General features: G+C 29.1%; 11 protein-coding genes and 2 long non-coding RNA genes across 19 annotated transcripts; 7 read left to right on the top strand and 6 right to left on the bottom strand.

The window, feature by feature from the left end:
* The first annotated feature begins 3,222 nt into the window (after positions 1-3,222).
* LOC142229294 (uncharacterized) lies at positions 3,223-14,665 on the top strand. 2 transcript variants are annotated; one of them, XM_075299845.1, is made up of 4 exons: positions 3,223-3,571; positions 8,765-8,876; positions 14,124-14,256; positions 14,317-14,665. In XM_075299845.1, exons 2-4 carry the CDS (start codon positions 8,774-8,776, stop codon positions 14,420-14,422), a joined length of 342 nt encoding a protein of 113 aa, XP_075155960.1. In that variant the 5' UTR covers positions 3,223-3,571; positions 8,765-8,773; the 3' UTR covers positions 14,423-14,665. The 2 variants fall into 2 exon arrangements, with proteins under 2 accessions (XP_075155960.1, XP_075155961.1); XM_075299846.1 differs by lacking the exons at positions 3,223-3,571; positions 8,765-8,876 and adding an exon at positions 13,780-13,965.
* Positions 14,666-26,012: 11,347 nt separating this feature from the next.
* On the top strand, positions 26,013-27,281 carry LOC142229295 (uncharacterized). The gene is made up of 2 exons (XM_075299847.1): positions 26,013-26,260; positions 26,939-27,281. Exons 1-2 carry the CDS (start codon positions 26,061-26,063, stop codon positions 27,048-27,050), a joined length of 312 nt encoding a protein of 103 aa, XP_075155962.1. The 5' UTR covers positions 26,013-26,060; the 3' UTR covers positions 27,051-27,281.
* A 2,923-nt stretch (positions 27,282-30,204) lies between these two features.
* LOC142229297 (venom peptide Pc-like) lies at positions 30,205-31,792 on the bottom strand. Its single transcript, XM_075299849.1, has 3 exons — positions 31,637-31,792; positions 30,675-30,789; positions 30,205-30,393 (listed from the first exon to the last, which is right to left on the bottom strand). The coding sequence occupies exons 1-3, from the start codon at positions 31,689-31,691 to the stop codon at positions 30,297-30,299; spliced, it is 267 nt and encodes an 88-aa protein (XP_075155964.1). The 5' UTR covers positions 31,692-31,792; the 3' UTR covers positions 30,205-30,296.
* Positions 31,793-36,777: 4,985 nt separating this feature from the next.
* Positions 36,778-39,831, top strand: ssp7 (short spindle 7). The gene is made up of 3 exons (XM_075299850.1): positions 36,778-36,913; positions 39,122-39,236; positions 39,729-39,831. Exons 1-3 carry the CDS (start codon positions 36,859-36,861, stop codon positions 39,820-39,822), a joined length of 264 nt encoding a protein of 87 aa, XP_075155965.1. The 5' UTR covers positions 36,778-36,858; the 3' UTR covers positions 39,823-39,831.
* Positions 39,832-51,647: 11,816 nt separating this feature from the next.
* On the bottom strand, positions 51,648-53,096 carry CDK2AP1 (CDK2-associated protein 1). Its single transcript, XM_075299836.1, has one exon. The coding sequence runs from the start codon at positions 52,913-52,915 to the stop codon at positions 52,097-52,099; it is 819 nt and encodes a 272-aa protein (XP_075155951.1). The 5' UTR covers positions 52,916-53,096; the 3' UTR covers positions 51,648-52,096.
* A 692-nt stretch (positions 53,097-53,788) lies between these two features.
* LOC142229300 (uncharacterized) lies at positions 53,789-54,232 on the bottom strand. The gene is made up of 2 exons (XR_012720373.1): positions 54,039-54,232; positions 53,789-53,971 (listed from the first exon to the last, which is right to left on the bottom strand). It is a non-coding gene; the product is annotated as an uncharacterized LOC142229300 (long non-coding RNA).
* A 1,711-nt stretch (positions 54,233-55,943) lies between these two features.
* On the top strand, positions 55,944-80,404 carry Klp10A (kinesin-like protein 10A). Of its 5 annotated transcripts, none has more exons than XM_075299818.1 (5): positions 55,944-56,080; positions 58,804-59,866; positions 72,503-72,749; positions 72,826-73,572; positions 78,924-80,404. In XM_075299818.1, the coding sequence occupies exons 2-5, from the start codon at positions 58,890-58,892 to the stop codon at positions 79,239-79,241; spliced, it is 2,289 nt and encodes a 762-aa protein (XP_075155933.1). In that variant the 5' UTR covers positions 55,944-56,080; positions 58,804-58,889; the 3' UTR covers positions 79,242-80,404. The 5 variants fall into 5 exon arrangements, with proteins under 5 accessions (XP_075155933.1, XP_075155931.1, XP_075155929.1 ...); XM_075299816.1 differs by lacking the exon at positions 55,944-56,080 and adding an exon at positions 57,892-58,042; XM_075299814.1 differs by lacking the exon at positions 55,944-56,080 and adding an exon at positions 58,049-58,260.
* Positions 80,405-87,714: 7,310 nt separating this feature from the next.
* On the top strand, positions 87,715-94,056 carry LOC142229276 (kinesin-like protein Klp10A). Its single transcript, XM_075299819.1, has 4 exons — positions 87,715-88,620; positions 92,511-92,757; positions 92,816-93,538; positions 93,596-94,056. Exons 1-4 carry the CDS (start codon positions 87,773-87,775, stop codon positions 93,911-93,913), a joined length of 2,136 nt encoding a protein of 711 aa, XP_075155934.1. The 5' UTR covers positions 87,715-87,772; the 3' UTR covers positions 93,914-94,056.
* Positions 94,057-98,054: 3,998 nt separating this feature from the next.
* Positions 98,055-99,981, bottom strand: LOC142229281 (uncharacterized). Its single transcript, XM_075299825.1, has 3 exons — positions 99,666-99,981; positions 98,349-99,602; positions 98,055-98,270 (listed from the first exon to the last, which is right to left on the bottom strand). Exons 1-3 carry the CDS (start codon positions 99,849-99,851, stop codon positions 98,103-98,105), a joined length of 1,608 nt encoding a protein of 535 aa, XP_075155940.1. The 5' UTR covers positions 99,852-99,981; the 3' UTR covers positions 98,055-98,102.
* Positions 99,982-100,853: 872 nt separating this feature from the next.
* Positions 100,854-102,763, top strand: LOC142229282 (uncharacterized). 2 transcript variants are annotated; one of them, XM_075299827.1, is made up of 4 exons: positions 100,854-101,155; positions 101,219-102,472; positions 102,551-102,640; positions 102,731-102,763. In XM_075299827.1, exons 1-3 carry the CDS (start codon positions 100,970-100,972, stop codon positions 102,605-102,607), a joined length of 1,497 nt encoding a protein of 498 aa, XP_075155942.1. In that variant the 5' UTR covers positions 100,854-100,969; the 3' UTR covers positions 102,608-102,640; positions 102,731-102,763. The 2 variants fall into 2 exon arrangements, with proteins under 2 accessions (XP_075155942.1, XP_075155941.1); XM_075299826.1 differs by having other exon boundaries at positions 102,551-102,763.
* A 1,068-nt stretch (positions 102,764-103,831) lies between these two features.
* On the bottom strand, positions 103,832-104,772 carry LOC142229292 (caspase-8-like). Its single transcript, XM_075299843.1, has 2 exons — positions 104,443-104,772; positions 103,832-104,355 (listed from the first exon to the last, which is right to left on the bottom strand). The coding sequence occupies exons 1-2, from the start codon at positions 104,539-104,541 to the stop codon at positions 104,098-104,100; spliced, it is 357 nt and encodes a 118-aa protein (XP_075155958.1). The 5' UTR covers positions 104,542-104,772; the 3' UTR covers positions 103,832-104,097.
* Positions 104,773-105,390: 618 nt separating this feature from the next.
* On the bottom strand, positions 105,391-105,907 carry LOC142229302 (uncharacterized). Its single transcript, XR_012720375.1, has 2 exons — positions 105,636-105,907; positions 105,391-105,575 (listed from the first exon to the last, which is right to left on the bottom strand). It is a non-coding gene; the product is annotated as an uncharacterized LOC142229302 (long non-coding RNA).
* Positions 105,908-107,903: 1,996 nt separating this feature from the next.
* Positions 107,904-113,674, top strand: LOC142229280 (caspase-8-like). Its single transcript, XM_075299824.1, has 5 exons — positions 107,904-108,103; positions 108,191-109,063; positions 112,735-113,085; positions 113,146-113,303; positions 113,369-113,674. The coding sequence occupies exons 1-5, from the start codon at positions 108,005-108,007 to the stop codon at positions 113,499-113,501; spliced, it is 1,614 nt and encodes a 537-aa protein (XP_075155939.1). The 5' UTR covers positions 107,904-108,004; the 3' UTR covers positions 113,502-113,674.
* The last annotated feature ends 7,450 nt before the right edge of the window (positions 113,675-121,124 follow it).

Here is a 121,124-nt window from a genome sequence, read left to right as displayed (position 1 = left end):
GCAAAATTTTATTCCTATAGAACATTTTGTCAAAATTTTATTTCCATAGAAAATTTTGTCTAAATTTTATTTCTATAGGAAATATTGTCAAAATTATATTTCTATACAAAATTTTGTCAAATTTTTATTTCTATAGAAAATTTTGTTAACATTTTATTTCTATAGAAAATTGTGTCAACATTTTATTTCTATAAAAAATTTTGTCAAAATTTTATTTCTATACAAAATTTTGCCAAAATTTTTATTCTTGTAGAAAATTCGTTCAACATTTTATTTCAATGGAAAAATGTTTAAAGATTTTATTTTTATAGGAAATTTTGCAAAATCTTATTCCTATAGAAAATTTTGCCAAAATTTTAGTTTTATAAAAATTTTTGTCAAAAGTTTATTTCTATAGAAAATGAAGTCAAAATTTTATTTCTAAAGAAAATGTTGTCAAAATATTATTTCTATAAAAAAATTTGTCTAAATTTTATTTCTAAAGAAAATTTTGTCAAAATGTTATTTCTAAAGAAAATTTTGTCAAAATTTTATTTCTATAGAAAATTTTGTCAAAATTTTATTTCTATAGAAAATTTTGTCAAAATGTTATTTTTTCAATTTGTCTAATTTTTTTCTATAGGTAAATTTGTCAAAATTGTATTTCTATAGAAAATGTTGTCAAAATTTTATTTCCATAGAAAATTTTTTCTAAATTTTATTTCTATAGAAAATTTTGACAAAATTTTATTTTTTCAATTTGTCTAATTTTTTTTCTATAGGTAAATTTGTCAAAATTTTATTTCTATAGAAAATGTTGTCAAAATTTTATTTCCATAGAAAATTTTGTCTAAATTTTATTTCTATAGAAAATTTTGACAAAATTTTATTTTTTCAATTTGTCTAATTTTTTTTCTATAGGTAAATTTGTCAAAATTTTATTTCTATAGGAAATATTGTCAAAATTATATTTCTATAAAAATGTTTGTCAATTTTTTTTTCTATAGAAAATTTTGTTAACATTTTATTTCTATAGAAAAATTTGCCAAAATTTTATTTCTATAAAAAAATTTGCCAAAATTTTATTTCTAAAGAAAATTTTGTCAAAATTTTAATTCCATAAAAAATTTTGTCAAAATTTTATTTCTATAGAAAATTTTGTCAAAATTTTATTTCTATAGAAAATTTTGTCAAAATTTTATTTCTATAAAAAATTTGTCTAAATTTTATTTCTATAAAAATTTTTGTCTAAATTTTATTTCTAAAGAAAATTTTGTCAAATTTTTATTTCTAAAGAAAATTTTGTCAACAATTTTCTTTAGAAATGTCAAAATTTTATTTCTATAGAAAATGTTGTCAAAATTTTATTTTCATAGAAAATTTTGTCTAAATTTTATTTCTATAGAAAATATTGTCAAAATTATATTTCTATAAAAAATTTTGTCAAATTTTTATTTCTATAGAAAATTTTGTTAACATTTTATTTCTGTAGAAAATTATGTCAAAATTTTATTTCTGTAGAATATTTTGTCAAAATTTTATTTCTATAGAAAATTTTGTCAACATTTTATTTCTATAGAAAATTTTGTCAACATTTTATTTCTATAGAAAAATTTTTAAAGATTTTATTTTTTATAGGAAATTTTGCAAAATTTTATTCCTACAGAAAATTTTGTCAAAATTTTAGTTCTATAGAAAATTTTGTCAAAATTTTATTTCTATAGAAAATTTTGTCAAAATTTTATTTCTATAGAAAATTTTGTCAAATTTTTTATTTCTATAGAAAAAGTTGCCAAAATTTTATTTCTATAGAAAATTTTGTCAAAATTTTATTTCTAAAGAAAATTTTGTCAAAATTTTAGTTCTATAGAAAATTTTGTCAACATTTTATTTCTATAGAATATTTTGTCAACATTTTATTTCTATAGAAAAATTTTTAAAGATTTGATTTTTTATAGGAAATTTTGCAAAATGTTATTCCTATAGAAAAATTTTTCAAAATTTAGTTCTAAAGAAAATTTTGTCAAATTTTTATTTCTAAAGGAAAATTTGTCAAAATTTTATTTCTATAAAAAAATAAAATAAAAAATTCTTTTCCTCTGTTGGTTAAGCTACACTTGTAGTTTAGTCAATGTATGGTTTTAAGCTGCAATAAAAAACAACAACAATGCTTAAAGAACAAAACCAACAATAACAAAACGAATAAATTTTATTTCTATAAAAAATTTTTCAAATTTTTATTTCTGTAGAAAATTTTATCAAAATGTTATTTCTATAGAAAATTTTGTCAAAATTTTATTTCTATAGAAAATTTTGTCAACATTTTTTTTTCTATAGACAACTTTTGTCAAAATTTTATTTCTATAGAAAATTTTGTCAACATTTCTAATTATACAATTATTTTTCGAGCTTTATGGACAGATATAGATTAAGGAACATGGTTAATAGAGCCATTGAAAACAACATTTTTTTTTCTATAGACAACTTTTGTCAAAATTTTATTTCTATAGAAAATTTTTGTCAATGTCTTTTTTCGATAGAAAATGTTGTCAAAATTTTATTTGTATAGAAAATTTTGTCAAAATGTTATTTTTTCATTTTTTCTTATCTATTTTCTATAGGTAAATTTGTCAAAATTTTATTTCTATAGAAAATGTTGTCAACATTTTATTTCCATAGAAAATTTTGCCTAAATTTTATTTCTATAGGAAATATTGTCAAAATTATATTTCTATAAAAAATTTTGTCAAATTTTTATTTCTATAAAAAATTTTGTCTAAATTTTATTTCTATAGAAAATTGTGTCAAAATTTTGTTTCTATAGAAAATTTTGTCAAAATTTTATTACTATAAAAAATGTTGTCAAAATTCACCTCAACATTGGAAAGAGACAAAGAGGACTTAAGTTAATATGCCTTTCAACGATATTTTGGATATTAAGTAGCTTGTATTAACCCATATTCACTTGGGTGTTATCTCAATCGTTTGACACTGGCGTAACGACTTTCTGTTGTATTGTCGACACATTCAATGATAGCATTTTATGCTAATTGCCTGGCTATTCAAAGTATTCCGAAAGTGTTGTAAAATATAACCCCCTCCCTCTCTGGATATCAAATAACTCAATGAAATCAATTCAATAGCGTATAAAATCAAACAAACATCAAAAAATAGCTGTTTTCCGTTGTGTTTTCAAATGTAGTTGCTGTTATAATGATATTCAACAAAAAAAAATATTATAAACTCAGTTAATAAAATTATTGTTTTTTTTTTTTAAGTTATTGATATGATGAACTTGTTTCATCTTAGCTTTGGCTGCAAAAAAAAAAAATAAAAACATCTTTACAAAATAAATCCCGAGCAAGATATAATCGACCTAGCCAACCAAAACCAACAACAACTACCACATAACAAAGACCTTATAAAAATATGAAATGACTCAGGAATGACTTCAGATGTTATCACAACGAAATTTCTTTTTGTGTTTAAATTTTAAACTAAAATTGATTAGAGATGAGAAGAAGATATTTTTGATTTTAGTTTTTGCTAAGCATTGTAAACGTGCGGTTGTCGATATAGCCAAGATTTCGAGGTACGAAAAGACAAAGTGTTAACGTAATACGACCAATGATTGACAAATACCATAATTATAATTTAATAAAAGAAAAACTCAAATATTAATAAATTAAAAAAAACAATTGTAATGCAATTTTAATTATTGATTTGAAAAATCGTCTACAACTATAGCAGTTTTTTAATTAATGTTTTTTTTATGAATACATCCAAAGAATCTGCTTAAATAGATCAGTGTTAATATACAATACATATACAAAAGTGTTTATTTTTACAAAATACAAATATGGTGTATGATCCATATTCATATATATGTATATGGAAAATCGATAAATTAAATTAAATGTATAAAATTGACACGGTCTTCCCTTTTTTGGTAACATTCAAAATATTCAATATAAAAAATTTTAGACCCTTTTAAATAAAATTATTGAAATAAATTAAATACCAAAATAGGTCTGCTTCTATGATATAATAATATGGTCTTATACTTGATTTGATGGCAATAAAAAGTTCAAGCCTCATGCCGACTGACATACACTTAACATAGAACTCAACTGTTATTTTTATCTTACGAATTTCCTTCAACGTCCTGTTTCCAAGCTAAGCCGGATTCTGAATAATCTCTGTCCCCATGTGGTGAATGCTGGTCCATGACATAGGTAGAGTTCCAAGGTCGCCTTCTGCTCACTACGTCATTTTTCGCTGGTCATATTCGTCACAAAGAATCGGTAACGGGAGCCACCGTGGTGCAATGGTTAGCATGCCCGCCTTGCATACACAAGGTCGTGGGTTCGATTCCTGCTTCGACCGAACACCAAAAAGTTTTTCAACGGTGGATTATCCCACCTCAGTAATGCTGGTGACATTTCTGGGGGTTTCAAAGCTTCTCTAAATGGTTTCAGTACAATTTGGAACGCAGTTCGGACTCGGCTATAAAAAGGAGGTCCCTTGTCATTGAGCTTGACATGGAATCGGGCAGCACTCAGTGATAAGAGAGAAGTTCACCAATGTGGTATCACAATGGACTGAATAGTCTAAGTGAGCCTGATACATCGGGCTGCCACCTAACCTAACCTAACCATCGGATCGCAGATCGTCTACTCTCTTTTAGTGACCGAAACGAGAGGTCTGCTATTGCTAGTGTATCAGTGGATATGTTCACGTTCTCGGATTTCGTGACTGAAGAATGGTGGTGTGGCAAGGTCGCCTTATCGTCACTACCCCGCCTATAAATTTAAGTTTTCGCAGCTCCTATCCGACACAGATGTGCCTTCACTCTATGTTCTAGGACATGATTCCCACGGTTCTCCTCACTATCGTCTACCTCTTTTAGTGATCGAACCTAAAGTGTTATATTGTTTTTAATGGCCTTTGTTCTCTGGCCTCTTACCTGAAGGATTGTGCTGTGGACTGGCAATTTCTTTTAGTCTCGGCACACGACATAAATACGCTATTCTTAGACAAAGATGTGCCTTCACTCTAAGTTCTCGGTGATTATCCTCACTGTCGTCAACTCCTTTTTAGTGATAATAACGTAATGTGTCGTATTACTTTCATTGGGTCCTGGCATCATTGGATATGTTCACGTTCTCTGTCCTCCAAGAATGCAGGATTGTGCTTTGGGCCGGCGAGGACCCCTTATCCTCATAAGACAACCTACAGACTTCATTTGCCTTAATAGTATGAAACGTTACGTTGATCGGCAGAAAATTCGTTATATTAACGAAAAAATTCGTTGTATTAACGAATTTGTTCCATTGGCTGACTTTTAAGACACATTTCGTAAATATAACGAAAATTTTTCTATTAGTGTGGAGATGTTCAAGTTCCCTGACCTCATGTTTGAAGGATTTATTGTGGGCCGACAAGGACCCTTTATCTCCACAATACGGCCTGCATACGTCATGATTCCCTGCTTATATTAGACTTAGGTATAGCTTCCCGGTCATGATTCTCACAGTCGTCTACTACCTCTTAGTGCTAACAACTAAAGCCTCCTATTACTTTTATTGGCCTCCTACCATCATTGGATATGTTCACGTTCTCTGCCCTCGTGCCTGTAGGATTGTTCTCTGGGCCGGCGAGGAAGTGTTATCCTCATAAGATAGCCTACACACTCCATCCCATTATCGTGTACTGTCTTTTAGTGATCGCTTTCATTGGCCTCCGGCCAACAGTGGATATGTTCTGCTTTCGTGTCTGAAGGATTGTTCTATTGGCCAGCAAAGTCGCCATATCCTAACTACCCAGCCTACATAAGTCATTTTTGCTGCTCCTCTCTAACTCAGATGTTCCTTCACTCTTTGTTCCGGGACATGATTCTCACGGATCTCCTCCCTATTGTCTACCCTCTTTTAGTGATCGAACGTAAAGTTTTATATTTCTTTCACTAGCCTTCAGTAGATAAGTTAACGTTCTCTGGCATACTGCCTAAAAGCTTATGCTGTGGACTGGAAAACTCTCTTAGCCTCGCCGCAAGACCTAATGTCGTCTACTACCTCTTAGTGTTAACAAATAAAATCTTCTATTACTTTTTTTGGTCTCCTACCATCATTGGATATGTTCCCGTTCTCAGGCCTCGTGCCTGCGGGATTGTTCTTTGGGCCGTCGAGGACGCCTTTACCTCACTTTGGCATTGTTTTCATCGCCCTCCTGCCATTAGTGGATATGTTCACGTTCTCTGACATCGAGGCAAAGTCTCCTTATCCTCAGAACATTTTTCGCTCCTCCTATTCGACACAGATGTGCCTTTATTCTAGGTTGCGGGACATGATTCTAACTGATGTTTTCACTGCCTTTAGTGTTAACTAAACTAAAGTCTCCTATTACTTTCATTGGCCTCCTACCACCATTGGATATGGTCACGTTCTCTGTCATCGTACGTACAGAATTATGCTTTGGACCGGAGAGTACGCCTTATCCTCACAAGATAGCCTTCACATGTCCTTTGCCCTGTTTCTATTCAAAACATGGGGTCCTTCACTCTAGATCTCCCCATTGTCGTGTACTGTCTTTTAGTGATTGCTTTCATTGGCCTACGACCAAGAGTACTATTAGCCGGCAAAGTCGCCATATCCTAACTACCCAGCCTACATAAGTCATTTTTTGGTTCTCCTCTCCCACACAGATTTGCCTTCACTCTATGTTCCGGGACTTGATTCCCACAGATCTAGTCACTATCGTCTACCCCCCTTTTAGTGATCGAACATAAAGGTTTATATTTATTTCACAGGTCTTCGGCCATCAGTGGATAAATTAACGTTATCTGGCCTCTCGCCTGAAAGAAAGCACGAGCTAAATACTTCTTCGCTGGTCCTATTCGACAAAGATGTGCCTTCACTCTAGGTTCTTGCTCATTATCCCCAAGTAAAGTAAAGCCTATTACTCTTATTGGCCTCCTACCATCATTGGATATATTCCCGTTCTCTGGCCCCGTGCCTGTAGGATTGTTCTTTAGGCCGTCGAGGATGCCATATCCTCACTCTGGCATTGTTTTCATCGCCTACTACCATTAATGGATTTGTTCACGTTCTCTGGCCACGTTATCATTTTTCGGCGATCCTATTCGAAACAGATGTGACTTTACTCTAGTTCCGGGACATGATTCTCACTGATCTCTTCACTGTCATCTACTCTCTTTTAGTGATTGCAACGTAATGTTTGCTATTGTCTCCGGCCATGAGTGGCCGGTTCGGTAGGCCAATCCTTTGAAAAAGAAAGGACGGAGGTGGTGGCATAAGCTAATGGTGTAGCATTAACAGTCCGTGCGTAATTTCCAAAAACAAGATATCATAGTTTAGGTTAGGTTAAAATGGCAGCCCGATTAAGATTCAGGCTTACTTAGACTATTCAGTCCATTGTGATACCACATTAACTAAAAGTACCTATTACATATGGGCACTTCTAGTTTTAATCGCTGAACCTTCTCGATTATTTTCTTCTGTTGAACCAACCACATTGTTCCAAAAACGTTAGCAGACTGCTTAAGTTATCGTTTTCCAGGTCCGCCAGTAATCTAAAGCTAAATGTCCCTAAAATTTGCTTACGCCTTACACAAAATGCAGGACATTCACACAAGAGGTGTTTAATTGATTCCTTTTCCTCCGCATCATGACAGCTCATACAATAGTCATTATACTTCGCGCCAATAGTTTTTGCAAAATCGCCTATCAGGCAGCGACACGTTATAGCAGATATCAGGAGCGATATCTGACGTCTCGAGAACACTAGCATATCTAGTGTGCGGTTTAAGTTTAAATGGGGCCATATTTGCTTGGTGTCGTTACAACCCTTGCAATTCTTCCATCGAACATTTGCCATCATAACAGCCTTCTAACGCAGTATGAGCTTGCAGTTAGCCAGGGGCATACCAACAGATTCTAGTTCCCTTGGAATATATAAGGTAGTCCCTAGCCTTGCCAACTCATCCGCTTCGCAGTTCCCCGGTATGTTCCCATGGACAGGCACCCATATTAGGTGAATATTGTGCTGCTCAGCCATCTCATTGAGAGGTTTGCGGCAGTCTATGACTGTTTTCGAGTTAAGGAACACAGAGTCCAAGGATTTTATTGCAGGTTGACTGTCTGAGTATATATTAATGCCAACATTTATTGGACCATTACTTCTCAGCCAATTCGCCACCTCTCTTATTGCTAATATTTCAGCCTGAAAAACACTACAGTGATTAGGTAATTTTTTCGCTATTCGAAGTTCCAGATCTTTAGAATATACTCCGAAACCCACTTGTCCATCCAATTTGGAGCCATCATACAGAGAGCCTTTCGGACGACTGGGAAATGTCTAGGGAATTGTGGTATAGGAGTAAATAATGCAAAACCATCTGAAGTTCCTTTAGATGGGAGTGCAAAATGTTAAACTGAATTTGAAGTTCAATATTGTAGAAAGGGCGTGGAAAGCCAGATGAGTCTGGTACTCGTGGAAAAAGGCAACAACGAAACTGTTACTCGGCGGACGGATGAACCGATATAAAAAAAATAAATTAAATAGTATCCGAATTGCTATGCGATTAATTGTACAAACAATCTGTCAACCAAATTTTAATTTTATTCATCTCTAATGATTTTTTTTTATTCAAATACTCGTATTGAATAAATTTGGATAAAAAATAGTATTTTGTGACAGAAAATGCCATTGATCTATATTCTAAACTATGTAAAATAAAATTAACAAACGCGTTATTTATTCATAGGTTTCTAAGATGTTTCACTTACAGTACATTGGAGGAGCGTTTCTAGCTCTAATGGTTTTGGAAGTTGCTGCTTGTTTTACTACCCAATATCTAGGAAATGCAGTACATCCATGTAAGTATCAAAGAGAAAAGAAATTAAATACTCTGCATAGACATAATAATGTCTCTTCCAATAATTAACATAGTAATATATATTGGGTGGCTGATATGTAATTCAACAATGTGAAGAGCATTAAGTTTTTATACTCCACACTGTGGAACAGGGTATTATAAGTTAGTGCATATGTTTGCAACACCCAGAAGGAGACGAGATAGATACATGGTGTTTTTGGCAAAAATGCTCAGGGTGGGCTCCTGAGTCGATATAGCGATGTCCGTCTGTCCGTGAACACATTTTTGTTATCAAAGTCTAGGTCGCAGTTTTAGTCCAATCGACTTCAAATTTGGTACAAGCATGTGTTTTGGCTCAGAATAGATCCCTATTGATTTTGGAAGAAATCGGTTCAGATTTAGATATAGCTCCCATATATATATATTTCGCCCGATATGGACTTATATGGCCCCAGAAGCCAGAGTTTTACCCCAATTTACTTAAAATTTTGCTCAAGAAGAACAATTAGTACTATAGTCAAGTGTGCCAAATTTTATTGAAATCGGTCCAATTTGGTTGAAATTTTGCACAGGGAGTAGAATTAGCATTGTAGCTATGCGTGCCAAATTTTGTTGAAATCTGTTCAGATTTAGATATAGCTCCCATATATAGCTTTCGCCCGATTTACACTCATATGACCACAGAGGCCAATTTTTTGGTCCGATTTAGTTGAAATTTTGCACAGGGAGTAGAATTAGCATTGTAGCTATGCGTGTCAAATTTTGTTGAAATCTGTTCAGATTTAGATATAGCTCCCATATATAGCTTTCGCCCGATTTACACTCATATGACCACAGAGGCCTATTTTTAACTCCGATTTAGTTGTAATTTTGCACAGGGAGTAGAATTAGCATTGTTCCTATGCGTGCCAAATTTGGTTGAAATCGGTTCAGATTTAGATATAGCTTCCATATATAGCTTTCGTCCGATTTACACTCATATGACCACAGAGGCCAATTTTTTACTCCGATTTAGTTGAAATCTTGCACAGGGAGTAGAATTAGCATTGTTGCTATGCGTGCCAGATTTGGTTGAAATCGGTTCAGATTTAGATATAGCTCCCATATATATGTTTTTCTGATTTCGACAAAAATTGTCAAAATACCAACATTTTCCTTGTAAAATCGCCACTGATTAGTCGAAAAGTTGTAAAACTGACTCTAATTTTCCTAAACTTCTAATACATATATATTGAGCGATAAATCATAAATAAACTTTTTCGAAGTTTCCTTAAAATTGCTTCAGATTTAAACGTTTCCCATATTTTTTTACTAACATTGTGTTCCACCTTAGTGCATTAGCCGACTTAAATTTTGAGACTATAGATTTTGTAGAAGTCTATCAAATTCTGTCCAGATCGAGTGATATTTAAATGTGTGTATTTGGGACAAACCTTTATATATAGCCCCCAACACATTTGACGGATGTGATATGGTATCGAAAATTTAGATCTACAAAGTGGTGCAGGGTATAATATAGTCGGTACCGCCCGACTTTAGACTTTCCTTACTTGTTTTTTTTTTTAATTTTTATACCCTTTACCATATGATGGGGGTATACTAACTTTGTCATTCCGTGTGTAACACATCGAAATATTGGTTGCAGACCTCATAAAGTAAAGGCCGGTTTTTTTGTTATTATCTTTTTGGCAACACTGGTTTAAACAACTGACGTACATTTCTTGTTTTGTTTCACTGTCTGTTTTATCTATAATTTATGGTCGTGGTGGAATGTTGAGCAGATCTTGCAATGTCCGTCTGTTTAAATCACGCTAAATTCCGAACGAAGCAAGCTATCGACTTGAAACTTGACACAAATTGTTGTTTTTATGTAGGTCGGATGGTATTGCAAATGGGTCATACTGGACCACGTTGAGTTATAGTCCCATATTAAAAATTCTTTCTTAAATCGGACGCTTTATTCTATTCCCAAAATTCGACTTCCAGACACGGTTTCTACGTATGCCAAAAAAAAATCTACCAAACTTTTAAGAAAATTTTCCCAAAAATCTAGTAAATATAAAAAATCAGATTTTGATTAAATTTGTATGGTTAGTATCCTATTACCGACAATTTTTTGGGTGTATTAATATCCATTGAATTGAAAACGAGTCGGATTTTGATTGTTTTAACGATTTACCTTATACCAACAAATTACTACTTCTTTAAAAAGGGACATTGGACATTGATAGACTCAATACGAAAATATTGGGTTTGTAGAAGGTTTTGTAAAATTTTATTTCTATAGAAAATTTTGTCAAATATTTTATTTTTAACAGAATTTTTGTTTTCAATAGAAAATTTTATTTCAGTTGAAAATGTTATCAAAATTTTATTTCTATAAAATTTTTTGTGAAAATTTTATTTTTACAGAAAATTTTGTCAAAATTGTATTACTATAGAAAATTCGCCATAATTTTATTTCTATAGAAAATTTTGTCGAAATTTTATTTCTATAGAAAATTTTGTCCAAATTATATTTCAACACAAAATTTTGTAAAAAATTTTATTACTATCGGAATTTTTGTCAAAATTTTATTTCTATGGATAATTTTATCAAAATTTTATGTTAACTTTTTTTTTCCAAAATTTTAATTCAATAGAATTTTTGTGAAAATTTTATTTTCATAGAAATTTTTGTCAAAATTTTATTTTAATAGAAAATTTTGTCAGTATTATATTTCAATAGAAAATTTTGTCAAAAATTTTATTTCTATAGAAAATGTTGTCAAAACTTTATTTCAATAGAAAATTTTGTCAAAATTTTATTTCAATAGAACATTTTGTCAGAATTATATTTCAATAGAAAATGTTGTCAAAAATTTTATTACTATCGCAATTTTTGTCAAAATTTTATTTCTATAGAAAATTTTGTCAAAATTTTATCTCTATAGGAAATTTTTCCAAAATTTTGTGTCCATTGGAACTTTTATCAAATTTTTATTTCAAACGAAAATTTTGTCAAAATTTTATTTCTATAGAAAATTTTGTCAAAATTTTATTTCTATAGAAAATTTTGTCAAAATTTTATTTCTATAGAAAATTTTGTCAAATTTGTATTTCTATAGAAAATTTTGTCAAAAATTTAGTTCTATAGCAAATGTTATTAAGTATTGTTTTCTATAGAAATTTTTATAGAAAATTCAGACAAAATTTTATTTCTATATAAAGTTTTGTCGAAATTTTATTTCTATAGGAGATTTTGTCGAAATGTTATTCTTATAGAAAATTTTGTCAGAATTATATTTCAACACAAAATTTTGTCAAAAATTTTATTACTATCGGAATTTTTGTCGAAATTTTATTTCTATGGAAAATTTTGTCAAAATTTTATATGTAAAATTTTTTTTGCCAAAATTTTAATTCAATAGAATTTTTTGTGAAAATTTTATTTTCATAGAAATTTTTGTCAAAATTTTATTTCAATAGAAAATTTTGTCAGAATTATATTTCAATAGAAAATGTTGTCAAAAATTTTTGGCAAAATTTTATCTCTATAGGAAATTTTGCCAAAATTTTGTTTCTATCGGAACTTTTATCAAAATTTCATTTCAAACGAAAATTTTGTCAAAATTTTATCTCTATAAGAAATTTTGCCAAAATTTTGTTTCTATCGGAATTTTTATCAAAATTTTATTTCAAACGAAAATTTTATCAAAATTTTATTTCTATAGAAAATTTTGTTAAAATTTTATCTCTATAGGAAATTTTGCCAGAGTTTTGTTTCTATCGGAACTTTAATCAAAATTTGATTTCAAACGAAAATTTTGTTAAAAAATTTATTTCTATAGAAATTTTTGTCAAATTTTTTTTCTAAAAAAAAATCGTCTAAATTTTATATCTATAGAAAATTTTGTCAAAAATTTTATTACTATCGGAATTTCTGTCAAAATTTTATTTCAAACGAAAATTTTGTCAAAATTGTATCTCTATCAGAGATGGTCTGTATCAAACTTTTTTAGGTTTGCGACTGTCGCAAAGTTGTAAACGTCGTAAACGTCACATACGCGTCGTAAACGTAGAAAAAGTAACAAAAGTCGCAAACTGAAAATACTTTAGTCGTGTCGGCTAGGCAGCGAATTCGATGATATCCAAGACGATGGTATGTGCGAAGAAGTTTCAATTCTTAGGAATGTTCACAATTTTCGGTTTTAGTCCCCACATTTTCCCTATTGCCTTTTGCACGAGTACAGGGTAACCGTGGATTTTCTCGTCCTTTCATAGCTTTAAGTTCAGTCTTCTGTCCAATATAACTCCAAGGTATTTTGCACACTCACCAAAGGGAATTTCGATATCACCTAAGAAAATAGGCTTGACCATGGGAAAACTTTCACAAATTTCTGCAGAAACTCACAGCGAATGCTGTCAAACTAAATTAAAAAATGTTCAGGATTTCTTCTATTCAAAATGTGGTTTTCTACAGTAGGTTTACGACTTTTGCGACATACGTATTATACCGTCGCAAATGTATGTCGCAAAAGTCACAGTTTGTGACAGGCCAACCCTGATCTCTATAGGAAATTTTGCCAAAATTTTTTCCTATCGGAACTTTTATCAAAAATTTTATTTCAAACGAAAATTTTGTAAAAATGTTATTTCTATAGAAATTTTTGTCAAATTTTTTTTCTATAGAAAATTTCGTCGAAATTTTATATCTATAGAAAATTTTGTCAAAAATTTTATTACTATCGGAATTTTTGTCAAAATTTTATTTCTATGGAAAATTTTGTCAAAATTTTATTTGTATAAAATTTTTTGCCAAAATTTTAATTCAATAGACATTTTTGTGAAAATTTTATTTTCATAGAAATTTTTGTCAAAATTTTATTTCAATAGAAAATTTTGTCAGAATTATATTTCAATAGATAGTTTTGTCAAAAATTTTAGTTCTATAGAAAATTTTGTCAAAATTTTATTTATATCGGAAATTTTGTCAAAATTTTATTCCCTTAAAAAAATTGACAAATATATAAACCGTACCCCCCAAGATGAAGGAACAAATTTTATCCGATCCAATTGAAATATGGCCCTAGTTTTATACGGAATTCCTGGTAGAGCATACATAAGATTTATGTTATGCTGGTTGAACTTTCAGCCGTGTATCCTTGTTATTTACTAATAGAATATCCTCTATATGTCCCGGATATTCTCTAGAATACAATGGTACCCATTGTTAATATTATTTATTTTTTGTAAATCTGTTTTTCAGCATTAACAGATCATTGCTTTCATGAAGATTACAACCTGACAGTGCCGGTTGAGATGACCATCTATCCGACAAATATTGAATCCAAATGTTTCAAAGTTCATTGCCGTTCAGATTTCGTTTTGGAAATGAAACAGTAAGTACAAGAAAATAATAATGATTATAAAATACTTATTATTCATAATATTATTTTCAGTTGTGATCGTTATCCAAATTATTGCACAGAATCTTCACCATACGACTATACGAAACCCTATCCAGATTGTTGTCCCAAAGTAGAATGTAAACAAAACCTGATATAGGAAACAATATAAATTTCGATAGTATAGTTCCAAGAACTTAATTAAGGACATATGATTATATTTTTATTATTTTTTATTAGAACATTTAAAAACTTAACCTATAATGAATATTTATTTATTTATTTATTCTAATCTAGTAGAATTATTTATAAACATATGTAAAAGAAAAAATCTAAAGGTGTTTTTTAAATTGTAAATCCCAAAAAAAAAGTAACAAAAATAAATCAAAATATCAAGAAATAACTCAGGTATTAAGTTTTTATTTCAAATATATAGAAGAGTCTATAAAATTTATGAACCAAATGAAACAATTTTCGCATGGTAATTAGAGGACCAAATTTCAGTCAGGTCGGATGAAATTTGTTCCTCAATTAGGCTTCCGAAGTTATATTGAACCGATATGGGTCAATTTTTGGACGGTTGTTAGAGAACATATGCTAACACCACGTACTAACTTTCAACTAGATCGAATGAAATTTACTGCTTCAAGAGGCTCCGGAAATAAAATCTGACGACTAGTTTGTATTGATAGGAGGGGGGGGCATATATAAGTATGTACCGATGTATACCAATTCTGTATGGTTGCTAACATCACATACCAAATTTCAAGGGGACAGTATGAAAATTGCCCTTCCAAGAGAATTCAAATGTGGGGGTCGGTTTATATGGGGACTTTATCCTATTGTGGAGGATATACAAAAGTTGGTTCAACAATTTTAAGAGCCATAGTCTTGTTCAAAAAAGATATCCCAACCAGTGTTGCTAGTATTTTCCTGGCTCTGGTCACAAATTGGGACGCTTTCGTCCCCAAAAACCCCCCAATTTAAATTAAAATTCCCTACAAAAATCCCAACAAATTTTTGACAAGTTTTTTTTTGGTAAGAAAAGTTAGAGGAATAGGATCTGCTGTAGAAAATCAGTAATAATTTAAAAATTTAAAAAAAATGTTTTTTTTTTTTATCGCAGTTTGTGAAGCACAATGAGATGAATATACCAAAGCACAAATCTAGAAGACGAATGTTCAAAATATCAACCGATTTAAGCCCTCATCTTATGCCAATCGTCTTCTAAATGCTTGAGAAATAACAAGTATATACAGCAGTAAGTTCGGCCGGGCCGAATCTTAAATACCCACCACCATGATCCAAATATTAGGGTTTCCTTTGAAATTTCATGAGGGCTTGAGGACTTGAGGACACTTCCCGAAGATAAATTTAAAGATTTCACCTATGAAGACTATATCAGATTCTGGATTTATAAGAACCATTTTTGTTTGAGTTTTAGAGGAATCATTAACATCTCTTGTAAGTGTGCAAGAAAATTATAAAATAACGTCTTGATTTGAAATCTTAAATCTGTAGAAGTAAAATCTGCAAATTTTACATTGAGTTTCAAGCAATTTTCATGATCAGTGCGCCTTCTACACCCTCAAGAAGTGAAGTCGGTCTATATGGAGGCATTACCAAATGGGCCGATAAAAACTTAATCCGATACACGTTTTTATGAGCCTAAAATACCAGAATATTTACAATTTCAGGCATATCAGATAAAAACTACGGTTTCTAGAAACCCAAGGAGTTAAATCGGGAGATCGTTCTTATGGGGGCTATACTAAAATATGGACCGATACTCACCATTTTCGGCACACCTCTTTGTGACCCGAAAATACCTCTAGATTTCCAATTTCAGGCAAATAGGATAAAAACTTCGGATTCTAGAAGCCCAAGAAGTAAAATTGGGAAATCGATCTATATGGGGGCTATACCAAAATATGGACCGATACTCACTATTTTCGGCACACCTCTTTATGGTCCTAAAATACCTCTAGATTTCCAATTTCAGACAAATTGGATAAAAACTACGGTTTCTATAAGCCCAAGACCCCAAATCGGGAGATCGGTCTATATGGGGGCTATACCAAAATATGGACCGATACTCACAATTTTTGGCACACATATTTGTGGTCCTACAATACCTCTAGATTTCCAATTTCAGATAAATTGAATAAAAACTGCGGTTTCTATAAGCCCAAGAAGTAAAATCGGGAGATCGGTCTATATGGGGGCTATACCAAAATATGGACCGATACTCACAATTTTTGGCGCACGTATTTGTGGTCCTACAATACCTCTAGATTTCCAATTTCAGGTAAATTGAATAAAAACTGCGGTTTCTATAAGCCCAAGAAGTAAAATCGGGAGATCGGTCTATATGGGGGCTATACCAAAACGTGGACCGATACTCACCATTTTTGGCACACCTCTTTATGGTCATAAAATACCTCCAGATTTCAAATTTCAGGCAAATTGGATAAAAACTATGATTTCTATAAGCCCAAGACCCAAAATCGGGAGGTCGGTTTATATGGGGACTATATCAAAACCTGGACCGATATAGCCCATCTTCGAACTTGACCTGCCTGCAGACAAAAGACGAGCTTGTGCAAAATTTGTAGCGTGATTACAACAGACAGACAGACAGACAGACGGACATGCTTATATCGTCTTAGAATTTCTCCCTGATCAAGAATATATATACTTTATATAGTCGGAAATCGATATTTCGATGTGTTACAAACGGAATGACAAACTTATTATACCCCCGTCACCATTCTATGGTGGTGGGTATAAAAATGGGAATTCGGCCAACATGTGTACATATTTATGAATCAAAATTTAGTTCTAAATAGTCATGTCATGGTTGTTGGCCCGATATGACCCTATCCTATATGTATGGTATATGGTATATTTTGCAAATCAGTGATATACGCAGATGAGTTGGCAATACCTCGAACCGATTCTTTAGGAAATAATTTGACAAATGTCTTTGCCAAGCAGAATACATTGTGAACAGCGTTGCCACAATTAATTTTTATTTTAGACCAACATTTTTCCAAAATGTTTACCAGCGGACCATTTTCCCAAATTAAATTAAAATCGTTTAAAAGTAAAAAATTTTACTTCGTAGAAACTTTTGTCAGATTTTTATTTCTATAGAAAATTTTGTCAAAAATTTATTTCTATATAAAATTTTGTCAAAATTTTGTTTCTATAGAAAATTTTGACAAATTTTTATTTCTGTAGAAAATTTTGTCAAAAACTTATTTCTGTAGAAAATTTTTTCAAAATTTTATTTCTATAGAAAATTTAGTCAACATTTTATTTCTATAGAAAATTTTGTCAAACATTTGACAAATTTTTATTTCTGTAGAAAATTTTGTCAAAAATTTATTTCAGTAGAAAATTTTGTCAAAATTTTATTTCTATAGAAAATTTTGTCAAAATTTTACGTCTATAGAAAATTTTGTCACAATTTTACGTCTATAGAAAATTTTGTCAAAATTTCGTTTCTGTAGAAAATGTTGACAAATTTTTATTTCTGTAGAAATTTTTGTCAAAAATTTATTTCTATAGAAAATTTTGACAAATTTTTATCTCTGTAGAAAATGATGTCAAAATTTTATTTCTAAAGAAAATTTTTTATTCGTATTTTGTCAAAATTTAATATCTATTTTGTCAATTTTGTCACAATTTTATTTCTATAGAAAGTTTTGACAAATTTTTATTTCTGTACAAAATTTTATTTCTGTAGATAATTTTATTAAAATTTTAGTTCATTAGAAAATTTTGTCAAAATTTTGTTTCTATAGAAACTTCTGTCAAATTTTTATTTCTATAGAAAATTTTGTCAAAAATTTATTTCTATAGGAAATTTTGTCAAAATTTTATTTCTATAGAAAATTTTGTCAAAATTTTATTTCTATAGAAAATTTAGTCAAAATTTTATTTCTATAGAAAATTTTGTCAAAATTTTATTTCTATAGAAAATTTAGTCAAAATTTTATTTCTATAGAAATTTTTGTCAAAATTTTATTTCTATAGAAAATTTTGTCAAAATTTTATTTCTATAGAAAATTTTGTCAAATTTTTATTTCTGTAGAAAATTTTGTCAAAAATTTATTTCAATAGAATATTTTGTCAAAATTTTATTTCTAAATAAAATTTTGTAAAAATTTTATTCCCACAGAAAATTTTGTAAAAAATTTTATTCCTAAAATTTTATATCTATAGAAGGGAACCACCGTGGTGCAATAGTTAGCATGCCAGCCTTGCATACACAAGATCGTGGGTTCGATTCCTGCTTCGACCGAACACCAAAAGTTTTTCAGCGGTGGATTATCCTACCTCAGTAATGCTGGTGACATTTCTGAGGGTTACAAAGCTTCTCTAAGTGGTTTCACTGCAATGTGGAACGCCGTTCTGATTCGGCTATAAAACGGAGGTTCCTTGTCATTGAGCTTAACATGGAATCGGGCAGCACTCAGTGATAAGAGAGAAGTTCACCACTGTGGTATCACAATGGACTGAATAGTCTAAGTCGGGTTGCCACATAACCTAACCTAACCTAACCTTATATCTATAGAAAATTTTGTCACAATTTTACTTCTATAGAAAATGTTGTCAATGTTTTATTTCTATAGAAAGTTTTGACAAATTTTTATTTCTGTACAAAATGTTGTCAAAATTTTATTTCTAAAGAAAATTTTGTCAAAATTTTATTCCTATAGAAAATTTTGTCTAAATTTTATATCTATAAAAAATTTTTCACAATTTTACTTCTATAGAAAATTTTGTCAATTTTTTTTTTCTATAGAAACTTTTGTCAAAATTTTATTTCTATAGAAAATTTTATCAAAGTTTTATTTCTATAGAAATTTTTTTTCAAAATTTTATTTCTATAGAAAATTTTGTCAAAATTTTATTTCTATAGAAAGTTTTGACAACTTTGTATTACTGTAAAAAATTTTGTCAAAATTTTATTCCTATAGAAACTTTTGTCAAATTTTTATTTCTATAGAAAATTTTGTCAAAAATTTATTTCTATAGGAAATTTTGTCAAAATTTTGTTTCTATAGAAAATTTTGACAAATTTTATTTCTGTAGAAAATTTTGTCAAAAATTTATTTCTGTAGAAAATTTAGTCAAAATTTTATTTCTATAGAAAATTTAGTAAAAATTTTATTTCTATAGAAAATTTTGTCGGGAGGTTCAAGTGTAGTTCACTTTGGGTTGAGTGAATTACCCGAATTTATTCTGATAATTGGTTGATAGTTTTGCTGCAAGTAGAGGATGCTGATGAGGAATGTGGTAATTCCGAAACGTGCGTCCATCCAACCATCTTGCAGTCTATAGGTTTTGCCCAAATAAATTTGACAAGCATACTTTTCCTCTGTTGGTTAAGCTACACTTGTAGTTTAGTCAATGCATGGTTTTAAGCTGAGATCAAAAATAACAAACAAAACGAAAATTTTATTTCTATAGAAAATTGTGTCAAAATTTTATTTCTGTACAAAATTTTGTCAAAATTTTATTTCTGTACAAAATTTTGTCAACATTTTATTTCTGTAGATAATTTTATTAAAATTTTAGTTCATTAGAAAATTTTGTCAAAATTTCATTGCTTTAAGAAATTTTGTCAAAATTTCAGTTTTATGGAAAATTTAGCCAAAATTTTATTTCTATAGATAATTTTGTCAAAATTTTATTTCTACAGAAAATTTTGTTAAAATTGTATTTCTATAGAAAATTTTGCCAAAATATTAGTTTTATAGAATATTTAAAATAATAACGATTTTGAAGAGATTTCGAAAATTCCCCACAAAATCCTTAAATTTCGGCAAATTCACCGTGTCCCCAACTCAAGAATATCGTCCCTATCCCCGAAAAAATATTCCCGATTTGAGGAAAATTTCCCAATACTGATTCGAGCTTTGTCTCTTTCTGCATGAAGGGACTTGGGCCACTAAGATATTTAAAAAAATGGCTCTAAGAGAATTTTCCTTTGTACCATCCTCGATATTCGTTAACAATTTGTAGTAACATAAGAGGCTATTCATTAAAAGGACGTAATTTAGATACATATAACAAACAATTTGAAATGTTTAAAGCCATTCCTTTGTATGTATTTATACAAATCCATTTATAAAACTTGACAACTTTATCTTGCGAAAGCAATAAAACAATAAAAAAAAATCGCATAACAATAGAAATATTTCAAAGTCGAAAATTAGAGAGCTAAACAAATGGTTTACTGTCAACAGATGTCTTGCAGTGATTCATTTATCTTACGACCGGTGTTGTTTCAGATCTCATGACAACGTAGCTGAATGGAGAGCAATTTATATTAATACCATTTTTCTAAATAACTCGTTCAAATCTACAAATATTTTTCATTCCTAAGAAAAGAGCACAATATCTTTTCAATTGCGCTCAAAAGGCAAAAAATAAACCCAACTATAAAGAAAATGTAGGCTAGTTTTAGATATTTTTACCTAAACTATATTATAAACGTCGATATGATAAATAAAAGTGAATATTTTTCGATAAAATTCAAGAAAATTTATTAGACATAATCATTGTTTGTTTTTATTTAAGTAATATTTTAAATAAAAACTGGATTTAGAATTTTTGTTAAAATGATGTACAAAAAATGAAAAAAAAACATGAAAGAAAATTTAGGTTTATTTTAGAAAAAATAGCTAAACTAGTTTAATAATTTTTGTCAAAATTAAAGAAAATTTACTAAGAATATTTGAAAATGTGATAATTTCATATTTTCAAAAAAAATGGAATATGAAAATTATTAAAATATCTTTAGCGCTATGCGAAGTACAAGACAAGCACAATTTAAGTAAAATTAGAAAGAAAAAAATAATTTTAGAAAAATATTGACTATCCGCATTTAGTAAAATTGTTCGACAAAAACTTTGTTTCTCATTTTTAGTTCATGTCATTAAAGCAAGCAAAACAATAAAAATTCATTTATCCACAAAACCAACCTAAGCAAAAAATAATTAAAAGAAGGAACATTTTCTCACATTGTGCAAGATTTACCTAAAATCAATTAAGTTTTATTTGCTCATATTCAAAAGTTTTAACAGAAACTTCGACTGGAAATATGGTGATCAAAGAAAATGATAGGGTCGTATTCATCGACCGTTCCGAATATTATTAGGAAAATATATAGGGTCGTATTCATCGACCGTTCCGAATATTATTAGGAAAATATCCTTATATCAGACATTTTTATCGAGAACAGTATCGAAGCCCTGGACAGACAAACATTTCGGCCGCAGACCATGGGCTTTCCAATGGGTCCAAATATCACAGAGTCACGTTCGTGCAGTGCATATATATTTTTAGCATATACATTTTTAGGATTGGTCCAAACAAAATATTGTTGGTATTGTTCAAACATATTATGTTTCACCTTAGGCCTAGACTGGTAGAAACATTTTAATTAAATGTTCTTTGTGTGTAAATATTTATACCCTGCGTCACACTGTGGAACAGGGTATTATAAGTTAGTGCATATGTTTGTAACACCCAGAAGGAGACGAGATAGACACATGGTGTCTTTGGCAATAATGCTCAGGGTGGGTCCCTGAGTCGATATAACCATGTCCGACTGTCCGTCCGTCCGTCTGTCAGTGAACACATTTTTGTGATCAAAGTCTAGGTCGCAATTTAAGTCCAATCGCCTTCAAATTTGGGTCAGAATAGAACCCTATTGATTTTGGAAGAAATCGGTTCAGATTTAGATATAGCTCCCATATATATCTTTCGCCCGATATGCACTAATATGGACCCAGCAGCCAGAGTTTTATACCGATTTGCTTGAAATTTTGTACAAACGTAACACTTAGTCGTATAGTCAAGTGTGCAAATTTGATTGAAATAGGTTCAGATTTAGATATAGCTCCCATATATATCTTTCGCCCGATATGGACTAATATGGTCCTAAAAGCCAGAGTTTTGACCCAATTTGGTTGAAATTTTGCACAGGGAGTAGAGTTAGCATTGTAGGTATGCATGCCAAATTTGGTTGAAATCGATTCAGATTTAGATATAGCTCCCATATATATCTTTCGCCCGATATGCACTTATATGGACCCAGAAGCCAGAGTTTTATCCCGATTAGCTTGAAATTTTGCACAAGGAGTACAATTGGTAGTATACTCATGTGTGCCAAATTTGATTGAAATCGGTTCAGATTTAGATATAGGTCCCATATATATGTTTTTCTGATTTCGACAAAAATGGTCAAAATACCAATATTTTCCTTGTAAAATCGCCACTGCTTAGTCGAAAAGTTGTAAAAATGACTCTAATTTTCCTAAACTTCTAATACATATATATCGAGCAATAAATCATAAATAAACTTTTCCGAAGTTTCCTTAAAATTGCTTCAGATTTAAATGTTTCCCATATTTATACCCTGCGCCACACTGTTTTACTAACATTGTGTTCCACCCTAGTGCATTAGCCGACTTAAATTTTGAGTCTATAGATTTTGTAGAAGTCTATCAAATTCTTCCAGATCGAGTGATATTTAAATGTATGTATTTGGGACAAACCTTTATATATAGCACCGAACACATTTGACGGATGTGATATGGTATCGAAAATTCAGATCCACAAAGTGGTGCAGGGTATAATATAGTCGGCCCCGCCCGACTTTAGACTTTCCTTACTTGTTTTTTACTAAAATTTTGTTCCACCCTAGTGCATTAGCCAACTTAAATATTGAGTCTATAGATTTTGTAAAAGTCTATCAAATTCTGTCCAGATCGAGTGATATTTAAATGTATGTATTTGGGACAAACCTTTATATATAGCCCCCAACATATTTGACGGATGTGATATGGTATCGAAAATTTAGATCCACAAAGTGGTGCAGGGTATAATATAGTCGGCCCCGCCAGATTTTAGACTTTCCTTACTTGTTTCAGATTGGATTTAGCATTTTTTCGACAAAATTTAAATCGTTTGTACCATTTTATGAATTCTTACTTTGTTATTTACCTATTTGAAACAAAAAAGTTAAAATTACCCATTAACGGCCATTTTCATGTAGCTCCGTTAGGCTTTAACTGCCAGTTAAGAGAAAGTAAATTGCAAATATCTTCTCTCCAGTTAACTTTAACTGAAAAATTTTCGTCAGTTAAGTTCCTAACTGGCATATGGAATATATATATGCAAGATGACAGCTTCGTCCATAATACAGATTAAAAGTTGGTTAGTTAACGGAGCACTAACGGAGCTTTATGAAAATCGGGGTAAGAGTATGAAAAAAACCAAAATTCTTACTTTGTTATTTACCTATTTGAAACAAAAAAGTTAAAATTACCCATTAACGGCCATTTTCATGTAGCTCCGTTAGGATCGGATGAAATTTGCTTCTCTTAGAGGCTCCGCAAGCCAAATCGGGGGATCGGTTTATATGGGGGCTATATATAATTATGGACCGATGTGAACCAATTTTTGCATGATTGTTGGGGACCATATACTAACACCATGTACCAAATTTTAGCCGGATCGGATGAAATTTGCTTCTCTTAGAGGCCTCGCAAGCCAAATTTGGGGGTCCGTTTATATGGGGGCTATACGTAAAAGTGGACCGATATGGCCCATTTGCAATACCATCCGACCTACATTAATAACAACTACTTGTGCCAAGTTTCAAGTCGATAGCTTGTTTCGTTCGGAAGTTAGCGTGATTTCAACAGACGGACGGACGGACGGACGGACATGCTCACATCGACTCAGAATGTCACCACGACCCAGAATATATATACTTTATGGGGTCTTAAATCAATATTTCGATGTGTTACAAACGGAATGACAAAGTTAATATACCCCCCATCCTATGGTGGAGGGTATAAAAATCATACAATTGAATAATTTCTTCTACAATGTTTGTATTACAGAAAAAGGTGCTAAGAACTAGAAAATCTCGTGGAAGTGAGAAAGATGTGGGGGAATATACAATTGGGCAGAAACAAAATTTTGAGCATTCAGGTCGAAAACCTATGTTGTTAGCACCTATATTACCTGTTTATTTTCATAATTCATTATGATTGTAAATATATAAATAAATAAATAAAATTTTTAGCACAATATTGCTTGGGAGAATTTTTTTAAGCATATAATAATTTTGGGTGCAAAATGCTTCCAAACATATTATATGTTCACATAATAACATATTGTTTTTTGGAAGACAACATTATTGAATTTGGATGCAAAAATACAAAATGTTTGGAAATTGACTACCCAAACATATATTGTTTAGACCAATATGCTTTCAAACATATTATATATTGGAAGAGATCAAACATATAAATGTTTGGGCAATAGCCAAAAATGTATATGCTTGAAGCAAAATATGTTTGGGAGTATATGTTACAGAAGCGATTTTTTGTGAGCGTGTAGGTGGACATCGGTAGTGAAAGCGTTAATATATATTTGCATCCACACATATTATATTTACAAAAATATTATTAACATATATGTCGCAAACATGTTATGCTAATTTATGAACATTACACCCAAAAAAAAGTGAACCCAGCGTGGAAGAAAATGTAGGTTTATTTTAGAAAATTTTAACTAAAATTGTTTTCTAATTGCAACATGTTACAAATAAGTTAATACTTTTTGTCAAATTGAAGAAAATTTATTAAAAATAATTAATTTTTTTCTCTTGTTTAAGAAAATTTCATATGTTGAAAGAAAAAATTGGATTTAAAAATTGTTAAAATGTCTTTAGCGCTATACGAAGTTCATGACAGGTACAATTTTAGTAAAATTTACTCATTTGAGAGACTTATGAACTCAATTTAAGCAAACTTCTGCCATTTTAAGAAAATATGAACTATTTTATTTTTTAGTAAAATTGTGCACTATATTTGTATACAACTTTTTTTCTTATTTTTAGTTCATGTCATTAAAGTTAGCAAAAAATTATTCAACTAAGGAACATTTACTCATATTGTGCAAAATTTAAATAAAATCAACTAATCTTCATGAACTAAAATAAAGTTCAGTTGGCATTAGAGCCCCTTTTTTCTGGGTGTATTTTTATTATTATTTTAAAATTTCGTCCGTGTAGGCCGCATATATACATATCCGCATTTGACAGCTCCCATCTAAACTCCCCATATCTGAATATTGGAGTTTCTTGGAGAAGCAAATTTTATTCGATTCAGTTAATTTTAATTTGGTCAAAGGTGTACTTACATACTTAATTCTTTTAAATTGAATTTCAAATCAAAAATCACCACTGACAGTAATATAACTGGATGGTGTCGCCCTGTGTTTTTAAAATCATTGTTTATATATGCATACTTCAAGGCGCAAAAATATTTCCACTAACCTTTTAAAGTCCCGTTTTTACGAGATGAATAATTCAGGGTTTATCATACAAAAACAAGAAAAGTTTATATTTTAAACAAATTTCTTGTCACTAAAGGTGTTTCAGTAAAACGTTTCCCTTTTTAGAGAGTTTCAGAATTAAATACGTATAAACTTTAGAGGGTTAATGATTTGAAATTTGACCCTAATTGCCGAAATATTTGAATAATTAAATTTGTATTTACTCATTAAAAAATACAACACGATTCCCACAAAAAAAAAAAAAATTCTTCGAGAGTACGTGCCATTTTGACCTGGTCATTTTAACTAAATTACATATTGTAATATAATGCCACAACGTATTAGTATATAGATCATAATATTTATTATAAATTTATTAATTCAATTTGCAACACGGAGGTGTATAAATCAAGTTCATAATAATAACAATGAAACAAATCATTTTCTTCATATTGCTTGTGATAAATATTTATCCTGTGATTTTAGCAAAATGTAGACTTTATCCAACTTCGTACAATGTGTGCAAATACAAGGACGGTACCATTTTCAAAAAAGGTGAAATCTATCGACCACAAGGTGAATGTCAACAAATTACCTGTTTTGGAAATGGAAATATGGGTGGTGTAAAGTAAGTGCATTCCCTTTAATAATAAACAGGAAAACAATTCACGAAAATTTTTCCAAAGTCTTAATTGAGTTTTAAAGAATATTTTATTCTATTAAAAATTTAATTGATTTAACAACTTTTTTAAATTGAAACAAAAATCAATCACATAAATTAATAGTATCAATTATTTTTTAATTGGATCAATTAATTTTTTAATTGGCCTTCAATTATTTTTTTAATTAATACTATCATTTCTGTGATTGAAAACATTTCAATTAAAAAATTAATTGGATCAATTAATTTCATGATTGGATCAGAAAAAAAATTTTTGGTGTGTACATTTTGCTGTTTTTCTGTTGTGTCTTCTAACAAAATTCTTTGGGTGTTACCATTACAAAATTTCTCTATAAAAGCATGTCAATTAATTTTTAAATTGGATCAATTAATTTTTTAATTGACTTTCAATTAATTTTTGTGATTGAAGACATTTCAATTAAAAAATTAATTGGATCAATTGAATCAAAAATTGAATCAAAAAAAAAAAATTCAAAAGACTAATATTTTTTTATCCCTGTCATGATAAAATAATTTGGTATAGGTCATTGCAATCAGCTGATAGCTTAGAACTACAAATCAAATCTCAAATAAATATTAAATGCTTCGAAGTAACTAAATTGTTTTATTTTCTACATTTTATAGTTGTCCATCTGTAATTCCTCCACCACCTCCGGCCGTCTGTCAGTACGTACCCGAAGACATTTCCAAAACATATCCTGAGTGTTGTGAGCATTACATATGTGACACCATGTAATAAGAAAGAGGCATCATGACAGCAGCAGACTTAAAAGTGTTTCTACATCCAGAAAATAAATATGATCGCCTCAAACATGAGCAAAATATTTCAGCGGTACAATTGTTAGCCTGTTCGTTTGGAATATGTTATTCTTTTATTAGTTTTTTGAATTTCTTCGAAAATTTCAAATTTTATCACTAAAAAATATTTTGTTACAATTTTTTTTCAATAAAACACATTTTTTTTAAATCACAGTCTATTTCGTTATATCAAGCACTATTCTTGTCTGGCATTAAGGCACATTTTGAAGTTTCATAATAAAAATTTAATATAGTAGTATGTAATTTCGGATATTTTTTTCGAAATCTTGCCAACATTTTTGGAATATACATATGTTAATTTACATTATTTCCGTTTTACGTTTATGAATGTGGCCAGCTATAGGAATTTTCTTCTTTAAATAATGTGTCTTTACATTGGCTCGAGGGCGGCGAAAATTACACAGAAAAAAATTTCACGAAACGTTTTCCAATTAAAAACTTTATTGAGTTTTAAAAAATATTCAATTAAAAATTTTATTGATTCAACAAATTTTTTATTGAAACAAAAATCAACCACAAAAATTAATAGTATAAATTAATTTTTTAATTGACTTTCAATTAATTTGTTAATTGATACTATCATTTCTGTGATTGAAGACATTTCAATTAAAAATTAATTGGATCAATTAATTTCGTGATTGAACACAAAAAATATTGTTTTGTGTGTATGCTCTATAAATATAACTGTTTGACTGTATGCGTTGCTTGTGCGTTGATGCTATTTATAACGATAATTGTCTGTTGATAACAATAACAGCTACTTAGGTCAGTGGATAGGTTAGGTTAGGTGGCAGCCTGATGTATCAGGCTCACTTAGACTATTCAGTCCACATTGGTGAACTTCTCTCTTATCACTGAGTGCTGCCCGATCCCATGTTAAGCTCAATGACAAGGGACCTCTTTTTTATAGCAGTGAAACCACTTAGAGAAGTTTTGAAACCCTCAGAAATGTCACCAGCATTAGGTGGGATAATCCACCGCTGAAAAACTTTTTGGTGTTCGGTCGAAGCAGGAATCGAATCCACGACCTTGTGTATGCAAGGCGGGCATGCTAACCATTGCACCACGGTGGCTCCCAGTGGATAGTGTATTGGCTTCACCGTTGGTAGAATTCTATCAAAAATGGTAGATTATTTAATGTTTGGTACATTGGTAAAACTCTTAAAGTTTTGGTAGATTTTTAAAAATACTTTAATTTTTTATAGAAATAAATTTTTGAGAAAATTTTCTATAGAAATAAAATTTTCCATAGAAATAAATTTTGACAAAATTTTCTGTAAAAATAAAATTTTGACAAAATTTTTTATAGAAATAAAACTTTGACAAAATTTTCTGTAGAAATAAAATTTTGACAACATTTTTTATAGAAATAAAATGTTGTCAAAATTTTTTATAGAAATAAAATTTTGAAAAAATTTTCTATAGAAATAAAATTTTGATGAAATTTTCTACAGAAATAAAATTCTGACAAAATTTAAAAAAAAATAAAATTTTGACAAAATTTTCTATAGAAATAAAATTTTGATAAAATTTTCTATAGAAAAAAAATTCTGGCAAAATTTTCTGCATCAATAAAATGTTGACAAAATTTTCTATAGAAATAAATTTTTAACAAACTTTTCTATAGAAATACAAGTTTGACAACATTTTCTATAGAAATACAATTTTGACGAAAATTTATATAGAAATAAAATTTTAACAAACTTTTCTATAGAAATAAAATTTTGACAAAATTTTTTATAGAATTAAAATTTTGACAAAATTTTCTATAGAAGATTTTATTGTTTGGTAGTTTTTTGGCAACCGTGTTCAGAGGTCAAATCTGGGGATCGGTTTATGTGAGGACTATATACATAGAAAAAAATATCACCATAATATTTCCAATTAAAAAGTTAATTGAAGTTGAAAATGTTTTCAATTGATAAATTAATTGATACAATTAACTTTTTAATCAAGATAGAAACATTAAGTTAATGAAGTAAATGATTGAAAATTTTAAAATTTTTAATTAAAAATTAATTGATACAATTAACATTTTTTTTTAACATTGACATTGACAATTAACATTTTTTTTAACATTGATACAATTAACATTAACATCAAATTCAGAAGACTAAGTCAGTTAAAAAAAATGATGAAATTTTTTTTATTTTATAATTAAAAATATATTTCAAACAATCAATTGTTATTCCAAATAAAAAACCAATTCTGAAAGTAATTGAAAATATTTAGTTTTTTTTTAATTAAAATATTAATTCAGTTTTGCAATCAACATCAATTAAATTTTTAATTGAATCAATTAAAAAATTAATTGAAATTTGTTAATGAAATCAATTATTTTTTTAATCAAGATTTTTTTCCCAATTAAAACTGTGATTGATACTATCATTTTCGTGATTGAAGAAATTTCAATTAAAAAATTAATTGGATCAATTAATTTCGTTATTGAATAAAAAAAATGTTTGTGTGTATAATTATGGACCGATATGGATAAATGTTTGCATTGTTGTTAAAGACCATATACTAATACCACGTTCCAAATTTCAATCGGATCTGATGAAATTTACTTCCCCAAGAGGCTCCGCAGGTCAAGTTTGGGGGTCGGTTTATTTGCAATACCATCCGACACACATCAATAACAACTACTTGTGTTAAGTTTCAAGTCGATAGCTTGTTTCGTTCGGAAGTTAGCGTGATTTCAACAGACGGACGGACGGACGTGGCTAGATCGACTCAGAATTTCACTACGACCCAGAATAATATACTTTGTGAGTTCTTAGAGCAATATTTCGATGTGTTACAAACGGAATGACAAAGTTAATATACCCCCATCCTATGGTGGCGGGTATAAAAACGAATAAATTAAAATTTGTTTCTAAGAGACATGTATGGAAAACTCAAATTTAAAAGAGAATTGTGTCTTAAATTTGTCTTCACTTCAATTCTCAATTCCTTCGACTTGGAATCAATAACAAAATTTTTGATACCGGGCAAGCTTTTTTCAAGATATCGTAAATTTCTTTAAGTAATTTATGAAGAAAATTCGTAAACAAAAAAAATTAAACAAAAGATTGTTTTAAATCACATAAAAAGGGCAAATCTGATATTTTTAATATTTTGAACAAAGTTTATTTTTTATATCCAAAAAACAAAATCCGATTGTTTAGCTCACTACACGGGCACAGCAATCAGGGAAGGGTTTCGTAATATCCTTTTCAATCACCTTATCATTTTTTCCAATAGCTTTTAAAGGTTTGCACCTGAAAACAAACAAAAAATTAATTAATAAAAAAACAATCACTTATTGCAAAAAAAAAAAAAACAAAAAAATTAAGCTATTTTCTCTACGAAAAATAAGGTCACCAGTACCAGTTTTTTAAATTAAAACTAATTTTCTCTACGAAAAATAAGGTCACCAGTACCAGCCTTTAATTGCGAATATTAATGGATATTTTTAAATATGTTATTAAAAATTAAAAATATTTGAAAATAAATTGAAAATAAAAAGCCGGTATATATTTTCTATGTACAGCATACTTACTCAGTAATATGGAATACACCCTCATTAGTGCAAGTATACAATCTGCATTGGCCACCTGGCTGATGAGTTTGGCCGACCTTTATAGTTTTTCCATCGATGCGGCAAGTTATTTCAGCTAAAACAAAAATATTGTAGTGAAATTATTTTAAAATTTCTTCTACACACAAACAACTTTTTTTTCTGATTCAATCAAGAAATTATTGTTTTAATTATTTTTTTAATAGAAATGTCTTCAATCACAAAAATGATAGTATCAATTAAAAAATTAATTGGCAGTCAATTAAAAACTTAATGGCAACCAATTAAAAAAAGCAATTGATACTATTAATTTGTGTGATTGATTTTTATTTCAGATCTTTAGAATTAGTGTGCAATGAATACTGCGGATGGTTAAAAATGTGACTTCCCATGTAAAATTCATTGATTCTAATCCGATTTTGTAACATTTCCGATGGCTACAATTTTTGTTTTTGATGCACACAAAAAAAAAATATTTAATCTCGAAATTAATTGATGCAATCAATTTTTTAATTGAAATGTCTTCAATCACTTAAATGATCGTATCAATTAAAAAATTAATTGAAAGTCAATTAAATAATCAATTGATACTATTAATTTTTGCGTTTGATTTTTGTTTCAATTAAAAAATTTGTTGAATCAATTAAATGTTTAATTGAATATATTTTAAGACTCAAGACTTTTATTGGAAAAATTTTCTTGAAATTTTTTTCTGTGTAAGTCCCACACATGATTTTTTTCGAAAAAAAAAAAATTTACGAAATTTAAAAATAAAAGGCTTTTTTATTCTGATTTTTTTTTTTCATTTTATGGTTCAAAGGCAAACAATTTTGAAATAACATCATTGGCTATGTTTGGCCCGAATTAGGCCCTTCATACGGCCGATAAAGCTCTCAAAATTTAGAAATTTTAATTTTTGTCTCATTCGCTTACAAAACACTTACCACTGCCCAAAGCAATAAATGCAATTATTAGTATTAAAAAGGCACAGAATTTCATAGTTTTCCCTTCTTACTTAAACAGACAAACTGTATAGTTTTCATTAACAGATTTAATTAAAGACTAATCAGAAATACTCATAAGCTTAAGCTAAAGACAAAGCAAACGATTTTATTTATTTGTTTTGGTTTTACTCCAATTCTCGGTATTGACAGTTCTTATCAGCATTTTTATTCCAATATTATTATAATTCGACATATATATAATTCGAAATGATTTGAGCAGATAGTCATTTGACATCTAACAGGGGCTATCACAGATCGAAACGTCGTTGAAAGGGAGAGTTAAATAGAATAATAAAAGATTCTTTAATAATTTTTCTGTACGTTAGTTAAATAAACAAAAAAAAACAAATATTTATAAGTTTATAAACGAATCATAAAGATTTACTAAATTCGTATTCCACTCAAAATTGTTCGGAATTTCTTAAATTTTTATATTTTACCATACATGTGCCCATCATGAACTTCGTATGGCTCTAAAGAAATTTTTCCAAATTTCTAATTTCAAATGTTTGTTTCAAAATACGAAATGTTTATTTTGAAAAAAAAAAAAATAATTATGTCTAATAAATTTCTTGAATTCGTTATATATAAAAAATTATATCATTTATAACATCCCATTTTGCAGAATTTATCAAACTTATAAGATTATAATACGTCGACTAATTTGTCATATGTATTGCATACATGTCTCATATATTTATTCATAGTTCCAAAGAATAGAAAAAAAAAACATTGTGTAACCACTTATTATCTTAAATACAGATATATTTCTCCACTGCTTAATTAATATTAATTTTTTAAATGCAAAAACCAACAAACCAAATCTGAGGTTCGAATATCATGTTAGCTATGCACAAATTTTAAGCTCAAATAAATTAGTCCGCTCAGAATCAATTACAAACACACTGAGAGATTTTTAAAGACTGATAACGAAAAGAAGTTTGTAAGCCACCAGTATTTATCTGCTGAAAATGATGACATTCCATTCGATCCTGTCGAAATTTGGCACGTGATGTTAATAAATAAATAAAATAAAATATGCCACCGAACAACCATGCAAAAATAAGTCCAAAACGATTGATAACTATATATAACCCCAATAGAAACCGATCCTTAGATTTTTTCTGAAACCTAATGGAGGAACAAATTTCATCCAATCCGAAATTTTACCCTCTAATCAATATGCGAAAATGGATTCATATAGGCTCATTACTTATATAAGTATTTAATCTGCCTTTTTTACATAATATAGCCTCTATATGAACTGAACACCCCTCATTTTGAAGGTATGTGTGTGTAGAATGTTGCTCCTATTTTGATTTTGGAATTCACTCTTCAGTTGTCAAAATGCCGTCCAAGCAAGAAGAGCAGCGTATCAAAATTTTGCTCGCGCATCGCGAAAATCCGAGCTACTCGCACGCAAAGCTGGCAAAATCGCTAAAAGTTGCCAAATCAAGCGTTACAAATGTAATTAAAGTGTTTGGGGAACGTTTGTCGACAGCCAGGAAATCTGGATCGGGGGGAAATCGAAAACCGGAAGCCGCTGAGACGACAAAGAGAGTTGCCGGTAGTTTCAAGCGAAACCCTAACCTCTCTCTCCGAGATGCCGCTGGGTGTATCGTCTACAACCGTGCATCGAGCCAAAAAACGAGCCGGACTATCGACTTACAAGAAGGTAGTGACTCCAAATCGCGATGATAAACAAAATACGACGGCCAAAGCGCGATCCCGGAGGCTGTACACGACGATGCTGACGAAGTTTGACTGCGTGGTAATGAACGACGAAACCTACGTCAAAGCCGACTACAAGCAGCTTCCGGGACAGGAGTTTTATACGGCAAAAGGAAGGGGAAAGGTAGCAGATATTTTCAAGCACATAAAATTGTCAAAGTTCGCAAAGAAATATCTGATTTGGCAAGCCATCTGTATTTGTGGCTTGAAAAGCAGCATTTTCATAGCTTCCGGGACTGTCAACCAAGAAATTTACGTGAAAGAGTGTTTGAATAAACGTCTGCTGCCTTTCCTGAAGAAACACGGTTGTTCCGTACTGTTTTGGCCGGATTTGGCATCTTGCCGTTACGGTAAAAAGGCCATGGAGTGGTACGCCGCCAACAACGTGCAGGTGGTTCCCAAGGACAAGAACCCTCCCAACACGCCAGAGCTCCGCCCAAATGAGAAATACTGGGCTATTGTCAAGCGGAACCCAAAGAAGACCAAAAAAACTGCTAAGGACGAGCAGCAGTTCAAGGCAAACTGGCTTTCTGCGGCGAAGAAGGTGGACAAGGTGGCTGTACAAAATCTGATGGCAGGTGTCAAGCGTGAGGCCCGGCAATTCGTATTTGGAAAAGCGAAAGCCTAACTGAATATTTTTCCTGAATTTTATACTAATTGAACTTGAAAAATAAATTTAATTTGATTTTTTAAATAAACGATTTCACCGATTTAAACGCGTTTTCCCTTGACCAATTTTGACCGTATCACCCTTTAATTTACGATGTAGAAGAAATCTTGTCAACATTTTATCTCTATAGAACATTTTTGTCCAAATTTTATTTCTATAGAAAACTTTTGTCAAAATTTTATTTCTATAGAAAATTTTTGTAAAAATTTTATTTCTATAGATTATTTTGTCAAAATTTTATTTCTATAGAAAAATTTGTCAAAATTTTATTTCTATAGAAAATTTTGTCAAAATTTTATTTCTATAGAAAATTTTTGTCAAAATTTCATTTCTATAGAAAATTTTTGTCAAAATTTTATTTCGATAGAAAATTTTGTCAAAATTTTATTTCTACAAAAAATTTTTGTCACAATTTTATTTCTATAGAAAATTTTTGTCAAAATCTGATTTCTATAGAAAATTTTTGTCAAAATTTTATTTCTATAGAAAATTTTTATCAAAATTTTATTTCTATAGAAAATTTTGTTAAAATTTTATTTCTCTAGAAAATTTTGTCAAAATTTTATTTCTATAGAAAATTCTGTCAAAATTTTATTTCTATAGAAAATTTTTGTCTATAGAAAATTTTTGTCAAAATTTTATTTGTATAGAAAAATTTGTCAAAATTTTATTTGTATAGAAAAATTTTGTCAAAATTTTTTTTCTCTAGATTATTTTGTCAAAATTTTATTTCTATAGAAAATGTTGTCAAAATTTTATTTCTATAGAAAATTTTGTCATATTTTTTTTCTATTGAAAATTTTGTCGAAATTTTATCAAAATTTTACTTGTATAGAAAATTTTGTCAAAATTTTATTTCTATAGAAAATTTTGTCAAAATTTTATTTCTCTAGAAAATTTTGTCAAAATTTTATTTCTATAGAAAATTTTTGTCAAAATTTTATTTGTATAGAAAATTTTGTCAAAATTTTATTTGTATAGAAAAATTTTGTCAAAATTTTATTTCTATAGAAAATTTTGTCAAAATTTTATTTCTATAGAAGATTTTGTCCAAATTTTATTTCTATAGATTATTTCGTCACAATTTTATTTCTATAGAAAATTTTATTAAAAATTTTATTTCTATAGAAAATTTTGTCAAAATTTTATTTCTATAGAAAATTTTTGTCAAAATTTTATTTCTATAGAAAATTTTTGTCCAAATTTTATTTTTATAGAAAATTTTTGTCAAAATTTTATTTCTATAGAAAATTTTTGTCAAAATTTTTTTCTATAGAAAATTTTGTCAAAATTTTATTTCTATAGAAAATTTTGTCAAAATTTTATTTCTATAGATATTCTGGATTCTGATATAATTTTGAAAGCAGTAGATGACCATTGAGGTTGCATGGTAATGCTAGTTCATGATTTTGCGGTTAGATTTCCTGGAAAAATGTACCCAATAGAAGTTACAACATCTTATAACTACACCCTCACAAAAAATCGCTTCTGTAACATATACTCCCAAACATATTTTGCTTCAAGCATATACATTTTTGGGTATTGCCCAAACATTTATATGTTTGATCGCTACCAATATATAATATGTTTGAAAGCATATTGGTCTAAACAATATATGTTTGGGTAGTCTAAGTTCCAAACATTTTGTATTTTTGCATCCAAATTCAATAATGTTGTCTTCCAAAAAACAATATGTTTTTATGTGACCATATAATATGTTCGGAAGCATTTTGCACCCAAAAATATTATATGCTTAAAAAAAATTCTCCCAAACAATATTGTGCTCAACATTTTATTTATTTATTTATTTATTTACAATCATAATGAATTATGAAAATAAACAGGTAATATAGGTGCTAACAACATAGGTTTTCGACCTGAATGCTCAAAATTTTGTTTCTGCCCAATTGTATATTCCCCGACATCTTTCTCACTTCCACGAGATTTTTTAGTTCTTAGCACCTTTTTCTGTAATACAAACATTGTAGAAGAAATTATTCAATTTTATGATTTTTTTTTATTTTAATTTTACCTTTTGCCGGACGGGGATTCGAACAGCGGACCACACAGTTTGTAAGGATCAAAGAAATAGCTGATCAATTGCCCAAGGAAAAATAAAATGTTAATTTTGTAATAACAAGCAACAACCACCAACTTAATTCAATATCGCTCCCTGTTAAATAGCGCTCCAAGCTACTAAACACATATATGTTTATAGGCTATTTCTAAATTAATATATGTTTGCATCCAAGCATATTATATTTACAAACATTTTATGTCCCAATCATAATATGTTTTAACATATTAACATATATGTCCCAAACATGTTATGCTAGTTTATGAACATTATATGCTTGCACTCAAAAATATTGTGTTTAAAAATTTGTATTCCAAACATATAATGTTTATAGCCAAACATATGAAAAACAGTCTTTTTCATCCGTGTAGAGAGAAAATGACGAAAATTTCCACTTGCCATTTGAAATGTTTACCACAACCAAAATAATTCGATTGTGGAGTCTTTAGTATAATATTTTAGCCAATCCATTGTGGTACATTATTGATTTGAAGGTAATTTTTTCATGTCTATATATGTAAACATATTGCAAACTTTTTTACTTGAGTGTACCCCAAACATCTTTGTGTTTAAAATAATAAATAAAATTTGGAAAGAATCTGAGTCTAATGATAATCAGTTGAATTTTAAACTGTGAAACGTAAAGTACTCTTCAAAAGTAGATAATAAGAAAATAAACAAGACATGAAATTCTATACATTCATTGTAGTAATTTTGGTCATTTTTGGCATGGCTCAAGGTAAAATTTAATTATGAAAAGACAAAAAAAAGAAAAATAATAATAATTTGTATAGTACGGAATTAAAAAGTAAAATCCATAGAAAATTCGGAAAGAAAATATGGGCGAGTTTTTGTTTGGTGTTGATTGTATGATGGTGGTTTGGAAAATACTTAACCTATAAAATAGGAATTAAAATTTTGGAAAATCTTTTTTGCAAAATATTCCACTACAACTAAGAGGTACTTCCCAAACTTTCGTAGAAATAATTTTATACATAAATAAAATTTTGGCACAATTTTCTATAGAAATAAAATTTTCACAAAATTTTCTATGGAAATAAAATTTTGACAAAATTTTCTATAGAAATAAAACTTTCACAAAATTTTCTATGGAAATAAAATTTTGACAAAATTTTCTATAGAAATAAAATTTTGACAAAATTTTCTATAGAAATAAAATTTTGACAAAATTTTCTATAGATATAAAATTTTGACAAAATTTTCTATAGATATAAAATTTTGTGGAATGTTTCTATTAAAAACGTCGTTTTTGCAAAATATTCCACTACAACAAAGAGGTACTTCCCAAACTTTTGTAGAAATAATTTTATACATAAATAAAATTTTGGCACAATTTTATATAGAAATAAAATCTTGACAAAATGTTCTATAGAAATAAAATTTTGACAAAATGTTCTATAGAAATAAAATTTTGACAAAATGTTCTATAGAAATAAAATTTTGACAAAATTTTTTATGGAGATAAAATTTGCCAAAAATTTTTATAGAGATAAAATTTTGACAACATTTTTTATAGAGATAAAATTTTGACAAAATTTTCTATAGAAATAAAATTTTGACATAATTTTCTATAGAGATAAAATTTTGACAAAATTTTCTATAGAGATAAATTTTTGAAAAAATTTTCTATAAAAATAAAATTTTGACAAAATTTCTATAGAAATAAAATTTTGACAAAATTTTCTATAGAGATAAAATTTTGACATAATTTTCTATAGAGATAAAATTTTGACTAAATTTTCTATAGAAATAAAATTTTGGCACAATTTTCTATAGAAATAAAATTTTGGCACAATTTTCTATAGAAATAAAATTTTGACAAAATGTTCTATAGAAATAAAATTTTGACAAAATTTTGTATAGAAAAAAAATTTTGGCACAATTTTCTATAGAAATAAAATTTTGATAAAATTTTCTATAGAGATAAAATTTTGATAAAATTTTCTATAGAAATAAAATTTTCACAAAATTTTCTATGGAAATAAAATTTTGACAAAATTTTCTATAGAAATAAAATTTTGACAAAATTTTCTATAGAAATAAAATTTTGACAAAATTTTCTATAGAAATAAAATTTTGGCACAATTTTATATAGAAATAAAATTTTGACAAAATGTTCTATAGAAATAACATTTTGACAAAATTTTGTATAGAAATAAAATTTTGACAAAATTTTCTATAGAAATAAAATTTTGACAAAATTTTCTATAGAAATAAAATTTTGACAAAATTTTCTATAGAAATAAAATTTTGATAAATAAAATTTCGACAAAATAAAATTTTAGAAAAAATTTTTTATAGAAATAAAATTTTGACAAAAATTTCTATAGAAATAAAATTTGGCAAAATTTTCTATAGAAATAAAATTTTGAGGAAAGTTCCTATAGAAATAGAATTTTGAGAAAAGTTTCTATAGAAATAAAATTTACAAAATTTTCTTAGAAAATAAAATTTTTCAAAATAAAATTTTTTTGTTTAGTATACAGAAAAAAATTCACGAAAATTTTTTCAATTAAAATTTTAATTGAGTTTTAAAAAATATTCAATTAAAAATTTAATTGATTCAATAAATTTTTTAATTGAAACAAAAATCAATCACAAGCATTAATAGTATCAATAAATTTTTTATTTGGATCAATAATTTTTTTAATTGGCCTTCAATTAATTTTTTAATTGATACTATCATTTCTGTAATTGAAGACATTTCAATTAAAAAATTAATTGAATCAATTAATTTCGTGATTGATTCAGAAAAAAATTTTTTGTGTGTACTTTTTCGGTAAAAATTATCCCCAAATTTTGATTATTTCTTGCTCGAGTGGCAACCGTGGTTGTAAGGCTGGGAGGCTAAGTACTTATAGGACCACATATTTATAAATTTGATCGAAAATTCACTGAAATTTTAATTGTATTCATTTACTTATAGCTGCCGACAAATGCACTCTCAATGGAAAGACGTTTGACCAGGGTGAAAAATTCCAGCCTCCTGGTAAATGTGAAATCTATGAATGTTTTGGTAAAAATGGAATGATTCACACAACGTAAGTTGGTATACAAAAAGTATAAATCTTTTTCTAGCGGACGTAATATATCGAAAGACAAAGTGGTATACTTAGCAGACACTGAATGCCATATTACATATATTTTCTTCAGAAATAGGGGGCGAAAAATATGCCAATGCTATGAGCTATTACTACACAGAAAAATATGAACAAAACTTTTTCAATTGAAATTTTATTTGAATTTCATAAAAATCTTCATCTTTGACTACATCAATAACAGCTACTTGTTCCAAATTTCAAACCTACAAATTGTCTCATTTGGAAGTTAGCGTAATTTCAACACACGAACGGACGGACGGACATCTCTAGATGGACACACAATTTCACCACGACCTCGAATATAATCTTTATGGGATCTGAGACCAATATTTCATTGTTTTACAAACGGAATGACATAGTTACAATACCCTCCATCCGTTGATTTAAAATACTTCGGTGATTCCATTAATCTTTTCTATTTCTCTTTTACAGTTGTCCACCAATAGATACCTTAAAACCCTGCAAATATACACCACAAGATCTAACCAAGCCCTATCCAAAGTGTTGTGCTCGCCAGAAATGCTAAGGAGGAAAATTTAAAGAAAAAATCGAAATATTTAAAATTACAATAAAACTAAATAAACTTTCTCAAAGGTATCATAGATAAAATAATTAAAATACACAGAAAAAAAAAATTACAAAAATTTTTCCAATTAAATTCTTAATTGAATTTTAAAAACTATTCAATTAAAAATTTAATTGATTCAATAAAATTTTTAATTGAAACAAAATCAATCACAAAAATTTAATAAATTTTTTAATTGGATCAATTAATGTTAATTAATTAAAATTAATTGATTTTTAATTAATTAAAAATTAATTGGATCAATTAATTTCGTAATTGAAGACAAAAAAATATATTTTTGTATGTAGTTTACAATTATTTACAAATGCAGAGCCTATTTCTACAACAAATAATGTGGCCCTATGTATATATCTGAAAAAAAAAACTGAAAATTCCTAAACATCATCCATTGTAGAACACATTTATATGTTTTTTCTAACAATTAATTTTTATTTTAAATTTTCTTTTCAGTACATATTAAATATTTTCTTTTCCAAATATTACTCTAAAAAATTGTATTTTATATTTTCTAATAATATTTTAGTTTTGTTCCAAAGTTTTTTTATTTTTTATTTTATTTTATTAAGATTATCTTTGTCAATAAAAAAATCGTATACACATTCTTCTTAAGGCTACAACAACTAAATAAACTATATATGAGAACAACTAAAATTTACGTGTTTCTATAATAATTATTTTATATTTAATATATATTGTTTTCCATATTAGAACCTAGAAAAAATTATAGGAAATATTACAAAATATTTATTCATATATTCAAAAATGTTGGGTACCAGAATTTAGTTATTAAAATGTGGACCTTTGGCATTAAATTCGAGAAATAAAAGTCGGTTATAAAATAGACTTTCTACAATTTTTAACCTTTATCAAAAATCGACTTTCCATTCCGTAAAATATATCATCAAAAAGTTGAAAATCGCTCACGGTTGCCACTCGACCCAAAAATAATCTACCAAAATTTGGGGGAAAATTTTACCAAAAAACTACAAAACAAAATAGAAAATTTTTTTCACATTTTTATTTTTATAAAAAATTTTGTGAAAATTTTATTTCTATAGAAAATTTTGTCAAAATTTTATTTTTATAGAAAATTTTGTCAAAATTTTATTTTTATAGAAAATTTTGTCAAAATTTTATTTCTTTAGAAAATTTTGTCAAAATTTTATTTCTATAGAAAATTTTGTCAAAATTTTAGAAAAATTTGTCTAAATTTTATTTCTATAGAAAATTTTATTTCTATAGAAAATTTTGTCAAAATTTTATTTCTATAGAAAATGTTGTCAAAATTTTATTTCTACAGAAAATTTTGTCAAAATTTTATTTCTATAGAAAGTTTTGTCAAAATTTTATTTCTATAGAAAAAAATTTGCTCCATAAAAAAATTGCCAAAATTTTTTTCTAATTATACAATTTTTTTCTATAGAAAATATGTCAATATTTTGTTCTGTAGAAAATTTTGTCAAAATTTTATTTCTATGGATAATTCTGTCAAAAATTTTATAGAAAATGTCAAATTTTTTCTCTATAGGAATTTTTTCCAAAATTTTATTTCTGTAGGAAATTTTGTTCAAATTTTATTTCTATTTCGTCAAAATTTCATTTCTATAGGAAATTTTGTTCAAATTTTATTTCTGTAAGAAATTTCGGTCAAAATTTTATTTCTATAGAAAATTTTGTCAAAATTTTATTACTATAGGAAATTTTGTCAAAATTTTATTACTATAGGAAATTTTGGTCAAAATTTTATTTCTGTAGGAAATTTTGTCAAAATTTTATTTCTATAGGAAATTTCGTCAGAATTTGAAGTCTATATAAAATGTTGGTCAACATTTTATTTCTATAGGAAATTTTGTCAAAATTTTATTTCTATAGAAAATTTTATCAAGTTTTTATTTTTATAGAAAATTTTATCAAAGTTTTATTTTTATAGTAAATTTTGTCAAAATTTTATTTCCATTGAAAAAAATTTCCTCTATAAAAAATTTTGTCAATTCTTTTTCTATAGAAAATATGTCAATATTTTGTTCTGTAGAAAATTTTGTCAAAATTTTATTTCTATAGAAAATTTTGTCAAAAGTTTATTTTATAGAAAATGTCAAATTTTTTTTCTATAGGAATTTTTTGCAAAATTTTATTTCTGTAGGAAATTTTGTTCAAATTTTATTTCTATTTTGTCAAAATTTCATTTCTTAGGAAATTTTGTTCAAATTTTATTTCTATAAGAAATTTCGGTCAAAATTTTATTCCTATAGAAAATTTTGTCAAAATTTTATTTCTATAAGAAATTTTGGTCAAAATTTTATTTCTATAGGAAATTTTATCAAAATTTTATTTATATAGGAAATTTTGTCAAATTTTTATTTTTATAGAAAATTTTGTCAAAACTTTATTTCTATTGAAAAAAATTTCCTCTATAAAAAATTTTGTTAACATTTTTTTTCTGTAGATTTGCTACAGATGTCAATATTTTGTTCTGTAGAAAATTTTGTCAACATTTTATTTCTATAGATAATTCTGTCAAAAGTTTATTTTATAGAAAATGTCAAATTTTTTCTCTATAGGATTTTTTTCAAAATTTTATTTCTGTAGGAAATTTTGATCAAATTTTATTTCTGTAAGAAATTTCGGTCAAAATTTTATTTCTATAGAAAATTTTGTCAAAATTTTTTTTCTATAGAAAATGTTGGTCAAAATTTTTTTCTATAGAAAATTTTGTCAAAATTTTATTTCTATAGGACTTTTATCAAAATTTTATTTTTATAGAAAATTTTATCAATTTTTTATTTTTATAGATATAGATAAAATATGTCAATATTTTGTTCTGTAGAAAATTTTCTCAAAATTTATTTCTATAGAAAATTCTGCCAACATTTTATTTATATAGAAAATGTCAAATTTTTTCTCTATAGGAATTTTTTGCAAAATTTTATTCCTGTGGGAAATTTTGTTCAAATTTTATTTCTATTATGTCAAAATTTCAGTTCTATAGGATTTTTTTTTTTTAATTTTGTTTCCATAAGAGAGTTTGGTCAAAATTTTATTTCTATACAAAATTTTGTCAAAATGCTATTTATATAGAAAATTTGTGAAGTACCTCTTAGTTGAAGAGGAATATTTTGAAAAATCTACCAAAACATGAAAAATTCTACCAATCTACCACACAGTAAAAAATCTACCATTTTTGGTAGAATTCTACCAACTTTGGCAACCGTGTTATCGTTACTGAGTTATGTTGCAACGTTAATCATATTATTTCTAAGTTACTTATTTATTTTTTAGTAAAAATAATTATTTCAAACATATTAATAATGATAAAAATGTATTCAATGTATTACTTAAAAAAGTAGCATCGAAATTAAAATCATTATCGATTGCAGAAAATACTCTTCAATGATAACAACTGTTAAAGAGATACTTTCAAGTTCTTGAACAAAAATTGAAATCATGAATAATATATATAAAAGAATATATACACCACATATAAAATTGGGCATAGTTTTGAAACAAATATTTCCATTTTTTTCAATACATTGTAATATAATTATAATTATTATAATATAATTATTTTTTATCTTTATTTTTTTGAAAGCTATTAGTTTGTAGTTCCCTATATATTTTTCTTAACTTTTAGCTAACAATACATATTGGTACTTTAATAGTTTTATAAATTCACTTCGAATGATTAAAAAAAAGCTTAAATAAAAGGATAGAAACGTGTTAACATACAAAAAATAATTTTTGATTCAATCAAGAAATTAATTGATCCAATTAATTTTTAACTAAAACGTCTTCAATCACAGGAATGATAGTATCAATCACCAAAGTCAATTAAAATATTAATTGATCCAATTAAAAAATTAATTGATAATATTATTTCTTGTGATTGATTTTTGTTGTAGTTAAAAAAAATTGTTGAATCAATAAAATTTTTAATTAAATATTTTTGAAAATTCAATTCAATATATTGGTGAAATCTTTTTCTGTTTTTTCTATATTTTAATTTCTTTCAAAATCAATTTGATTTTAATATAAATTTAATTTATTAACTTTAAATATTTATTTTATGTGAATTTAATTTGTTTTGTTTTACATTAATTTGGTTTCAATTCAATTTATTCTGGACATTTCAAATTATTATTAATTTTCTTTAATTTAATGCAATTTTATTTTATTTGTTTATTTATAAATTAAATGAACTTTAGATAAAACTTCAATCAAAAAAAATTAAATTAAAGTACCAATATGACGTTATTTCAATTCTAACAAATATGTAGATTTTATTTAACATTAACTTCAATAATATTATTATAATGACTTAAATTAATGACATTGTGTATTCGAAAAACATTTGTATATGTTGTATTATGCAAAGTAATATAAGTTATATTTTAATGAAACCAATTATGAGCTGGTCACATTTCTGCTTCTTAACATACTAAAACTACAATTTCGAATTTAATTTAAGTTCTTATGGTGACAATATAAAAGAAGGCTATTATTATTGAGGTATGTAATTTCTGTTCTACATTTTCAAGTATTTAAACTAATCTACTAAATTTTTTATACAAATAAATATTTAGTAAAAAAAATGATAATGATAATATAAAGAGAAAGTTCCAATATTATTTCAATGATTAAAAACACATGCCCGAAGACTTTGTCAGTTAAAATCGCGCAGTCTAATATTTAACTAACTTACTCGAAAGTGCTTGCTGATCGTGTCTAGAAGATTTGAAGAACATTAGAGGGCAGGAATATACTGAAAAAAAAAAAAAAACTTTTTAAAACTATACAAAATTTTTGTTTATGACTAGACCATGAAGGACAAAAAAATCCTTACAGCTGTTTTTAGCATTTTTTTATGAGTGTACCATATAGGATAAACCGTTAAGAGATGTATTCAAAGAATATTCCTATAGGTGTTCCATGTTGGTCGATATTACCAAAATTTTATTTCTATAGAAAATTTTGTCAAAATTTAATTTCTATAGAAAATTCTATTTCTGTAGGAAAATTTATAGGAAATTTTATTTCTATTGGAAAACAAAAATTATTTTCATAAGAAAAAAAATTAAATAATGTTATTTATGTTTTTTTGGGTTTTTTAATCGATCTTTTTCTTTCCAATAAAAGTCAATAGTTTTTTAAGATCTCAAGCGTAAAAAAACTATTGACTTTTATTAAAAAATGTTATTTGTAAAATTTTGTCAAAATTTTATTTCTATAGAAAATTTTGTCAAATTTTTATTTCTATAGAAAGTTTTGTCAAAATTTTATTTCTATAGACAGTTTTGTCAAAATTTTATTTCTATAGAAAATTTTGTCAAATTTTTATTTCTATACAAAATTTTGTCAAATTTTTATTTCTAAAGAAAATTTTGTCAACATTTTATTTCTGTAGAAAATTTTGTCAAATTTTTATTTCTATAGAAAATTTTGTCAAAATTTTATTTCTATAAAAAATTTTGTCAAAATTTTATTTTCTATAGAAAATTTCGTCAAAATTTCATTTCTATAGAAAATTTTGTCAACATTTTATTTCTATTGAAAACTTTGTCAACATTTTATTTCTATGGAAAATTTTGTCAACATTTTATTTCTATACACAATTTTGTCAAATTTTTTTCTATTCAATTTTTTGTCAAATTTTTATTGCTATGGAAAATTTTTTCAAAATTTTATTTCTATAGAAAATTTTGTCAAAATTTTATTTTCTATAGAACATTTTGTCAAAATTTTATTTTCTATAGAACATTTTGTCAAAAATTTATTTCTACAGAAAGTTTTGTCAACATTTTATTTCTATAGAAAATTTTGTCAAAATTTTATTTCTATAGAAAATTTTGTCAAAATTTTTTTTATATAGAAAATTTTGTCAAACTTTTATTTCTATGGAAAATTTTGTCAAAATTTTATTTCTATAGAAAATTTTGTCAAAATTTTATTTTCTATAGAAAATTTTGTCAAAATTTTATTTCTGTAGAAAAATTTGTCAAAATTTTATTTCTATAGGAATTTTTTTCAAAATTTCGATCTTTTTCTTTCCAATAAAAGTCAATAGTTTTTTAACATCTCAAGCTTAAAAAACTATTGACTTTTATTAAAAAATGTTATTTGTAAAATTTTGTCAAAATTTTATCTCTATTCAAATTTTTGTCAAATGTTTCTTTCTATAGAAAATTTTGTCAAAACTTTATTTCTATAGAAAATTTTGTCAAATTTCTATAGGAAAACAAAAATTATTTCTATAGGAAAAAGAAAATAAAATATTGTTATTTGTGGTTTTTTGTTTTTTTTTTTATTCGATCTTTTTCTTTCCAATAAAAGTCAATAGTTTTTTAAGATCTCAAGCTTAAAAAACTATTGACTTTTATTAAAATATGTTATTTGTAAAATTTTGTGAAAATTTTATTTCTATAGAAAAGTTTGTCAGAATTTTATTTCTATAGAAAATTTTGTCAAAATTTTATTTCTATAGAAAATTTTGTCTAAATTTTATTTCTATAGAAAATTTTGTCAACATCTTATTTCTACAGAAAATTTTGTCAACATTTTATTTCTACGGAAAATTTTGTCAAAATTTTATTTCTATAGAAAATTTTGTCAAGATTTTATTTCTATATAAAATTTTATCAAAATTTTATTTCTATAGATAATTTTGTCAAAATTTTATTTCAATAGTAAATTTTGCCAAAATGTTTCTCTAGAAAAAATTTTGGCAAAATTTTATTTCTATACGAAATTTTGTCAAAATTTTGTTTCTATCGAAAATTTTGTCAAATTTTTATTTTTATAAAAAATTCTGTCAAAATTTTATTTCTATAGGAAATTTTGTTCAAATTTTATTTATATAGAAAATGTCAAATTTTTATTTTTATAAAAAATTCTGTCAAACTTTTATTTTTATAAAAAATTCTGTCAAAATTTTATTTCTATAGAAAATTTTGTCAAAATTTTATTTTCTATAGAAAATTTTGTCAACATTTTATTTCTGTAGAAAATTTTGTCAACATTTTATTTCTATAGGAAATTTTTTCAATATTTTTTTTAACATCTCAAGCTTAAAAAACTATTGACTTTTATTAAAAAATGTTATTTGTAAAATTTTGTCAAAATTTTATCTCTATTCAAATTTTTGTCAAATGTTTCTTTCTATAGAAAATTTTGTCAAAACTTTATTTCTATAGAAAATTTTGTCAAATTTCTATAGGAAAACAAAAATTATTTCTATAGGAAAAAGAAAATAAAATATTGTTATTTGTGGTTTTTTGTTTTTTTTTTTATTCGATCTTTTTCTTTCCAATAAAAGTCAATAGTTTTTTAAGATCTCAAGCTTAAAAAACTATTGATTTGTATTAAATATATTTTATTTGTAAAATTTTGTGAAAATTTAATTTCTATAGAAAATTTTGTCAAAATTTTATTTCTATAGAAAATTTTGTCAAAATTTTATTTCTACGGAAAATTTTGTCAAAATTTTATTTCTATAGAAAATTTTGTCAAGATTTTATTTCTATATAACATTTTATCAAAATTTTATTTCTATAGATAATTTTGTCAAAATTTTATTTCAATAGTAAATTTTGTCAAAATGTTTCTCTAGAAAAAATTTTGGCAAAATTTTACTTCTATACGAAATTTTGTCAAAATTTTGTTTCTATCGAAAATTTTGTCAAATTTTTATTTTTATAAAAAATTCTGTCAAAATTTTATTTCTATAGGAAATTTTGTTCAAATTTTATTTATATAGAAAATGTCAAATTTTTTTCCTATAGGAATTTTTCTATTGGAAAACAAAAATTATTTTCATAAGAAAAAAAATTAAATAATGTTATTTATGTTTTTTTGGGTTTTTTAATCGATCTTTTTCTTTCCAATAAAAGTCAATAGTTTTTTAAGATCTCAAGCGTAAAAAAACTATTGACTTTTATTAAAAAATGTTATTTGTAAAATTTTGTCAAAATTTTATTTCTATAGAAAATTTTGTCAAATTTTTATTTCTATAGAAAGTTTTGTCAAAATTTTATTTCTATAGACAGTTTTGTCAAAATTTTATTTCTATAGAAAATTTTGTCAAATTTTTATTTCTATACAAAATTTTGTCAAATTTTTATTTCTAAAGAAAATTTTGTCAACATTTTATTTCTGTAGAAAATTTTGTCAAATTTTTATTTCTATAGAAAATTTTGTCAAAATTTTATTTCTATAAAAAATTTTGTCAAAATTTTATTTTCTATAGAAAATTTCGTCAAAATTTCATTTCTATAGAAAATTTTGTCAACATTTTATTTCTATTGAAAACTTTGTCAACATTTTATTTCTATGGAAAATTTTGTCAACATTTTATTTCTATACACAATTTTGTCAAATTTTTTTCTATTCAATTTTTTGTCAAATTTTTATTGCTATGGAAAATTTTTTCAAAATTTTATTTCTATAGAAAATTTTGTCAAAATTTTATTTTCTATAGAACATTTTGTCAAAATTTTATTTTCTATAGAACATTTTGTCAAAAATTTATTTCTACAGAAAGTTTTGTCAACATTTTATTTCTATAGAAAATTTTGTCAAAATTTTATTTCTATAGAAAATTTTGTCAAAATTTTTTTTATATAGAAAATTTTGTCAAACTTTTATTTCTATGGAAAATTTTGTCAAAATTTTATTTCTATAGAAAATTTTGTCAAAATTTTATTTTCTATAGAAAATTTTGTCAAAATTTTATTTCTGTAGAAAAATTTGTCAAAATTTTATTTCTATAGGAATTTTTTTCAAAATTTCGATCTTTTTCTTTCCAATAAAAGTCAATAGTTTTTTAACATCTCAAGCTTAAAAAACTATTGACTTTTATTAAAAAATGTTATTTGTAAAATTTTGTCAAAATTTTATCTCTATTCAAATTTTTGTCAAATGTTTCTTTCTATAGAAAATTTTGTCAAAACTTTATTTCTATAGAAAATTTTGTCAAATTTCTATAGGAAAACAAAAATTATTTCTATAGGAAAAAGAAAATAAAATATTGTTATTTGTGGTTTTTTGTTTTTTTTTTTTATTCGATCTTTTTCTTTCCAATAAAAGTCAATAGTTTTTTAAGATCTCAAGCTTAAAAAACTATTGACTTTTATTAAAATATGTTATTTGTAAAATTTTGTGAAAATTTTATTTCTATAGAAAAGTTTGTCAGAATTTTATTTCTATAGAAAATTTTGTCAAAATTTTATTTCTATAGAAAATTTTGTCTAAATTTTATTTCTATAGAAAATTTTGTCAACATCTTATTTCTACAGAAAATTTTGTCAACATTTTATTTCTACGGAAAATTTTGTCAAAATTTTATTTCTATAGAAAATTTTGTCAAGATTTTATTTCTATATAAAATTTTATCAAAATTTTATTTCTATAGATAATTTTGTCAAAATTTTATTTCAATAGTAAATTTTGCCAAAATGTTTCTCTAGAAAAAATTTTGGCAAAATTTTATTTCTATACGAAATTTTGTCAAAATTTTGTTTCTATCGAAAATTTTGTCAAATTTTTATTTTTATAAAAAATTCTGTCAAAATTTTATTTCTATAGGAAATTTTGTTCAAATTTTATTTATATAGAAAATGTCAAATTTTTATTTTTATAAAAAATTCTGTCAAACTTTTATTTTTATAAAAAATTCTGTCAAAATTTTATTTCTATAGAAAATTTTGTCAAAATTTTATTTTCTATAGAAAATTTTGTCAACATTTTATTTCTGTAGAAAATTTTGTCAACATTTTATTTCTATAGGAAATTTTTTCAATATTTTTTTTAACATCTCAAGCTTAAAAAACTATTGACTTTTATTAAAAAATGTTATTTGTAAAATTTTGTCAAAATTTTATCTCTATTCAAATTTTTGTCAAATGTTTCTTTCTATAGAAAATTTTGTCAAAACTTTATTTCTATAGAAAATTTTGTCAAATTTCTATAGGAAAACAAAAATTATTTCTATAGGAAAAAGAAAATAAAATATTGTTATTTGTGGTTTTTTGTTTTTTTTTTTTATTCGATCTTTTTCTTTCCAATAAAAGTCAATAGTTTTTTAAGATCTCAAGCTTAAAAAACTATTGATTTGTATTAAATATATTTTATTTGTAAAATTTTGTGAAAATTTAATTTCTATAGAAAATTTTGTCAAAATTTTATTTCTATAGAAAATTTTGTCAAAATTTTATTTCTACGGAAAATTTTGTCAAAATTTTATTTCTATAGAAAATTTTGTCAAGATTTTATTTCTATATAACATTTTATCAAAATTTTATTTCTATAGATAATTTTGTCAAAATTTTATTTCAATAGTAAATTTTGTCAAAATGTTTCTCTAGAAAAAATTTTGGCAAAATTTTACTTCTATACGAAATTTTGTCAAAATTTTGTTTCTATCGAAAATTTTGTCAAATTTTTATTTTTATAAAAAATTCTGTCAAAATTTTATTTCTATAGGAAATTTTGTTCAAATTTTATTTATATAGAAAATGTCAAATTTTTTTCCTATAGGAATTTTTTTTAATTTTAGTTCTATAGGGAATTTTGTTCAAATTTTATTTCTATCAAATTTCAAATTTCGGTCAAAATTTTATTTATATAGGAAATTTTGTCAAAATGTTATTTATTTAGAAAATTTGTGATGTACCTCTTAGTTTAATAGGAACACATTGAAAAATCTACCAAAACATCAAGAATTGTACCAATCTACCACAGTAAAAAATCTACCACCACCAAAATTTAGTGGATTCATAAAAACACAAAATTTCTAGCAAAAATCATCAGTTTATAAATGTTGACAAGGAAAATTAGACCCATTAGTCCATATGAGTATTATATAAAAAATGAATCATTTGATGAAAATCCACTTAATCAGCAGTCTTGACCGACATAAAAACTTTCTTTGGGTACTGATTAATGTCTAATTTGATTGAAGACTACAATGGTACTACATAGAGACGTATTGGAAATTTTATTCTCAGCTGAGTCTATCAACATTTTTTTCGGCTTTAACACAACAGTCAACTACATCTTACAACAATTCCAAACCCTATAACAAATATGACAATCATATAAGTTAGCCGCTTCAGTAATGCTGGTGACATTTCTGAGTGTTTCAAAGCTTCTCTAAGTGGTTTCACTGCAATGTCGAACGTCGTTCGGTCTCGGCTATAAAAAGGAGGTCCCTTGTCATTGAGTTTAGCATGGAATCGGGAAGTTCACAACTGTGGTATCACAATGGACTGAATAGTCTAAGCGAGCCTGATACATCTCTTAATGGTTCAAGACATTAATTCCTTTGCATTTTGACACAGTCGCAGGTATTCTTTACTATTATAAGAGTATGGTCTCACTGGGCAAATATTTGAACAAAATGAGTGTCAAGATTTTTTCCAGAAGCATTTTCGAAGTATCTGTATACCGTTTTTGGAAAATACTCCCAACGTGGTGTCACATATCAAATATGAGCTACACATGCTTACTTGTTTCACAGTGGCAGCGAATTCTTTTTTGATTTCTGTCAAATATTTACCCAGTGTGACCGTACCGTAAGATCCTTTCAAGTAGCCTTTATAACTGGCGTCTTGGATTTAATGCAGTTTTAATAATATTGATATTGAAATTAAATTATAAGCTTTAATAAAATAATAAAATATGAATCCCTCTAACGTATTTTCCATTATCATATCGCATGATACTTCACCCAAATTCTGACTTAAAATAAACATTTGAAATAAAAACAAATAAACTTGGTAAAATAATATTAAAATTATATTATAAAGCATAAAATTGACAATAAAAATACCAGTCCACCATAAGGGACAAGGATCAAATATAAAAAAAAAACTAACTAAAACAATTTTATAAACATAAATCGCCATCTTCGTAGTGTATATTCCATAATACACCTACAGAAAACGGCTGTTTAAAATAATATAATATTTTTGGATAAGTTTCTGCAATATAAGCTAAACTCCATTTTGTGTAGAACTAAAATATCAATTAAATTAAATAAACTAAATTAGACAAGAACAAAAGGAAAAAAGTACAAAGAAATATAAAATCAGATCAACTATCAAGACTATTACTTGTAACAACTATCAGTAGTACTTGTGAATGAGATACTTTCCACATCTGTCTCATCGCCATCGTCATCTTCGTTGTTCAACCGCAAAATATCGGTCGGTGTTAGTAAGTCTCATTGACGGGCTGAACGCTCGGTTTCCATCAAACATTCACGTACCAAAATGCGAGCATGTACTATACCACGTTTTAAACGTTCCGTGGAAGTTCGAGAGCCCGTATATGTGGGCCTTATGTCACGTCCCATTTCTTCGATAATTGCCAAAAGTTGGGCATATTTGGTTAAGCCATTATTAAGACCCCCGCCACCACTACTGCTTGGAAGATTGACAGTGTTCGACATTGATGAACTCAGATTCAATGAAGACTGTGCTGCCAATAAGGCCACTGGAGAGGATGATTGCGGGTATTTCAACTGTGATTGTGTATGCTGCTGTAACTGATGTGATCCATTTAGATTTATGCCACCGCTACTGGTGTTATGATTGTTGCTAGAACTGTGGTGATGCTGATGAAGATTACTATGGTTGTTATTATTTGATCGGGAGGAGGATGGTGTGGGAGTCAATGTAATTGATGGAGAAACTGCGTTATTCGCCTGCTGTTGTAACAATGCTAATTGGGCCTGTAACTGTTGTGTGTACTGCAATGCTGCAACATTGCTAAGTTGCTGATGGTATTCACGCTCTCTTTTCGATGCTGATGAATACAAATCCCTGTTTGATGAATGTCCCGATGTAGATGAATCACCTCGCTCATTGTGATGGCGATCGCGGGGTGTATGATGTATAGCTGAGATCTGTATTTGAGGTTGTTGTTCTCTTTGTTCCCTTTGTTGATAGTTGTAGAAATTTTGCACCTGAGATTTTGGAATTGGGGTAACAGTGACGTCACTCAACTTCGACTCGACAGCTTGAATGTCCATTATATCCATGCTTGCACAATTTTATGGTAGCTCTCTTGCGTGCTCAAATAACAATAATATTTATCAAATTATTTATGATTTTCCGTAGAAATAAGTATAAAAGAAGCAGAAACACTTTATATGGCTTCTGTAAATTTTTGTTGAAAGTAGAATACCCCGCACCTCTCATACAACACCCTCCCTTAGACGATCAAATTGGTCAACTGATTGAACGCTTTTACATTTGTTGCGATTTAAATGAACGCTTTTGGACGTAATAATTTCCATACCCACAATAAACACAAGCATTACTTATATTCAACACGCTTTCAAACATTTTTCAAGGGATGACTATTAGATTTTATTTGGAGAAATTGTTGAGAAATTCAAGTTCTAAACAAATAACTTAAAGCCTCAATAGAATTTAATACATAGCGATAATTTTCTCGACAATACCTCAAATTGTTATATATTTCCTGCTAAATTATTTCAATATTACATTTGTGGCAAAAATTATTTTAACGTTTTCCAACAAAAATTAATAAAATAGTCAAAGTAATAACAAAGGTTAGTTTAGGTTAGGTTAGGTTAAAGTGGCAGCCCGATTAAATTTCAGGCTCAGTTAAACCCCTGCCAACATTTTTTGAATTTGGGGGCGCTTCTGAGAATCCCCAGTACGTCGAAAACAATCATATACCATATCAAAAACTCGTCGGAAAAGCGCCGTCACTATTGAGAAGTTGTACCACGCCAAGTTACTACAAAAAGGTTTCGCATGAGTGCAATTATTAGGCGCCTTTATAGATCAATTTAGAACGACGCCAATAAGAGACCCTCCAAACAATCAGAAAAAGCACATTTTAAGATAGTGGTAAAAGAATCATTGTGGTCGAGTAAAACACGTTTGTTTAGATATTTAATAAATTGAATAATTATTTACAAATTCTTAAAAATATAACATTTATACCACTATCACATCACATTTAACATAATTTTTTGCATTAATGATGAGGTAGAGTTACAAGTAGCGAGTTACATGTTGCAGCGTCTATCAGCCAGTGTTTTTATTCGATGGAGGCAGCGTGTCTATAAAATATTTGAAAAACAATCACTTTATTCCATTTGGAAAATCAAAAATTGTTCACCAATATACCTTTCACAATTTTAAGCGTAAAAACTATGTTTTCAGAACTTTATTTTCGTTTTTATTTAAATAAAATATAACAAGCTGGTTGCGCTTGGCGTTTCACAAAAAATAAAATGGCTTTTGTAAAAGTAGTGATGGCAAAATACATGTATGAAGTACATTTTGTACTTTATGATATGCTGGCCCCCATCACAGTAGGATGGTTGTAGTGACATTTACCCTGCCAGCATTTCAAAGTTCCATTTCATCCTCATCGCTACCACAGACTCGTAAATGTCACCACAACCATCGCGAACTGTGATGGGGGAAGCATATCAAAAAGTAAAAAAAATACATGAAAGTATTTTGCCACCACTACTGTTAGAAGAGCCATTTTATTTTTTGTGAAACGCCAAGCGCAACCAGCTTGTTATATTTTTTTTAAATAAAAACGAAAATAAAGTTCTGAAAACATAGATATTACGCTTAAAATTGTGAAAGGTATATGTTGAACAATTTTCGACTTTCCAAATAGAATAAAGTGATCGTTTTTCAAATATTTTTCCAGGCACGCTGTCTCCATCGAAAATAAACAAACTGGTTGATAGACGCTGCAATATGTAACTTGCTACTTAAAACTCAACATCATTATTTTATGAATGCAAAAAATTATGTGATGAGATAAACCGAAAAATGTTATATTTATAAGAAATTATAAAAGTTTAATCAACTCAATAAACATCTACACAATCGTGTTTTACTTGACCACAATGATTCTTCTACAATTACCTTAAAATGCACTTTTTCTGATAGTTTGCAGGGGTTCTTATTGGCGTCCTTCGAAATTGATCTAAATAGGCACCTAATAATTGCACTGATGAGAAACTTTTTCGTAGTAACTTGGCGTGATACAACTTCTCAATAGTGACGGCGCTTTTCCGACGAGTTTTTGATGTCGTATATGATTGTTTTCGACGTAGTGGGGATTCTTAGAAGCGCCCCCAAATTCAAAAAATGTTGGCAGGGTTACGAGTCTGTGGTAGCGATGAAGATGAAATGGAACTTTGAAATGCTGGCAGGGACTATTCAGTCCATTGTGATACCACATTTAACTAAAAGTACCTATTACATATGCGCACTTCTAATTTTAACCACTGAACCTTCTCTATTATTTACTTTTGTTGAACCAACCAGATAAGTAATAACAAAAACTATAGTAAAATCTAGAAATACAATAATTTATTAGCAAGAAACTCCGCCAAGTATCCTTATAAACTCCATTGAGAAATCACTTGAGTTTGTGGGAAAATAAATAATAATATTAAATAAAGGTGGTTATTAAGTTCGAGTTTAGCCGCTAGAAACGTCATTTTTCACGATTACTTTTCTTTAATAATCCATTTTAAGGAATACAAACTTTGCTTTGGGATTTTCCCCATCAAGTTATAATAAAATTTGCAACAAATACGTATAATTTCATGCATTTTTCTTACTGATTTAGTTTTCACTTTAGCGATTTTAGCGGCTAAACTCGAACTTAATACTCACCTTAAAGTCAAATTGTTTTCATATATGTAAAAACACTCATATGCTATTGAAACCATGGCAGAGACAGAATAACATTTTTCACAAGGTTAATTTTTCTGAATCATTTAATGAAATTGTATGCAATTAGTGTATCCAAGTTGTGATAAAATATAATCGTCGTCACACATACGCGAACAGGTCTAATATGTTTTTTTTTTGTCACCAACATATGACCCTTAAAAATATTTCTTCAAATTTTTATACGGCCCATATTTACATTTCTGTTCAATCATTTAACGGTAAGAGTCTATCAGCTGTTCGAGTTAATATGAAAACTGAAAGCCGCTAGGATATTGGCAAGAGAACATTACATGTCTAGTCAAGCAACAATTCTTGAAAAAATCCTCAGATAATCAATGATTTTTCGAAAGTTTGATGAAAGAAAAAAAAACTACCATACCCCGCCTTCATCGTTCATTTTCGATATCTAGGTTTATTTACCTTGCCCAAACCAAACCGTTGTCGAGGAAACTGTTATTAAGGTGATGATAATACAGAAAATAATTAAGAACACTACACAGATACCAACCTAACGAAAAACACTAAAAACAAAGTGAAAATGGGTACGACAAAGAACATTTGGTTAGCCGCTGAGTTGCACTCTGCACTCACTCTCTAGTAACAAAATGAAACAAATAATTTTTCCAGCCAAGTGAAACAGAATCGTAGTGTGACAATGCTTTAAACATTCATTGATTTAAAGCCGATAGCACCTACGTTATAGTATTACCATTTTAGGAAACGTTTATATGAAAAGTGAAATGTTAGCAAATTCACCGATGGTGGAGAAAAACAAAAGTGAGAAAATACAAAACAAAACCTATGAATTAAAAAGTAAGAGTGTAAAATGCAAAAGTGTGAACAATTGAGATTGGTATTGTACTTCCAAGGAATTAAATTTCACTACATGCTACTCAAACAGTACCTTGCATAAGTTTTCTTTTGAATGTGTTTTTGTTGTTACTATATATTGCTGCCATGGAGTTTAGATTTTGATTTTTAACTTCATATCATTTGAATTGGTTGTTAAGTGTCTCTGTCTTTCCTAATTGAGTTCTATAAAAATCAATGTGGCTACCAATGGATTATGAATGGATTACACATTTTTAATTAAGCTCATGTCGCCGTGTTAATTAGTCGCGGTTAAGTGACTTTATTCATAGTTTAATTTTGCAGAGATAAAAGTGAGAGTAAAAACGCCTCTCAAAATGTCTGATTGTCAAATTGAGACTGCGGCGAATTGACATTCGTTCCCATAGTTGATTAAATTACACCAACATACTAAACAAACAGGTAATGCACAAGTAACAGCTGATGACAGTGTGCTGTGCTATTACGCCAAAAAATGTAAGAAAATATGTCTGCTTGCGTACTTTTCCAGTAAAAACTTGCAAGAGTAAAAATGGATTTTAATCTCTTTGCTAAATATAGCAGAAATGTACGCGAAAGTATTCCAGTAACAAATTACCATAAACCAATTTACAGCATTTAAACCTGTTAAAACAACAATCATATTCACTTCTACTTGGCACTGTAAAATATATTACATGTACCATTTGTTTATGACTAAAACCCGGCTGGTAAATATGTGCTAACTCTTGCAAGTATTTACTGGGAAAAAATCTTCAGCAACAACTTACAACTTATCTGCTTCTCAAGTGTCAAATGAGATCTCTATTGCTCACCTTTTTAAGGTTTTTTTGATTAAACGAACGACTTGCTGTAAAAATAGGTGATAATTATCAAGAATTTAATGAATCAAGCAGTCCGTACATATTCTGTGGGGACATATGTTTCTTTGTGCTCATTGAGGCAAATCTAACACTCTTATTTGTTGTAGATTTCGAAGTTGCCCGCATTTTTCCAGCCCATACGGTGAAACAGAGTCGATGTCCTTTCACATTGATAAAATCTTCAAAAGATGAATAAAGTGTAGATAATATAAGAAAGAATTAGAAAATTGTCAAAAATATATATAAAAATCGTAAACGACCTTGCAAACGCGTTTTCTTTAATCACAGATTTTCAGTGCAAATGGTTTCATACCAATAAGGCTGTTTTGTCAATTGTATTTGTGGGAGGACGTCTTATCAATATACAAAATTGTAATAAAGAAAATCTCGCTTGCGAAAAGACCAATCATTTGTCGAATATTCACGCTTCGACAAAGAAAATGAGAATATTTAATTCACTCGGTACAATATAGTACTACAAATTGCAACCCAACAAAAATACAACTCTTCTTATAGCTATCAGTAAAGAGGAAGAGAGAGGATATAAACAAAATTCGCCGCCTTTTAAGTTTGGTTGTCAGTTGTATTCGAATTGTAAGCGAATTCAGCACACACACTACGCCAATAAAATTATTGTTTGACTTCACTTTGTAATCGCAGATCCGCGCAGCGCTCTGCAGCTGTTTTGTTTTTTCTATTTCTTAATCGAAGGTTTGTGAGTAATATAATCAACGGAAAAAATATATAAAATAATTATAAAATTTGTTGAAAACAATAGACTGCTATGGTCACAAAATAAACGCAATATCTGTTTCAATGGAAAAAAGAAAACTACAAATATTTCAAGCCCACACATAAAATTTACAAAAGTGAATAGGAGCAGCGGCGACAGAATAGCAGAAATAGAAAAATTTCGCGAAAATAAGGAAGTATGTGAGTGTGTGTTTTTGTAAAGTGTGAAGAAAATTGAAGTTAATTTTTAGTTTAGCAAACCTCGAACAATTTTAATTAAAGAAAGAACTAAACGGAAAGGAAATACAATTGCTCTCATTCTAATGTGTCAGAAATTGAGAACTCAAACGAAAATAGTTGGAAAAACACGAAACTCCAATTAAATTTTACCCAAAAGACTTCTGTGATTTTTTTGGGTTGAACACAACAACAACAAGAACAAGAAGCGGTGAGTTTTTCCCCCTTCTACTGCTGAGTGACACCAACCAAACCTCACTTTTTCGTTTTTTTTTCTTCTGGTCTTTTGATTCCACTATCGTATATGAGAGTGTGTGTGCTTGCTTGTATTTTTGAATTGAAGTCATACAAACGTTGTTGACGACGTTATTTTAACGGCGACGACGACAAACGGCGAGTCGAATAAACGACGACGTCAATTTTGTACTGCATCAACTAAAATATTGCTGTTTTTCTTCTTTTTCGGTCGGTCCCTGTGTGTGCTTGCTTGTTTGTCTCCATAGTCAACGGCAGCAATAGTTGTGAACCTACGCCAAAAATATAAACGAAATAACCAGCTAGAAGCAGCTAACATCAACCAACTCCCACTATGGAATTCATCACAATTGGCCAGAGTGTCAATATCAAACGAACTGATGGCCGTGTTCATGCAGCGGTTGTGTCTAAAATCAATGAATCGGGCAAATCCATAACAGTGGAATGGTATGAACGCGGCGAGACTAAAGGCAAGGAAGTAGAATTGGATGCCATATTGGCATTGAATCCTGAAGTACTGGAACAAGCCGAACAGGAGGTGGTACATGCGGCCCCTGAGCCCAAGAAAATAGCTACAGCACCAATAAATTTGTCCCGCAATGCCACACAAGGTGCCATAGGTCATCGCACCAGCCGGGCCACAATTAATGCGTCCAATATTCTCTCATCGGCCTCGGTGGCCGAGCATGTCGAGAATATACCGCCACAACAACAAATACAACCGCCTACTACCGGCATTGTACGCTCACGGACTACAAATAATGCTTCACGTCTAGCCTCGGCCACTGGAAGTGGTGGTGGTGGTGGTGGCGGTATGACCAACACCTCCAGCATTGGTAATACCTCTTCATATGGAGGAGCTGGCTCCAATTCAGTTGCTGCAGCTGGCAATGCACGTCGTTCCTATGTAGTCAAAGAGGTGGAACGTCTAAAGGAGAATCGTGAAAAACGGCGAGCCCGACAGGCAGAAATCAAAGAAGAAAAGAATGCCCTAATGAACCAAGATCCTGGAAACCCAAATTGGGAAACAGCACAAATGATACGTGAATATCAGTCCACATTAGAATTTAATCCATTGATCGATGGTCAAGCTGTCGAAGATCACCAGATAACAGTGTGTGTACGAAAGAGGCCATTGTCGCGCAAAGAAATCAATCGCAAAGAGATTGATGTCATCTCAGTGCCGCGAAAGGATACCTTAATTGTACATGAGCCCCGTAACAAAGTGGATCTAACAAAATTTTTGGAAAATCATAAATTCCGTTTTGATTATGCCTTCGATGATCGTTGTGACAATGCCATGGTTTACAAGTGAGTATAAATATTCAATGATAATATGTACAAACAAAAAGTTGCCAACAAGAAAGGGTAGAATAGTAGGTTTTTGTTTTCTATTGAATGCATATCGTATTTTGTTTTGAGGAAAGAAATACGAATATAACCAGAAAACAATAATATCCAAGTATATTCGAGTGATGTCATGGAATGCGTTTAGCATTTTGGTGTCACTGCATTATCGTCAACATAAGCAATGTTTTTTTTTTTTTTTTTTTTTTTTTAATAATATAAGTAGAAATTTGGGCTTTATTTATGTTTCAGTTAGTTTAGAGATTCTATTTGTATACAAAAGTGTTTTGATTTAATATTAGAACTTGGAATTTTATGCGTTTTTGGAATGGGTTCATTCCAATAATCATCAGTTTACAGGAGCTACTATTTTTCATTTCTCTATTTTCTAATGCAACATCCACATATCGGCGACCCATTGATGTAGATCCCTTAGTGCTAATTTGATGGTCTGGAAGGGAGCCAGCCACCGTGTTTCACGGCAATGTGGAATGCCGTCCGGCCTCGCCTATAAAAAGGGGGTCCCTTGACATTGGGGTAAACATAGATTCGGGTAGCTCTCAGAGAAGTTCACCACTGGGATATCACAATAGTTTAAGTAAGCCCGAAATATTGGACTGCAACTATACCTAACCTAATTGTCTGGAGGAGGAAGTATAGAGGAGACGTACTTGAGGGATGAGTATTGTCTTCTGTTTGTTTTTCAAATGCGTGTTGCTTATCTCTTTTGTGCCTGTCCCATTTCTTAATAAGTAGAGGCTTGATTTTTTTTAACTATTTCAATAACCGGAAATCGGAAATTTATCACTGTGTGTTGCTAGTGTCTTGTGAACGTTTATACATTTTTCCAAACTTTTCACCGGAAATGGGAATAATTTTCAAATTTATTATGATTCCGGGATCTCGCTCAAAAACGGTAAACAACTTTTATACAAAACGATTTCATTCTTTGTATGAAAATGCGTAAAATAATTGGGGAACTTTATCAGCGTATGGATATTTTTGAATGCTGCAGCAAATTTCTGGGATTGAATATAAAATAGGTCTAAAGCCAGTAAATGTAAAGTGGTTAAAAAACTTTAATCCGCAAACATTCCCTTATAACTCAAAGTCGATTTTGTGGTTAAAAGTTGATTTTGGTCACTATCAGAAGTCAATTAGATGATTTTGTGCAAAAGTCGATTTTACTCAATATCATAAGTCAATTAGACGATTTTTAAAAATATCACCGTTTTTTAAGAGTCAAAAAGTGGACTTCAATTTTTTTTTATTGAAAAATTAGATGTTCGATTTTTGTGTCCCTTTTTTTTGAGTTTTTTTTTCAAAATCTTTCTTAATTAAATTAAAATGCCTTGAAAATATCCTATAATCTGTACTACTAACCCCTATTTTCATGAAACTCCGTTAGTGCTATGTTAACTAACGAACTTTTAAACCGTGTTATGTACATATCTGTCATCTTGCGTATATATTCCATATGCCAGTTAGAAACTTAACTGCTCAAAATTTGTCAGTTAAAGTTAACCGGAGAAAAGATTTTTCCATTTTTCTTTCTGTTAACTAGCAGTTAAAGCCTAATGGAGCTACATGAAAATGACCGTAAGAGATTTAATTTTTTGTTATAAAAATGGTCATACTTTCCGACTTCAATCCAATTTCATTCTGAACTTCTCATTAATGTGAACCATATTGTCAAATTCTAGGTTTACCCTTTTTTTGTGTTAAAAAAATATCGCCAAACTAAAATTTTGCTATTTGCGATTCCGAATATCGGAATATGGGGGAATATAATTCCAATAAAATATCGGCTTTATTTATGGGAACAGGATTATGTTCGTTTTGTAGAGAACGGGGTAGTTTTTTTTAGAAAAATCCTTTATAAGTAGCCAACAAATTGTCAATCTCTTATTCATTAAAATTTTTACCCTTAGTACACAGAAAAAAATTTCACGAAAATTTTTCCAATTAAAATTTTAATTGAATTTTAAAAACTATTCCATTAAAAATTTAATTGATTCAAAAATTTTTTTAATTGAAATAAAAATTAATCACAAAAATTAATAGTATCAATTAATTTTTTTAATTGGATCAATTAATTATTTAATTGACTTTCAGTTAATTTTTTAATTGATACTAACATTTCTGAGATTGAAGACATTTCAATTAAAAAATTAATTGGATCAATTAATTTCGTGAATGAATCAGAAAAAAAATTTTGTGTGTAGTTAGGTGCTTGCACATTTAGTCGATATCTTTAAATTGCGGGATATTTGTAAATTTGTTATTTTTTCAGCAACAACTTGTTTTGGGAGTCCACTGTGTTCCACGCAATCGGTGCTCATTCCTAAACTTATTCACCCCAATCTTCAATTATTTGTTTTTTCAGCACAGAAAATTTTTTTTTGTCTTCAATCATGAAATTAATAATAACTCCATTTAATTTTTGATTGAAATTTTTTGAATCACAGAAATGATAGCATCAGCCAATGTCAATTAAAAAATTAATTGATACCGTTATTCCTTGTGATTGATACTTGGTTTAATTTAAATATTTGTTGAATCAATCAAATATTTTATTAAATATATATTTTTTTAATTCCATTAAATTTTTAATTGGAAAAATTGTGATTTGGAAAAAAATTTTAATTGAAAAAAAAAATTGCAAACTCAAGTTCAGATATAATATAAGGATTTTTTATGAAAAATGCTTTCCTCGAGTGAATAGAGCTTTTCCGCATTGGAGCTTTTTGGCACTATTGAAACATTTAATATTGATTTCGAAGTTTTCCTTCAAATCAGATATGAAAAATATTTCGCATCATTGTCATTCATATTTGGTTTGATTTAAATATTTGTTGAATCAATCAAATATTTAATTAGATATTTTTTTAAATTCCATTAAATTTCTAATTGGAAAAAATTGTGATTTGGAAAAAAAGAAAAAAAAAAATTAATTGGAAAAAAATTGGATATTAGATATGAATTTTTTTATGTAAAATTCTTTCCTCGAGTGAATAGAGCTTTTCCGCATTGGAGCTTTTTTGCACTATTGAAACATTTAATATTGATTTCGAAGATTTCCTACAAATCAGATATGAAAAATATATCGCATCATTCATTGTCATTGATATTTGGTTTATTTTAAATATTTGTTGAATCAATCAAATATTTAATTAAATATTTTTTTTTTCATTCCATTATATTTTTAATTAAAAAAAAATTGTGATTTGGAAAAAAATTTTAATTGGGAAAAATTGTAAAATTCTTTCCTCGAGTGAATAAAGCTTTTCCGCATTGGAGCTTTTTGGCACTATTGAAACATTTAATATTGATTTCGAAGTTTTCCTTCAAATCAGATATGAAAAATAAATCGCATCACCTATCCAACTCTAATAATATGTATATATCTAAGAACTCTGTTTTATTAAAGAAAACGCACAGCGAGGATTTGAGGGATCATAACAAAGCATAAGACACTTGGGAAAACACATGGTAAAAATTGGTTTAATGAATAATGGTATTTATAGATGGTATCTGTAACCAGAGGCTACAGAAGACTCCTACCATTTTCTGCACAGAAAAATTTTTTTTCCAATAAAAGTTTTAATTTAGTTTTAAAAAATATTCAAATAAAAATTTGATTCAACAAAGTTTTGAATTGAAACAAAAATTAATAGTATCAATTAATTTTTTTAATTGGATCAATTAATTTTTAATTGACTTTCAATTAATTTTTTAGTTGATACTACCATTTCTGTGATTGAAGACATTTCAATAAAAAATTAATTGGATCAATTAATTTCGTGATTGAAGACAAAAAATATTTTGTGTGTGTGTGTGCTAGTCTCCGGCATTTTCGTTTAGAAGAAACTATATAGGATATTATTGATGAACGAGACTGTAGTCTGAAGAATATACTTACATTCACCAAAGCCTCTGTGTGAACGACAAAAGAAAAAGAAAATTATTTTGAAAATGAAAAATAGAGAATAACAAGAGGGATCGCAATGAACCAATATGGTCTAAGTAAAAATCAATTTCTTTCTACGGATTGGCGTCACCCTCTATAGCCTGACCTAATCGAATTCTCATAGCTATCTATCTTTTGGAATTATGGCTGAATATGTTTTACCCCTTATAAAAAATATTTGCACGCCTTATTTCGGAATATTTTTAATCCCTATAAAAAAATGATATAATTATTCTCATGCATGTAATACTAAAAAGCGGAAGTAGCACAATAACCTCTTCAAAGATTAGGTATTCCGATTCGGTATATAAACAAATATTTTTACCTAATTGATATGAGTCACCCAGTAAAGAAAATACGCAATTATTTAATACGTATACTGTATAAATTAAAACATATTAAAGATAGCTCCAAAAATGAATCATATCTTGAAGAAGACTTTTTTTATTGGTGCGTTGGACTGATATTTTGGAGGAGAATATTTCAATTTGAGTTTTTTTTTATAAGAAAGTTTCATATATTTTTGTTGCGACCCAGATCCTATGGATAACCCAGTTTCTGTCAAATTTTGCACCCATACAACAATGAAAAGCAAAGAAGGAGAACATTTTGATTCAAACTTTTTAAATTTTATACAATTCAATTATTATTTTAATTGGATAAATTTTGGTGATATTTTTTCTGTATGGGGCGGGCAGTGTCTGAAATCTCGTCACCAATCCAAATGTTTTTGCTACAAAAATCTATATTTTATCTATCCATCTCAATTAGGCAGAGAGTTTTTAATTAAAATGTATGATTTCCCACATTTTTAGTTTTACATAAATTTCGAAACACCAAGAATTACTAGATTTGCTTTGTGAGTTTTTCAAATGCTTGGTTAGTTTATTTAGTTATTTTTGTCGCAGGAATTCAGTAAAAAAAGACAAACCATTTCCACCACATTTTAATGAAAATTATTTGTTAAGAAAAGCCGGTAATACAATATTACCCAACTCCAAAATAACATATGCCATAATTTTAGAATAATAATTTCTAGTCAATGCCGTATACAAAAGCAGAGAACACAGCTGATCGTGTTTTTCGAACGTTAAAAATTCAAATATTTATATTACACCTTCCATATAGTGCCATTTCCAGCTACACATTTTGTTTCCTACATTTTTTTTTTGCAATGCCACTCATAACGTTTAACAAGACAACGTTAGCTGGCGCTGTTAATGATGATTGTATATGGACGATATTGGGTTTTGTTGTCGTTGTTGCCATTGTCTTCGTCACTTGGAAGATTAGTCATCCAATCAACTGCCTTATTTCTTAGTACTCCACACATTCTCTCCACATACTTCTTCTTCAAGTGATGGTTTTGGGCTGTTGCTCTTTGTCCCCCACACATAGACAGTCGTGTTTAGATATTCACACGACCACAATGGTGGCAGAAGTAGACAGATCTTGGCATTTCAGGCTTTTGTGTGTGTGTTTTTTTTCGTTTTCTTTTCATCTTGCACAAATTTGTTTAAATTTTGTGGAGCTTAAGATGAATTTATTGTTGGTACTTTTATTTTATTTTGTCTCATACGAAAGTAGCTAAGCAATGCAGAGGTAACCGAAAACCTAAAAACTTATTGCATTAACAAATACATAGTTTTGAGAAAGTACATATTCTATGGCATGATAAAAATCGAACTTTATTTTATATATTATATATAACTTTTAGAAAATTTAAGGGCAATATTTTCCCCTTAGGACTGAATAACTATAAAAAATCCTCCAAGTTTAAAAGGACTGTTCTGAGAAATTATCTTTAGGGTTTCTAAGCTTTGTTTGCATACCGTCTTATGGTATTGCGTGCGTAGAGCAAATGATCAATAAAATTTTATTTCAATAGAAAATTTTGTCAAAATTTTATTTCTATAGAAAATTTTGTCCAATTTTTTTTTTCTACAGAAAATTTTGACCAAATTTTATTTATATTGAAAAATTTGTCAAAATTTTATTTCTATAGAAAATTTTGTCCAAATTTTATTTCTATAGAAATTTTTACTTCTGTAGAAAATTTTGTCAAAATTTTATTTCTATAGAAAATTTTGTCCAAATTTTTTTTCTATAGAAAAATTTGTCCAAATTTTATTTCTATAGAAAATTTTGTCAAAAATTTATTTCTATAGAAAATTCTGTCAAAATTTTATTTCTATAGAAAATTTTGTAAAAAATTTATTTTTATAGAAAATTTTGGCCAAATTTTATTTATATCGGAAAATTTGTCAAAATTGTATTTCTATATAAAATTTTGTCAAAATTTCATTTCTATAGAAAATTTTGTCCAAATTTTATTTCTATAGAAAATTTTGTCAATTTTATTTCTATAGAAAACTTTGTCAAAATTTTATTTCTATAGAAAATTTTGTCAACATTTTATTTCTATAGAAAATTTTGTCAACATTTTATTTCTATAGAAAATTTTGTCAAAATTTTATTTCTATAGAAAATTTTGTCAAAATTTTATTTCCATAGAAAATTTTGTCAATATTTTATTTTTATATAACATTTTATTTTTATAGAAAATGTCAACATTTTATTTCTAAGCTTTGAATGCATATCGCCTTATGGTATTGTGTAATATATAAAAATATCAGATGCTCAATAGAGATATATGCGATTGCTCGCGTTTCTACTTTAAAGCCTTTGAAGATGCGTTTGATGAATGTCTTTGTTTGTTTTTCTGTTTCTCTGCCACATTGGTCATCTTTTTTTCATTAAAATAGATGCGAAACGATAGCATTTTGTATTGATTAATTTCTTTTGCTTATTTCCAAAAGTTGTTTATTTAATCGATTATGCTTTCTGTGTTAGTGTGTGTGCGTTTGTGTTTGTTTAAATTTTTGCAGCTTTTCGTTTTGTGGCTTGAGAATTGATTTCCTTATGGAAATTTCATTAACCTCAAAAGTGTTTCTGGGTTTGGTAAATGTCTTTCTTTTTTTCGAAATTATAAATTAAACTGAGATCACTGCCCGTTTGTAATACCATAAAAGTCTCAATTTATTTTAAACAGAGCAATTCTTCTGCCCTTTTTAGATGTAATAAATTAATCTTATTACTATACACAAGGAAATTGGAAATATTACACTAAAAAATAAGATAACTTATAAAATTATGTTTTTTTACAAGCATACAAATCTTTGGTGAAATCTACCAAAATTTTATTTTTATAAGAAATTTTTTAAAAATTTTATTTCTATAGAAATTTTTTGTCAAAATTTTATTTCTATAGAAAATTTTGTCAAAATTTTATTTCTATAGAAAATTTTGTCAAAATTTTATTCCTATAGAAATATTTTAAAAATTTTATTTTTATAGAAAATTTTGTGAAAATTTTATTTCTATAGAAAATTTTGTCAAAATATTATTTCTATGGAACATTTTGTGAAAATTTTATTTCTATAGAATTTTTGCCAAATTTTATTTCTATAGAAAATTTTGTCAAAATTTTATTTCTATAGAAAATTTTGTCAAAATTTTATTTCTATAGAAATTTTTTGTCAAAATTTTATTTCTATAAAAAATTTTGTCAAAATTTTATTCCTATAGAAAATTTTATTTCTAAAGAAAATTTTGTCAAAATTTTATTTCTATAGAAATTTTTGTCAAAATTTTATTTCTATAGAAAATTTTGTCAAAATTTTATTTCTATAGAAAATTTTTCAAAATTTTATTTCTATAGAAAATTTTTCAAAATTTTATTTCTAAAGAAAATTTTGTCAAAATTTTATTTCTATAGAAATTTTTGTCAAAATTTTATTTCTATAGAAATTTTTGTCAAAATTTTATTTCTATAGAAATTTTTGTCAAAATTTTATTTCTATACAAAAATTTTGTCAAAATTTATTTCTATACAAAAATTTTGTCAAAATTTTATTTCTATAGAAAATTTTGTCAAAATTTTATTTCCAAGAAATTTTTGTAGAAAATTTTGTCAAAATTTTATTTCTATAGAAAATTTTGTCAAAATATTATTTCTAAGAAATTTTTGTCAAAATTTTATTTCTATAGAAAATTGTGCCAAAATTTTATTTCCACAGAAAATTTTGAACAAAATTTTATTTCTATAGAAAATTTTGAACAAAATTGTATTTCTATAGAAAATTGTGAACAAAATTTTATTTTATAGAAATTTTTTTCAAAATTTTACTTCTATAGAAAATTTTGTCAAAATTTTATTTCTATAGAAAATTTTATTTCTTAGAAAATTTTATCAAATTTTTATTTCTATAGAAAATTGTGTCAAAATGTTATTTCTATAGAAAATTTTGTCAAAATTTTATTTCTATAGAAAATTTTGTCAAAATTTTATTTCCATAGAAAATTTTGTCAAAATTTTATTTCCATAGAAAATTTTGCCAAATTTTTATTTTTTTTTTTTATTTATTGTCAAAATTTTATTTCTACAGAAAATTTTGTCAACATTTTATTTCTATAGAAAATTTTGTCAATATTTTATTTCTATAGAAAATTTGGTCAAAATTGTAATTCAATACAAAATTTTGTCAAAATTTTATTTCTATAGAAAATTTTTCAATAATTATTTGTGGAGTTTTTTGTGGCCAAACGCGACTTAAGGTGATAAAATAAGCAAATAGTTTATAATTCTGGATCGCAGTCTCAAAACTATGGACAACATTTTTTGATGGGCACAAAGTGTAGTCAATTTCCATCTAATGTTTATCATCGTTGCAAAGCGCATTTTTGTTTGATGTAACTAATAGGCGGTGTTAGATTGTAGCTTTCACTGTGTCTTAGTTTTTGTCCCCCACCAAAACTAAAACATACCTCCCAAAACTAACGTAGACATATTCATCACAATATGGAAAGAAATGGGGGAAATTGTCCCATGCCGACGTAATTAAACAATGCTTGGTTTTCTGTTTTGTTTTTTTTTTTTTATATAGAGTGGGGGAGCTAGCTTATGTTTAAACAATATCTAATCGACTTTTCCCCTTACACCATACAATGCGTCATTTATTCATTCATGATTAGCGTTGAATGCACACCGCTGGGCTCTAGTTTTGATTTATTTCAAGTTGTCGAGTGATATGGTAGCTGATAGCAATCCCCACAATGAGTCGACCTTGCGTGTGCTGTAATTCTCCACTCCATTGTTTTAGCGCGTTGACTTGACAATTGGACATATGGTCCCGACTGCAGTCTTTGTGTTTTTTTGTTGTGATCAATGAAAATCCATTGAAAAGCGCTTAAGAAAGGCAAAACTGTAGGAGCATCTGTCATGAATATTATCAAAAGAAACGCTTCCTATTTTGAACATGTTCTTACTAGTTGATACCCCCCTTCGTTTTATTGTAACATATATCCATGTATCGAAATTTTTCTCTACATATCCATAGAACTAGAATGTTAAGGATATACCTTAAACTTTAAGCCAAGAGCTTTTAGAAACAAAGCTATGCAAATGCCAAAACAATATTGGAATTGTTTTACAGACCGGATTTGTAAGAAAGTTTAAAGTAGGCATATGTCAAAAATGTAAAGGAATCTGACATTGAGTAGGAAAATTTTAACTAAACTCTTGGCAAAAACAAAATGGAAAAGTTGTTGTTGGCTATAGAAAACATGGATTTTTTCACGTTTGATTATTTTATACCATCGTTATAGGATAGAATATGTTGGTAACACATAAAAATATAGATTTCCGATCATATATAGGCAATAAATCATATAAGAAAAAGAGGTACGACGATGCAAACTTTGGCCAAAATTTTAATTCTATAGAAAATTTTGCCAAATTTTTATTTCTTTTTTTTTTTTTTTCAAAATTTTACTGCTATAGAAAATGTTGTCAAAATTTTACTGATATAGAAAATTTTTTCAAAATTTTATTTCTATAGAAAATTTTGTCAAAATTTTATTTTTATAGAAAATTTTGTCAAAATTTTATTTCTATAGAAAGTTTTGTCAAAATTTTATTTCTATAGAAAATTTTGTCAAAATTTTATTTCTATAGAAAATTTTGTCAAAATTTTATTTCTATAGAAAATTTTGTCAAAATTTTATTTCTATAGAAAATTTTGTCAAAATTTTATTTCTATAGAAAACTTTGTAAAAATTTTGTTTCTATAGAAAATTTTGTCAAAAAATTTTTTTGTCAATATTTATTTCTGTAGAAATTTTGTGAAAATTTTATTTCTATAGAAAATTTTGTCAAAATTTTATTTCTATAGAAAATTTTGTGAAAACTTGATTTCTATAGAAAATTTTGTCAAAATTTTATTCCTATAGAAAATGTTGTCAAAATTTTATTTCTATAGAAAATTTTGTCAAAATTTTATTTCTATAGAAAATTTGGTCAAAATTTTATTTCTATAAAAAATTTTGTCAACATTTTATTTCTATAGAAAATTTTGTCAAAATTTTATTTCTATGGAGAATTTTGTCAAAATTTTATTTCTATAGAAAATTTTGTAAAAATTTTATTTCTATAGAAAATTTTGTCAAAATTTTATTTCTATAGAAAACTTTGTCAAAATTTTGTTTCTATAGAAAATTTTGTCAAAATTTTTTTTGTCAATATTTATTTCTATAGAAATTTTGTGAAAATTTTATTTCTATAGAAAATTTTGTCAAAATTTTATTTCTATAGAAAATTTTGTCAAAATTTTATTTCTATAGAAAATTTTGTGAAAACTTGATTTCTATAGAAAATTTTGTCAAAATTTTATTTCTATAGAAAATGTCGAAATTTTATTTCTATAGAAAATTTTGTCAAAATTTTATTTCTATAGAAAATTTTGTCGAAATTTTATTTCTATAGAAAATTTTGTCAAAATTTTACTGCTATAGAAAATTTTGTCGAAATTTTACTGCTATAGAAAATTTTGTCGAAATTTTATTTCTATAGAAAATTTTGTCAACATTTTACTGCTATAGAAAATTTTGTCGAAATTTTACTGCTATAGAAAATTTTGTCAAAATTTTACTGCTATAGAAAGTTTTGTCAAAATTTTACTGATATAGAAAATTTTTTCAAAATTTTATTTCTATAGAAAATTTTGTCAAAATTTTATTTCTATAGAAAATTTTGTCAAAATTTTATTTCTATAGAAAATTTTGTCGAAATTTTATTTCTATAGAAAATTTTGTCAAAATTTTACTGCTATAGAAAATTTTGTCGAAATTTTACTGCTATAGAAAATTTTGTCAAAATTTTACTGCTATAGAAAGTTTTGTCAAAATTTTACTGCTATAGAAAATTTTGTCAAAATTTTACTGCTATAGAAAATTTTGTCAAAATTTTATTTCTATAGATTTTTTTGTTTTAATTGCTATAGAAAATTTTCTCTATTTTTTTTTTGTATAAAGAAAATTTTGATAAAATGTTATATCTATAGATTTTTTCCAATTTTTATTTCTATAGACCAATTCGTGATCTATTATCGATTGTTGGCCGAAGCATATTCTTCGGTCTAGCTCTAGTTGCTTTCACTGAAGAATACTTTTAGTTTTTATATTTTGTATCCTCCTAAATTAATTGTACTATGGCGACTCCTAAGTCTGCAGCTGTCTTTTAATAACAAGGAAGACAGAGCTGAGTATTTTTATTCAATGTCAAAACTTAGTCCCTTTAGAAAAGTGCAGGCTGATTTTTTTATTTATTTTAATCTTATTTTGCAACAGAAGTTATTTATTTGTCTTTTTTACTTTTAAAACTATAAAACTGATTCTTCTGTTTTTCCACAACCAATTTGGTGGGTTATTTAAATGTAATTCTATAGCAAACAATTTTCTAATATACATATTTCTAGTAAAAACTTTTTTATATATCATACTGTAGCCTTGAAAATTGTTCATCAATTGTTACACTTTTCTGTTGGGATTTTCTTCCAACAAAATTGGATGGGTTTGAAAGAATCTATATACATTTGTATGTAGCCCGGAAGTCTTGCATATACATTCTCTATTATTAAATGACTTGAGTCCTGCTCCACCATCAACTCGTTTATATAAAACTTGGCAATGTTATTACATGCACAAACCTTATTTTTCTTTGCATTTGATTTCCACATGGCAAGAATGCCATGGAATTATTTTTATCGGTCATTTCAGTTAAGCCTTTTCTCTTCTCCTTGACACCGAAATTTTGATTATTTAGTTTATTTTTCTAGCGTTGCATTCAACCAAAACACAAAATACAACCAAACCTTTGACATTGAAATGGGGGGTTTTAGCAACAAATGAAAAGTATTTTCGTAATATGGGTTTGGCTTGCCCAATAATTTGATGAATCGTCTTTTTGTATTCGCACTTGCAACTTGTTTTCTAATGACAAATTGCCGCAAATTTAAATTTTTTACTCCAAACAAGTGTGATCGATAGGGTGTGTTACTTTTATGGCGGCAAATAACAAATGTAAATAAATCAATTTGCTTAAAATAAAAGATCTTTGTAACAATTAGCTCGGTAACACAATTAGAGTGTATTGTTTTTTTTTCTACTAATTATCGTCGTTAGATTTTTTGATTTGATAGGCAATAATAAACTATATTTACAATATTGTTTATTTAAATGTATATTATTATATTGTTTCATTATTACTAATTTTGGCGTTTCATTTGTTTTAGGTATACTGCAAAACCACTGGTGCAAACCATATTCGAAGGTGGTATGGCCACTTGCTTTGCTTATGGTCAGACCGGCTCGGGAAAAACTCACACCATGGGTGGAGAATTCAATGGCAAAACACAGGATTGTAAAAATGGTATTTATGCTATGGCAGCTAAGGATGTATTTACTTATTTGAATGGACCAAGGTTTCGCCATTTAAATTTGGTTGTGTCTGCTAGTTTCTTTGAGATTTATAGTGGCAAAGTAAGTTTCAAAATCTATTATAAATTGGTGATATTAATAAATTGTTTTCATTCTATAATTTTCTTTGCTATTGCAGGTTTTTGATTTACTTTCGGATAAACAAAAACTTCGTGTACTAGAGGATGGTAAACAGCAAGTTCAAGTTGTCGGTCTCACTGAGAAGGTAGTCGACAGTGTTGAAGAAGTGCTTAAACTTATACAGCACGGCAACAATGCTCGCACCTCCGGTCAGACCTCAGCCAATGCGAATTCATCGCGTTCTCATGCAGTATTCCAAATTGTCTTACGTCCACCCGGTTCCACAAAAATCCATGGCAAATTCTCATTTATAGATTTAGCTGGTAATGAACGTGGTGCTGATACATCATCGGCCAATCGTCAGACACGCATGGAAGGTGCTGAGATTAATAAATCTCTATTGGCTCTCAAAGAATGTATACGTGCTTTAGGTAAACAATCGGCTCATTTACCCTTCCGTGTCTCGAAATTAACACAAGTACTGCGAGATTCATTTATTGGCGAAAAGAGTAAGACCTGCATGATTGCTATGATTTCACCCGGCTTAAGTTCATGTGAGCACACTCTAAATACGTTGCGCTATGCGGATCGTGTTAAAGAATTGGTTGTAAAGGAATTACCCGATGTATTGCGTGAAGAGGATGCCGAACAATTGATGTACGAAGAGGATGAGGAAACCAATAATATACAGCATGTCCAACAAAAGCCCATACGACATAATAATCACACTAATCACAATAATAATAATAACAACAAAAATGGACAAATGTCGGCAAATGATTTGGCATTGTTGCGTTCGTTGAGCGTAAGTATTTTCATTCCATTTCATTTTGATTTTATTTATTTTACAATTAAAACAAATAAAATTGCTTGTGATGAAGAGAGGGAATTTGTTAGCATTCAAATTAACGAAATAACATGGGTTTGTCGTTTTCTGCTCTCTATCCCCTCCTGGGCCAATCCTTCTACTGTCTATCTATTTATTGTTTGCAGTATAGAGTCGTAGATTTTATCGCGTAAGGAACCCCGCTATTGAATTAAAAAAAATGATAGAAATTAAACCCCTCTATTGAATTTGGAAAAATAATAAAATGTCGATATCATTCCCAAATAAATCTGCCGTCCGATCAGCATAATCATTCGTTGACTTGCGCATTCGAGAAAACTCGAATTTGATATAACTCCCATGGAATTCCCAGCTGCTATGCTTTAATTAATTATAATTTAATTATATATATTTTTTTACTACTACACAAAATTTTTTTTCTGATTCAATAACGGTATTAATTGATCCAATTAATTTTTTAATTGAAATTTCTTCAATCACGAAAATGATAGTATCAATCACAGTTTTAATTCCGCATAATACTTGATTAAAAAATTAATTGATTTCATTAGAAAATTTCAATGATTTTTTTAATTGATACAATTAAAAATTTAATTAATGTTGATTGCAAAGCTCAATTAATTTTTTAATTAAAATAGGTAACTATTTTCAATTACTTTCTGAATTGGCTTAGTGTTTTTAGTTTGATTAAAATTTGATTGTTTAATAAATTTTTAACTAAAGAAATATCCATCACTGTTTTAACTGACTTACGGCCAATTTCATGTAGCTCCGTTAGGCTTTAACTGCCAGTTAACAGAAAGTAAATTGCAAATATCTTCTCTCCAGTTAACTTTAACTGAAAAATTTTCGTCAATTAAGTTCCTAACTGGCATATGGAATATATATGCAAGATGACAGCTTCGTCCATAATACGGTTCAAAGTTGGTTAGTTAACGGAACAGTAACGGAGCTTTATGAAAATGGGGGTTAGTCTTCCGAGTTCGATTAAAAAGTTAATTGTATCAATACATTTTTAAATTATTTTTTTTTTAATTTTCAATCATTGACTTAATTAACTTAATGTTTCTATCTTGATTAAAAAGTTAATTGTATCAATAAATTTATTCATTGAAAAAATGTTCAACTTCAATCAACTTTTTAATTGGAAATATTTTGGTCATATTTTTTCTGTGATAGTTTACTTTCTTTGATTATTTCAGTCAAAAGTTATAGTTTTAAAAATAGCGGTCAATGTTTGCTATTCCAGCAAACAGGGACTGCTTCTTCCTATCAGCTACACAGCTGAAAGAGAAAATTCCATTCAACCAATGTTGGGGATTGGGGATCTGCGAGGAAGACTTTTTGGTTTGGGGACTTGGGGATTTGATGGCGAATTTCTATAAATTTCGGAATTTTTGTGTGGATTTTTTGAAATATTTTTGATTGAAGTAGGTCCCAGACCACCAGATTTTGACCACCGGTCTCGTTGAGTTTCTGTTGTGAAATATTGATCATATTGAAACTCTCAAACTAGCATGACGAAGATTTCATACCTTTTGTTCAATTTGTAAATAATCAAGAATTTTTCGAGTTGAGAGTATATGAGATTTGGTGCAGGGAAGTCAGTATACAGTGCAGCGAAATATTCGGTTGCTCCACGAATTTCAATGGCAAAATTTAAATAATGTTTTATTTTTTTATACCCTTCGCCACTGTGGATTAGGGTGTAGGTGGTGAATGAATGGATTTAGTTGTTCCATTATTTTGTCTGCTTGTTCTGCAATGTCTTCAAAATTATCTTTTTTCCCAGTGAGGATTATTTTAACGTTCTCTGGCATCTGTTCATAGAATAAAGCTTTTAAAACTGATTCACTGACCTGACCAGTTGACGCATTGCGCTTTATTTGTAAGTAATGGCTGGGTTTTTGATCCCCAATGAACGCCTGAGTTTCTTTTCGTCGGTTTCTGTGAATGCGGAAATAAGCTTCTTTTTTAATGCCTCGTACTTACATCCCTCGAATGTTGTAGCCATTATAATATCTGACGCAAATTCTAGTGTTTCCGGGTCTAAATTACAAATTATATGGTCGTATTTAGTTTAACTTCTTGTAATTCGATTGACTTTGAATACAGCTTCAACTTGAATGAACCAGAGTTTAGGGTTTCGCTTCCAAAGTGGTGGAATTTTTACGCTGCTTTCGGAGGCAATTTGAGGCAGTGCCTGTTGAAAAGCTAAAGAGTTTTGAAGGTCTGAGCCTTCTCTTCCAGTATTTTCTTCAGTCATAGTGTTCTTATGTCGGGGTCACCAATGTAGGTGGTCCAAATAAAGCGCTCTATTTATCAAAATGTAAAATCATTTATTTAAAAAAAATTGATTTAAATAATTTGAAAAAGTAAAACTGAAATGAATAAATAATTTGACAAAAAAAAAACACAAAACAAATTAGATTCAAAAAAATGAAATTTAAAATCGAGTATCGCCACAAGGGTATCATATGCTTGCAACACCCAGAAGGAGACGAGATAGACACATGGTATCATTGGCAATATTGCTTAGGATCGGTCCCTGAGTCGATATAGCCATGTTCGTCCGTCTCTCTGTGAAGACATTTTTGTAATCAAAGTGCAGGTCGCAGTTTTAGTCCAATCGACTTCAAATTTGGTACAAGTTTCTGTTTTGGGTCAGAATATAAATAACAGACACAGCCCTCGAGCTCGTTCTTAACAATTAATTCATTAATTGGAAAAATCAAATACAGGTCGAATACAATAAAAACAAGTTTGGAACATCCGAATATAACCTTATTGATTTTCAAAGAAATAGGTTCAGATTTAGATATAGCTCCCATATATATCTTTCGCCCGATAATGACTTATATGGCTCCAGAAGCTAGAGATTTACCTTGATTTGCTTGAAATTCTGCACAAGGAGTACAATTAGTAGTATAGTCAAGTGTGCTAAATTTGATTGAAATCGGTTCAGATTTAGATATAGCTCCCATATTAATGTTTTTCCGAATTGGGCTAATATCGCCAAAATACCCACCTCCACTGCTATGTCAAAAAATTATAAAAATGAATCGAAATCAAATTCTCCTAATACATATCTATCGACCGATAAATCATAAATGCACTTTTGCGAAATTGTATAAAAATGGCTGCATATTTAAAAATTTCCATATTGTTTACTAACATTGTGCAGGGCATTAGCTGATTTAAATTTTAAGTCAAGAGATTTTGTAGAAAAAAAAAATTGGGAATATAAACCCTTATATATAGAACCCAACAAACTTGAAGGATTTGAAGGATGTTTGAATTGAATTGAATTTGAGATGGTATCAACTTTAGACTTTCCTTTTTATACCCTCCACCATAGGATGGGGGTATATTCACTTTGTCATTCCGTTTGTAACACATCGAAATATTGCTCTAAGACCCCATAAAGTTTATATACTCTGGGTCGTGGTGAAATTCTGAGTCGATCTGAGCATGTCCCTCCGTCTGTTGAAATCATGCTAACTTCCGAACGAAACAAGCTATCGACTTGAAACTTGGCACAAGTAGTTGTTATTGATGTAGGTCGGATGGTATTGCAAATGGGCCATATCGGTCCACTTTTACGTATAGCCCCCATAAAAACGGAAATTTGACATGCGGATCCTCTAAGAGAAGCAAGTTTCATTCGATCCGGCTGAAATTTGGAACATGGTGTTAGTATATGGTCTCTAATGACCATGCAAAAATTGGTCCACATCGGTCCATAATTATATATAGCCCCCATATAAACCGATCACCAGATTTGACCTCCGGAGCCACTTGGAAGACCAACATTCATCTGATTCAGTTGAAATTTGGTACGTGGTGTTAATATATGGCCTCAAACAACCATGAAAAAATTGGTCGAAATCGGTCCATAATTATATATAGGCCCCATATAAACCGATCCCCAGATGTGACCTCCGGAGCCCCTTGGAAGAGCACACTCAACCGATTCGGTTGAAATTTGGTACGTGATGTTAGTATATGATATCCAACAACCATGCAGGAATTGGTTCATATCAGTCCATAATTATATATAGCTCCCATATAAACCGATCCCAGATGTGACCTCCGGTGCCTCTTGGAAGAGCACACTCATCCGATTCGGTTGAAATTTGGTACGTGGTGGTAGTATATGATATTTAACAACCATGCCAAAAGTGGTCCATATCAGTCCATAATCATATATAGCCCCCATATAAACCGATCCCGAGATTTGGTTTCGAGCCTCTTGGAGGAGCAAATTTCATCCGAGTCAGTTGAAATTTGGTACATTGTGCTAGTATATGGCCGTTAACAACCATGCCTAACTAGGTCCATATCGGTCTATAGTTATATATAGCCCTCAGATAAATCGATCCCCATTCACACAAAAATTGGTCCATATCAAGTTCATAATTGTATATAGGCCCCCATATAAGCGACCCCCATATTTCAATTCTGGCTTTCTACGTATCGTGCAAAAAGTCCTTATCGATTATTTGTAGACTTACCTATACATAACTTTTTTGTGTAATATATACACACAAAAAAAAATTTTTCTGATTCAATAACGAAATTAATTGATCCAATTAATTTTTTAATTGAAATGTCTTCAATCACAGAAATGATAGTATCAATTAAAAAATTAATTGAAGGTCAATTAAAAAATTAATTGATCCAATTAAAAAATTAATTGATACTATTAATTTTTGTGATTGATTTTTGTTTCAATTAAAAAATTTGTTGATTCAATTAAATTTTTATTTGAATATTTTTTAAAACTCAATTAAAATTTTAATTGGAAAAATTTTCGTGAAATTTTTTTCTGTGTACCACGTATGGACTAACTCACAATTTAGAAAACGATGTTAAGAAGTTTTAAGATACCACAAGCCAAGTGAATCGATTGTGGATGAAAGTCTTTCGTAGAAGTTTCTACGCAATCCATGGTGGAGGGTACATAACATTCGACCTGGCCGAACTTACAGCCGTATATACTTGTTTTTTTTTTTTTGTTATAAAAAAATTTTCACAAATGTATTTCACAGCAATTTTAGTTTTAAGTTGGGAATGTTTGGGGATGAAAGCTCTCCAATTTGGCGACAAAAACAGCAAGAAAAATACTAGCAACACTGCACACACAAACTTTTCATAATTATGACCTTGTTATCAACATTTTCAATCGCTTTATTTTTATATATAATACAAATGAACATTTTATACAAAGTTATGAATTTCTTGATTTTCTTAATTATTAATTTTATTCAAAATTTATGTAATTTCATTATCCTTTTTTCTAATTACAGGAACATGATATGTCCGATGAACTATTGGACCAACATGCAGCTATATCTGATTTACAACAAACCGAAGAAATGGTTGTCGATCAACATCGAGCTATTAATGATTTCCTATCGCAATTCTTACCGGAATCTATGCGCCTCTATAACCTAACTAATTACGTAGATTATGATCAGGATTCATACTGTAAAGAGGGCGAAGCCTATTTCACTCAATTGGCAGAAATGGCAACAAGTTGTAGAGATCTAATGGCTGACTTCCGCACAAAATTAGCCAAGGAAGAGATGCTTTCGTGTACTGTCAAACCACCAGGCAAACGTTAAAATTGTTTTGGGTTGTCTCGCTTTGAAACATGTGAACGATAAAGAAAAGTATCAAAAGAAAACTGAAAGAAAAAAAAAACAAAACAAATACTCTCTATAAAACTAATTTTAAAAAGGAAACAACAAAAGAAAAGCAAAAGAAAAAACAACTGAGAATATGATAGCAACAGCCTCTAGTAGTAGTTATAATTAACTTTAAATGTCATATACATATATAAATTAAACAAAAAACAAAATGAAAATTAACAGTGCCGTTAGGAAATGCACTTAAAAAATCAATTAACACCTTTACGTTTTAAACAAACCAACTAAGTAATAAAAAAAATAAAAACAAAAACAAACTCGACACAGCGAGATAAACACACAAAAATACCCAAGAAACCCTTAGGACGACAACAGTAAACAAAAGCTTAATCTAGCCAAATCCTATTTCTTTATGCTATGTCAAGTAACAGAAAATATCCACAGCCTCCCCCCCAAAAAAAAGACATTCTGGTTTTTTCCCACAAAGTCTCAGTTCAAAACGAAATTTTACACGTGAGATTACCCATTGTTTTAAACTATCAGAGCTAGAGATTGTTTTTTGTTTTGTAAATTACATTTTAATATCCTCATCCTCTATCGCCTTTTTTATACAAATCATATCATTTATTATAAATATTTCCTTTTGAAAAATAATAACAAAAACAGGACTTTTTGTTTCCTAATTGTCGTGTCGCATTAATTTATTTTTTATTTAACTTGTACTACTACTGTTCATTACTACTTCTAATTTTAAATTATATTATTATTATTATTACATTTATATTTTATTATACCACAAACAAAAAAAAAAAAAACAAAAATCATAAACATAGAAAAACTTCCACGAAAATTTCCCTTGGAGAAAAATCAAGTATTATTGTGAACCATACTCTTCCGCCCGACACATACAAGTCGTGTGTAGCTGGAAGCTGGATGTTCCCAAAAAACTAAAAAACAAACAAAAATTATTTGTGAATTCGAAGTTTCTAAATATGATATGATGAGAAAAAGACATTTTTTTGTAAAACTGAAAAGAGAAAAAAAAATCATTAAAATTGTTTTCGTTTTAACTGAAGAAGCATTCTTTAATTTATTTCTAATTAACGCAATGCCTAAAATATATTAATGTTTATATATAATGATTTCGTTGACTCAAGTCTTTTTTATATTTTAGTTATGTTTTCCCATTCCCTTGTCCATGGCATAGTTTTAAAATTGTTTGTTTGAAGCCTCAGCTAGAAATTTTTTGAGATGTTTTAAATTCGTTTTCTAAATCAAAATTTGTTTATTTTGTTTTATACAAATTTCATGTCTATAAGCTCAATTTGTTCTAAAGTGCAGTTAGTAGTAGTTCGCCTTAATGTAAAAACTAATTTTATAAATAAATCTGAGGATAGATGAAGGTTATGATAAAGAACAATTTGAATAAAAAAACTGCACTTTACCTATTAATGATAAAAAAAAAAACAAAATTTATATACACCACCAATAAACTATCCGCCCTTTTTCTATATACATCCTTCTCTATATGAAAAAATAGTCCGTATTAGTATTAAATCGCGCCCTTTTCCTTCTAAAACAAAAAGCCATTTAGTCAATATCTTGTAGTTGCGTCTTCTAAGTACTTTCCCCCTCCCTAATGTAATCAAGGCTTGTAAATTCCGTTATGATTATCTACCATTAATAGCCCCTCAAAACAAAAAAAAAACGCTTCTTTATTTTGTCCCAAAATGCTTATGTAAACTTTTTGTACCATTTGATCTTAAGAAATTTGTTGTTTTTTTTTTTTGTTTATTTTTCTATTGTATTTCCCTATTGCTTAACGCGTTTTTTATGAATAAACATCCATATATATAAATAAAATACAAAAAAATTCTGTTATACAAGTGCTTCAAAATAAACCCCAACCAACAACAACAACAAAAATATACATATTTAGTATCTAATAATTATTAAATTATACATAAAAAACCAACCTATTATTAAAAATAAAAAACCGATTGAACTTTTTTGAATTAACAAATTAAAAAGAATTCATAGTTTTATTTTAGGAAGCTATATAATACTTAATTTCAGCCTTTATCTATTTTACAATATTTTGGCCTGGTTATCTATCCATAGCTAATCTCCAAAGCAGATATATATCTCGTAAATCTTTACCGTGGTGCAATGGTCGTGGGTCCGATTCCTGCTTCGACCGAACACCAAAATGTTTTTCAGCGGTGGATTATCCCACCTCAATAATGCTGGTGACATTTCTGCTCAGACTACTAAAAATGTCCCCATAATTATACTTGTTTAGATCTATGTCCCCAAAATATGCTACCATAGATAATTTTTTTCTACTCAAACTACTTAAAAATGTCCCCATAGTTTTTCTACAAAAAAGAAAATAATAAAATGTCCCCATAATTATGCCTATGTAGATCCATAGAATTTTTTCACATAAAACTAATTAAAAAAAGTGCCCAAAAAAGAATTTTCTACTTAGCCGGCTAAAAAATTTCCCCATAATTATGCTTATGTAGATCTATGTCCCCAAATCTTTTTTTCCAAAAACAAAATAAATAAAATGTCCCCATAATGTAGATCCATAGAATTTTAGTTTTATGTGAAAACTGCTTAAAAAATGTCCCCAAAATTATGGAGATTCATAGAAACATTTTTGCACATCAAATTGCTTAAAAATTGAATTTTCTACTTAGCCGGCTAAAAAATTTCCCCATAATTATATTTATGTAGATCTATGTCCCCAAATCTTTTTTCCAAAACAATAAATAAATAAATAAAATGTCCCCATAATGTAGATCCATAGAATTTTAGTTTTATGTGAAAACTGCTTAAAAAATGTCCCCAAAATTATGGAGATTCATAGAAACATTTTTGCACATCAAATTGCTTAAAAATTGAATTTTCTACTTATCCGGCTAAAAAATTTCCCCATAATTATATTTATGTAGATCTATGTCCCCAAATCTTTTTTCCAAAACAATAAATAAATAAATAAATAAATAAAATGTCCCCATAATGTAGATCCATAGAATTTTAGTTTTATGTGAAAACTGCTTAAAAAATGTCCCCAAAATTATGGAGATTCATAGAAACATTTTTGCACATCAAATTGCTTAAAAATAGTCCCCAAAATTGTGTTTATATGGATCCACAGATTTTTTCACATCAAACTTCTTTTGAAGATCTATAGCTATCTTCTGGTTCAGACACCTTTGGCTCGAAGTCCGTATGTGTAATTATTTGGGGGCCACCGTGGTGCAATGGTTAGCATGCCCGCCTCGCATACAGAAGGTCGTGGGTTCGATTCCTGCTTCGACCGAACACCAAAATGTTTTTCAGCGTTGGATTATCCCACCTCAATAATGCTGTTGACATTTCTGAGGGTTTCAAAGTTTCTCTAAGTTGTTTCACTGCAATGTGGAACGCCGTTCGGACTCGGCTATAAAAAGAATTCATTGAGCTTAACATGGAATCGGGTAGCACTCAGTGATAAGAGGCAAGTTCACCAATGTGGTATCATAATGGTCTGAATAATTTAAGTGAGCCTGATACATAGGGCTGCCACCTAACCTAACCTAAATTTTTACAAAACTTAGGCAGATCAATTAATCCGAAACACATTTTTACTCTTAAATATTGGGTACACATATTAGTAATGAGGTATTGGCAACGGAGGGCACATAAGGCAACATTGAATCTATATTCATGTCATAACTTCATTCCATACCTTTCATTTTCAGTATGTGTCATTTGTCCGGAAAGTAAAAACATAGTTTGTTTTGGATCCTAATATGCAGAGTTTCGAGCCCATAAAACAAACAAATTGCGGGAAGCTTCTGAACTGCTGCTCCAACTGTAACATAAGAAAGGCTTTGCCATCACATCGTTGCTTGTGATCCACTACCGCATTCACAAGAGAGAAAAAAAACCAGTCATGACCGAACATGAATATTAATTTATGGAAATATTGGTCTCAGACCCCATAAAGGATATATGTATATATATTCTGGGTCGCGGTGAAACTCAGAGTCGATCTAGCGGTGTCCGTCCATCCGTTGAAATCACACTAACTTCCGAACGAACCAAACTATCGACTTGAAACTTGTATTAAAGTGACAGCCCGATTTTATTCGAGCTCACTTAGACTATTCAGTCCATTGTGTTATTGATGTAGGTCGAATGGTATTGAAAATGGGCAATATGGGTCCACTTTTAAATATAGCCCCCATATAAAACCACCCCCAAGGTTTGGCTTGCGAAACCTCTTTTAGGAATAAATTCCATCCGATCCGATTGAAATTTGGTGTGTGATGTATGTATATGCAATCTAATAAACGTACAAAACTTGGTCGGTATCAGCACAAAATTATATATAGCCCCCTCATAAACCGATCCCCATAGCCCATAAAAATTATGTTTTACAAACTAATAAACGGACAGATTTGAATTACGAAGCCTCTTGGAGGAACAAATTTCATGCGATTCACGATGTTAGTATATGCCCTGTAATAACCGTGCAAAAATTGCACTATATCAGTCCATAATTATATATAGCCCCTATAAAAACCGATACCCATATTTAATTTTCGGAGCTGCTAGGAGGTACAAATTTCATACCATCCGGTGATAGGGGATTTTTGTGTATGGCCTCTACCCACCATGCCAAAATTGGTTTATATGTGTACATAATTATAATTATAGCCCCTCCTACACAGAAAAAAATTCCACAAATTTTTTTCCAATTAAAATTTCAATTGAGTTTTAAAAAATATTCAATTAAAAATTTAATTGATTCAACAAATTTTTTAATTGAAACAAAAATCAATCACAAAAAAATAATAGTATCAATTAAATTTTTAATTGGATCAATTAATTTTTTAACTGACCTTCAATTAATTTTTTAATTGATACTATCATTTCTGTGATTGAAGACATTTCAATTAAAAAATTAATTGAATCAATTAATTTCGTGATCAGAAAACATTGTTTTTGTGTGTATATAAACCGATTCCCAGATTTTACTTGTTGAGACTCCTCGATAAACAAATTTCATCCGATCGGTTTGAAATTTGGTACGTGTTGTTAGTATATGGTCTGTAACAATCATTCAAGAATTGGTCTATATCGATCCATAATTATATATAGCTCCCATATAAACCGATACCCAGATTCTACTTCCTGTATAAGAAATTTTAAATTTAAAATATGGTACGTGATGTCGTGTATATGTTCTCTACTAATAACTCAAAAAATTGGTCCATATCGGTTCATAAATATCCCAGCAAAAAAAGAGCTTCCAAAAAAGTAGTTTGGATCCGCAATTTGTGGATCATCTCCAATGAATTTTACATGGGCTTGTCATAGGACGGTAGTACTCCCATTTTGGATCCTTTGCATTGCTTTGGAAGTTGTGCCTTTGAAGTTCATTTTGATGAAGAACTTAAAAAAAAATAATACAATAAAAATTCTCCAAATTCACTTTTTATTTTTATCAGTATTTTTTGTTACACTTTTCTTTTCTTATTAACTAATTTTTATAAATTACAAAACTAATTCGCTTCCACCGGGGGTTGAACCTGGGTCTATTGGCACCATAACAGAACGCTTTAGCACACTCGGCCACAGACGCCATTGAACACGATGCATCAAAACGTCTATTCAAATGTTTGTAAACCTAATATGACACCACGGCATGACATTCTAACTACTTCCTGAGATGTTCTTTATTATTATGCATAAAGAAACTAAACAACGAAACACAGTGGTTCGAAATCGCTATTTTTGGAAATAATTCTGTAACTTTGGAATGGATAATGATACGAATGTTTTTCTTTGTGAGAAAGCTGAGATGTTTCCTCTAAGTTTGCAAGTTTGTGGGTCCCTAGTGAGTCCACCGGCTGACCTGTAGGCGTTGAAAGTTGGTCACTTCGGGGGTATGAAATTTTGTCTTAGCTGTCAAATCCACAATTATGAACCGATTCCGTTCCAAAATTACAGAATTATTACCAAACAAGCGATTTGCAACCACTGTGTGCTCGTTCAAATCTCACCAGCGGCATTTTTTTTATCAAATATTTTTCTAAAAAATTAGTTTTTATAATATTTTTCTAAAAAAATTATTTATTTATTCATTAGTAAATTACAATTATAATTAATAACTTAAAAAAGTTTAATGGCTATGACAACTAAGGTCTTAAGCTCACAAGTTGTATTAAACAAAAACATTTTTTATAATATTTTTCTAAAAAAAATATTTTGTAGAAAAATATTCTACAAAATTATTTTTTATATTTTTTTTTTCTAAAAAATTATGTTTTACAAACTAATAAACGGACCAAATTAATAATCAAAAATATAATTTTTTTATGTTATACAAGGGTATGAAGTTAAAGTTGTTTTTAGCCAAGACACAAACCACCAGAAAATTATTAACTTTTATCTTTCCAACGAAAATTCGCAAAAAAATCAAACAAATTTCGTCTTGATTTGTTGCTGATTGACTAAATGCAATCAAATATGAACAAATTTTGTTAATTATTTTATATTTAGGCCTTTAAAATAGAGGGAGTTAAAACCCAATTATATGCCTAAACTGTTCAAGCCTCTTTTTGGCTATTTCTAATAGACGACAACGAAACAAAGGGGGTACACGTTGGTAACCCCAACTGTGGAGCATACCCACGGGAAAAGCCCATGGGCGTAGGTCATCTGTGAGAGAAGAAATCAGGGTGAACCCCCTGCTCCTCTTTTTTCCTCTCACAGATGAGGTACGCCCATGGGGATTTCACTGGGATATGCTCCAAGGGTTCAGCGACCTACGTATACCCACTTTAGTTCATTGTCGTGGGGTGTACATAGGCGAAAATCAGTGTTGAAATTGTAACAAATATTACTTTTACCCCCATTAAGTTTTCTCCTCTCACAGATGAGCTACGTCCATGGGGCTTTCACTGGGGGATGCTCCAAGAGTGCAGCTAACTATATATACCCACTTTAGTTCGTTATTCTAAGAAATAGTAATTTTACCCCCTTTGACTTTTCTCCGTTCACAGATGAGCTACGCCCATGGGGATTTCATTGGGGGATGCTTCAAGGGTGCAGCTACCTACGTATACCCACTTTAGTTCATTTTCGTGGGGTGTAAATAGGTGAAAATCAGTGTTGAAAATAGTTAATATTCTAAGAAATAGTAATTTTACCCCCTTTGACTTTTCTCCGTTCACAGATAAGCTACGTCCATGGGGATTTCATTGGGGGATGCTCCAAGGGTGTAGCTACCTACGTATACTCACTTTAGTTCGTTGTCGTGGGTTGTAAATAGGTGAAAATCCATATCGAATATTTTGATAAAATTACTTAGCCCCCCTTTTTAAATTTTAATAAGCTACGTTTATGGAAATAGAACGGTAGCTTTCTTCTCAATCTGCGCTTTCTACTTATTTCAAAATTTAAAAGAAATTGTATCCATAATGCGTTCAAAAACGGACATAAAAGTTGATTTGAACCTCTCCTGATTTCTTCTCTCACAGATGACCTACGCCCATGGGCTTTTCACGTGGGTATGCTCCACAGTTGGGGTTATCAATGTGTACCCCCTTTGGTTCGTTATCGCCTATCAGAAATAGCCAAAAAGAGGCTTGAACAGTTTAGGCATATAATTGGGTTTTAACTGCCTCTATTTTAAAGGCCTAAATATAAAATAATTAACAAAATTTGTTCATATTTGATTGCATTTAGTCAATCAGCAATAAATCAAGACGAAGTTTGTTTGATTTTTTGCGAATTTTCGTTGAAAAGATAAAAGTTAAAATTTTTCTGGTGGTTTGTGTCTTGGCTTAAAAACAACTTTAGAAAACAACTTGAACTTCACACCCTTATTGAATCAGAAATTAAAAATTTTCTGTATATCCACTGGGCTACGTAGCTGTTCTTGTCAACAACACACGAACAACGATTACAGTCAAGCAGTTATATTTATAGAGTATACTTTTGGGCGTCCACGAACCGATGTAAAGAAACTTAATGTAACAGAAACATACCTTTAGTTGGTCACTTTCTTAAAAATATAATTTTTGGAAATAATATAATTTTAGATATATTCCAAAAACTTTCGCATATTTAATTTTTACTGTGAATCTTCAAAATTTTTACTGTGAATCTTAAAAAAACCAGGCATTGATTGCAATTTCAACAAACTGGCAGATTTCCCTTTTTCAGCAGACTTTACTGTTCTAGCAGTCTTTTTCTTCTTTCTCTCTGCTGTGTCTACTAAGACATTTCTTTGGGTGTACGATTCAAGTCAACCCATTCAAATTTGTGGTGAGTTTATTTTAGAAGCTACTTACAAAGTGACCATGTGCTAAGTTTATTTTTTCAATACAAATTTATTAAAGATTGTATGCTCACAGTTTACTTCGAAATCAGTTATAGCGCTGATCTTAAGAGAATAGCACGCCCGGATACGAATAGCGGATGCAAATCATCACACATCCACAATGGAATTCATTAAAATTGGTCAAAGCGTTAATATCAAACGAAGTGATGGTCGCATACATCCAGCAGTGGTTTCAAAAACTAATGCATCTCGGAAATCTTTAACAGTTGAGTGGTTGGAAAATGATGACACTAGAGCTAAGGAAATTGAATTGAATGTTATACTCGCTCTAAATCCCGATTTAGTGTCTTCAAAATCCAAAGTGGTAAACAGGCCATCTATGAATTTGTTCGATAAGGCTAAACAAGATGAAAAGGATTTCCGCCCTAGGCGGAATACCATCACTGCCACCAGTCTAACTTCACCGAAACATCAAACCCAACCACAACTTACAAATTGCGTTTTAAGGCCACGTACTACAAGTGATAGCTCACGATTTACCTCGAATAGGGCCAGTATGCCAAAATCGGCCACATCTCCGGTTAAAGTTCGAAATTCCATGACCGCCGCCATGGAGGTACAACGCATTAAAGAAAATCGAGAAAAAAGGCGTACCAAACAGGCAGAATTGCGACAAGAAAAACAAGCACTTATGAATAAAGATCCTGGCAATCCAAATTGGGAGACAGCACAAATGATACGTGCATATCGTTCCACTTTGAAATTTGATCCCTTAAAAGATGATCAAATTGTAGAAAATTATCAGATAACGGTGTGTGTGCGTAAAAGGCCATTATCACGGAAGGAAATCAATAACAAAGAAATTGATGTGATATCTGTGCCGTGCAAGGATACATTAATTGTGCATGAGCCACGTACCAAAGTTGATTTAACCAAATTTCTGGAGAATCATAAATTTCGCTTCGACTATGTTTTCGATGATTGTTGTGACAATGCCATGGTTTACAAGTGAGTTTTTAAATAAGTGTCTACACAGATAAAAATATCACCAACATTGTTGCCAATACAAATTTTAATTGGATTTTAAAAAATATTCAATTAAAAATTTAATTGGTTTAACAATTTTTTTTTAATTGAAACAAAAATCAATCACAAAAATTAATTGTTTCAATTAATTTTTTAATTGGGACAATTAATTATTTAATTGATTGATATACTATCATTTCTGTAATTGAAGCCATTTCAAATAAAAATTAATTGAATCAAGACAAAAATATTTTTTTTGTGTAGGAACTAAGAAAAACTGATTAATTACAAAACGTTATCCTAATTTGATTTATGAATCGAATTAAAAAAATAGCAGACATTGTTTGATTTTATTATCGGATATCCCTTTTCGAGCATTTGGAAAAGGCTGAAACTAATATTTTTTGCTTTACTACTAAATATTTCCCCTTAGCGTTGTTTTATTGTGACAAAGAAAAAAGAACGTCTATATATGTTTTCAGTTTTATTTTTCAGCAGAGTTTCCATTCCAGCAGGATTTTTTATGATATAGACTTATTAACTAAACAAAATTTGAGTGCTTAGAATTTCATGCCAAAAATTAATTATTTATATTTGAACCAGTATAAGTATTATCCTTCAGGGAACATTTAGCAAATATTTAATTTACAATTCCTTAAAAAAGATACTACTGAAAATCTCTATTTCCAATAAAATATGAATCATATATAGAATCGCGATATCACATAATAAAACTTTCAACATTTTTAGTGTCTATTTATGATTCACTTTTAAGAAAAAGAATTATCGTTTGGTTTAAATATCATATCATATATCAGCTATTTATAAAATATAGATCTAAACAATCAACCACAAAAATTTATTGTGAGTAAAAGCAAAAAAAAAAAAATGAGCAAAAACCAAAGAAGCCTTGCTGAAGAAGCCATTGTGGCCATTCGAGTCGAAAGTGTTGGAACCCAAAAAAATATATCTATGGATTAACTAAGCTTTAATATGGGGACTTTTTTTAATAGTCCTAGTAGCAAAAAAAAAATTATGGCTTAGTAGAAAAGAAGCCTTGCCGAAGAAGCCATTGTGGCCATTCGAGTCGAAAGTGTTGGAACCCAAAAAAATATATCTATGGATTACCTAATCATTATTAGGGGGACAGTTTTAGTAGTCCGAGTAGAAAAAAAAATATGGATCTATGTAACCGTAATTATGGGGAAATTTTTTAGTTTAGCTGAGTAGAAAAGTCTGTAAAAACAGCCAAACGTCCGCTGATACATAGAAAACAATTACACATATCCAAAGCCTTTATCAACTTCGATCCAAAAGTGTTTGAACCAAAAGATAGCTATGGATCTTCATAAGCAGTATGATGTGAAAAATCTATGAATCCACATAAGCATAACTTTGGGAAAATTTTTTAAGCAGTTTTATATGAAAAAATTCTATGGATCTACATAGGCATAATTATGGGGAAATTTTTTTTTGTAAAAAAAAAATTATGGGACATTTTTTAAGTGATTTGAGAAGAAACTAACATTATCTATGGTAGCATATTTTTGGGACTTTTTTAAGCAGTTTCATGTGAAAAAAATTCTATGGCTCTACATAATTATGGGGACATTTTTTTTTTTGTAAAAAAGAACTATGGGGACATTTTTAAGTAGATTGAGTAAAAAAAAATTATCTATGGTAGCATATTGTGGGGACATAGCATAATTATGGGGATATTTTATGTAGTCTGAGTAGAAAAAGAAATATGGATCTACATAAGCGTAATTATTGGGAAATTTTAGTTAGCTGAGTAGAAAAGTCTCTTAAAACAGCCAAACGTCCAGTGATACATAGAAAACAATAAGGTTAGATTAGGTGACAGCCCGATGTATCAGGCTCACTTAGACTATTCAGTCCATTGTGATACCACATTGGTGAACTTCTCTCTTATCGCTGAGTGCTGCCCGATTCCATGTTAAGCTCAATGGCAAGTTTTTTATAACCGTGTCCGAATGGCGGTCCACATTTCAGTGAAACCACTTAGAGAAAAAACTCAGATTTGTCACCAGCATTACTGAGGTGGGATAATCCACTGCTGGAAAACTTTGGTTTTAGGTCGAAACAGGAATCGAACCCACGACTTAGTGTATGCGAGGCAGGTATGCTAACCATTGCACCACGGTGGCCCCAAACAATTACACATACGGACTTCGAGCCAAAGGTGTCTGAACCAGAAGAAAGCTATAGATCTTCAAAGACAGTTTGATGTGAAAAAATCTGTGGATCCATATAAACACAATTTTGGGGACAATTTTTAAACAATTTGATGTGCAAAAATGTTTCTATGAATCTCCATAATTTTGGGGACATTTTTAAAACAGTTTTCACATAAAACTAAAATTGTATGGATCTACATTATGGGGACATTTTATTTATTTATTAAAAAAAAAAAAATTTTTGGACATTTTTAAGTAGTTTGAGTAGAAAAAAATTATCTATGACAGCATATTTTGGAGACATAGATCTACATAAGCATAATTATGAGAAAATTTTTTAGCCGGCTAAGTAAAAAATTCTGTTTTGTTTTATGTGAAAAAAATTCTATGGATCTACATAGGCATAATTATGAGGACATTTTATTATTTTCTTTTTTGTAGAAAAACTATGGGGACATTTTTAAGTAGTTTGAGTAGAAAAAAATTATCTATGGTAGCATATTTTGGGGCCACAGATCTACACAAGCATAATTATGGGGACATTTTTAGTAGTCTGAGTAGAAAAAAATTATGAATCTACATAAGCGTAATTATGGGGAATTTTATTAGTTGGCTGAATAGAAAATTCTGTTAAAACAGCCTTCGAGCCAAAAGTGTCTGAACCAAAAAGATAGCTATAAATCTTTATAAGCATAATTTTGGGGACAATTTTTAGGCATTTAGATGGGACAGTTTTTAAGCAGTTTTATGCGAAAAAAATCTATGTATAGGCATAATTATCGGAACGTTTTATTTATTTATTTATTCGTTTTTTTTTTATTATAGGGAAATTTTTTAAATAGTTTGAGTAGAAACAAAAATTATCTATGGCAGCATATTTTTGGGGACATAGATCTACATATAAGCATAATCATGGGGACGTTTTTAGTAGCCTGAGTAGAAAAAAAGTGAATGGATGGATCTACATAAGCGTAATTATGGAGAAATGTTTTTGTTTTTTTTTTTATTATTATGGGGACATTGAGTAGAAAAAAATCATCTATGATAGCATATTTTCGGGGACATATTTTAGTAGGCTGAGTAGGTTAGGTTAGGTGGCAGCCCGATGTATCAGGCTCACTTAGACTATTCAGTCCACATTGGTGAACTTCTCTCTTATCACTGAGTGATGCTTCGGTCGAAGCAGGAATCGAACCCACGACCTTGTGTATGCAAGGCGGGCATGCTAACCATTGCACCACGGTGGCACGGTAGGCTGAGTAGCAAAGTCTCTTTAAATATCCAAAAATTCCTGCTGATACATGAAAAGCTATAGATCTACATAAGCGTAATTATGGGGACATTTTTAAGCATTTTTTAAACAGTTTGATGTGAGAAAAATTCGAAGCATAATTTTGGGGACATTGGTTAGACAGTATGATGTGAAAAAATATATGGATCTAAATAATCATAATTATGGGGACATTTTTAAGCAAATTATCTTTTGATCTATATTAGCGTTATTAGGTGGAACTTTTTATTTCGCAATTACAATTCGCCCTCGTGAATTTCGACCCCAAAATACCTAAACCGAAAAATAGCTATGGATTTACAAAAAGCATAATTATGAGGACAATTTTTTTTATTATAAAACTTTTTTCTCTTCTTTTAATTTTCAAAAAAAAAAAAAAATAGATACACAGCCAAACCTTTGGTTCAAACCATATTTGAGGGAGGCATGGCCACTTGTTTTGCTTACGGCCAAACAGGCTCGGGCAAAACTCACACGATGGGTGGTGAATTCAATGGCAAAATACAGGATTGTAAAAATGGTATTTATGCAATGGCAGCTAAGGATGTTTTCGAATATTTGAATGGATCGAGCTATCGCCATTTGAATTTGGTTGTTTCTGCCAGTTTCTTTGAGATCTATGGAGGCAAAGTATATTTAATGTTTTTTTCAATTTCATCAAATTTGATTTTTTCTCGTCTTTGGCAAGGTTTTTGATTTACTGTCGAACAAAGAAAAACTTAGCGTACTAGAAGATGGAAAACAGCAGATACAAATTGTCGGTCTCACCGAGAAGGTAGTGGAAAATGTTGAAGATGTACTTAAACTTATACAACAGGGCAATAATACTCGCACTTCGGGTCAAACTTCAGCTAACGCGAATTCTTCGCGTTCCCATGCAGTATTCCAAATTGTCTTAAGGCCACCAGGTTGCATCCGAGTGCATGGTAAATTCTCATTTGTTGACTTAGCTGGTAATGAACGTGGTGCCGATACATCTTCGGCTGATCGTCAGACACGTATGGAGGGTGCTGAGATCAATAAATCTCTATTGGCTCTCAAAGAATGTATAAGAGCTTTGGGTAAACAAACGACTCATTTGCCATTCCGTGTCTCGAAATTAACCCAAGTACTTAGGGATTCATTTATTGGTGAGAAAAGTAAGACCTGCATGATTGCCATGATATCACCAAGTTTTAGTTCTTGTGAGCATACTCTAAATACTTTACGCTATGCGGATCGGGTGAAAGAGTTGGTGGTGAAAGATATACCCGACACAATGCGTGAAGGAATCGCTGCCCAAACTTCAAATGGAAAGGACGAGAAAGACCATAATATATCGCCACATGAACATATATCAATGCGAGATAATAGTAATACAAATGGGCCCACATCATCCTCAAACAATTTCGAGATTTTACGTTCCTTGAATGTGAGTATTACAAATTTAAAGTGATCCCTTATGTTCTCCTGTCATTTTTAATTATAGGAAAATGATGTGTCTGATGAAGTATTTGATCAAAATGTTGCTATATCGGACTTACAACAATTCGAAGAAATGGTGGTGGATCAACATCGAGCTTTTAATGATTTCCTATTAAAATTTTTACCAGAATCAATGCGCCTCTATAGCCTCACAAACTATGTAGATTACGATCAAGATTTCTACTGTAAGCATGGCGAAGCCTATTTCACTCAATTGGCGGAAATTGCTACAACATGCAAAGATTTGATGGTCGATTTCCGTAAGAAATTAGCGAAAGAGGAAATGATTTCAGGCACCGTTCAGTCAGGAAACAAACACTGAAATTCGTCCTATGCAGAATGAAAAAAAGAAATAGAAATCTAATGTATAGAAATTTTAACAATAATTTAATATATAACTAGTTGTTAAAATTGATTTTATAAACAAAATGATTAAAGAAAGAAACCAACAATAACAAAACAAAACGAATGAACAAAAAAAAGAGGAAGCACGCTCAAAGTAAACCCAGCCAACTGCACTCAAATCGATGATTTGATGGTGGCAAAGGAAAAGAGAAATGTTTGTATGAATTTATTTCGGCAAAAGCCGACTATCATAAACCTTTTTCCGGAAGGTTCAAGTGTGGTTCACCTTGGGTATTGAACTGCCTGAATTTATTCTGATAATTGATTGATAGTTTTGCTGCAAGTAGAGGATGCTGATGAGGAGTGTGGTAATTCCGAAACGTGCCCCCATCCAACCATCTTCCAGTCTATAGGGCTTTGCCCAAATAAATTTGACAAACATTCTTTTCCTCTGTTGGTTAAGCTACACTTGTAGTTTAGTCAATGCATGGTTTTAAGCTGAAATCAAAAACAACAACAATGATTAAAGAAAGAAACCAACAATAACAAAACAAAACGAATGAAAAAAGAAATAGAATTTTGACAACATTTTCTAAAGAAATAAAATTTTGACAAAATTATCTAAGGAAATAAAATTTTCAGAAAATTTTCTATAGAAATAAAATTTTGACAAAATTTTCTAAAGAAATAAAATTTTCAGAAAATTTTCTATAGAAATAAAATTTTGACAAAATTTTCTAAGAAATACAATTTTGACAAAATTTTCTATAGAAATAAAATTTTGACAAAATTTTCTATAGAAATAAAATGTTGACAAAATTGTCTGTAGAAATAAAATTATATTATAAATTTTGATTTATTCGATCTTTCTTTTTTATTAAATAGAAAATAATAATTCAAGTTTGAAATCGTTTTTTGGAATAAAGGAACTAATACAAACAAAATACGATGTCAAGTTTGAATAATTATTATCTATTTAATAAGAAATAAAATTATGACAAAATTGTCTATTGTCTATATATATATATGTCTTTTGAAAAAATTTTCTTCAGAAATAAAATTTTGAAAAAATTTTCTATAGAATACTGCTCAACAATATCGATTCTATTTTCTTTCGCACACGAAATCGTCTTCCATGTCCAACCGCATTCTTATTAATAATTTCAAAAGTTCTGTATCAACTTTGACTCTAAAAAAATCAATTAACAAAAATAAAATAAAGAAAACTTTAAATAAATAATAAAAAGTTTTACTTAATTGACAACATTTTCTAGAGAAATAAAATTTTGACAAAATTTTGTCAAAATTTTCTATAGAAATAAAATTTTGACAAAATTTACTATAGAAATAAAATTTTGACAAAATTTACTATAGAAATAAAATTTTGACATTTTCTATAGAAATAAAATTTTGACAAAATTTTCTATAGAAATAAAATTTTGACAAAATTTTCTATAGAAATACAATTTTGACAAAATTTTCTATAGAAATAAAATTTTGACAAAATTTTCCATAGAAATAAAATTTTGACAAAATTTTCTATATAAATAAAATTTTGACAAAATTTTCTATAGAAATAAAATTTTGACAAAATTTTCTATAGAAATAAAATTTTGACAACATTTTCTAGAGAAATAAAATTTTGACAACATTTTCTAGAGAAATAAAATTTTGACAAAATTTTATATAGAAATAAAATTTTGACAAAATTTTCTATAGAAATAAATTTTTGACAAAATTTTCTATAGAAATAAATTTTTGACAAACTTTTCTATAGAAATAAATTTTTGACAAAATTTTCTATAGAAATAAAATTTTGACAACATTTTCAATAGAAATAAATTTTTGACAAAATTTTCTATAGAAATAAAATTTTGACAAAATTTTCTATAGAAATAAAATTTTGACAAAATTTTCTGTAGAAATAAAATTTTGACAAAATTTTCTATAGAAATAAAATTTTGACAAAATTTTCTATAGAAATAAAATTTTGGCAAAATTTTCTATAGAATTAAAATTTTGACAAAATTTACTATAGAAATAACATTTTGACAAAATTTTCTGTAGAAATAAAATTTTGTCTGAGTTTTCTATAGAAATAAAATTTTGGCAAAATTTTGTATAGAAATAAAATTTTGGCAAAATTTTCTATAGAAATAAAATTTTGACAAAATTTACTATAGATATAACATTTTGACAAAATTTTCCATAAAAATAAAATTTTGACAAAATTTTCTATAGAAATAAAATTTTGACAAAATTTTCTATAGAAATAAAATTTTGACAAAATTTTCTATAGAAATAAAATTTTGACAAAATTTTCTATAGAAATAAAATTCTGACAAAATTTTCTATAGAAATAAAATTTTGGCAAAATTTTATATAGAAATAAAATTTTGGCAAAATTTTCAATAGAAATAAAATTTTGACAAAATTTTCTATAGAAATGAATTTTTGACAAAATTTTCTATAGAAATGAATTTTTGACAAAATTTCCTATAGAAATAAAATTTTGACAAAATTTTCTATAGAAATAAAATTTTGACAAAATTTTCTATAGAAATAAAATTTTGACAAAATTTTCTATAGAAATAAAATTTTGGCAAAATTTTCTATAGAAATAAAATTTTGACAAAATTTTCTATAGAAATAAAATTTTGACATAATTTTCTATAGAAATAAAATTTTGACAAAATTTTCTATAGAAATAAAATTTTGACAAAATTTTCTATAGAAATAAAATTTTGACAAAATTTTCTATAGAAATAAAATTTTGACACAATTTATCTATAGAAATAAAAATTTTGACAAAATTTTCTATAGAAATAAAAATTTTGACAAAATTTTCTATAGAAATAAAATTTTGTCAAAATTTTCTATAGAAATAAAATTTTGTCAAAATTTTCTATAGAAATAAAATTTTGACAACATTTTCAATAGAAATAATTTTTTGACAAAATTTTCTATAGAAATAAATTTTTGACAAAATTTTCTATAGAAATAAATTTTTGACAAAATTTTCTATAGAAATAAAATTTTGACAAAATTTTCTATAGAAATAAAATTTTGACAAAATTCCCTATAGAAATAAAATTTTGACAAAATTCCCTATAGAAATAAAATTTTGACAAAATTTTCTATAGAAATAAAATTTTAACAAAATTTTCTATAGAAATAAAATTTTAACAAAATTCCCTATAGAAATAAAATTTTAACAACATTTTCAATAGAAATAAATTTTTGGCAAAATTTCCTATAGAAATAAAATTTTGACAAAATTTTCTATAGAAATAAAATTATATTAGAAATTTTGATTTTATTCGATCTTTATTTTTTATTAAATAGAAAATAATTATTCAAGCTTGAGATCGGTTTTTGGAATAAAGGAACTAATACATAAAAAACGATCTCACGCTTGAATAATTTTCTATTTAATAAGAAATATAAAATTATGACATTTTCTATAGAAATAAAGTTATGACAAAATTTTCTATAGAAATAACTTACAAATGGGAGTTATCCTTTTATGTATCTTGTTTAATTATACATTTCTAAGTTTTGTGTAAATGATTGTTTAATATAATTATTCAACATCTTTTTTTACACACCTGTATATGAAGATTGTATGAAAATTTTGAGAGTAGTGCATTGTAATTACATGCTCTGAATGAATAAATAAAATAAAATAAATAAAATTTTGAAAAAAATTTCTATAGAACACTGCTCAACAATGTCGACTTCGATTTTCTTTCGGACACAAAATCGTCTCCATTTCCAACCGCATTCTTATAAATAATTTCAAAATGTTTGCATAAACTTTGCCTCCAAAAAAATCAATAAACAAAAATAAAATTAAGAAAACTTTAAATAAATAATAAAAAGTTTTACTTACCCTTGCATTGCATTAACCTTTTGCGTGATTAGTAATTGATACTCGTTTGGGTATCTTTTCAGCCTCGCCTGCATAATGACGGAGCTAGTGTTTATGTCGCATAGTATAGTATTCCTTAATGAAAAAATTGCGAAGAATAGAAAAGTGTTTATTTTTTCAAAAATTATTAAAACTAAAGGGCAATTTAAAAATTATTTCCCACAAATAAATAGATTGTTCGAAAAAGTTTGATTGTAAGGCAGCTATGTATATTATAATATAATTTCATATTTTCTTATGTACAACTAATTTCATCTTCTAAAACCACAAATCCAGAATCTGTAATAATATCATCTAGATCATCTGTATCGATAATCATTTCAGCCGGATTATCAACATCTATCTCATCTACTGCTGTTATAAAACTATCTGCTGTATTAATTGGATGAAGTTTCATATGGTACTGAAAAATTTAGCAAAACAAAAATTAAAATGTAATCGAATGATTTTGAAATGCTATAAAATCCAATATTGACATTACCTGTAGATGATGTTTTCTTCGGAATGGCTTCATACAAATCTCACATTTAAATCTTGGCTCTGACACATGTATAGAATTTACGTGTTGCCGCAGGGTTTTTGGGTTAGCAAATTGTTGTGGGCATTGATCACAGTTGAAAACTATGTCTGTATGTTTGAGACGATGTGTTCTCAAATGTTCTGCAGTCATATACGAGTTTCCGCATGTTTCACAAACATGTGGTCTATAGTCTTTATTATGACGCCTCTGATGAACTTTAAGATCTGATTTCAAAAAGAAAGATTTTTCGCATTGGTCACAGGAGAATGGTTTTATATTATTGTGACGATTCATATGATATTCATAATGTACTTTCTGCGTGAACGAGCGCTGGCATATTTCACAGCTAAATGCAGGATTATCGTCATGGATTTTCATATGTGTAGCTAAACTACGGGACGTTTTTAGAACAGTGGCACACACTTTACAAGTATAAGTCTGAGGATGAATAAATGTTTTATGGTGCTTGAATTCCTTTGGGCACATAAATATCTCATTACAATCAGTGCAAGTTCCCAATTTGACCTTTTCATCTATGGGTATTGCAATTTTACTCAACGTGGTCTCTTCATAATCATTAGCATTTGTTTTTTTATTGTCGATATCTTCGTATTGAGTATCGATTTCTTCTTCAATTTCTAAGCTTTGTACATCGACTTGATTTGTTTCACCATCAGATTCAGTGATTTGATTTGATTGACTTCCGTCATCCAAAACTTTGTATATTTCTAGTACATAATCCGATTTATCAAGTCCAACACATTGAGCTAATTCTGCTGCCTCCGACGCGGAATCATTCTCATTTTTTATCTCTGATAATAGTTGACTATCTGGAACACCACCCATATCTGCATTGGTATCTAATTGTTCATTGGCATAGGTAATTGGTTGCTGCATAGAAACAGGAAAAACAAGTACACTTTCTGGACAAGTGTTCTCTCCAGCTTTGGAATTTATAAATGCTTTCTCATTCATAACTTTATAACAAGTTGTATCTTGCCCATCGCCTAATGCCATTTGTGATATTTGTACATTCTCCTCATCTTCGCTAATAAGTTTTTCTTGCTCACGAGCCAATAATTCGTTTTGATAAATTTTATCCAAAACTTTGATGGTATTAAGGGCCTTATCTTTTAACTTCTTAAATAACTTCATTTGTAAAAGGCAACTATTACAGAGATAACGTGGATAATAATCAAAGGAATCTGGAGTAATCTACAATAAAGCATGCAAATTAAATGTAATTCTGGCACATTGATTTTCAATTAGATTTAATACCTTGTTGATAAGAGAGTCATACAATCTACCAGCTTCGCTTAGGGGATTTACTATGAGTGTTTCATCATCAATAATAACTTCCTCATCCGTAATTTGGAAAAGACATTCATAGTCGGCATCATCTTGATCCGGACTATTCCTGCAAACACGGCAACAGTTGGTAAGATCTTGATGGGAACCCAACATTTTAATCCCTTTCGACAAAGTGTGATGTCATGGAAACAAGGCTGTGCTTCGTAAGGTCTTGTTTAATTAATTTGATGCTAAGTTTTTGGTTGTTCCAAGAATGTTGTTTACCTATTCTTACAGCTGTGTTGTAATTATAATGGGACGTATAGATGGACATATATTTCTTAATAAAATTTCGCTGAAATAGTTTGAATGAATATACAACCGGAGCGAATGTCGGTTGGCGGCTTCTAAGTTCTTGCTGAAAATCCGAAGTGAATGGAGAGAAAAACTGAAAATAACTCTGCCAACATTTTTTGAATTTGACGGCGCTGCTGAGAATCCCCACCACGTGGAAAACAATCGTATACGACATCCAAAACTCGTCGGAAAGGCGCCGTTACTATTGAGAAATTGTACCACGCCAATTTACTACAAAAAAGTATCGCAAAAGTGCAATTATTAGGTGCGTTTTTTAATAAATTTACAATGACGCCAATAAGAGCCCCTTCAAACAATCAGAAAAAGTGTATTTTAAGATAGTTGTAAAAGAATCATTGTGGTCAAATAACACACGATTATTTAGATGTTTATTAACTTGATTAAACACATAAATTCTTATAAATATAACATCTATACCACTATCACAACTCACTTAAAATAATTTTTTCATTAATAATAGAATGATGTTGATTTACAAGTGGATTAATATGCCTTGGTAGTAAATTGGCGTGGTACAATTTCTCAATAGTCACGACGCCTTTCCGATGAGTTTTGGATGTCATATACGATTGTTTTCGACGTGGTGGGGATTCTCAGAAGCGCCGTCAAATTCAAAAAATGTTGGCAGAGTTATTTTCAGTTTTTCTCTCCATTCACTTGGGATTTTCAGCAAGAACTTAGAAGCCGCCAACCGACATTCGCTCCGGTTGTATATTCATTCAAACTATTTCAGCGAAATTTTATTATGAAATATATGTCCATCTATACGTCCCATTATAATTACAACACAGCTGTAACAATAGGTAAACAACATTCTTGGAACAACAAAAAACTTAGCATCAAATTAATTAAACAAGGCCTTACGAAGCACAGCCTTGTTTCCACTACATCACACTCTGTCGAAAGGGATTAAAATGTTGGGATCCCATCTATATCTTACCAACTGTTGCCGTGTTTGCAGGAATAGTCCGGATCAAGATGATGCCGACTATGAATGTCTTTTCCAAATTATGGATGAGGAATTTATTATTGATGATGAAACACTCGTAGTAAATCCGCTAAGCGAAGCTGGTAGATTGTATGACTCTCTCATCAACAAGGTATTAAATCAAATTGGAAAACAATGTACCAAAATTACATTTAATTTGCTTGCTTTATTGTAGATTACTCCAGATTCCTTTGATTATTATCCACGTTATCTCTGTAATAGTTGCCTTGTGCAAATGAAGTTATTTAAGAAGTTAAAAGATAAGGCTCTTAATACCATCAAAGTTTTGAATAAAATTTATCAAAACGAATTATTGGCTCGAGAGCAAGAAAAACTTATTAGCGAAGATGAGGAGAATGTACAAATATCACAAATGGCATTAGACGATGGGCAAGATACAACTTGTTATCAAGTTATGAATGAGAAAGCATTTATAAATTCCAAAGCTGGAGGGAACACTTGTCCAGAAAGTGTACTTGCTTTTCCTGTTTCTATGCAGCAACCAATTACCATAGCCAATGAACAATTAGATACCAATGCAGATATGGGTGGTGTTCCAGATAGTCAACTAATATCAGAGATAAAAAATGAGAATGATTCCGCGTCGGAGGCAGCAGAATTGGCTCAATGTGTTGGACTTGATAAATCGGATTATGTACTAGAAATATACAAAGTTTTGGATGACGGAAGTCAATCAAATCAAATCACTGAATCTGATGGTGAAACAAATCAAGTCGATGTAGAAAGCTTAAAAATTGAAGAAGAACTCGATACTCAATACGAAGATATCGACAATAAAAAAACAAATGCTAATGATTATGAAGAGACCACGTTGAGTAAAATTGCAATACCCATAGATGAAAAGGTCAAATTGGGAACTTGCACTGATTGTAATGAGATATTTATGTGCCCAAAGGAATTCAAGCACCATAAAACATTTATTCACCCTCAGACTTATACTTGTAAAATGTGTGCCATTGTTCTAAAAACGTCTCGTAGTTTGGCTACACACATGAAAATCCATGACGATAATCCTGCATTTAGTTGTGAAATATGCCAGCGTTCATTCAAGCAGATAGTACATTATGAATATCATATGAATCGGCACAATAATATAAAACCATTCTCCTGTGACCAATGCGAGAAATCTTTCATTTCGAAATCAGAACTTAAAGTTCATCAGAGGCGTCATAATAAAGACTATAGACCACATGTGTGTGAAACATGCGGAAAATCGTATGTGACTGCAGAAAATTTGAGAACACATCGTCTCAAACATACAGACTTAGTTTTCAACTGTGATCAATGCTCACAACAATTTGCTAACCCAAAAACCCTGTGGCAACACGTAAATTCTATACATGTGTCAGAGCCAAGATTTAAATGTGAGATTTGTATGAAGCCATTCCGAAGAAAACATCATCTACAGGTAATGTCAATATTGGATTTTATAGCATTTCAAAATCATTCGATTACATTTTAATTTTTGTTTTGCTAAATTTTTCAGTACCATATGAAACTTCATCCAAATAATACAGCAGATATTTTTTTATTAAAACAGTAGATGAGATAGATGTTGATAATCCGGCTGAAATGATTATCGATATAGATGATCTAGATGATATTATTAAAGATTCTGGATTTGTGGTTTTAGAAGATTAAATTAGATGTACATAAGAAAAAATTAAATTGTATTATGATATACATAGCTGCCTTACAATCAACTTTTTTTATTTGTGGGAAATAATTTTTAAATTGCCCTTTAATTTTAATAATTATTGAAAAATAAATAACCTTACTTATATGCTGTATGGGCAAAAAATATATTTTTTACTATATAGTAACACTTTTTAATATATTCTTCGCAGTTTTTTTCATTAAGGAATACTATACTAAGCGGCATAAACACTAGCCCCGTCATGATGAAGGCGAGGTTGAAAAGGTACGCAACTCAGGCTGAAAAGATAATCAATTACTAATCACGAAAATGGCTGACGCAATGCAAGGGTAAGTAAATGTTTTTATTATTTACTTCAATTTTTCTTTATGTTATTTTTGTTTACTGATTTTTTTGGAGTCAAAGTTGACGCTAAATGTTTGAAATTATTAATAAGAATGCGGTTGGATATGGTAGACGATTTTGTGTCCGAAAGAAAATCGAAGTTGGTATTGTTGAGCAGTGATCAGCAAAAGATTAGGCAAAAATCTAAATTTTATTTCTATAGAAAATGTCAAAATTTTATTTCTATAGAAAATTTTTTCAAATTTTATTTCTATAGAAAATTTTGTCAAAATTTTATATCTATAGAAAATTTTGTCAAAATTTTGTATCTATCGAAAATTTTTTCAAAATTTTAAATCTATAGAAAATTTTTTCAAAATTTTATTTCTATAGAAAATTTTGTCAAAATTGTATGGCTTGCATTGAGTCCAAATCATTAAGTTTAAAATATGATATTAAATTAAGCATATCAACGCCTTGTAAATTTTGATCATCAATTGCAATAACTCCTCTTGTTAGCCAAAACAAAAGTAATACCTCCAGGTTAGAATAATCGTAGAAGCGTAAATTTTGTGACTCATGGCTTAAATGCATTTCGTTGATTTTTATAACCAATCTCCCGGCCTGAGAAGGTGTTAAACGTTCACATATTTTATATAGTGCTTTTAGCATAGGATGTATGTGGACACTCAACTCTGGTATATGAGGTAAATATATATCATGGAGTTCTGACCATTTAGGCCCAGCTTTCTCAAAACCTTTTTCGCTCAAATTATAGACAACGCCTCGACAATATTAACACGCCAAGTGTTTGTATTTATTGTTAGGTTAGGTTAGGTTATGTGGCAGCCCGATGTATCAGGCTCACTTAGACTATTCAGTCCATTGTGATACCACATTGGTGAACTTCTCTCTTATCACTGAGTGCTGCCCGATTACATGTTAAGCTCAATGATAAGGGACCTCCTTTTTATAGCCGAGTCCGAACGGCATTCCACATTGCAGTGAAACCACTTAGAGAAGCTTTGTAACCCTCAGAAATGTCACCAGCATTACTGAGGTGGGATAATCCACCGCTGAAAAACTTTTTGGTGTTCGGTCGTAGCAGGAATCGAACCCACGACCTTGTGTATGCAAGGCGGGCATGCTAACCATTGCACCACGGTGGCTGCATATTTGCGAAGTATATCGCTGCTAGCTGTTGCATCGCCCTTCCCTTCCGGAGGATTTTGCTGCAACACTATTAGCTTTTGCAATATATACTCAGACGTAGTTTTCTCGCGGCCATACAGCAAGAAACCCAAAGAGACCTGTAAATAAGTGCAAATTGTTGCAGAGGCACGTACTCACATAAAATATGTTTCGAAATTAGTCATAAAAGGATGGTACAAAATTACCAATTCATAGAAACACAGATCCCTTTCAGCATATTCCAAGTCATCAATGTCTATGTTATTTATGCGATCCATCAAGTTTTGTGGAAGCGATGCCATCATGAAATAACATCAAAACTTACAAGCTAGAATTTGCAACAAATTTTATGAATTCCTCGAAACAAACAAATGCAGTGAGATGTGTAGAATGATCAGTGCTGCCGCTACTACTTCAATCTCAACGTATTTTGCTTCATTTTCACAAAATTTACTTCGTCACCCTTTCTTTCAAAAATCAGCTTCACTTTTTGTTCTGTTTCCCATTTTTAAATTTTTCCCCATATTACCTAATTGTTTTTCCTATTCCTTTAATTGAACATAGCCCAATAAACACAAGCATTGGAGAAATGCTTAAATTCAATACGCTTTCAAACATTTTTTCAAATAATTACCTTAAAATTCAATTTGAGAAATTGTTGAGAAAATCGCGTTCTCAACAAAAAACAGACATTACCCTCAACAGTAGAATTCAACACGTTAGCAACAATTTCTCAACATATTAGCAACATCTTTCCAAACTAAATTTCATTTTAATGCTTCAAACCTATTGGAAAATTTATTGAAGGCAATCAATTTGCAAGGCCATTTGAATTAATGTTGAATATGGGATTCACTATCAAATTGATATGGTGTTACATGTGAAAAATACTCATCCTTGTGTTTGTTGGGAGTGGTTTTAATCACTGAACATATGCAAACCCTATTTTTCATCGCTGGAATGACCCTTTATTTTTGCTTTGTACGCGTGAACTGTCAAATTGTTGTGAGTATATATGTCAAAATATTGAAATCAGTTTCATAAAAAAAGAATAAACAAAGGCTTTTAAGAACATGGACATGTGAAAATAACATAAAATTTTTTTCTCTTTGCGCTCGCGGTAATTATTTGGACATAGGTAAAGTAAAACACGATTATTCAGATGTTTATTAATTTGATTAAACATTTATAAATTCTTATATATAACATCTATACCACTACACAACACATTTAACATAATTTTTTCATTAATAACAGAATGATGTTGATTTACAAGTGGCAAGTTACATGCTGCAGCATCTATCAGCCAGTGTTTTTATTCTCGACGAAGACAGCGTGTCTGGAAAAATATTTGAAAAACTATCACTTTATTCCATTTGGAAATTCAAAAATTGTTTACCTTTCACAATTTTAAGCGAAATAACTATGTTTTCAGCACTTCATTATCGTTTTTATTTAAATAAATTATAATAGGCTAGTTGCGCTTGGTGTTTCACAAAATATAAATGGCCCTTTTAACAATTGTGGCGGCAAAATACTTTCACGTACATTTCATACCTTTTTAAAAACAACAACAATCACCAACTGTAAGGGGGAAGCGTCCCTCGCAGTTGGCGATTAATGTAGTGTCACTTACGAGTCTGTGCTAGCGATGAGGATGAAATGGAACTTTGAAATGCTGGTAGGGAATACGTCCGTTGATTGAAGAGTTGAAATTTCTTTTTGAAAGCTGAAAAATATCAACACTTCCATCAACGCACGGATTAACGCATGCTATGTAACTCAACCTTTATGGTGTGGCCAATATCTGGGATATCGCAATAAACACAAGAATTGGAGAAATGCTTATATTCAATACTCTTTCAAACATTTTTTCAAAGAATTAGACTAGAATTCGATTTGAGAACAACAGGAATTACCCTCAACAGTAGAATTTGATACGTTAGCAACAATTTCTCAACATATTAGCAACAACTTTTTAAACTAAATGTCATTTTAATGCTTGAAGCCTATTGGAAAATTTGTTGAAAGCAAGCAATTTGCAAGGCCGATTGAATTAATGTTGAAGATGGGATTCACAACGGCGCGTAGAACACTATCAAAGCCCAATTCACATCTTCAGTTAATTTATGGTCTTTGCTTTAGTGTTGTAAATTTTGATTACTTTTGACTACTCGTTACTATTCGTTACTTTTCAATTGAGTACTCGTTACAACTCGTTACTTTAAAAAAAAAATTAAAAAAGACATTGTGGGCAATTTTTTTTCTTTTTAAAATTAAAAAACGGTATAGAAAAGCAGATTACAACTTCGTATTCAATATTCGGTATTTTTTCGTCAGGGTATATCTAGATGGCATTGTGTATTACTGATGCTTGCAATTTTCAAACTTTTTAAATCCACCATTGACAGTGGATACAAATATTTAGCGATCATTTTTATCGTGAGACCCAATGTTGAAATCTTCCATTGGATTTTGAATTAGCTTGGGCCCTTCTCTGAAAACAATTGGATTGAACCAGCTGAAATCAACGACATTATTATTCATACTATTTGCATGAGACGTGATCCATGTGATTCTTTAAATTAAAGCTCCCACCTACACCCAATGCAATTTTTTTTTCAAATGCAAACGTTTCTAAGAAATCAGATAAATTTTTCACTTTCTTCAAATATGAAGCCATATATCCTTTTCGTGTCATTTTAACTGATAAAACGATTTTCGAAAACTTCAATTAATACTTTCCAAGAAGTCAAGAATTTTACTTCCAAACCGCCAACTTACTTACCGTTAGAAAAAAAACTGGCATTGAAGATATTGAGTACTCATTTTCTCGTAACGAGTACTCAAAAAATTAGTCAGTAACGAGTACTTGTAATCAAATACTCGTTACTTTCCCAACATTACTTTGCTTACAACATCATACATCTGATCGCCCCATCATAGACCAATTAAAATAGAGACATACCTTGATAATTCACCATGGTGTTTATTTGCAGTGCGCAGTCATTCCACTCAATTGCGCAGTCAAGTGACTCAATTTCTTTTCGGAAAACGAGAATTACCGTACAAATCAGTCAATTTGCATTACAAAAAAGATGTGGATGTATAGAATTTTACATGTTTTTCCAATGTTTGGTGTTTCATCAAAAGAACAAACGAAAGAAACCAAATTAAAGCCAAATTTAAAAATCACTCAATTGCAGACGAAAAAGAGCCATCTACGGTGTGCAGACAAACTACAGCGCTGTGAATTCACTTTCGTTGTCTATACCTTCCTTGGTCTATGTCCATAGACCAAGAAAATATAGAGACATACCTTGATAATTCACCATGGTTTTGTTTATTTGCAGTGCGCAGTCATTCCACTCAATTGCGCAGTCAAGTGACTCAATTTATTTTTGGAAAACGAGAATAACGGTATAAATTGGTCAATTTGCATTACAAAAAAGGTGTGGATGAATAGTATTTTATAAACTTTCACAATATTTGGTGTTTCAACGAGAGAACAAAGGAAAGACAACAAATTAAAGCCAAATTAAAAAATCACTCAATTGCAGACGAAAAAGAGCCATCTACGGTGAGTAGACAAACTACAGCGCTGTGAATTCACTTGAGATGTCTATACCTTCCTTTGTCTATGATCAGCAGCTCTGATCATATGGTGTAGTGGTAAATATCATTCTACACATCTCACTGCATTTGTTTGTTTCGAGGAATTCATAAAATTTGTTGCAAATGCTAGCTTGTAAGTTTTGATGTTATTTCATGATGGCATCGCTTCGACAAAACTTGATGGATCGCATAAATAACATAGACATTGATGACTTGGAATATGCTGAAAGGGATCTGTGTTTCTATGAATTGGTAAATTTGTACCATCCTTTTATGACTAATTTCGATACATATTTTATGTGAGTACGTGCCTCTGCAACAATTTGCACTTATTTACAGGTCTCTTTGGGTTTCTTGCTGTATGGCCGCGAGAAAACTACGTCTGAGTATATATTGCAAAAGCTAATAGTGTTGCAGCAAAATCCTCCTGAAGGGAAGGGCGATGCAACAGCTAGCAGCGATATACTTCGCAAATATGCAACAATAAATACAAACACTTGGCGTGTTAATATTGTCGAGGCGTTGTCTATAATTCGAGCGAAAAAGGTTTTGAGAAAGCTGGGCCTAAAATGGTCAGAACTGCATGATATATACTTACCTCATATACCAGAGTTGAGTGTCCACATACATCCTATGTTAAAAGCACTATATAAAATATGTGAACGTTTAACACCTTCTCAGGCCGGGAGATTGGTTATAAAAATCAACGAAATGCATTTAAGCCATGAGTCACAAAATTTACGCTTCTACGATTATTCTAACCTGGAGGTATTTCTTTTGTTTTGGCTAACAAGAGGAGTTATTGCAATTGGTGATCAAAATTTACAAGGAGTTGATATGCTTAATTTAATATCATATTTTAAACTTAATGATTTGGACTCAATGAAAGCCATATTGGTTGATACAATTGACCACAATAAATGCCAAGTGAATTTGCCTAGAGCGGATGTGCCTGTATCTTCGAACAATAATCAACAACGGAATTCTGCAAGGCAGGAGTCCGATGCAAATAAAGATTCTGGTGCTGTTATGGAATCTTTGGACATGTTATTATCAGCAGAGCAAAGTCAGCCAAACGTCAATGGGGTATTCGCTCCAGATAATGAAGAATTTGATGGTAGTGAACGATACATTATACGAAATCAAAAGGCTGGTTATGTTTTGATAATTAATCAAAGTAGTTTTTATGCTGATTCTAATCCGGAGTGGAAGGTAAATAATGTGTATGGCATATGTATATTGAAATGCTGTAAAGGGTGGTTCGATAAGTACTTAGCCCGAATGCCTCATGTAAGGATGGTTTACTATAGTTTCGTATATAGTAAAACGCCCTTAACTATTATAAATGGCTAATGTCAAAATGTCACTCAATTGGAGGGGCTTTTGTTTTCAGCGTGTGTTGAAGCGGGAGTGTCCTCAAATCGTATTCTATTGGACCACCTACGTAAGTACAGACAACATTGTATATTCAAACGGAAAAGTTTGTGGTTTCAAATGTGGTTTTCTTTTTTAAAACAATTTTTTCCGGTTAGCAATGTTTCTATATAAGAGATTGTGCCAAAAATGTAATATTAAAGAACATTACCGACGAAAATTATTTTATGTAGTATTATATTCAAAAACAGTGAAACCTCTCAAACTTCAACACATCGAAAATCGGCCACGCCCCAAATAATTCACAATTGTCGCACAGTGGTTACAAATCGCTTTTTTTTTGGAAATAATTCTGCAACTTTTAAAGGGATAAAGATATCAACATATTTTTTTTCTTGGTGTGAAAGCTGGGTGGTTTTCCTCTAAGTTTGCAAACTTGTGGGTGCCTACGTAAGGTTAGGTGGCAGCCCGATGTATCACTATTCACTAAATTGTGCACAGTGGTGAACTTCTCTCTTATCACAGAGTGCTGCCCGATTTCTTTTTTATTTTCTATAGAAATAAAATTTTGTCAAAATTTTCTATAGAAATAAAATGTTCACAAAATTTTCTATAGAAATAAAATTTTCACAAAATTTTCTATTGAAATAAAATTTTCACAAAATTTTCTAGAGAAATAAAATTTGATAAAATTTTCGGCTAAACTGCAGTTTATGGGCCCCTCACCGATTTGCTTGAAATTAATATATGTTATGTAACTTAGTGTGCTGATTCTAACAAGGTACAATTTTTGTCCCGGAAATACCCGGGTCTTGAGATATTGCCCTCCAAAGGGTAAATAAAAACTGGATATATCTCCTTTTGGTCCAATCTAAACAAACTTGGTGTCATATGAAAGCTTATTTTACGCACTTTTATACGAAAAATATATTTTTTAAATATTTAATTTAGTTTGGGAGATATAAATAAAAATAAGAAATTTTTACCCTAATTTTTTGTTATTTTCGTTATATCTCAAAAAGTCTTCGATTACACCTAGGTTTTTATACGCAGTTTGAAAGCCTAAACTCTGGCCTTTTGTTTGATGTATAACATATCTTTATAGGTCCACTCTTAACAAAGTTATTGAGCTTTTATTCTGAGTAGGAACAAAAAAAAAAGATTATTACTGAAATATTTACCCTTTGGACTCTGTCCATAGGAGAAAGTCATAAACCCCGGCCGAAGGCCGGCTACTTTTCCTCCTATGGATAGAGTCCACTTTGGACTCTATCCATAGGAGAAAGTCTTAAACTCCGGCCGAGTCCAAAGTTGGCTAACGCAATAGGTCCATCAATTTTTTGCTGACCCTTTGGAAGGCTATATCTCAAGACCCGGGTATTTCCGGGACAAAAATTTTACCTTGTTAGAATCAGCATACTAAGTTACATAACATATATTAATTTCAAGCAAATCGGTGAGGGGCCCATAAACTGCAGTTGCTCCAAATTTTCTATAGAAATAAAATGTTGTCAAAATTTTCTATAAAAATAAAATTTTGAAAAAAATTTCTATAGACCACTGCTTAAGGTTAGATTAGGTTGGTGGCAGTCCGATGTATCAGGCTCACTTAGACTATTCAGTCCATTTTGATACCACACTGGTGAACTTCTCTATTATCACAGAGTGCTGCCCGATTCCATGCTAAGCTCAATGAGAAGGGATCTCTTTTTTATGGCTGAGTCCGAACGGCATTCCACATTGCAGTGAAACCACTTAGAGGAGCTTTGAAACACTCAGAAATGTCACCAGCATTACTGAGCTGGGATAATTCACCGCTGAAAAACTTTTTGGTGTTCGGTCGAAGCACGACCTTGTGTATGCAAAGCGGGCATGCTAACCATTGCACCACGGTGGCTCCCTAGCGGGTCCACGTTTTTGAGTGGATCCGTAATTTAAATACATTCCCTACAAAATTCTAAAAATTTAAGAAGAAAAAAATGTATACCTATAAGCTTTAGATTAAAAATTGTAAAGTGCAAGAAAATACCGAATTTTTACCTTTTTTTAAATAAAGGCTCATACATCCTTTCTGTCGTATCATTTTTTTTAATAGATTTCTCCCAATCTCTTTTTACTTGTTTCTTATATACCAAATAAGGATACGTTTTAAGCTTTTATCGGTCATTTTGGTCCAGTATTATATGAGTTCTTCTCCTCCCAAAATCGGACATTTTTCAAAAAGAAACAATTTTGTTTTCAAAAATTAAAAATTTAAATATGTCCACACTGGGGATTTTCGATACCGATTTTGGGAATGGGGTATTTACCAATATTTCTTAAAACAATTTTCCCTGCAAAGATCAATAAAAATCAAGTTATAAAGATTTCAATTCATATTTTTAATTCCCAAAAAATCGGAATTTTTGAAAAAATTGTTCCTTGTACCAAAAATTTCAAATTTTCGTAACTAGGTGTAAAAGGTTTCAACAACCTACCAGTAAACAGCTGAGAAATATGCAAATTACAAAAAATTTCCAATATTTCTTAAAACAATTTTCCCTGCAAAAATCAATAAAAATCAAGTTATAAAGATTTCAATTCATATTTTTAATTCCCAAAAAATCGGAATTTTTGAAAAAAATTTTTCCTTGCACCAAAACTTTCAAATTTTCGTAATTTTTTTTTTCAATTACATAAGAATAAAGTTTTCTCAAAAACCTTTCCAACGATAAATTATATTTAGACCTATGCAAATACGCCAAAAACTTGCACTAAACTTTACTTACTCCGGCAAAATAATGCATTTCAGCAAATTGTCGTTTATATGGGGGCTATACCTAAATCTGAACCGATTTAAATTAAATTTGGCACACTTGACGATACTATCAAATATACTTCTTGTGCAAAATTTGAAGAAAATCAGAGAAAAAATCTGGCTTCTGGAGCCATATAAGGCGTAGGATATATATATGGGGGCTATACCTAAATCTAAACCGATTTCAATCATGCTACGGCATGCGTAGCTAGAATGTTAATTCTGCTATCTGTGCAAAATTCCAAGTAAATTGGAGGGAAACTGTGGTCTCGGAGTGAAAATTTAATTTCCGGTGATCATGTGAGTGTGAATCGGACCATAGATATTTATGGTAGCTATCTAAATCCGAACCGATTTCCACCAAATTTTGCACACTTGACTTCTAAGTAGTAACACCGGATTTTGTCAGTATTTAATATGGACCCAGAAGCAAAACAACTCGGCTTTCTCAAAAAAAAAAAAAAAAAAATATGTTGATATCTTTATCCGTTCAAAAGTTTGCAGAATTATTTCCAAAAAAGCGATTTGAATCACTGTTTGCGGTGAGACGTTTGCTATATTAAAACATAAAATAAACTTCTCATAACTGGACACCTCCCAAATGTGGACACTTCTGAGAGGTTACACTGTAAATATAATCTAGCAAATTGTCTGCTATCTTTAATTTTTTTCATTCATTCATTCATACTTTCATTTTTTTCTTGCATTCCAGCATCTTTTACCTAAAATTCCTTTTAAGAAACATCGAGCTGGTACTGATGCCGATAGAGATAATCTAAAAAAACTATTTTCATCCTTTGGTTATACGCCACTGGTTTATGACAATGTAACACATGTAGAAATGTTGAACATTATCAATCAAACAGTGCAAAAATCTCTAATTAGAGATTCTTTAATAGTTTGCATACTAACGCATGGCATGGAGGGAGTAGTATATGGCTGTAATAGTATACCCGTTAGTATAAATAGCATAAAAGATATTATGGCAGATGATAGCTTGAAAGGAAAACCCAAATTATTGATAGTACAAGCTTGTCAAAAGGATACTGCACCATTGAATACGGTACATTGCTTAAATGAAAGTGAAATACAATTATTAGTTTTCCAATTATATTTTCCGCAGAGTGTTTCCAATGGTTATAAAAGTTTTGAACCAGATGTCTATGCTGATATGCTTACGGCAATGTCATCAATTGCTGGTACAGAAGCATTGCGACATACCATAACAGGTAGCTGGTTCATTGAATCTCTGTGTAAATTTATCGAAAAATGGAGTGATCGGTTAGTAAAAAAATTGATTTAAATTTTGATGATATGATTTAAATTGCGTTATGTTTTTTTTGTAGCAAACATATGGTCGACATTTTAACAATTGTTACTGCAGATGTTGCCAAGAGACGTGACAAAAATGACTACATGCTACCAATAATGACTTCAACTTTAAGGAAAGATTTCTTTTTACCGCCCCGCATTCAGTGATTAAGCTTCCAAAGTTTTGTAAATTAGAATATATATGTATGTTTAAGATTTCCCAACAAAACTTTTGACAATAACTTGAAGGTCTTTATATTGTCCACATAATATATTTTTATTACATATATGAAAAACCTTTATATTGGAAATAAAATTTTAAAATAAAAAAGTAAAAACGACATGCGACTACGACGAGAGGACTTCCTCAGGAAGGGGTAATATCACCTGTGCTCTGGCTAATGATAGTGGATGAGATTCATAGCGTCCTGAGCAATAGGGGTATAAAAGTTGTGGCGTATGTGGGTGATATTGTCATAAAGGTTTCAGGCAAGTTCGAGGACGCGATATCGGACGTGATGAGTGAGTCACTGAAATCTCTTATCAGAATGGGCCAGTAGTGGTGGATTTGGAGTAAATCCTAGGAAAACGGGTTTGGTGCTTTTTACCAGGAAAAGGAGACTAGATGGATACAAATATCCGGAAATTCAGGGGACAAAAATGGGCCGTTACCTGAGGATTATCCTAGACTCTAAATTGAATTGGCTCGATAATATAGCGGATCGTATGAAGAAGACCTATGCGGCATTATACGCGTGTCAGAAGCTGGTTGGAGAACGTTGGGGGAATGAAACCATCCCTTTTTAACTGGCTTTATACAGCTGTGATAAGACCAATAGCTGTGTATGGATGTCACGTCTGGTGGCCCATCACAAACCACCACAATCATATACTGAGATCGGGCAGAATAAATAGAACGGCCCTTATCTACATGATCGGGGCGATGAGGACAACGGCCACCGCCGCACTGGAGGTTTTGATTGGGATATGTCCCCTCGACCTGCATATTAGGAGGACCGCGGAGGTCATACTGATCAGACTGGGGGGCCTGGACTCATTAGAGAACACGAGCTGCAGACACACTGAACTGATAGAACTGACTATATGGCGAAGCGGCATATGTATGAGAGTAACCTTGACTCAATTATCCCGAGCATAAAGGGCTGGGACGATCTCAACATTTATACTGACGGATCGAAAATGACCGAGGGTACAGGCAGCGGAATATACTGCAAGGAGTTGGAGCTTAAGGAATCCTTTAAGTTGGACGATAAATGCATTTTCAGGCGGAGATATTTGCTATTGCAAAAGTTGCAGAACTTCTATTGATGAGGCCGTTATTTAGATGCGATATCGGCATTTTCATCGATAGTCAGGCAGTTTTAAAGGCCCTGGGCAATGCGAACGTAAGGTCCAAAGTAGTAAGCCGTTGTCGTAGAGTGCTTACGGTTCTCACTGAAAAGCATATTGTAACTCTGTGCTGGGTATCAGGACATTATGGCATATCTGGGAATGAAGAGGCAGATGTACTGGCTAAGGAAGACGCAGGTGGCGTCATCTCGGACGTTTTTCCTCCGCTTTCTTTATTTGTTTACAGGATCAATAGCAAATATGAAGATTTATGGAAGGAGACGATGGGCATATTCTGTGGGCTGTGAACAAACGAAACTAATATGGGACGAAAATAATATTAGGAACTTTGAAATCCTGATGTCATTGCAAAGAGAGGTGAGGCCGATAATAGGTGTCATAACAGGATACAACACTCTAGGAAAACATATGATAAGGATCGGTCTAGCGGTGTAGTAGTAGTTGGTGTCTGGACCCCGAGGCTACGGAAGATTCATTTCACTTCCTGTGCCAGTGTCCAGCACTATCTTTCAGGAGAGATACTGGGCTCTTATTTCTTTCAGACTATGACCGACTTGTGAGAATGCAGCCTGAGGAGTATTCTCGCTTTTAACAAGGCATCGGGGTGGAGAACCTAGGCGCATCCGAAGTACGCACTATCATAGGATGGACTCATTCCGGCCGGAGTGAGACTGACTCGAAGAGGAAGATGAAAAGAAGTTTGATGAACCGCAATGGACCAACTATGATCTAAGTGGACACAAATCCGCTAGCTCGGATTCGTGCCATCCTCCATAACCTAACCTAACCTGTAAAAAGTAAAAAAACAAAGTAAACAAAAAGTTTAAAATGTATTTTTGGTTTCGAAAGATAAGGTACAATGGGATCAGAAGCTTTCAAGACTTTCTTAATACCGCCCTTCACTGAAAACGTTTTTATATAAATGAAAGACTTTTACAAAATTTTCGTTTAACTTTTATTTATATATAATTTGTTTTTGGCATTATAAGTTTATTACTTGGAATGTACAATACAATGGTTTGTTTTAAATTGGGTTTTTTGTTTTGTTTTTCAATTCGACCATCTAGAAGATACATACATATATAATGGCCAACATTGTAATCAGCTGTTTTAAATTCTTAAGTAAAAATCGGTTTGATACAAATATTTATTTATATGAAATTATAAAATCAACTAAAGGAAAAAAATGATTTTACTTCAAAAAATGTAATTTCATCAAGTCTATATAATACGTATATATCGAATATCTAAGTAAAAAGTTTAAAAACACATGGAAAAAAATAATAGGCAGTGTTTTTATATTTTTAGTCATCTGCTAATTTTTAAGTTATCAGCTGATTTTGATATACCATATGTAATGGTCTTATTATGGCCCATAAAACAAAAATAACAACGTACACTTAGACTATATATACTATAGTAGCTGTACCTTTCCGCAAAACCATTAGATGAGTTACAGGACCTTATTATATTTTCCCAATTATGGTATATCAAAGCCGTATAACACTTTTCTTATTTTTTTATTTAATATACTAAAATAGTTTTTTTTTGACAATTAATTTATTTTATATTCGTATATTTTATTCTTTTTTATTTTATTTAAAAAAATATGACTTTTTCTTTTCATTCACTTCTGTTTAAAATATTTCCTTATTTCTAGGTCCTATTTGGTTTAATATATTTTTTACATATTTTTTTTTATTTTTATTGTATTTGTGAACCTAAAAAATTTTGTTTTTTGTTTTGTACTGATGATCTCACGCATAAATTATAGAAGTTAATATGATGGATTTTATGGACCATTAAAATGCGAAGATTGTTCGAGCAAATTTCATAACTTTGTCAAGATATTTGGCGTCGACGAATACTAAGAAAATCGTTCGAATCGAATAAAATTTGTTTACGACTCATATAGACAATGTTTTGTTTTGACAAATATGCTCTCGTAATGAATTTAAACAGACACAGCAAGAAATCTGCTAAAACGGCAAAAAGTCTTCTGAAAAGGGGAATGCAAATGGGCCATATGGGACCACTTTTACGTATAGTCCCCTTATAAACCGACCCCCAGATTTGGCTTGTGGAGCCTCTTGGAGGATCAAAATTCATCCGATCCGGTTGAAATTTGGTACGTGGTGTAAGTAAATGATATCTAACAACCATGCAAAAATTGGTCCATAATTATATATAGCCCCCATATAAACCGATCCCCAGATTTGACTTCAGGAACCTCTTCAAGGAGTAAATTTCATCCGATCCGGTTGAAATTTGTTACGTTGTGTTAGTATACGGTCTCCAACAACCATGCCAAAATTGGTCCATATCCGTCCACAATTATATATAGCCCCCATATGACCCGATCCCCCGATTTGACCTCCCGAGACTCTTGGAGGAGCAAACTTCATTCGATCCGGTTGAAATTTGGTACGTGGTGTAAGTAAATGGTCTCTAACAACCATGCAAAAATTGGTACATATCGGTCTATAATTATATATAGCCCCATATAAAACGGTTGCCAGATGTTACCTCAAGAGTCTCTTGGAGGAGCAAATTCCATCCGATTCGTTACGGATGTTCGTTGAGTTTGTATAATGCCTCTAAAACCATGCATAAATTGATTAATATCGGTCCACCGCACATATCGGTTCGTAATTATTTATAGACTCTCCTATGTATACTGGTCAAGAACTGAATGAAGATATGTAATCTGCCTAGTTTGTTAGACTTATACCCCATATGAACTAACTTACAATTTAGAAGACAATGTTAGGAGTCTTAAAGACACTTGGCATCGGCCATGGATTGTGGATTACAGCCTTTAGTAGAAGTTTCTACGCAATCCTTTTAAAGAAAATAAACTTTTTCAGTTGTAGCTTTGGATCATAACCCATCAAGTTTAATAAAATTGGCCAAAAAAAGTTAAGATTTTATTCCGATTTTACAGATTTTAAACTCGAACTTAATAACTTAAAGAACATTTCTGTTCTCACAATTTTCTTTGGGTGTAGATCTGGCAAACATTTAGTTTATATGTTGCGAAAATTCAAAAATAAATAAATATATAGCATTGGTTTTTCAGATGCGTGCATAATAAAAACAACTGATAATGATAAAATGTATGTGTGATTTTTTATAATTATTTTTTTTTTGTAATAATTATTATAAAAACTATGGTACGGTATACATTTCATAGAGGGAATTTTAAATAAATATTGATTTCATATATGTCATTATTAAATGTATAAAATGGAATGTGAATATTTATTTTATTTTTTTTAAGAAATATAACATAGGATTTTACTAAAACTACTTTTTTAATTTTTTTTAATTTTGTGTTATTATCGAAATTCTTTAGAACTGATGTAATCGAACTCCAAGAGTAGAATCACAAAATGTGTTCCATTTTTGTTTGTTTGTTTTCAAATTACACAAGTTTAATTTTATCAATAATAACTGCATAACATTATTATTTTGTTTTGTTTAAAATTATCATTATTATTACATTATACATTTGGCTTGCATTAGTTATGCTTAGCTTTTACATGGTAATATTATCTATAAACATTTTAACATTTCTTTGCATTTTTCTTTAGTTTCAATGAGCAAATATTTTTTATTTCTTAAATGTATTTATTTCTATTTACATATATTCGTTTTTATTTTTAATTTTGGTTTTGTTTTTTTTTATTGGAAGATTTTCGCATTTTTCCAATTTTGGTTTTTCTTGAATTCATCAGGGCATTTTTATAGCCTTTTAACGAATTTTAAGGTTATACGAAAAAGCCTATAAAATAAATGCAAACATTCTTGAAATAAATGCCATTATTTTTTTTTTTCAAAAAATAAATGCAAATTGTCTTTGAAACATTTATGGTGTAACTTTTATTTTCGTCATTCTTCATATTTATAAATAAATATGACTCAGACTGATTTTGATATTACTTTGCTATTGATTATGGTTTCCAACATTTTGTTTGCAAGTTTAAATAACAAAATAGTGTTTATATGAGTTAATAAAAATTAAATTAATGATTGTATGTAAAATAATTTAAAAACAAATTCCAACTTTTTTTTAAAGTACACTCAACAAAAAGTTGATTTGGATCCAACGATTTTGACTTTCTCTAAAGGATTTAGGCATAGGATTTAGGCTATAGAAATTAAGTTTAGACAAAATTTTCTATAGAAATAAAATTTTAAATAAAAATTCTCTATAGAAATAAAATTTTGATAAAATTTTCTATAGAAATAAAATTTGGATAAAATATTCTATAGAAATAAAATTTTCACAAAATTTTCTATAGAAATAAAATTTTGACAAAATTTTCTATAGAAATAAAATTTTGACACAATTTTCTATAGAAATAAAATTTTTGACAAAATTTTCTATACAAATATAATTTTGACAAAATTTTCTTTAGAAATAAAATTTTGACAAAATTTTCTATAGGAATAAAATTTTGATAAAATTTTCTATGGAAATAAAATTTTGACAAAATTTTCTATAGAAATAAAATTTTGACAAAATTTTCTATAGAAATGAAATTTTGACAAAATTTTCTATAGAAATAAAATTTTGAAAAAAATTTTCTTTAGAAATAAAATTTTGACAAAATTTTCTATAGAAATAAAATTTTAACAGAATTATCTATAGAAATAAAATTTTTACAAAAATTTTCTTTAGTAATAGAATTTTGACAAAATTTTCTATAGAAATAAAACTTTTTACAAAAATTTTCTATAGAAATAAAATTTTGACAAAATTTTCTATAAAAACAAAATTTTGACAAAATTGTCTATAAAAATAAAATTTTGACAAAATTTTCTATAGAAATAAAATCTTGACAAAATTTTCTTTAGAAATAAAATTTTGACAAAATTTTCTATAGGAATAAAATTTTGAGAAAATTTTCTATGGAAATAAAATTTTGACAAAATTTTCTATAGAAATAAAAATTTTAACAAAATTTTCTTTAGAAATAAAATTTTGACAAAATTTTCTATAGAAATAAAATTTTAACAGAATTATCTATAGAAATAAAATTTTTACAAAAATTTTCTTTAGTAATAGAATTTTGACAAAATTTTCTATAGAAATAAAATTTTGACAAAATTTTCTATAGAAATAAAATGTCAAAATTTTCTATAGAAATAAAATTTTGACAATATTTCGAATAGAAATAAAATTTTGATAAAATTTTCTATAGAAATAAAATTTTGGCAAAAGTTTCTATAGAAATAAAATTTTGACAATTTTTTTTATAAAAATAAAGATTTGACAAAATTTTCTATAGAAATAAAATTTTCACAAAATTTTCTATAAAAATAAAATTTTAACAAAATTTTCTTTAGAAATAAAATTTTGACAAAATTTTCTATAGAAATAAAATTTTTACAGAATTATCTATAGAAATAAAATTTTTACAAATTTTTCTTTAGTAATAGAATTTTGACAAAATTTTCTATAGAAATAAAATTTTGACAAAATTTTCTATAGAAATAAAATGTTGTCAAAATTTTCTATAGAAATAAAATTTTGACAATATTTCGAATAGAAATAAAATTTTGATAAAATTTTCTATAGAAATAACATTTTGGCAAAAGTTTCTATAGAAATAAAATGTTGACAATTTTTTTTTATAAAAATAAAGATTTGACAAAATTTTCTATAGAAATAAAATTTTCACAAAATTTTCTATAAAAATAAAATTTTGACAAAATTTTCTATAGAAATAAAATTTTGACAAAATTTTCTATAGAAATAAAATTTTTACAAAATTTTCTATAGAAATAAAATTTTTACAAAATTTTCTATAGAAATAAAGTTTTGTCAAAATTTTCTATAGAAATAAAATTTTATCAAAATTTTCTATAGAAATAAAATTTTGACGATATTTCCAATAGAAATAAAATTTTGACAAAATTTTCTATAGAAAAAAAATTTTGACAAAATTTTCTATAGAAATAAAATTTTTACAAAATTTTCTATAGAAATAAAGTTTTGTCAAAATTTTCTATAGAAATAAAATTTTATCAAAATTTTCTATAGAAATAAAATTTTGACGATATTTCCAATAGAAATAAAATTTTGACAAAATTTTCTATAGAAATAAAATTTTGACAAAATTTTCTATAGAAATAAAATATTGTCAAAATTTTCTATAGAAATAAAATTTTGACAATATTTCGAATAGAAATAAAATTTTGATAAAATTTTCTATAGAAATAAAATTTTGGCAAAAGTTTCTATAGAAATAAAATTTTGACAAATTTTTTTTATAAAAATAAAGATTTGACAAAATTTTCTATACAAATAAAATGTTCACAAAATTTTCTATAAAAATAAAATTTTGACAAAATTTTCTATAGAAATAAAATTTTGACAAAATTTTCTATAGAAATAAAATTTTTACAAAATTT

The sequence above is a fragment of the Haematobia irritans genome, chromosome 3, assembly GCF_050003625.1.
Source record: "Haematobia irritans isolate KBUSLIRL chromosome 3, ASM5000362v1, whole genome shotgun sequence".
NCBI classification, from domain to species: Eukaryota; Metazoa; Arthropoda; class Insecta; order Diptera; family Muscidae; genus Haematobia; species Haematobia irritans.
The sequence above is the reverse complement of the archived record's forward strand: the minus strand, read 5'-3'. Positions and strand labels throughout refer to the sequence as shown.

Excerpts from the sequence above, each read along its gene's own strand:
- LOC142229294 (XM_075299845.1), top strand. The coding sequence starts at position 8,774 with ATGTTTCACTTACAGTACATTGGAGGAGCGTTTCTAGCTCTAATGGTT. Across the intron at positions 8,877-14,123 it reads AGGAAATGCAGTACATCCAT|CATTAACAGATCATTGCTTT; the intron begins GTAAGTATCAAA and ends TCTGTTTTTCAG. Across the intron at positions 14,257-14,316 it reads TTCGTTTTGGAAATGAAACA|TTGTGATCGTTATCCAAATT; the intron begins GTAAGTACAAGA and ends TATTATTTTCAG.
- LOC142229295 (XM_075299847.1), top strand. The coding sequence starts at position 26,061 with ATGAAACAAATCATTTTCTTCATATTGCTTGTGATAAATATTTATCCT. Across the intron at positions 26,261-26,938 it reads GGAAATATGGGTGGTGTAAA|TTGTCCATCTGTAATTCCTC; the intron begins GTAAGTGCATTC and ends TACATTTTATAG.
- LOC142229297 (XM_075299849.1), bottom strand. The coding sequence starts at position 31,691 with ATGAAATTCTGTGCCTTTTTAATACTAATAATTGCATTTATTGCTTTG. Across the intron at positions 30,790-31,636 it reads ATTTATTGCTTTGGGCAGTG|CTGAAATAACTTGCCGCATC; the intron begins GTAAGTGTTTTG and ends TTTTTGTTTTAG. Across the intron at positions 30,394-30,674 it reads GGTGTATTCCATATTACTGA|GTGCAAACCTTTAAAAGCTA; the intron begins GTAAGTATGCTG and ends GTTTGTTTTCAG.
- ssp7 (XM_075299850.1), top strand. The coding sequence starts at position 36,859 with ATGAAATTCTATACATTCATTGTAGTAATTTTGGTCATTTTTGGCATG. Across the intron at positions 36,914-39,121 it reads CATTTTTGGCATGGCTCAAG|CTGCCGACAAATGCACTCTC; the intron begins GTAAAATTTAAT and ends ATTTACTTATAG. Across the intron at positions 39,237-39,728 it reads AATGGAATGATTCACACAAC|TTGTCCACCAATAGATACCT; the intron begins GTAAGTTGGTAT and ends TCTCTTTTACAG.
- CDK2AP1 (XM_075299836.1), bottom strand. The coding sequence starts at position 52,915 with ATGGATATAATGGACATTCAAGCTGTCGAGTCGAAGTTGAGTGACGTC.
- Klp10A (XM_075299818.1), top strand. The coding sequence starts at position 58,890 with ATGGAATTCATCACAATTGGCCAGAGTGTCAATATCAAACGAACTGAT. Across the intron at positions 72,750-72,825 it reads TTGAGATTTATAGTGGCAAA|GTTTTTGATTTACTTTCGGA; the intron begins GTAAGTTTCAAA and ends TTGCTATTGCAG. Across the intron at positions 73,573-78,923 it reads CATTGTTGCGTTCGTTGAGC|GAACATGATATGTCCGATGA; the intron begins GTAAGTATTTTC and ends TTCTAATTACAG.
- LOC142229276 (XM_075299819.1), top strand. The coding sequence starts at position 87,773 with ATGGAATTCATTAAAATTGGTCAAAGCGTTAATATCAAACGAAGTGAT. Across the intron at positions 92,758-92,815 it reads TTGAGATCTATGGAGGCAAA|GTTTTTGATTTACTGTCGAA; the intron begins GTATATTTAATG and ends GTCTTTGGCAAG. Across the intron at positions 93,539-93,595 it reads AGATTTTACGTTCCTTGAAT|GAAAATGATGTGTCTGATGA; the intron begins GTGAGTATTACA and ends TTTTAATTATAG.
- LOC142229281 (XM_075299825.1), bottom strand. The coding sequence starts at position 99,851 with ATGTTGGGTTCCCATCAAGATCTTACCAACTGTTGCCGTGTTTGCAGG. Across the intron at positions 99,603-99,665 it reads ATGACTCTCTTATCAACAAG|ATTACTCCAGATTCCTTTGA; the intron begins GTATTAAATCTA and ends GCTTTATTGTAG. Across the intron at positions 98,271-98,348 it reads GAAGAAAACATCATCTACAG|TACCATATGAAACTTCATCC; the intron begins GTAATGTCAATA and ends TAAATTTTTCAG.
- LOC142229282 (XM_075299827.1), top strand. The coding sequence starts at position 100,970 with ATGTTGGGATCCCATCTATATCTTACCAACTGTTGCCGTGTTTGCAGG. Across the intron at positions 101,156-101,218 it reads ATGACTCTCTCATCAACAAG|ATTACTCCAGATTCCTTTGA; the intron begins GTATTAAATCAA and ends GCTTTATTGTAG. Across the intron at positions 102,473-102,550 it reads GAAGAAAACATCATCTACAG|TACCATATGAAACTTCATCC; the intron begins GTAATGTCAATA and ends TAAATTTTTCAG.
- LOC142229292 (XM_075299843.1), bottom strand. The coding sequence starts at position 104,541 with ATGATGGCATCGCTTCCACAAAACTTGATGGATCGCATAAATAACATA. Across the intron at positions 104,356-104,442 it reads ATCTGTGTTTCTATGAATTG|GTCTCTTTGGGTTTCTTGCT; the intron begins GTAATTTTGTAC and ends ACTTATTTACAG.
- LOC142229280 (XM_075299824.1), top strand. The coding sequence starts at position 108,005 with ATGATGGCATCGCTTCGACAAAACTTGATGGATCGCATAAATAACATA. Across the intron at positions 108,104-108,190 it reads ATCTGTGTTTCTATGAATTG|GTCTCTTTGGGTTTCTTGCT; the intron begins GTAAATTTGTAC and ends ACTTATTTACAG. Across the intron at positions 109,064-112,734 it reads ATTCTAATCCGGAGTGGAAG|CATCTTTTACCTAAAATTCC; the intron begins GTAAATAATGTG and ends CTTGCATTCCAG.